At 43.3% G+C, this 144,179-nt stretch overlaps 3 protein-coding genes across 7 annotated transcripts in view; 1 reads left to right on the top strand and 2 right to left on the bottom strand.

Moving 5' to 3' along the window:
- The window catches only part of LOC308329353 (transcription factor Sp3-like), a 7,071-nt gene extending 6,827 nt beyond the window's left edge, over window positions 1-244 (top strand). For both annotated transcript variants that reach the window (XM_080783613.1, XM_080783612.1), the window contains exon 8: window positions 1-244. This exon is cut by the window's left edge and continues 1,526 nt beyond it. The gene's annotated coding sequence lies outside the window, so the exon portion shown is untranslated.
- The window catches only part of uggt1 (UDP-glucose glycoprotein glucosyltransferase 1), a 285,869-nt gene extending 243,839 nt beyond the window's left edge, over window positions 1-42,030 (bottom strand). Inside the window, exons 1-40 of one of the 3 annotated variants that reach the window (XR_013965434.1) lie at window positions 41,985-42,030; window positions 41,261-41,387; window positions 40,425-40,504; window positions 39,320-39,450; window positions 38,798-38,910; window positions 38,409-38,583; window positions 36,648-36,744; window positions 36,285-36,363; window positions 35,885-35,985; window positions 34,154-34,253; window positions 34,009-34,069; window positions 32,420-32,511; window positions 31,991-32,141; window positions 28,368-28,487; window positions 28,190-28,275; window positions 27,734-27,869; window positions 25,830-25,961; window positions 25,010-25,174; window positions 22,631-22,751; window positions 22,364-22,462; window positions 21,033-21,127; window positions 20,405-20,611; window positions 19,698-19,829; window positions 19,367-19,497; window positions 18,903-18,998; window positions 17,637-17,739; window positions 17,273-17,352; window positions 16,630-16,819; window positions 15,777-15,935; window positions 15,266-15,351; window positions 15,075-15,159; window positions 9,964-10,052; window positions 9,602-9,706; window positions 8,485-8,569; window positions 7,897-8,079; window positions 7,447-7,607; window positions 7,175-7,289; window positions 6,843-6,959; window positions 6,322-6,487; window positions 4,018-4,179 (exon numbers count right to left, since the gene is read on the bottom strand). Coding sequence is in view for 2 of the 3 variants with exons in the window: in XM_080784683.1 (XP_080640809.1) it covers window positions 4,160-4,179; window positions 6,322-6,487; window positions 6,843-6,959; window positions 7,175-7,289; window positions 7,447-7,607; window positions 7,897-8,079; window positions 8,485-8,569; window positions 9,602-9,706; window positions 9,964-10,052; window positions 15,075-15,159; window positions 15,266-15,351; window positions 15,777-15,935; window positions 16,630-16,819; window positions 17,273-17,352; window positions 17,637-17,739; window positions 18,903-18,998; window positions 19,367-19,497; window positions 19,698-19,829; window positions 20,405-20,611; window positions 21,033-21,127; window positions 22,364-22,462; window positions 22,631-22,751; window positions 25,010-25,174; window positions 25,830-25,961; window positions 27,734-27,869; window positions 28,190-28,275; window positions 28,368-28,487; window positions 31,991-32,141; window positions 32,420-32,511; window positions 34,009-34,069; window positions 34,154-34,253; window positions 35,885-35,985; window positions 36,285-36,363; window positions 36,648-36,744; window positions 38,409-38,583; window positions 38,798-38,910; window positions 39,320-39,450; window positions 40,425-40,504; window positions 41,261-41,387; window positions 41,985-42,018 (4,605 nt within the window). In the remaining variant the exon portion in view is untranslated. Of the gene's footprint in view, window positions 1-1,321; window positions 4,180-6,321; window positions 6,488-6,842; window positions 6,960-7,174; window positions 7,290-7,446; window positions 7,608-7,896; window positions 8,080-8,484; window positions 8,570-9,601; window positions 9,707-9,963; window positions 10,053-15,074; window positions 15,160-15,265; window positions 15,352-15,776; window positions 15,936-16,629; window positions 16,820-17,272; window positions 17,353-17,636; window positions 17,740-18,902; window positions 18,999-19,366; window positions 19,498-19,697; window positions 19,830-20,404; window positions 20,612-21,032; window positions 21,128-22,363; window positions 22,463-22,630; window positions 22,752-25,009; window positions 25,175-25,829; window positions 25,962-27,733; window positions 27,870-28,189; window positions 28,276-28,367; window positions 28,488-31,990; window positions 32,142-32,419; window positions 32,512-34,008; window positions 34,070-34,153; window positions 34,254-35,884; window positions 35,986-36,284; window positions 36,364-36,647; window positions 36,745-38,408; window positions 38,584-38,797; window positions 38,911-39,319; window positions 39,451-40,424; window positions 40,505-41,260; window positions 41,388-41,984 lie in introns of those variants that run through there. The other 2 variants (XM_080784683.1, XM_080784684.1) reach the window with 2 other exon arrangements.
- A 5,925-nt stretch (window positions 42,031-47,955) lies between these two features.
- On the bottom strand, window positions 47,956-102,275 carry hs6st1a (heparan sulfate 6-O-sulfotransferase 1a). Of its 2 annotated transcripts, none has more exons than XM_080783064.1 (5): window positions 101,474-102,275; window positions 56,839-57,061; window positions 54,872-55,120; window positions 51,633-52,008; window positions 47,956-51,138 (listed from the first exon to the last, which is right to left on the bottom strand). In XM_080783064.1, exons 1-4 carry the CDS (start codon window positions 101,995-101,997, stop codon window positions 51,646-51,648), a joined length of 1,359 nt encoding a protein of 452 aa, XP_080639190.1. In that variant the 5' UTR covers window positions 101,998-102,275; the 3' UTR covers window positions 47,956-51,138; window positions 51,633-51,645. The 2 variants fall into 2 exon arrangements, with proteins under 2 accessions (XP_080639190.1, XP_080639191.1); XM_080783065.1 differs by having other exon boundaries at window positions 51,650-52,008.
- Window positions 102,276-144,179: the final 41,904 nt, after the last annotated feature.

Here is a 144,179-nt window from a genome sequence, read left to right as displayed (position 1 = left end):
AGTCAGGAAACAATCATGCCATTTCTTTTCCCCCTCAGTTTTGTCCATGTTCGTAGCATCCATTTACATGTATATTCTCTTTATTTTTCACATTGTTTATAGAAGCCATTATTTAGTTAACGGAATCTGTTGTATCAAAACCTTATTTTAACTTTTTTTTTTTTAAAGAATGTGTAAAATTTGAATGTTACTTTTTGTAAAACCTTTTTTCAAATGGATCACAATAAAAGTCTGAAACCTTCCAGTAATAAGTTAATGTGTTGATGCGTTATAAACCCACACCGCTCAACAGCTTTATTCCCCTCAGGAAACTAAGAACTGTATTTTGAAAACTAAGCAATACTGCGACTTTACATATTTTCAATTACTTGCATGAGGGGAGTTAGTTGCTTTAGCAGTTTGAGGGTCCAATGGAGTTAAGAGTTTTTGTCCAAAGCGGGTTTTTTATACGATCTGTATACAGAAAACACGTGGCCCATTAAGACAGGGATACTCAAATAGATTTACCTGTGGGCCACATTACAAAAATGGCAATGGGCCAGTAGATAAAATTACGACATTAATGATACTTGATAACTTCTCTCTTTCAATTGCTTTATTTTCAATTTTTATTTAATTTCCGCAATTTCCATTTCCGCAATTTCCTCAATTTCCATTTCCGCAATTTCCGCAATTACCATTTCCGCAATTTCCATTTCCGCATTTCCAGAATTTCCATTTCCGCAATTTCCGCAATTGCCATTTCCATTTCCAACTATTAATGGCAGCTGGGTTTCATCATTCAAATAAAATAGAATTCTGTCCGTTTAGCTATAAAATGTCGTCAGGGAATAGGGATACACAGTATATGTCTTTCATTTGCATTGCATCTCCCCCCCCCCCCAAGCTTTTATTTTCGTTCGAGTAATAGTACAACTCTAATAGTATTACTTATAATAATGTAATTAAAGATAACTTCATTCAGATTTATTTATTTTTATTTCATTTTCCAGATTTTTTTTTTAGATTTTCATTGGTGGGCCAGTCATAATGGTCCCGCGGGCCTGATGTGGCCCGCGGGCCTGAGGTTGAGTATCACTGCATTAAGACCTCAGGCCGATTCTACAAATGTGTAGATTAGATTAGATTAAAAAAAATAGGTGTACAAGCCAAGGTCACAGCACGGCACCAAGTGATTTGCTTGTAAATCTTTTTTTTTAAGTTTAAAACGTTTTTAAAATGACATACAGTTCCTGGTTTTAATGGGTTAAGACAAATGCTACTGCACTAGCGAAGGCTTTACATACACTCAAAAGGAGACAATTTCTGCTAAGACCACACATTGAATATTGAGAATTTTATTTAAAAAAAATGGATTGCCAACAGTTAACAGTACAGTTAGTCAGAACCAAAAGGTGATTTAGCTGCTGAGTTATGATGGGTCCTTGACTCCTTGGCTATAGTGACTCTGATGTAACAGTTAAAGCAGATCCCCATCTGCCATAACATACTAGATCTGAGCTACTGAGTCTTAAAAATCTGATGTTTCCAGTGTAAATACAGCCTCTTTAAATCACATTAACTCAGCAGAGAATGGGTGGGTTGACGCTACATTAGCTTCCCTCAGCTTAGCATGTAAAATAAAATTGCACTTCATGTTCTAATAATGGAGAAGACATTCCCAGGAACAATGAAGGAAAGCATGTTGGTGACAACTAGAAGGTCACAGGTTTGATCATCACTGTTAGACAATCTGTGTGTATGTAGGAATAGAAACAAACACATTTATTTTACAGTGTGTGACTGCAATACGGTCTTAGAAATAATATTTTGGCAGTCCATCTACTTCCTTGAAGCCATTAAAGGGACACTTCACCCTTTTTGCAAAAAGATATATGTTAATGACGTTTAGGAGCTTTAGAACACTTTCCTGGGGGTCTTTATGTGTGTAATATGTGGTTTTAGATATTTTAGATTGTAGCAGTGAGCCTGTTGTCTCTGATGTCATGGACACTGGGCTCACTTCCTTCCTGGACTACATGTTGTCTCAGTAAGACAGCTCTCCCCCCTATCCACAAGGAGGAGCAGTGCACCAAAGAATTATGGGAATTGTAGTCCAGGAAGGTAGTGAGACCAGTGTCCATGACATCAGAGACAACAGGCTCACTGCTACAATCTAAAATATCTAAAACCACATATTACACACATAAATACCCCTAGGAAAGTAATCTAAAGCTTCTAAACATCATTAACATATATTTTTGTCCCTTTAACCTGCTGCTGGATTAACTTCCTCTGGACGGGATTCAGAAGCCCTCATCAAATCTGATCAATGTTATCACAGTCCACCATAAAGACTTGAGATTAATTTAAAGACAAGACATTTGTTTGGAATAGGGAGAAAACAACATTCTGGGTCCATTTCCTCCATACACCAATTACTGCAGTACAAAGGAAGCCAATGAACAAACTATTTGGTGTGTCAGCAGATTTGAATAGTAAAAATGTTCACCACAGTAACTAAAATACAAAATTAGACCAACTATTAACACATTTCCTAAAATTAAATCCACAGAATTGTCCAAAAGAAAAACTACTGATATTTTGATAATAACTATAGCCTTTCCCTTTCACCTCAAATGTGCTTGATCCAATTTACATACAAACTGGCCTTTCTTCTGCCATGAGAACTTCAGTCAGCTTGCTGTCTGTCTGCATCTGGGCAGGTCTAGCCACTATAGCCTGAAACATCTTTCCCTGAGTTTTACTTTCCACAGGAAACTGGGGTTGGGGATGCAATCAAGACTGCGCGTTTTTTATTTAAACAAAGCACAGTTAAAAAACAAGTTCATGAGCCCATTTGTGGTGTCGGTGATGTATAAACAGAGCTCTTAAGCATTTTTCTGTATCCAGGGTCCTTGACATACATCATTTCTTGGTTGGATCTGATTTCAGACTTTTTATTATTTTGATAAGATGGATGTTGATTGTTAGATTGCCCATCTAACTATACTCTTCAGACACTTTAGTAATAACCAAACCTTGTAGGACCTGGATGTTATCAAATAATTTGGGCTCTTTTCCAACTACCTATAGGGACCTTGCTCAAACTTATACAAGACTAAACAGGCCTAAATCATCACAACATTCCCAGTGAAATGAACACCAGTCACCTGCCAAATTCTGGTAATTTTTGGCTCTGGCTGAAACATTTCCCAAATGCTAGCAGCCACTTTGGCACTTAAACAACAATTATTTTGGAAGGTGTTGTTCTATTAGAGAAATCAAATTGGCTGGGATAATAGTGGAAGCAGCCAGTGCGTGTTTTGGATACAATGTGGACTACAAATTTAGTTTCCTGTCCAGATCAGAGTTGATCCAACTGTGATAACCTCTAGCTAGCCTAGCTCCATTTTCTCTCAGTTAAAATTCTGATTATATTTCAATATAACCCAATGGAATTGGACTGAACTGGCCTCAGCTGTTCTATCTAGACAGATGGTTTGTCAGGCGATTAAGTTAATGAGTAGTTATGGTCATGGGTAATGATCACATTGGAACGGTTCCTCTTTGTGCTTACAGATGCAGCCAAAGTCGGGATATTCAATCAGTGCAAAATGTACACAGGCCAAATGTAAAACAGGGAGGGGAAAAAAGTGATTTGAGAAGAAAGAATCCATATTCAAGGTTGTTATGCAAAGTACGCACACGCACGCACACACACCACCAGAACACAGGAATTTACATCTACCATGTTAAAGGTTTCTGGGGGAGGAGGGTCTGGGGGTGCATTGAATCATAATGAATGTTTATTATTAAAGATGGGTCAGTCATCAAATCAATTTCTGTAGGCCTATGTTTTGCGTTTGGCTGAAACTGTACCCATCATTTTCCAAATTCACCAGAACACAGGAAATTACATTTACTGTTATTTCTGGGGGAGGACCCCCGCTTGGGGTGTCCCCCCAAGAAAATCTCCTGGATCTCCCCCCCCCCCCCCAAACACACACACACACACACACACACACACACACACACTATATAAAGAAAACAACAAGAAAATAAATCCAACCATTTGTGGTCTGTGTGCCAGGAGTCAGCCGTTCCATAGGAGGAGAGGTGTCAGACTCTTTAAACAGAGTCTAATTCACTGCCTTGTCACAGTCTCTCCAATGGACACTCATAACTCTATGTGAACATCTGGGAGACAGAGAAAGAAAGACGGAGAAAATGTGCTTCAATAACAGATGCTCACAAATCACGATGGATACTTACAGAACTAACTGGACCGGGTCAAAACCCAGTAAATGGCAGGATCTCGTCAGGGCAATGTGTGCGATAGATTGTGGGCAATTTGTTATAGGGATAGTCAGTGGCAGTGTATAATGCAAATTCCTGGAATGTTTATCTGTGATTTCCTAGCGAAATATTGATATATATATATATATATACACTGCAATATATTATGATAGTAATCATTGCTATAGACAGTGTTTGTTCAGTAACATACATTTAATAAACAGACAGGTCGGTTGCAGTATTTCAGCCAGTCAGGACAGTGCCCATGTAGCAGCTTCAATTTGATAGAGTTCCAGCTCCTATTTTGTCTGCTCATTTCTTTGCATCATCGCTTCCAACTGTTTAGCCTGTATCCTGTGAGAAGTCTCTGCCCTGATTGGATCAAATTGGTAATTATCTTGGCCTGAAAATACATGTTCTGTTTACTAAAGAGCTGGAGAGACGGGGAGACTATAGCAATAAGTGCTATCAGAATATAGAGCTATTTAATACTTACATTATTTTAACCAGTAAGGCGCCCTGAGGGCGAGAAGCGACCTCACCCTAAAGGGCAAGGTCACGTGCACGCAGATGGCAGACTGCTGGGCGAGTGCTAGTGCTTTGGCATGGGGGTCAGATCAACATATGGGATGAATTCTGTACTGTCAAAATAAGATAATACAGCGCACAAGCCGCACATCCTCCGGTCTTGGTGCTGAGCCAAACTGTTAAACTAACAGATATCATAAACAAAAGCAAGGGCTCGCAACTTTGTAATGCTCCAGGTAAATGTATTCACAATCACAACGGGCAGACCCGTATCGGTCTTTCTCTAGTATCATACTTGAGAAAGACCGATACTTCATCTGGGGTGCTTTAACTCTCATGCCTCTCAGCACATCTTGTCGTGTGGAAAACTGTTACGTTTCACTTCAAAACATTTCCAGGCAAAAATAGCCGATCTACAAAACCACAACAGTCTATCCGGAAAAGGTTTCATATGGACTACTAGATTTCGTGACCCAACAGTAGAATTTAGAAAATAGGTTGTCAATTGTCTTGTCCACCATTGCTGCTGGTTGGTGCGAAAGTTCAGTCTGTCAATTGAGCATGATGTTTTGTTTTGTTTTCATTCTTGATTACTCCCATCATCAGTTGCGGTCTGCCTCTGTCTGTCTTTTCTGAACCTCTCTGCCTAATGAGGTCTCCTGACTGCAAACCTTAAGTGTGCCAGTTGACATTTCACCTGAATGCATAAAAGGTAGTGCATTTTTAGAAGACTGGCCTGTCCTTGAGACTTGTTCATCAGTGTTTGTGAACATGAGTATGTTAATGAAACACAATTATCGTGTTCTTCAAATCGACTGACGCAACGGCATCTCATTGAAATAAATCACTGGTGTATTCATTCACAAGACAAACATACCGGTTATCTAATCAAGTTTTTATTTATTTAAACTTTGAAGATTTCCCCGGCAAAAAATGTGTTAAATAAGGCGTTGGGGCATGCAGTCCAGTGCCCAATGGGGCATCTACCTATGGTTAGTTATACCATACAGCGATTGTATAGTTTGCCATTAGGCCAATGATGTAACTTCAGTTAATCAAACACATGCGAGTGTATTAGGCGGTCCAAAAACAGGTCTAGCCAAAAATAATGTAAGAGCTGAATCGTCGAATGTGAATAGTTTCTTTAAGAACTTTTAAGATTAACAATGGGACAAAAATGTAAAAAGAACCACCGCTCATCCGCTGAAAAAAGCTTAAGGTGCTAGAGCCTGGAGTCATAAAGGGAAAATGAGAAAAATAAAGGGAAGCTCCGCACACTCAGATCTGCACACAATCAATGTATTTATTTTGCAAGCTTTCGGTCTAGTATTGTATTGAATATATGTTCATCACTTGATTGGATGAATGATCACACCTGTGTCAAACATTTCAATTAGAATGATAGCTCATGGGAGTTGTAGTTCTCAGTGAACTCAGTGTTAGCTGGATTCAGCCTACAGCCGAATGAGGAAGAGAGAGGTCTCTCTCTCATGTATGTGTGTGCCGATTAAATACCTGTATCTTCTGCTTCTTCTAGCTTCTGTGCTGTGTGATTGTTGTCTGCTGCTCTCTGCTGCACTTTGGTCTGCAGACGTTTAACCTCCTGGTCGTAGTCTGTCCACTCTGCTACGATTCTCACAGCAGCGTGCAGCTTGGGTTCCTTGGTCATGGGGTTGTTACACTGGAGAAGAAAACAAGTTAGTCAAGAGAGCGGAAGGAAGCAGTGGACCAAATCGACCATAAGCAGTATCTGAAAGTATCTTAAATGCAATCGGAGATTTCGCCTATGATACATCTAGGGACATTGAAATCTGTGGTTGCTAGCAAGACGGCCGCTAACAAAATGACACCTACTGCTTTGAAAATGAACAATGTCACCATCAGACCACCCTAAATACTACTTGTTTTTTGCAATGTAGGTATTTTTTCTTTCTTTTTTTGTTTTACAAAGCAAGTTGAGCTAAGCATTTAGTAACTTGTTGTGAGCCTTTTCTAGTCGCATCCTTGATGTTCACTAACTGATAACAGGCTCCTACCAGGTCTATGGTCTTGGCCTTCTTCTTGGAGCTGTCGTCACACCAAGTCTCACACCACAACCACTCCTGGGGCAGGGACTTGATGGGTACCTGGTGGATCATGTTGTTGGGAAGATCCTGCACAGAGGCAAAGAATAAGTACATCATTCACTTTTATCTATATAGTTCCTTTCAAATGAGTAAGTTCAGTAAGTTAAACATTTACGATTATAAAACACCACCAAAAAGACTGAGGGGGAAGGTACTTTAACGAATGAGAGGAGACAGATGGAGGAAATGCTTTTACAAAGTTTAGTTCATGCATATCCTGAGATGTCTACACAGATGCACACCTGATCAAGGTTAGACAAGCTGTTGGGGTCCTGGCTGAGTCCCTGGTACTGTCCTCTCAGACGGTCCCCTGCAGCTATCTTGCGGAACTTCTTCAGGTCCACAACATACAAGGCACTGGGCAGGGGAGGTGGGGTATGAAAAATGTATGAAGGGAGGTCAGCACTCAGCAGACATGACTTTATTCTTCACCTCTCAAAACATATTCCACTAATTCAAGTCATACATTCCTCCAGTTTAAAGCAGAAGCCTAGTCACCAGAGTGTATGCATACCTGATGTGGTACTTGCGTCCAGCGAGATGGCTGGACCAGTAGCCAGATTTCCAGAAGCGATAGCCGTCCATCTCTCTCCTGCTCTCACAGAAGGGAGTGTATCCATAAGGAGCGCCCTCAAGGTCAAAGTCACGAAGCTCCTTGAGATCGGTGCGCACGATCTGCAGCAGAGGAGGAAGATGAATGAGTGCAGGGGTTAGATAACAGTTAAATAACAGAGAATGTTCTAAGGAAATCTCAGGTAAGTTAGGATTCAGAACATGTGTGCTCAACTCACAATTGTTTATAGAAGCAAGTGTTTCCTTGTGTAAATAAACCTAGCAGTAGACTAAAGCCCTATTTGCAGGTAATTATCCTGTGACGGATATGGCTTGAGATACACTTTTTGTGTACAAAAAAAGATGAACAGGAAGTTGTCTTAGACACGGTTGTGTGTGTGCGCATGTTAACCTGGTCAGCGTCCACAAACAGGAACTTGTCGACAGCGAGGGGGAAGAGCACGTCCAGGAAGAGGATTTTGTAACCCCAAATGATCCTCTGTTTCTCTGTCTGCTGGTGGAGCCAGCGGGGCCATTTATACTGGACCAGTTCATACTGGAAACCATACTCCTCTGCCATGTGGGGAATGAACTCCTGCACACACAAACACACACATGGCTATGACTGTATGTAAATACACACGTCACATACACATCTGTGCAATTCTGTCACAAGTGAAAATAGCAGATACACAAGCTCATAATATGTCCTACTCCTATTGCAATGTGTTAGTACAATACATTTTGCAGAGATTTGGCTTAGATGAAATAAGTGGGGCCAAGGATAGACAATGAAGGTGTAAAGTATGTGAAAGATGAATACATGAATAAAACCAGAAAGAGTTTAAGTTTTCTATAAAACCTAGTTGAAAAACCCACAAGTCTCCTGCCGATATCATACACCAGTTAGTTTTAAGCATGTTTGAAAATCACACACAAACACAGCGAAACCTTTTCGCTGTGTTTGAAACCTTTTTCGTTTACTTCTCCACCACCCTACCTTGAAGGTTGGCGACAGGTAGTTCTTGAGGAACCAGAACTTGACCGGGGTTTTGGTATTCTTTATAACAGAGAGCATCATGATCCTGAGAGGTAAAACCAAGAGAGACACGGATGTGAGAACAGGAGGATGGCAGTATCAACGAAGAAGCATCACTACTCAGCCATCAAGTGATTTTTCTGGGTTTACTTCTTTCTGGGATTTTGTGTGTGTGTGTGTGTAGTGCATAATTATTTTTTATATTGCTCGCCACGACCGGATTGTTGACCTAGTGTCTGATGCAGTTCGAAAGTATGTGCCATCTAGTGCAGTGCAGCAATGTATAAACATTCAAGAGTGTTACCAGATTGGATTAGCTGTGCATGTGATGTCTTTGCTAACATCCCAAATACACCTGATGTTGTCTTTGTTGACACCAGTCACAAGGAGGTCCTGATTCTGGAGGTGGGCTGTGTCTTTGATTTGTACATTCCAGGCATTCCAAGATAAACATTCTAAGTATCAACCATTACTTGGAAGTATAACAAACCTGGGGTATCGCTGTAGATTTGCCATACTGATATTCGGAAGCCTGGGCCATGTGCATAAACTGACCATGAGTGGCCTAAGAATAGCTGGCATGACAAAGAGCAAAGCCAAACAACTTGCCAAATACTGTTCTGTTTCGGCTGTTATAGGCAGTTTGTGTGGAGGAGGAGGTGCCATGTGTATCCTTAAGTGAACATGAACTGTCAACCCCGTTATATTTGTTTCCTTGTAAAATGAATTGTAATTTGTGGATTCAAATAAAGAAATCGAAGTGTGTGTGTGTGTGTGTGTGTGTGTGTGTGTGTGTGTGTGTGTGTGTGTGTGCGCGCACGTGTGTGCGCACGTGTGTGTGTGGGTGTGTGTGTGTGTGTGTGTGTGTGTGTGCACGCGCGCGCGCAGGGTAGAAGAAATGGTTACTTCAAAATGCTACATAACATAATTATACAAACTTCAAATCCCAACTCGGAGGGGCAAATGCACATAAAGGGATTGCGTGGCTTTTGCTCCAATGCACCGGTGCCATTTCCACACGTTTAAATGAGGTAATAGGCGCGCGCATGTGTGTGTTGTGGGTGGGGACACAACTCACCTTAGGAACCTCTCATACAGATGGCCCGAGGCTAATGAAAATATATTTATGACATCATCTTTTTCTTGTTTAGGTTCCTCTGTCTTTGTTCCACCCGAGAACCCTCTGACAGAGAAAGAGATTAGGAGACCGTGATTGATAAAATGACTTAGAAAAGAGAAAGTCACTCAGAATGGCAACATCATGCAACATTTCACAAAATAGATTTAATACAAATATTACAAACATATCCTCGACAATCTGCCTTTGATGTGAAATAAATTCATTCAACACTGAAATCGTATTAGTGAAAAGATTTGAACAGAAAAGGAAAAGGTCATGGAAAAGGTCATATTTACCAAAAGAGCACGTCAATATCTTACCTGGTCAGAGATTCCCAGAAGCCAGAGTCGTTCTCCTGGGTGCTGTCGCTCAGCAGCTCCTCATTAAACTTGTCTGGCTTCTTCTGGACCTGAGCACACACCATTTAAAAATGAGTTAAGCTAACTTATACTTTATTTTTCCCATTGGGAAATTCATCCAAACATTTCATTCTATTCTACGTCCGAGCATAGATATGGTAAGGCCTCACCCGCCTCTGATTGGCCTACCGACACTTCCCGTCTTGACCCCACAGTCTCACCAGACTGTCCTCCGAGACGCTAGGTTACTCCATGGTGGGAAATAAAAATAAGTGCAAGAGAATGGCAGCTTGGCACATGACTAAAATTGTACGTTTTATTTTTGTAGAAGAGGCAAAAACAAAATACATTCTCTATTTCTCTTGTATTATATATCGTACTTTATATTTATTTATTTCCCACCACGGAGTAACCTCGTGCAGCAGACTATCCATGCAGCATATATTCTCCACCTCGGAGGAAACTCTGGTAAGGCCGGCAGTGTCGGTAGGCCAATCAAAGGCAGGCGGGGCGTTACCATGTCTATGCTCGGACATAGAATAGATATACGCCATTTCAACTATTTGGAGGAGTGCCCAGGGAAGCAGCTCCATCTCTATAGTATGTCCCTAACATGAACGTGTGGGACAAAGCCAGAGCACCCAGAGCAACACATTGTGAACAGGAAAAGAACATTCAAACACCACACAGAAAGGCCCCTGTCAGGGTGAGGGGACCTTGTTGTTCTGTGTGGCAATAGTGCTAACCACTGAGTCACTGTGAAACATGAACTAATCAACAAGGGACTGTAAAGTAATGTTTACACAATACACATTAAATACCGTTTCATTGCTGGGAAATAAAATAACAAACTGCTGGCATTGGCAGAGGGAGAGTCGTTCTCACATGCCCTCGTGTGCCAGCATGTGGGTGTTCGCCATGGAGCAATTTCATATCTGCTCCCACAGTGCATACATCCTTAGGACACCCTACTTCCGGGTATTCATCAAGTCACTGAGGTGTCTAGAAGTATACAAGACTAGGCATTTGGGAATGCTAAAATATCTAATTATAGGGAGAAACAGACTGTGTATGGTAGCATTGCTGTGCTTTATGGGCTGTCACACAGCTGTCTCTCTCGTCGAGGATAAACGATGCTTCTACAGCCTCTGCCTTCATCTCTATTTTAAAGTGCAGACAATCATCCAGTTTAACGCAACCAAGCTGCGGTGGATGCCCTGCAGTGCGCCAAATAACACAATGTCGTACGGTGACAAATGCTAAAACATATTTTGGGGTATTGAGTTATCAAAAGTGAAAGCATTCTGACAGCAATGTATGTTTGCTAAGCAAGTGTTTGAAGGGGAATGAAACAGATCTGCGTTTGGAGTAGATTGAAGGGAACTATTTGGACTTGGTGAATTGCAGGTGTCTGACGGACTTGTACAAATAGAAGTTAGTGACAGAATTATGCCCACGATCTCTGTGATTCATACAGTACGTAAATTTACCCGATACTAAAATCTGATATTTTATTTAAAAAAATTCTATGAATCTGTGACTCGACACCCATACCGTTATAAAACGATAATAAAAAGAGTTAGTGACAGCGTATCTTGTCTGACACAATACTCAGAGCTTCAAACGCAATTTGATGCAAAGTGACTTAAGTTGCCTCGAATTGCAAACCTAACATTTCTATGAGCACACACAATTTCATTACATTACGTATTTGAGACTAATATCCATCTCTAGACAAGCAATGTCATGACGTTACCAGTACAGACTAGAGATATGCTGCAATTCTTCCAGAGAAAGTCGTCAGACACAACCTTGCATCTTTAAGACATATCATTCGCTTGCATTTGATGACAAACTCATATTTTTAAAAAAATGAATAAAGTAAAAAAAAGGGATCTCGCACACCGTCTTCACTTACAGCATTATTTTTATTGAGAAACGTTTCGGTCGTTCAGACCTTCATCAGGCATCATATTTAAAGGTCCGCTGACACGCCCCGAAATGAATATGGGTGGTACAGCACATCACGTGGTCTGACTGAAAACAGTTTGAAACAGTTTGAAACGGGGCTACGGCGCTAGCAACAAGTGGCTATAGGTCAGGCTAGCGTTTTTGACGGTACATTTAGCGTCATATTGGCTATAAATGTATTTGAAAAAAAATATTTTTTCGCCAGAAATGCAAACAACATTGTTCAAGTGAACTATAGTGTGTTTATGTTTGTATTCATTGTAATAATAAATATCGCTATGCCGAGGCATAGTCTTGCGGACGAGATCATGAGCCTCTACGGGGGACTGGGCATGTGTGTACACACACGCACACACACACACACACACACATGCAATGGCACGGAATCTGCCTCGGGCGTTAGCTCTCTTCCCCGCTGTCATGCACTATACTATAGCCACGGCTAAAAGTTGTGTGTGTGTGTGTGTGTGTGTGTGTGTACACACATGCCCAGTTCAATGCGGGGACATGACCAGAGACTATACGTCCGTCCGTCCGTCCGTCCCCCCGTGTGTGTGCAGCCTGCATCTGAGACGGGCTAGACTGTATGTTGTCATGCGGAGCGACGCGGCGATAAATAAAATAATCATAGCGATATTGATTATTACAATGAACAAGCATAAACACACAGTTCACCTGAACAATGTTGCGAAAAAATAATTTTTTGAATTAGACTTTCACCCAGTATTCAAGCTAAATGTGACACCAAAATAGTAGCATGAGTTGCTATGCTACCACGGCCACCAAGCCCGGCGAGCCCGCATAGAAGTCGTTGGGGAAAGCCCCTCGCCACTCTGACGTCAGAATCATGATAGCATTGTTTGATAGCAGTTATTAGCTCCCGAGGGGCGTGTCAGTCCTCCTTTAAGCCATGTTGCATTCTACCAGTAAGCATACAGTATGTTCAAAGACAGCCAAAGAACATCATTTGAGTCTCAGGGCGATTTGTAACTATTTGTAGTTTGATATAGTGCCCACGTAGATGCACACTTTTTTCGTAAACAATGAATATTTATGATTCTCCACATCCCCTAGATTTATTTATGAGCAGCATGTTTTGCTCGGTCTACTGACTGGTGAGAATAAGTACAACCCATGTTGACCTTAAGTTTGGCCTCTGTAATAAATATTTATGAGTATACCGCCAGTTCACCAAGGGGACAGATTGCAATACTGAGCAGACCTACCTTGCTCCCATCCCCACCTAGCATTCATAATCGAGGAACATTACTCCGTTCCATTCAGTATTTTAGCTGTGACGTGATCGCCCCCTCCTGAGATACTTCCGGGTCCTACTTTTGTGTCGCTTTTGTGTCCCCATGGAGTTATACTGTGACGCTCCGTCGGACTAAATCTGAGACGAAAACAACCACGAAAGTCTCATTTTACCGCTTTCCTTGCAACAACAAAGCTGCGCTGCTCTCCCAAATCTGGCTGTGACAGGCCGTCTGCCCCACATGGAATACTATCGCCATTTTATTTTATTGTGTCAACTAAATCCTCATTAATGCAAACTAGATTCAACATACTAAGCCTGCACGCATTCTAAATATGCCCCCGAAATATTTTACAGAGCAAATGGACAAAACATTAATAATTCTACTCGACTTGGAAGCATTAAGACCCATTTTAACCCTCAATGGCTTCCTTTCTGAAAAATAACGTCATTGTAAAAAGATTCATGCGTTTAGATATTCTATTTACAATGGGATGCGGACGGGAGCTGGTGCCACTTGGACCCGGACATAACGTAGCACTACAAAATGACGTCTGACTTAAATACTGAATTCTAGGTTTGGTTAGCCCTGGAGACCAGTGTTTGAAATCGTTTACTTAACACTTTCAGCACCACCTGGTGTTCATGTGAAATTACCGCAGGCAGCCAGGCAATATTTGTGAATTTGCGGCAAATACTTCCGCCCCACACAGCCCAATACAGCAAGAGGAGGAGCAAAAAGTTTTACGAGCAGCAGCCGACATAAAAACAACTTGAGTATTTTTCAGAGAAAACAAGCAGCAAAGAAACGACAATGAGTGGATCCTTATGGGAGGCGCGTGCATTGATCCTCAGATGGGAAGAACGTAAGCGCTGTCTAGCAGCCTGGGCAGCACGAAAGGTTAGTGTTGAGCTTCGGCTGCTTGGAATTGATATAAACCTTACAACCCGCCATCTGACGGGTATGGAACCTTCAAGGTTAAATCTTAACCCGCCATCCGACGGGTTCCGAAGCGTTTTGGCGACATGGGTGTTAACTTACCATTTGGATCCTAGAGCAAGCTTACAGGTTCCTTCCACTAGTAGAATTCCCATAAGCACAGTTCTGCTGATTAATACATATTCTGATATTCACATTGTTTTGTAGCGTGCAGCTGCCCAATTACCATATAAAATCTTACTTTAGAAGTGTCAGTCTCCTCACCCAGAATTGATCAGGAAGGACTGATCTTCTCTTCCCCTTAAAGAGGAGGTAGACACTTTTAAAGTCAGATTCTATGTGGACATTGTGCATCGGCACACTTCAAAACATGGTTGATATGAGACCACCGGTTCAGAATTGACACAGCACTTCCTGGGATGGAAGAACGCAAGCTCGCAAACCCCATTTCAGTCTCCAGGGCTAAGATTTACACCAATTAATTTATGGACAAATAGTGAATACGAATAATGGGATTGGATATTCCTACCATAGTCTTTACAGTTTACACTGACACCTTACACACCAACCAACCTTAACTTTGAATGATGGGATTGGATATTCCTACCATAGTTTTTACACTGACACCTTACACACCAAACAACCTTAACTAGTCTTTTCACTGACACCTTATACACACCAACCAAACTTAACTAGTCTTTTCACTGACACCTTATACACACCAACCAAACTTAACTAGTCTTTTCACTGACACCTTATACACACCAACCAAACTTAACTAGTCTTTTCACTGACACCTTATACACACCAACCAACCAACCTTAACTAGTCTTTTCACTGACACCTTATACACACCAACCAACCTTAACTAGTCTTTACACTGACACCTTATACACACCAACCAACCTTAACTTTGATGATCCTGCTCTTGAAGTTGTTCATGACCACTATGATGTCATCAGATTCGGCCGGTGAGTCTGTACCCTCATGGCTGCAAAGAATTATACACACTGTATAAATAATACAGTATCTGAAAATCTTTGAAGCGCAGTGTATTTACACGTTCATTTGTCGCAGTTTGGGTATCTCAGTCTTACCTGTATATCTTGTAGATTTCATCAGAGCGGCCCTTCCTCAACTTCAACATCCAGAGTCCTGGGTAGGCCTTTAATTGGAAGTAACCCTACATAGCACAATATAAGATTTTTAGAAAGCTGTTGAAAGAGATTCTTTTTTTTCCTTTTCTTTTTAAAAAGGAGATTTTTTATAGACACACACACACACGCACAGTGAAAATACTCAAAATAACAATCTTGACCTTATAGATCAGCTATATTCACCACTCTAAATGTTTTTAAACTTTTAACCTACAATGAACCTTCACTTCATTTCCACAATGAAGTGATGGGACAGTTTGAGCAGGGTTCAAACCCAGGATATTATGGTTATGTAGTGCATTAACTGGTATAGCCACTTGAGTGGCACCAAACAAGTCTTACTATATGAATAAACAGGAATAAATATAAAAGTAACAAACTACAGTGGGAGGAAGCATTTCAAGATCTTAACACCCAAAGAAGTTGAAGAGCCGGGCATGGAAACATTTACCAGGTTTGCCATGACGATAGTGTCCAAGATGACGGGCTCCGAGGTAGTTCCCAGGGTGAACTGGAGGCCACGTGGTGGCTGGCCCGTACTAACATCAAAACAATGACCCTCCAGGAGGAGGTACTCCAACTCATACTCTGCTGCCACGATATTGTCAACCTGGAATATGGTGTGTGTGTGTGTGTGTGTTGTGGTGTTGTGTGTGTGTGTGTGTGTGTGTGTGTGTGTGTGTGTGTGTGTGTGTGTGTGTGTGTGTGTGTGAGTGAGTGAGTGAGTGAGTGAGTGAGTGAGTGAGTGAGTGAGTGAGTGAGTGAGAGAGAGAGATATTAAAACCGCCAAGTCAGGAACAGACTGTGCTTCAACAACAGATGCCCCGAGTGAGCACTTAGCCAAGACTATCAAATACCCAGACAAAAAGGTAAAGCCTCAACTTTCTTTTTGAGCACTCTTTGACACAAAAACTGTGTTGGGAGGATTGAGTATCCAGCTGGAACCAATAAACTAGGATGGAGTGCGTTATTCATCAATGTCACGTTAGAGAAAGTAGAGATAGTGGATATGGGTTGTAAAATGTGCCTTCAAGGGCACACACATGCTGTGTGTGTACACAGCTCCTGTCAACAATCCGGGTTAGGAAATTAACACAGGCTGCCTGCCAAATGCAGATAAAGTTTGGGCTGTGGAAGTTTGAGTATATGACCAGCCACTGTGGTAATAACTTCAAATTCGTATTCTAATAAACCTTCCAGTTGATAAGATTGTAAAACATGCTTGACTAGTAAGTATGGAACCCATAGAACTCAAGAATGTAAAACGCCACACAAACTTTCAACGTGTGCATGCACACACTTACCTCTTCCAAGTAGATGTTGTCCAGGTCGTAGCGGGTGCGCACAGATTCGACCATCCAGCTCTCAGGTGTGTTGAGGGTGAGGGTGAAGAGGGGAGTCCGTGGCATGTCTAGGAACGTAGCCATGGGCCCTGGAGAGAAACTCCCATCTGCCTGGAATCCCACCTCTGGCTCCAGAACATAGCGGTAGAATCTAGTGGATGTGTACAATGTTATCAGACATAAACAAGTAACAGATAGAGCTGTGGCTTGAAAGCGAAAGTCACAATATTTATGGACCAACGCTCCATATGTGATGTCTCCATGTTTATTTTTTATTTACTGAAATCAGACTTTTGAATAACCCAGTGTCAATGAGGAAGAAACTAAGAAATAGGATATGACAGTGATTAATACTTTTTCATTTGGATAACATATCTTATCTGTGCGTATCTTGTTGTTTATAAACTATTTAGAGACATTTGGTATTGGTATAAGGGTTAAGTATGTATTGATATATATATATATATTTTTAAGAAAAAAAAGATTATTGCAAGCTGTGGATTCACATCTAATGTGGAGCTGTGGGGTGTGTGTGTGTGTGTGTGTGTGTGTGTGTGTGTGTGTGTGTGTGTGTGTGTGTGTGTGTGTGTGTGTGTGTGTGTACCTTTTGAGAGGCAAGTCTGAGAGCTTAGACTGGCAGTTCATGAACACCAGCATGTTTACATTCACCAGCTGCTTCAAGACCTGAGAGAGAGAGAGAGAGAGAGAGAGAGAGAGAGAGAGAGAGAGAGAGAATAAGAGAAAAAAAGAGAATAAAGGTTAGAGGAAAATAGTACAATTAGTAGTGTTCATTTATCCATTTGTATCTCTGAAAGTGTGTAAATGTAACCTTGTAACCTGGTCAATTCGATTGCAAGTAAATTAAATAAACATATTTTAAAGTGCACAGAATCAAAGCATAAATATAACTATATAGAATCTTTGAACAGACATCCATCAATGGAAGCGAGGAAACAAATTCAACATACCAATAGCAGAGGAGCTAGTTTCTGGGCATCCCTTGTTACAGGGTCCACCACGGCAACAATATCAAAGTACACCTCTCCCTCCTTCGGACGGATCTTCACAGCACTGTCAAGAAGAATAAGTCAACAACATGATGAAAGCGTTTCTTACGTACGTTATATTGCAATACACAATATGTGCCCTGGACCCTAACCCTTTTTGGTTGGCTTTTTCATTTTATTGCAGCATACACATAAAAACATGGGTAAAAAACATACAATCAAATAAGTTAATTATTAAATTAAACATTCCGTCCATGAAAGACACAGTCAGTGTCTGGCAATCATTGAAGGAAATAAGCGACCATCAAACCGACTCATCTGTGCATGGATGCACAGATGAACATACTGATTAAGAGTTGCTGCTTCCACTGCATTATGTCCTTATGTTGCCCTGTTTATGTATTGTTTTTTGCTTTTATATTTTAGTATTTGTTTGTGTACGGCACTTTGTTTCAACTTTGTTGTATAAAAATGTGCTTTATAAATGAAGTGGATTGGATGGAGCATTAACGCCTGCCTTTGGGTAAAACAAAGTAGTCATTGCCTGGAAGGTATTTATAAAGCATATCAGATTTTCTGATGATTCTCTCACGGTACTAGGAGTTAATGATAATTAGGACGATACCAGTTCATATCCAATATACAACTAGAAAGGTGCGCTCAGTGGGGCAAATCTCTGCCAGGTACAGTAACCTGCCTCTAGCTTTCCGTTCTGTGGTTCAACCTGACAATGCATCAATACTCTTTTTGCACCTTATCTCATGTACAATGCACTGATAGACCTTGATGTTTAATCTTAGTGCCATCACTTTTGTGTCTAAATGTATGCATCTTGTCTAACCTCATGTACATAGCATGGATTATACATGGATTGTGTCTATATGCAGATATATTTGTTATATATCTTTGCCTATGCTGGACAAGTCTTTCTTTAATGTGAGATATTTATTTTCCGTCCTTGCTCTCCCTGACCCCTCTGGGTCATGTTTGCTGACTAAACAATGGGGGTGGGCCTGATCTCAAATGACCAGCTGGCAGAACCGAAAACGATATTGCCCAATGTATAGTATATACACTTATCTGCTTCCGTGATGACTTTGATTCTTGAGCCAGTGTTTGCTGTGGTCATAGAGTAGTCTACAGTTTGTAACTGTAGCGTGTGAATGTGGTCTATAATTTGTACGTTTAGCATGCTCTATAGTTTGTATTAGGGTTTACAGTTTGTACCTGTAGCGTTCGCCACCAAATGCATATTCAACCCTGGCCTCTCCTTTGGGCTGAGAGGACAGCAGAGAGTCCACCTTCATTACCAGGTCACTGGCCCTATGAGAAATAAAACACAGCACGCAGAAATACATGTCAGACATCAACGAGCTCCACTGTGGCTGGACACATAACCCTATTTCTTTGGTCACTTTAGATTGTCCCCTTAATTAAACATATTTGAGATCCAACACAACAAACAAAGAAAAACAAACTTTGCATCTTGACGATTCACAAAAGTCACCCAAATTGACAAATACAGACAAATACAAAACAATAAGCTCTGCTGAAGCTAAATCTAAATAAGACACCATCAGCCTACATGTACAGCATGTACTATGTAGTACTTACACTTTTGAGACTGACCCATTAGGCGAAGGGCTGCTAATCGACACGCTAAATAAGCTATGATGATGATGACGACATACCTGTCCTCCTCGATCCCAAACTGTTGGACCTTGCTTTTGATTCGCTCCCCAGAAGTCTTCAGAATGATGCTCTCCAATAGCAGGAAGTCATCCTGATTAAAGACTTCATCCTCCTCCAGTGGGCCGATGATCTGCAGGTGAGACAAGGCGGAAATGTCTGGTGACGTCCCAGTTATAATGTCCATGTACGTGTCAGTGTATATTATGTAGCTTTCCGTTTTTATGCCATTAAATTGACACATGGTGACAGCTAGCCTGGGTTAGCCCACGTAATTGAAAAGACAGAGCATGACATTTTTCATTGCATCCGCGTCGTGACTGCATGACTCACCCTTCCATTACTGATGACCGCCCTCTGGCCTCTCTTCAGTTTGAGCACATCTCGACAGTAAGCAGCGTGGGAGAGTAGGAAGTCAAACTTGGGCCCTTCGTACGCACTCTTAAACAATGTCACATCCATACCCTGCAGAAGAGGTGCCAGGATTAGACAGCGGAGAAGAGGAAAAGGGGGTATTTTAAGTTAATTGGTTCGGTTAACTTTGTCGCTCTGGGCCTGAGAAGTGGAGGAACGGCACATAAATGTACCGTTATGGTTACACAATGAATCATCTTCATGTAATAGATAAACCTTTACTTTCCAGAATTATATTTTGCACAACAACGTTTATCTATGTTACCGTCTGTGTTTTAGATTTAGTCTTTTTATGATGCTTTTTAGATGGTTTCATGTTTTAAATTGCACTGCAAGTGGCCGAGGAGAATGCCACAGTACATACGGATTTTTCTTTGTTGAAGTTGCAACAAGCAATACACCAACACATAATTGCGACCAAGTATTATAATTAAGTGTTGATTACATAATTATGTAGAAACATAAATCACGTTTATCGTGTAAGCTACATCGGTGTAGCCTAAGTAAGTCGATTTTCCTCAGTGTTCATTTAACTCGGAGACTAAGAATCAATTCAATGGTAAAAAGTAGACGTGGTCTGAAGGGTGGGTTACGGTTAGATCAATTATCTTATTCTCCATCCTCACCCCGACAGCAAACTCCCCGATATCAGAGCCCTTTTCCAGGGCTGCCGTCGTCTCTCTCTTGGTCATCTTGGTGATGAAGTTCTTGGCGTTGTTTGCCGTCTGTGTCTGCATGGCGGACCAGATGGCCCGAGTCACACGGCTCGTATCGCTGGCTACACCAGCCAATGGGTTGTTGATCATACCCAGCCGGACGTTGTTGCTGCTTTTCTGTTTAAACAAGCATGCAGCGTTAGAGGAAGGCTGCGCTCGTTTAATTTTAACAACAGAAAGACAAATGTAGAGCACCAAGATGGGATTCTCTAAAATAACACAAACACAGTACTCATCCTGCCATCTAGTGGTCATGGTGTTGAACTGTTTAATGTAAATAGTAGGCCAACACACACAAAGGTGTGATACTGATAATCCACTTAAGTTTAATTTGTGTGACATGAGAGTGTAGTAATATTGTTCTATAACGTCCCATGAAACATATACAATCCATAGATCTGTGTGTGCAAAGTGTAATTATGTTCATGTGAATGTTTGTCACCACAAACTTCAATGATACTGTATGTAATACCTCGTGGCAAACTGATATTCTATTAAATATAATTTACTGTCTGTGTTGTCTGAGGGTGTTTTGTACCATGTGTTTGATGGCGTCGTAGAGGAGCTGGCGTCCAGAGGGCTGGTCAAAGTCTCCCACCACCCAGAACGTCACAGGACGGATGACGCCATCGTCTGACAAATAACAGAGCAAGGATAAAGGTTGTAACTATCTAGTAAAACGACATCATGCAGGCAACCATTATGAGTCAGAAGAACTGGGTAAAATTGCCTTCTTCATTGTGTGTGTGTGTGTGTGTGTGTGTGTGTGTGTGTGTGTGTGTGTGTGTGTAGTGGGGGTGGGGAGGTATGGATATCAATACGAACAGCGGCATGGGTTGTAATGACCGAAGGCATATGAACAAATTACGTTGTCTGCTGGTGAAAATTGCCCATTTTAAATTGCCTCATGATGTTGCATGTTTTATCACAGCATTTAGAGACTAGCCAATTTTCCAAACAGCAGGCTATGTGTCCAACGTGCAGCTAGGACAAACAACACATAACATTCTGTCAGACTCCTTGCAGAGAGCTGAATGACAATATGCTCTTTAAAAGGCTATTTTTCATAATGATCACATGCTTAACGTTAGTAACGCGCTGTTTCTTGCACTATGTAGTGATTCATGCGGCGGGTGGAGGGTTCAAAAATGCAGGTGAGTAGTTGGAGAAGAGGAGGGGGGGGGGGGGGGACAAACAGAGAGAAAGCATTGACAGGTGAGTAGTTGGAGAAGAGGAGGGGGAGGGGGGACAAACAGAGAGAAAGAGGAGTAACTGGGTGGAAAAACAGGGGCAGGATTACCATGCCTGTTGGTGGCGGTCATCCCTGATTTAGGGGAAAATTCATTCAAAGGAGGACAGAGGGGAGAATACACAGAAAGAGTATTCAGCTTTGGGAACACGCGTTATTGTCCTTGACGGCACGCAACACAAACTACGGGATCTCATTTCTGCTCCATTTTTAACCCATTAACACCGGGAAAGTATCCGTGTCATTGTAGATTTTAGTGTTGGCTTGTCTGTCCTGATGAAGGTCTAAGCGACCGAAACGTCAACCTAATGAAGAGCAACATTTTGGCAAGTAGTCTTACTCTGACAGTGTGCATGACCTTTTCTTTGTTTTTCAAAGATACCCTTTTTTTTAGTGTTTGCTATTCAAAAATAGCAGATGTATAAGCTTGCAGTGTGGCACGAAGTGACGCGCTGTACAAGCATTTTGAAAATAATTTAAATCTTCAAATAACGACTGGTTTAGAAGGCGTTGGTAGAATTGGCCTCAGGTTTTAAGGGGCTAAGATATGAGATAACAGGAGCTAACAGAGATAACAGGAGCGCTAAATTGTTACTGCTGTGATATGAACAAACTTGTACCTTTCTTGGTCATGTAGTTCATGCTGTTGGCCACAGCAGTGCTCTTCTCCTTGGTGTCCAAGGTGGAGAAACGAGCATAGTCATCTACAAAGTAGTTGTCTGTAGGGAAACAAAGATACAAGTATATCAACTATACTGTATGTAAAAATGTTCTGCCGACTTTGTAACCGACTGTTCTCCTATTTGTCTGACTGCAGTGGTAGTGTTTATGTCCTTTGTACAATCTGTTTATGTGGACATAAACAAACATTTCAAATATGTACTCACTAGTATCAGACAGGTCCAAGTATGTTCTGCTGGTGGACAGGACTCTGGGATTGATGCGTGGAACAACGTTGGGCTGGTTCATGATAAAGTCTACTACATCATGATCTGTGGCTAGCTCTCCCTAAGACAGACAGATGGACACGAACGCACACACAAAGAAACAAGACAAGATTTCTGCATTTGGCTGCAAATAAATACCTCAATATGTAATATGTAACATAGTACAGTGTGTGGAGGGGCACTTTTCTTTAAAATAAAGATGAATATATCTACTAGCTAAAGAACTAACCCTCAAATTTATATTATGGGTCTTACTATATTGATGTTGTATGTTTCAATGACTAATTTGAGCTTACTGATGCCACTGGTGGTAATACTGTGGCATATATGTAATTTATGTATGGTGGTATATACAGTATGTATAAGGCTTCATTATATATAATTATTTCTATTGTAATAATATGTTTACTTGAGTCGCAGTAACTCTTTTCCCATCTGAAAATAATTTGCATAATGTCACATGACCCCTTTCCACCAAAACATAAATTAGGATTAAAGGGTAAACTAAGCTGCAGCCCTGCCAGACCTTTGTTTTTCTATGCAACATGCAGAGAAAGGAGTTGAATGAGCTGAACTTTGTTTTTCTATGCAACATGCAGAGAAAGGAGTTGAATGAGCTGAACTTTGTTTTTCTATGCAACATGCAGAGAAAGGAGTTGAATGAGCTGAACTTTGTTTTTCTATGCAACATGCAGAGAAAGGAGTTGAATGAGCTGAACTTGAAACAAGTTAATAAACACAATCTTAGCATGTTTGTGATTGGCTTTCTTTAGTTGTCTATGCAGGGCCATCGGGGGGAAATGTCGTTTGCCATGTTATCATGCATGTTCATTATCAACAATGATATGATAATGAGGTATCGTTCAGCCCCAGTGCACACGGGAGTGACGGATTAGTGCCACGTACATGATGGAAAACACATCTACTGTACATTGTGCCTTTATGCCGTATTCTTCTGACATAATTTTAGTATCTGTGATGGGCCGAGGGTAAATTGGCCTGGGACATCCCTGTATTTTCTGTAGGGCAAAGGTTCCATGATGAGCCCTAAAAATATATATATATTTCATTAAATCATTCAATACCGCAATACCGTCGGTAAACAGTGATTCATTACCGCGGTGACAAAAAATCCATACTGCCCCAGCCCTAGATGTCACTGCAGTGAAGTCAATGAAGATGAAAACTACAATCCTTAGTACAAAATAGACTTCAAAAGTGCCATGGGGCATATGCAAAAAGCATCATGGGAATTGTAGGACCACAGAGAAAGGCCAACAGACCAAAATATATATTTTTGTGGGTGTAAAGAACTGTTTTTGAAAAGTTAAAATTCTTTATACACATAAAAATAAATAAAATACTATATAAAAAATGAACTGAAAACTTATTTTATTTCCTTGTTTTATGGTGAATAATTGTAGTATTTTATTTCCTTGTTTTATTGTGAATAACTGTAAATGTATGTGAAGTTGTTTGTGTGTATGAGTCAGGGGGGCAGTCAGAGAGATATTTTGTGAAGCCACTAAGGAAATGAATGTTCATATAATGGCCTGTTGTGGCGCTGTCACTGGACCCAGAAAAACCCATAGCCCCATAGAAGTACATGTATTTTGGCCCAACTTCACCTAGACTGTATTACCTTAATAAACATGGTCATGAATACTTTTTGCTTCCAGTCACTAGTTTAAAGTCTCATTTCTAATGTCATAATATTCTTTTTGGAAAATTATGGTCCCATTTATAAAAAAAATGACCATAAAGCCGCGCATGTTCTGAGGGGCGTGGCTACCGTTACAGTCTATGAACGGGATCCCCCACCCACTCGAGTCAAAATAAAAACCAACGAAGAAGAAGGGGGAAGTCCCGCCTCGTTGTCTGGGCCAGCCAATGGGCCAGCTGGCCTGAGCTGGGCCAAAACGGATCTAGAAAGATGGCGACTTCCATTGCAAGGACTGACAGGCTTCATTTTACGTTCACGTTAGACCCGCGGAACGCTTTGTCCATATTTTTTACAGTCTATGGTATGAGTGTATAATATATACACTTGCACTTGTAAAAGAGACGCAGTCTCAATGTAATTTTTTACTGGTTAAATAAAGGTTAAATAAAAATAATATATATATATAATATATATATATATATATTCTGTGAAAGTATGAAACAGCTGAGGTTGTGTAAAAAATAATAATAATAAAAAGTAGTTGTAAGAAATATGTATGCTTATACTTATGTGAAGTTGCCTAAACTGAAATAAAAACAAAGTAAAAAAAACATCAAGCCATCATAGTGACCATTCAAGGGTGTGTTGTCACTCACTAGGTAGACAGCTCTCTGGAAGAAGGTGGTGGTCTCCAGTATCTTGTGCATGGTCACCGTCTCCAGCTCATCAGGATCCAGTTGCTCGCGCTGATAGGGCATTCCGTTGTACATCACCACGGGCAGCGGGCCAACACCAGTCTGCTCATAATAAGCACGCCCTTCCTGGAGATGTGAGTATTACGGCTTGATGTCACATATCAACAGTAGGTTTATTTAGAACACGAGTCCTGACAAGTTGGACAAAAACTAATTATGGTGTTTATGCGATTCCCCCTGAAGATTTTAAAAAGGAAAAACAGACAAACACTTCTCTTGGTGTAGTGAAGCTGAGTGATGTGAAGTTAAAGGTGTTATCATGACAAATCTCAAATATCAGTATTATGTGATTGGATGACCCTAATAACCCCCAAATATTTGAGCTGTGGACCCGCCAGCCTGATAAGCATTTACAATTATATAAGTTGTTTGACTCGGTTCCACAGATAAATATTGAGAAAATAGCAGATCTACAAACTCCCAACGTCTCACGTTTGCGAGGCGTTGTGAGCTTGAAGATCGTATATTTTCAAAATGTTTACCTCTTTCTTACATTATTTGACAATTTGGCCATCGTTTGACCCGTTTTTATAGTATAGTTTGTTGATGAATTTTGATGCAGTAATAGTCTTTTTCTTTTATTTTTTTTGTCCTTAAAAGTCACTTCACTGACATCTGGGGAATGGTTGAAAACCACTGCCCTAAAGATGATAAAAAAAAGATTACTTTCCCTGGGTCAAAACACATATTGACTGGACTATACAAGGTGAGCCCGTTATACCTTGCGGTTGGAGTCGTAGCTTGAGTCAAGTCCCAGGATGCTGCTGATCTCCACGTAGGGAAACTTCTTCTCCAACACCTTCACCACGTCCACAACACTCAGCTCCCCTCCAGTGTGCACGCGGTTCAACATCTGGAGGGGCAGGGAGAGACATGGAGAGAGGCAGGGAGAGACATGGAGAGAGGCAGGGAGAGTCATGGAGAGGAGGCAGGGAGAGAAATGGAGAGACATGGAGAGGAGGTAGGGAGAGACATGGAGAGGAGGCAGGGAGAGACATGGAGAGACATGGAGAGGAGGCAGGGAGAGTCATGGAGAGGAGGCAGGGAGAGAAATGGAGAGACATGGAGAGGAGGTAGGGAGAGACATGGAGAGGAGGCAGGGAGAGACATGGAGAGACATGGAGAGGAGGTAGGGAGAGACATGGAGAGACATGGAGAGGAGGTAGGGAGAGACATGGAGAGACATGGAGAGGAGGTAGGGAGAGACATGGAGAGGAGGCAGGGAGAGACATGGAGAGACATGGAGAGGAGGTAGGGAGAGACATGGAGAGGAGGCAGGGAGAGACATGGAGAGGAGGCAGGGAGAGACATGGAGAGGAGGTAGGGAGAGACATGGAGAGGAGGCAGGGAGAGACATGGAGAGACATGGAGAGGAGGTAGGGAGAGACATGGAGAGACATGGAGAGACATGGAGAGGAGGTAGGGAGAGACATGGAGAGACATGGAGAGGAGGTAGGGAGAGACATGGAGAGGAGGCAGGGAGAGACATGGAGAGGAGGTAGGGAGAGACATGGAGAGACATGGAGAGACATGGAGAGGAGGTAGGGAGAGACATGGAGAGACATGGAGAGGAGGTAGGGAGAGACATGGAGAGGAGGTAGGGAGAGACATGGAGAGGAGGTAGGGAGAGACATGGAGAGACATGGAGAGACATGGAGAGGAGGCAGGGAGAGACATGGAGAGGAGGCAGGGAGAGACATGGAGAGACATGGAGAGGAGGTAGGGAGAGACATGGAGAGACATGGAGAGACATGGAGAGGAGGTAGGGAGAGACATGGAGAGAGGCAGGGAGAGACATGGAGAGAGGCAGGGAGAGATGGAGAGAGGCAGGGAGAGGAGGTAGGGAGAGACATGGAGAGAGGCAGGGAGAGGAGGTAGGGAGAGACATGGAGAGGAGGTAGGGAGAGACATGGAGAGAGGCAGGGAGACATGGAGAGACATGGAGAGGAGGTAGGGAGAGACATGGAGAGGAGGTAGGGAGAGACATGGAGAGACATGGAGAGGAGGTAGGGAGACATGGAGAGAGGCAGGGAGAGACATGGAGAGGAGGTAGGGAGAGACATGGAGAGACATGGAGAGGAGGTAGGGAGAGACATGGAGAGGAGGTAGGGAGAGACATGGAGAGGAGGTAGGGAGAGACATGGAGAGACATGGAGAGGAGGTAGGGAGAGACATGGAGAGACATGGAGAGGAGGTAGGGAGAGACATGGAGAGACATGGAGAGACATGGAGAGGAGGTAGGGAGAGACATGGAGAGACATGGAGAGGAGGTAGGGAGAGACATGGAGAGACATGGAGAGACATGGAGATACATGGAGAGGAGGTAGGGAGAGACATGGAGAGACATGGAGAGACATGGAGAGGAGGTAGGGAGAGAGGGTATGAGTTTGTAGTAGTTTGACGGCCAGTCTATGACAACCTCAGTACTGTGATGTCCGTCATAATCTATTCCAATCACACAGACACACCCACAACTTTTTATAGCAGAAATATACTGTAGCCCAGTGGAGTCCTTCAAAAATGTTATGTGAGAACCACTGTATACTGTATGACAATGACCAAGAAAGTCTGAAAATGATACTCCCCACCGCTATAGTAACTGATGAGGTAATGAAGTTAACTCACAGAGATGATGGCATCGAAGGCGCTCTGGCTGTCGACCTCATCACAGATGTAGTTGTAGGCACGGAGCATGGCCACGCCAGCGTCCTGCATGCCGTCTACATCCTCCTCATCCGACACCACAAACACCAGCCCGATCCTGAACCCCGCAACACATCATGTTCATAACCTCATGTATGGGACTCTCGCTCTCATTGAAAATGCAGAGGTGCACATACGGTATACTTAATAAATATTCAAACGACACCAGCCACCCAGGGAGACCCTGCTGAGAGACATCTGCCGTAGCCTTCCTTTCCAAACTCATAAACTTGATTTAAACTTATATCCCAATGAACTGCATTTGCATTCATTTTAATTTATCATGGATTCTATTTTCAGAGCAGTCACTGTAGCAGCATTTTGAAGTGTAAAATACCAACTAGAAAACTGCAACACACAACATTCAGACAGGCATACCTAAGTGGGATGTTGTTGGTGTAGAACATCTCTGCAACGCTCAGCAACTCTGCTGAGTTCTCATGGGTGGGGTCCAGAATGATCACCTGCACACGCACACACACACACTTATTATTTTGAACACAGATTCAGATCCATTTGGACTGGTGAGGAGTTGATTAATTAGGCATGGGCTCACCAGATTGTGGAAGTTCTTGCGGATCTGCCTGATGACTCCAGGGAATGTGGCTCTGAGCAGCTCTTGGATGTTGTAGGGCCAGGAACTGTACCGGTGGTCTGTCTCCAAGTTGTTAATCCACTGCAGAGGACGGAGGAGAGGGGAAACTACATAAAAGGTCTGAAGAAGAATACTGCCAAGGACGTGGTTTGAAGTATGTTTTTTTTAAAGCCCACACTACCAAGTGCCACTAGTTGGCGCTCTTATCTAACCTATGATCCACCGTTCAAAGCTAGGACCATGATAACCATGTGGTCGCAAGAATTGCCTGCCATCCACTGCTGTGCTAGAGAATTTTCTACGTCTATCTCTCTTCCTGGATCATTCCACTTTTGTAACAATTATTTAAAGCCTAGAATCAAGCCATCCAGGATCCTGGTGAATAAAAAGGAAAAAAATCACACCCGTGTGAAGTGAGGGGCGCTCTAATCATCGTACATCATCATCAAGAATGGTGGTCCCTTATTGGCTAAGGGTTCCCACCGACATTCTGTAAGACACATATGTGTCTTGCTCAGACACATATGTGTCTTGCTCAGACACATATGTGTCTTGCTCAGACACATATGTGTCTTGCTCAGACACATATGTGTCTTGCTCAGACACATATGACGTAAATTCTCCATATCGTAAATGGCATTTAATGTTTGCGTTCAGACAACAAAAACATTAAACACTATAGCTGTTTATAGGAGGGACTAGCGGCCCTCAAAAATATTTGATTCTGTGAAAAGAAAATTGAAAACTACCAAACATTAAAATTACAATTCAAGAAAAAAAGTAAATCCCTGTTTGTCTGGCCACTTCCTTAGCACAGAGCAAGACTGCTGCTCACTTAGGCGGCCATCTCAAAATTCCACAACGCCCTGTGCTCTCAATGTGTGCTGCTTACAAGCACCAACCATTTTAATTTACTTCATTTTCACCTAAATCAACTCCTAGCAGCGCCATCGGCCCCGCAGATCACGTGATCAGGGACACAGATTAATGTATGGGTCACAGTTTTCTGTGCAACATTTCCCTTGCCTACCACCGCACCGCATTACACTGTTCTCGCTGAGCCTGCCTGACTGACTCACTCACTGAGGCAGCAGCAGTGAGCAGAGCCACACGAACACACACGGGAACACTACTCCCCGACACGGCGCATACTACAGTTACAGTTATTTGCTAAGTTAATGTGATAAAATGAACAGCAGGATAAAATAGGAACGATTATCTGTCTATATCAGCAACACACGGATGTGTGTCTTGCAACGATGGGTCGCAGAGCCACACTGACACGGGGAAGACACACGCAACGACGGGTCGTGCAAACACGTGCGTGTGTGTGTGTGCGTTTTATGGTCATGATTCACCAGGATCATGGATGGCTTAAAATAATTTATATAAATATTTGTTTTAATCTCTAATAATGGGGAAAATGAATAGGGGTCTGGATCGATGGAACCAGAAAATGTTTATATTTGCTGAATGTCCTTCCCCATCTCTCTCCTGCAATGTACCTGTCTCTCTCTGCTATCGCTAATAGAGACTTGAAAATGCCTTAATAATAATAAATATAGATAAGGTGGGACCAAGCAAGAAGACAATAAGCAATAAGAACAATATGCACAAAATAACCATAGAAGCATGGAAAACTGAACTTGAGAAGAAGAAGACCATGTAATTGTGACAGGGTTGGTTTTAAACTTGTGTGTGTACGTATGTGTGTATGTGTGTGTGTGTGTGTGTGTGTGTGTGTGTGTGTGGGGGGTGGCAGGGTTCTTGATTGTCGGTACCCAGATTTGAACCCATGACCTTGTGGTCCAAAGGCAAGAGCTCTACTGACTACACAGACACAATCAGTTGTTTCATTGTAAACAGCAAAATCATTCAGTATTTTTTATAACAATCGTGTGTCCTGGTTTATGGATCATTGTCCATTACTACAGTGTGGTCGCTGTGTGTAGGACGTTTCACGCAAATTACTCAAAACTTCAGGCAGAAAAGTAGGTATAAGCATTATAAACTGCTAAACTGCTCAAAATGGCAGAAAATCTGAGGGCGGAGCTTACTTGTCAAAGTGACAAGATGTCTTCCCCATGAGTCAAGGAACATGTGGAAACAAGTGCCATGAATTTTGGCCAAACAGAGCATGAGTTATGCCTGTTCAAAGGTTTCATTTTCTAAAAAATGTATATAGCGCCCCACTTTGGCTAATTGGAGTAAGAGTGGTTTCAGTGCTATTTGGCATGCCCCTCTACCATACTGTAAGTTGCATAAGCATGTGACGCTATTAGGGGAAGAAGAAGAATTTTCCCAAAACAGCAAGTTTATAGAAAAGGAGATAGATTTGAACTGTTTTTCATATAATTCAAAATGGCGGGTGATCTAAAGGTCGAAAGAGCACGAAAGTTGTTTGGCATGAGGACACACATATGTGTATCAAAGTTTCATTGCCAACGGTCAAATGATTGCGCATGATATGCGCATTCAACGTTTGCATTTTTAATTAAGTGCTATAGCGCCACCCTTTGGCCAATGGTCAGCTCCGCATCATCACCGTTTGGCATGGCCCTCGAAGGGACGTAGTTGGTCCCTTAATAATAAAAATATAATAAAAACTTGTGGAAGTTTGGCTCTGAGGATGGCGCTAGTTGAAGAGAATCTATTTTGGGTTACCAAAATAAATTGCGGGCCTCTTTTGTGGAGCATTTTCAGTGAGTTTTAGGACGATTCAATTTTCTTATGTGTAAGCTGAAATTTCATCTTGGTAGTGCAACAGGGAAAAGCCATTGGATCAACAAAATCTGTATGGGCCATGTACCAGGGAGCAGGAAGATGCACAGCTAATTCCATGGCAATCCAACCAGTATTTTTCAAGATATCTTGGGGTAAAATTTGTGCAAGTGTAAATCCTGCTGGTAGACTGCATGCACCAAAATCGGTAGGTCAAACGATCAAACCACCCTGGTCTGTGTACCATCACGTCATGCTATGGTAGGTTTCACAATAGTGAATAATGAATATACAGAGTCAGAGTGATAATAATCTAATAACATGGAAATATGAATACGTTAAAATAGTCTTAGCCATTAAAAGTATTGTTTGGTAAACTACACATGACCACCTTTTGACAATGATGGATTACGTCGAAGGGACCAAAACCAAACCACCTACAGCAGGGGTTCCCAAACTTTTTTGGACCAGGTACCCCTTTTGGGGTAGATATTTTTCCAGGTACCCCCTCATCCTCGCAACACGGATAACAAATAAATATATACGTCTAAATGTAGACGTTTAAATGTAGACGTCTAAATGTAGACGTCTAAATGTAGACGTCTAAATGTGTACGTCTTCTCTTATGGGGGTCCCTGGCATATCTTTTCAAATGGGGGTCCACGGGCTAAGTAGTGTCAATTTGGGGGTCCTTGACATGAAAAAGTTTGGGAACCACTGCTTTAAACACTTTAGCACTTTATGAACATGAACAAAATAGATGGGTCCCCCCTGGAACTCCCTCAGGTACCCCTGGGGGTCCCCGGACCCCACTTTGGGAACCACTGACCTGCAGTACCCTGAGTGCATGTGGTTTTACGTACATTAATGGCAGGGTGTCGGATGTCCACGGCGTAGTCTGAGTCTGAGGGCTGGACATTGAGCCTCAGGATGTCGTGGATGTAGGGTGTCTCGATCTGCAGGGAGCGCAGTCCCTCCATCACCCTGGCCTCGCTACGCAGCACCTCCAGCACGCTGGGAGGAGAAAGAGAAAGAGAAAGAAATAATAAAATTATGTTTGCAAGAGTGACAGGCTAATAATGCAAATAAGGCTGTCTGTCAGAGGCACCCTCACAAAAAGCAAGCCAAGACTTTCCCATTTGAATTTTACAGTTAACACATTAAAACCAGGAAAGCATCTGCGTCATTAAAATGTTAAAATATATAAATAGTGTGCTTGACTGAGTAAGAAAATATGTGTGTGTGTGTGTGTGTGTGTGTGTGTGTGTGTGTGTGTGTGTGTGTGTGTGTACCTGAAGATATCCTGTGCATCCAGATCTATGTGTAATCCATTGATGAACAATGCAGACTCCCCAGCCTGCAACCCTAGCGTTCCTTTGAAGTACTACAGAGGGAGAAGAGATGACACAACACGTAAAAAAAAAAAGCCTCAATGTTTTCATGCATGTAAACACCTCCACACCCTGTCTGGTTCCAATTGAGGAAATCATCGCTGCGCTGCGGCAATTGCACCGCCGAAGCGTGTCAACTCACTAGTCAATTATCATGAATAGAACTAGAGGCAGCATTCAAGACAGAGCAGTAATGAGGTGAGTCGACAGTTCCATCCAAACCAGCAATGACGGCATTGTTTAAAAGTCAGTTTGTTTGTGTTTAAAGCCATGACATTTATAGTAAACAACTCTAATTAATCGAGAGAGGGCGCCTGTGTTTGTATGTGTGCGAGAGAGAGGATGTTTGAATGTGTGCTAAGCCTGTGTGTACTGTGTGTATGTATGTATGTGTGTGTGTGTGTGTGTGTGTGTGTGTGTGTGTGTGTGTGTGTGTGTGTGTGTGTGTGTGTGTGTGTGTGTGTGTGTGTGTGTGTGTGTGTGGGCTAAAGAGAAGGAAAGCTCAAAGTCATCTAGCAGAGTCAAATCTCATTACCAAAGACAAAGACATCAGATTAATCATACTTCAGACACAGCAATTACAACAGACATGATTAACACAAATATTGCTCATCCAATTTGAGCAGTACGCCCAAGCTCAAAGGAGAGAGTGACTGTGTGCACATGGTGATAGAGTGCCAGGGAGAAAATGTTGTGCAAGTGGAGCAAAGAAATGTATATCCGTCCAATCTACTTCAATCAATAATAATTTCCCTCTGCAGGAGTGAATCACAGATTTTGTAATTAGGAGGCTTTACCGTTCCCCCCCCCCACCCCCCCCCCCCCTCTGTCTGTACACAAAGATAACGCATGCTCGGATAGCTCAGATTCATGGAGAAAGGAGGGAAAGGAAAGAACATGACAAGCAGTGGAGTGATTGCTCATTCCATTAGCGGGGCCAGAACCGAAAACACTGTTGGGTAAACGGCCGTCTTTTCCAACTAGAAGCTGTCATCACAAAGGTTGACGGGAAAGAATTAAAATATTAAAAACAAGGGAGTCTACTCCACTCCGCAGCTTGGTGGTTTTTGGTTTTCCAAGTTGTGGCTGATTGTAGGGGTTGTTTGGTATAATTACACGATCCATTATCAAAAAAGATTATTTGATCATGTTTATAAGCTCAACAAACTCAATTATGGCTCAGCCAGTAGCTGGGAAAACCTCTCTCGCCCTTGATAGACAAGGAACAGAGGAAGCTAAAGGGAGTATAGAGGGATAACGGAATCACACAAGTAACAGAAGGGGGACATTTGTGTCCTTGAGACTGGAGGCTTAAAATGGATGAGCGTCTTGTTTGCAGTTTCCCTCTCCGAATGTTGACAGGGAGGAGATGAAGGGATGGAGGAAGGAGTGGATGTAAGTGAGGGTGGACTGACAGATAGATCGGGGGGTGGATAGAGGGATAGATGGGTGGACAGACAAGTGTAAAAATAGATAGATGGGATTCTCACCTTCTGGTTCTCCAGAATCTCACTGCGGATCTCTGAGTTGACCACTGTTTTGGTGAGGGACCTGAGGGCAGAGGGTAGGCCTGACCATTAACACTGCAGAAGTTGTCAAAAATAATGAGCATTATGTGTGTGCACGCCAAAGTACCTGGCTTTAACTGGGAAGTTTTGGCTGAGGTCCCTCATGACATTGAGGGCTTCGGCAGCGGGAGCAGCAAGTATACGAGCTGCTGTCTGGAAACTCAGATCTGAGAGATAGAAGACAGAGTGCAGAAAGAGGGGAGGGAGCGAGATGGAGAGAGAGAGAGAGAGAGAGAGAGAGAGAGAGAGAGAGAGAGAGAGAGAGAGAGCGCAACGAGGCCAGGGAGATGTGGGTCAATGATGAGGTGATATGAAGGACGGGATGAGAGGTGAATGCAGGGAGAGTGAAACAAGAAAATGGTGAACAAGGAGATAGAAGACAGATCAGAAAGAGAGAGCATATAAAGATGTTACAATGAGATGGGTCGACAGTGAAACATTGCAGAGGGCATAACGAGAGAGGTACAGTGGTGTGTGGGCGAGGGAGAGACAGAAACAGCAAAACCGAGAAGGAGAGAGTTGGAGACAAGAGCAGTATTGATTGCAGCCGGCTATCTGGTGTAGTCAGTGGCATTACTCGATTGGTGGCGTGTGTAGCGAGTGGTTTAATAATGGTGCCTGTAAACCAGTGTGATTATTAGCCCCTGGGGGGGTGCCTCTCAGTATAAACAAGCAGAGCTAATGAGGCCCAGTAGGGCTGAGGATAGTGATAGTGGCCCACAGGACAGCTTGACACTAGATTTCAGCTGACTGTCTAAACCTCCACCTGTACATCACTCAGATAGACAGATAGTCAGAGATAAGCAGGAAAGTACAGCTTAATTACAGTTGCCCATCTGAAAACCACAGGGATTAAAATAGGGTGCATTTTGCATCCCAAAACGCAGTTTATAGTTAAGGCACGCAATAAAACAACGACCTCTGCATCCATGGGGTGCACTACTGTACTGTGTTTTATTCTAGTTTATTTTACTAGCTTTAGCTATAATAATCATTTCTTCTTCCGTTTTCTACATGAATATAACCACATTATAACCATATAAAATGAAATGGGAGTTAAATGCTGCAATTTGTAAAAAATGGCAAAATATGACTCCTAACATCGTTGAAGTGGGACTGGGACTCATCTAAAAGACCATCCCTGCATCCCGGGACTCATTACGTTTTTATTACACCAAAAATCTAAAGTTAACAACTGGGAGAGCAGCAATATTGTTGAAGACAGTGTGGACGAACTTTGAATGCCAATCACTCTCATATATTTTGGACATTTCAGAAAATACAGACATTCTGGGAACATAGATTCTGGAGGAAGTTATGGGTTATAATAAGATCATTAATGACCCCCGGATTCTACATCTCGCATTGACACCAGAGGACATATAGGTGTTAAAAGTCTTGTCACTGTCAGCTAAAAAAGCCATCACATGGAATACTGGATGGATATTATTGAAGAAATATGTCTACATTTTCTAATGGAAGAAATTAACTATAAGGCACTTAAAAAATTGAGAAAAATGGTATTTGTATATCTCTCCCCCTTTTTTAATCCCTATGGAATGTATCTTTTTCTTTATGTCAGCAATATTGGATATATTTGTCTGGAACATAAAAACTCCAAATCTCTTCAGCGAATATAGCCGATCTACAAGCTCACATGACATATGTTGTGAACTTGTAGAGCACCGTTTTTGTCTCCCCAGAATAGGGTATGCAAGGGTACGAGTGGTGAGAAAATGCAGATGAGAAATAACGAACTTTAAAAACAACTGAGGAAGGGAGTATGTGACAGACTCACCTTGCATCTGCCAGACTTTGAGAGGAGCCATGTCATTAGTGCTGTCAACCAGGTGTTTCCTCAGCTCCTTCAACTGTTCCTTCAGCTCTGGATACAACATCCTAGAGAGGGGGAAGAGAGGCACTGAGAAAGAAAGCTATACAGATAGATAAGACGGAAGAAAGGAGAGAAAGGTTGAGCAAGGCAGAGACGGATTGAAAGGGAGAGATATGGATAGAATCAGACAGTCAAGACAGAAAGACAAACAAAAAAAACAAATGGGATAGAGAAATAGACGGACGAGGGATGTTTCAAATCAGTCTTCAGGGGGCAAGAAGGGAAGAGAGGAGGTAAAGCTAGGCAAATAAACAAATACATAGTTCTCTGGACGATATACAAATAAAACCACTGAATCACTTACTTCAGTTTTCCAAAAAGGAATCCTTGGACCTCATCCACTGGATCATTCTCCCCTAGCATTGTAGTGTTCACGTCACCTCCTGAAAGCCCATTCAATCAATGTAAACCAGACTATCAAATCCACATCAACACTCCTGGGAGTCGACACAATGTAAAATCATAAATGAAGATTAAACTGTAATATGGTATTACGCTATAGTAGTATCTGAAGAATGAGCATGAAAGTGTGTGTGCTATGTTCACTTTATAATCTTTATAAATTAAATAATGGCTCATTAATCATAATAGCTTAATCATAAAAGTTTTAAATAATAATCGTGATATTGTTTTGAAGATCATCCAGCCCTAATGTGTGTTTGTTTACCTTGAACCTGCGTGTCATCCTTTGCCTTGTACTCCTGGTTTTTAATAGCAAGTTCCACTCCGTACCCAGAAAGGTACACTTTGTTCCCGCTTGGATTCTGGTGGAGAGGGGGGAGAGAGACAAAAAGACAGAAAGTAGACAAAAGCAAAATTTGCAAAAAGTAAGGATGAATTATTTTGACAGATCCATCAACACACCTTGTGTGATTGTTTGTCATGCACTCACGTAGCACTGAAGATAGATAACTAGTGAACTGTTCTGTTCACCCCACTACACTGTAGCTGCAGTCGTTCACAGCGAAAATAATTGATTCCAAACTTTATACAACTAGGTAAGCAGAAATAAAAGTTTGTAGTCTCGGGCTACTGATGTGGCTCTGCAACCGATTGTCAATTGGCAGAAGAACAACATTGTGGGTGCTATGATCATGCTGAAGTGTGCAGGGCCAGCTGTTGTTTGCTGATTGTTGAGGACACTAACTTGCCACCTGATTGCCCTCTCTGTATTTGTGGAGCAATAGAAAGCTCCTGTTTCTGTATTGTGTATTGTATATTTTAATGTATTGTACCTTTTTTAAAGTTTTTGATTCATGGGTTTTTTATTATTGTTTGGACCCAATGTTTTATACATTTGTGTCAATAAAGTAACTAACTAACTAACTATTAAAGAAAGGAGAAGCTTGTTGCCGCCTCTCTTGTACTGGTGATTTCATGTCAGGCGCAAATGGGAAAAGAATATTTAGCATAAGTGCAATCGAAAATCATCAGTCAATACTTTTTATAACTCTAATTATAAAGCACTTATAAAAACAAGGTTACAAAGTGCTTTACATAAAACTGAAGAAATACATTCAACACACTACACCAGCAACAGAAAAACATCGACGTATAATTGCAGAAGTGTTTTGTGGAGGTATACATTTGTTTAATATTCTCTATGAAGGAATATCACAGCAAGTTGTCTCATGACACTTAACTGTCTATTTCTCTGTCTCTGTCCCTGTGCAGCAAACTGCAAAGAATTCGAGCAATCAGACAAATACTATCAAAATATGAAGACATTAAACATTTTAAGTAGCAAATTCCATTGATTTTCATGGTTTGCCCTTTGCAGTTGCCTGTGTCCATTGATTTTTTTTTAAATTGTCAAATTAAATTCAAGTAATAGAGAGACACAAATGATCGTTTCTTTTCTGCGGAGCTCCCTTTTCTAGTTACTTTTAAAGTCGACTGGATTACGAGTAAAATGTTGTTGCATAGCCAACATATTTTCCCTAGTTTATATATGGAATTAGGTTCCCTGTGCAGACAGAAATTGTTTTACCATCAGTCAGGAATTGGGATAAGATTGTAAGCCATGGCCCGGGCGGCTGGCGTAGCCGTCTGGGCACCTTGGCTGGTGATCCTGTCTGGCAGTGTGCCGCGGGTTCGACTCCCAATCCCGACTGTCTTTGCTGCGTGTGTCCCCATCTCTCTCCCCATTTCCTGTCAGCCTAATGTATACCTAAACCTCTATTAAAAAAATATAAAATACAGGCGAAAGCCACAAAAAATATCTTAAAAATATAAAAAAAATAAAGATTGTAAGCCACGGTCAAACCGCTGTACAATGTAACCCAACACCCGAGGAGGACTGGAATCTGACTTTCCAAAACCACCCTGAGAGTTACATGCCAAAAACAATCTGTAAAGCGTTTTCCATGAACATTAACAATTTCAAGTGAAAATAAGGAAATGTAGGAAAAGTACAAATAGCACTTACAGCCACATAATGTCGGAGCACATATGTCACTAGGCCTTGCTGCACATTGGACAGCATGGCCTGGTGAAGACTGTAGAATCCTGCTTTTCCAATCTCAGCATACAGAATGACTACTGGAGCATCAGGGTTTGAACTCACAATTCTGTGATCGCCTTTGAACAGGTATGGCTTTGGCCTGAAAGGGAGAACCAGAGAATGGGAGATGGTATTGGTATGCGAGGTGGATAGCAGTGAATACAATGACAAACTCTAATGCATTATTAACACGTCTGCAATCCCATCATCAGAACCAGTTTATAAATCCTTTGAAATGGGGTCTAATAAACCATCACACAGTATATTTATATAATACACACAATTCACAGCTGTGAATTTGCAGCTGTGAGTACCTTTCAGGTGCCGTTTCCAACAGAGATGCTAAGCCGTCAGTGTCGCATGTCTTTGCTCCATGGACACTGAAGAAAGCTGTGCAGCCAGAGGGAGGCAGTTCATTGGATGCTATCTACAGAAGAAACAGCAGCAGGTAGCCAGATTAATTACACATACGTATACAGACATAATAAAACAATATCTTGCACCACATATCGATGCACACATACAAGCAAGAATAATGTACCCCCACATAATAATGGACCCCCCCAAAGGCCCTTGAGGGGATTCCAGGAGTGCCAGCCTAAATAACTTATAGTAACCATGAACCAAATTGAGTCCTTATGGGTCTACAACTTGTGTATAAATAGAACATGATCATTTGACAGTGTTGACTGCGGTGCCAGTGATAGAATTCTTATCAAATGAGAGTCCACAGCCGAATACAAACTGGGGGTCCTTGAAATTAAACAGTTTGAGATTCACTGATAACACTCTCACACACACACACACACACACACACACACACACACACACAGTACCTGTTGGAAAGAGTATACTGTGGCAGAGTAGGCTCGAAGTGAGAGGGAAAACTTCAGCATGTTAACATGGGCAGAGCTGAGCAAGGCACTGGCTCTCTTTACTATTAGGTCATAGTAGGCCTGGTCTGTATCTGTGCAGGAAACAGACACATTGTAGAAGGTGAGCCATCAGCTGTAATGCAGAATGCAGATGCAATGCAGACCAGAGGAACTACAAATGGCATGATACTTATGTAGGCAGCTGAGCTCCCATCTGGTCTACAAAAAGAAAAAGTAAAAAATTGTAGTGACTGCAGTTAACTATGACGCACGCTGCCGTGTATCCCCACAATGCATCACATGTCGCGTGCATTATGGCCTGAAACACAAGACAGAGATGGCGAGATTTCAGAAACCACAGGACTTCAGTTGAAGTGCCAAAAATATTTTTTTGTGTTCTGCATTTCAACAATCATTGTGAAATAATAATATAAACCAGAGAGAGAGAGAGAACATTATCAACAAAAGCCAACTACAAAACAAGAACGAGGGACCCCTGCCCTCCTGTCCATTTTGAGTTCAAAGGACAGGTGCCGCCATTCTGTGAAGTTTTCAGCTATTACTTTCAATGGTGTGACATCACATTCTCTTTCTATAAGTAAAGGAGAACTACAGCAGCACATTCATATAGTTTATTATCATAATTGTTATTGCTTGTTTCTTTTCGTTGTTGTTTATGACTCAGCGCTTGAGTTGCACTCGCTGTATTAAATGTGCTATAAAATACTGAGTTTGACTGATGGTTTGCACAATGTTTTATTATCTCGTAACTTATATAAATAAAGATGATTGATTGATTGATTGATTGATTGATTGATTGATTAACGTTTCATCTCTCTACTTCCATTCTTTTAACTCAAGGCTTCAACTTTTATGACAAATATTTTTGCCTCATGTGTTGGAAGTTTCCACCTCATCCTATCAAGTTACTGCTTGCATTAAGTACCTCACAAACCACTGATATTATGCTCAAAGCTCAAGTGCTCACAAACAGGTGATGAATGCAGCCGCTTGCAGCGAGAGCCTGAAAGTCAACACCAGCTTAGAGTGACAGAACCAGCTTTACCGTCATACTCTCCTTCTATGTTCTGATTAGCCTCCACAAAGTTCCAGAACTTCTCCTCGCTCTCCTCTGCCAGGAACTCACTGAGAAAGAGAGACATGCAGAGTGATCATAGATGGTGAAAACAGGTACATCGACATGCTTATATGGACAACTAAGTAAGCAGTGTGGAGTCTATCTGACCCCATACTGCCTTAGCCAATGGGAGTCTGAACCACTCGTGTAGCCAATCTCGTAGTAGCGACCTAGTCATGATTGGCTGCCTCCTAAGCTATGACACGCGCACTGCCGAAGTCACTGCAACACAGAGCGGAGTGGCTGACAACAGCGGGCCAGCAGCTAAGGTTATAAGCTAACTGTAGAGCAGGAAAGCCATAACACAGTGATTTAACCAACAAAAGAATGTTGCAAACGAACGAAAACAACAGCCGCAAAGTTGTGACAGAGAAACATACACGTTACAAAAACAAGACATGATCAGTGATATTCGTCAGGTGAAAGAAGCGCCGTCTCCGTTGTGTTCTCACCCCCTAATATTATAATTATTATTTTAGTAACATGTACTGTATGTTTCTGTGTCACAACCATTGGCTAGAGGCAGCTTTGCCATTACTTGTTGTCCCATTGGCTAGAAGCAGCCAACCACGTCAGTATTACTAGGGGGTCGATCTACATTTCATGAGCTTTCACTATAGTCACTAGAAACGTTAGGGGAAAAGGGTGGGGGGGTGAAGTGAACAACACATTGACAGCAACATCATTTGCACAAACCTGTGCTAAAGTGTCCGGTGTGTAACTACACATAAACCTGTTCACCAGCTGACAGTGTTTTACTGTACCTGGCCTCCAACAGCAGAGGAGTAGATGCCCATTTTGTGGTGAGGGTGGTGGTAATAGCCTTGGAGTCTGCACTCCCATACACTACAGGCAGCAGGGAAAGCAGCAGGACCCACATCCTGAACCCTGCTGTGTGCGTGTGCGTGTGTGTGTTAAACAGAGACAGACAGACAGACAGAGACACAGACAGACAGAGATTTAAGGATTTAATAATTAATATATAATATAACTCTTATCATCAAGTTACGATTTTACGACGCACTTGCAGGTAAACAGAAACAGAAGCACTACTAGGGACTTCATCCAATAGGAACGTTCAGCGTGGCTCACCTATCCAATGAGAACACCGTCATGACATCCGGATTGTTTCAATGACAATCCGCAGAGATGTCACACGAGCCAAGTCAACTAATAATATAAAATAGCTAACGTTGAACTGTATCTCCATTTGTTCCTTTATCCATTCGTCCTTTAGCAGTCTGTCATCTGAGAGTTTCCGTCACATTTCAATGTAAACTCAATTTAACACTAAACAGTAATCAAACTCGAGCTAACCGCTAGCTTTTAACGTTAGCAACCCTCCGTAAACGTCAGCTCAGTTTAACACTTGCTACACTGAAGGAAACTGACTGCTGACAATGCAGCCTGTGAATCAGTTATTTTACCAGGTTGAATGAAGATGAAAATGAGTGTATATCAGTAATAATTTGAATGAAATATTCTTACCAAAGCCGGCTTCGTAGCTTCCTACTGCAGTCATGTTTCTGGAGTGGGTGGGTCCTGTCCTGTCACCCAGATAGGGTATTCTGCAGTTTCGCCTGTTCTAAAATGACTGAAATTCATACAGTAGGAATAAAAACAAATCTTTCTCTCTGAAATGACTGAAATTCAAACTATAGGAATAAAAAACAACATAACAAACTCTCTCTGTGTGTGTGTGTGTGTGTGTGTGTGTGTGTGCGTATTATGTGTCACACACACACACACACACACACACACAATGGGGGGTGGGATACACATACACTGTATTTATTTGTTGTATTGTATTTGGGGCTGAATTAGGCTAAGCTACTTGTTTATTACGAGAGTCAGAATAGTACTGGCCTAGAGAATATAGAACCATCTGAGAAACATCTCAAAAAGATACTACATTTAAATAATAATCTGCTTCCATCTGTCTTCCTTGGTTCTCTCTCTCCAAATCTTTAAACCTATTTGGCCTTCTTCTTCTCCTCTTGCCTGGCAGCTTCATCTTCAGCATCCTCCCAACGAAGGCCTACCCCTCGTCCCCACGATGCACAACCTCGCCTTTCTTGTTTTATCAATTCAATTATTTTTGGCATGAGTGAACATACGTTTACATTGACAAATGCAATGTGTCAAATGCATAATAAAAGAATAAACAAAAAAGAAAAATGGGGTAAGTATACAGTTCGAGGGGGTATACAGCATTGTGTAAACACTAATAAGCAGAGATACAGCCTATAGCACATTGAAACGTGGAAAGACTGGCAAAAACCACTATCATTTGCTGTTAGAAATATGTTGGCACAGGTAGCTTGGAATAAAGCCTTTTGAAACTAATAGCAGCAATCTTTCAGGGTTTTGCAGTCATTTTGAGGCCTGTTAATGCCTCCATGAGAGATTATCTTGACTTTGAGATCAACAGTCACATTTCATTTCTCATATTCCATTCCGATTGGCTATGATTGACTCCCAAAGTTTGTGGGGGTGGCCGTTTTGCACAAAATACAACACATGAATGCAGCGCACGATTGCTGGGAAACTTGGTACACACATTCCTTCTAAGCCAATAAGGAAGAACCTCCATCCCAAATTGTACAAATCTCCTCATGGTGGCCCTACAATTACAGCCCACTTCCCATTCTGGACTATAACGCTAATCATACAATGTCCTTTTCCCTGGATTCCTTGGATCACAACGCAATTTATAGGCCCTGTCTGTGCCAGATTACATTTTCTGCCTTACGGAGGGCTACACTGGGGATAGAACGGAACCGTACCGTACCGTGGGCGGTGCGGAACCGAAGCAGCTAGGTGGCTGCACCGACAATTCATTTACCTTTTTTATTCCTCTGAAGTCGAGGTGAGGTGCTGCGTAACCATCTATGGTAACCATAGAGCACTTCCATAGTGCACAACCTGCACACCGCACCCGCGCTCAGTGTACCCGGGTTCCATTCATTATAGTGGCAGAGCACCCGGCCCATAGTGCGTTTTCTTCAAAACGCAGGGATCATGTGATCAAGAATCCAAGATTCATCAGCTAGATTTTTCAGATCCTATGCCAAGTGACTATAACCAAAGTTTGCGGGCCCTAGATAGGCAACCCCGCCTGGCGGAGACCTGTGCTCCAAGGAGCACACTTTTCTATTTAGATTGTTTGTTTGTGTGTGTGGCACCAAGTTTATTCTCATTTCTATATTGTGTTTTGTTTGTGTTATGTAGTTATCGGGACATTTAAAAAAAAGTAGACTACCTTTGAGTCTATTTTAGTTTACATTTAACAGTGATATGCTTGTGTATATGGGTTGGGACTCGGGGTGATAACAATAACATGCAGTGATCGTACTGTCCTATTACCTCTATCAACACCAAATCTGTAATACAGGGGGCGGGGGGCAATGTTAAACCACCGTTGAACAAATTGAACATTTCTTCCACCCCAGAGTAGACCTGGGGGAGTACTGAGAAATCAACCTTGAAAACTGCACTCAGGTGCAGTTTGGCTGGGGGACACTTTGAGAATGTAGACAGAGTCTAGCATATATTTTGCCTAGAACATCCCTTCAGGACAGATGGGTAACCGTGAATTGTATGAGTGACGAGTGCTGCTTGTCTACCTGTTGTATGTTCATAATGAAAATATGATGGGGGCGACAGGAACAATCCCAGGTTGTAGGGACATGGGTCTTGCGTTTTCATTTACTTGCTCTGGAGTCTAAATTAAATTGGACAACTGATGTTCCATAGAGAACGGGTCTGTGGACTGTGGTTTGATTTAACATTTTATAAAAAAGCAGCACCATTAATTATCCTGGTCGGATCTGACCTTCACATTGAGGAACACACACAGAGAATGCACAAATACACACACACACACACACACACACACACACACACACACACACACACACACACACACACACACAGCCCGCAGGGCCCGTTTGTCTGTCAAGGAGGTGACATCCTCAGATGAATTATGGGAGGTGGCTGTCATCTTCTCCGGGGTCAAATACAAAATGGCCAATCTGAGGTGTGGTGGGCTCCATGTCCCCAGACTGCCACACGTCAGCCATTTTAGAGGTTGAAAGCCTCAACGGGGGACCAAAACGACCTCAATTAAACCTCCATTAATATTAATACATTTTGTCGTTTCACGTGAGTCGCCACTAATTAAATGTGTCCCTGTCTGCATAATGGGGGTCAGGCAAGGTCACCTACATGAAGCTAATTTACTACATTACAGCCATTACCAATGCTGGGATAGCTCAGTCAGTGCATAAATACAAATACAAAATTAATCAAATTAATTGCTAATCGTAATTAGGCAAAACATATGCACTGTTTATTCAGTCTGACAAATTAGCAAAAATAAGAGATTACTTTATTAAAAGGCCTAGCTGTGACTGGTTTGTGCAAAGAAGCATTTGTGGTTTTCCAACATTTCTATTTATACTGGTCCAGGTGTGTTTGTGTGTGTGTGCTCAGCTATTAGACATAAAAAAATAATGTAATCCTACTGCCCTTCTAATACCCCTATATATAGTTATTGTTTGACCATGACCCCGGTTTGCATCCGACTGACCTTTCACCAGGATCAACCTTTATGAGACTTTTATGAAGGCGTTAACAGGTTTGCATTGGATACGCTTTTTATGAGCTCCTACCTACACTGTAAAATAGTGAGTGTTGATTTAACTCTAAAGGTGTACAAATTGAACCAAATGGAACCATTTGTGAAGTATAAGAGATACCAGACCACATTCTGACAAACCAACCACTCATTTCTGTGTCTGACCATAACAGGACTGCAGGATTCCTCATGCTGCACTCCCACTGGTGTAAGTCTGTCGGAGTTCCAAAGCATTGGCTTGGAGGATGGCTCTGTATTGTTCATGTCTTTATTGTGCAGGCCTTCCTGGGAGACCAATATCATGCAGGATGATTTGCTGTTGTTGACCTGGATGATTAGCTGAACCCTGGTTTGGGGTTCAGATAATGACTTCAATTTGAATCATAATTATTTCATTGCTGTACATGTGCTCTGATAGTGTCTGAAACAAAACTTAAATTATTCAAATTTGTTTCATACACTCACAGCATATTCAGCAATGAAGGTTTATGCCATGCTATTGTTGAAAAAGCCTCAAACACAGACAAAAGACCAAAGCCATTGTGACCATTTGCCGGTGCCAATGGGGCAATCCTCCAATGCTATAATAGCCTGGCTCTGAAGCATGCAAGGGAAGCACTCAATATGAACTTATCTGCAGAATGCCATGCTGAACATAAGCGATAATATTGTCAAAGCTTCTTTGTTTGCATGACAGCGGTATGGGACCAGAGATCTGAGAGAAAGAGTTGAGGCCAAGTTGACCTCCTAATAATGGACTGCAGCCAGGGCCAATACAATCACTCAAAGCCTGATTCCTGGTGCCCTAGAGTGAGCACTTCTCTCTCTCTCTCTCTCTCTCTCTCTCTCACACACACACACACACACACACACACACACACACACACACACACACACACACACACACAAATTCAAATAGACAAAAGCTGTTCAGCCCTGTGCTGTAACTCAGCCATTATTGTTTGTTTAGTCCGGCTGCACTTGAAATGACAACGAACCGGTACAGAGGAGAGGATTAAAGACTGCGCTCAGTCCAGCACACAATGTCCCACCTGTCAGAAGTACTGCATGCCCCCCCTCCATATCACAATTTTCTCCCCAATTCTGTTTATATGTCAGACAGAAGATGACCCCACTCTGCCCCCTCCATGTTGTCTCACATACCCCTTCAGTCTTGTGGGTTCTGTCTATTTGCTTTTTATCTTTCCTCAATCTCAAGCTAGTTAAAGCTTGCTCTACTGCTTCTTGCTGTCCAGGGAAATTATTTTACTTCCTCGCTCCAAGGGGGGGGGGGGTCAAAGTTCAAAGCTCAACGGGCAGGTTATGAGAAGGGGCGAAGGTCTGTGCTCTGTCTGAGTTAAACTTAACCCACCAAGGGCAGTTATTTATACCCCACCTGAGTCACCCTCATTCCTCCCATCGATGCATATAGTGTACAGTAGCCTTCCTGCCCCCTAAAGGGGAGGAAGAGGTGTGTGTGTGTGTGTGTAATTGTGTGCATACGTGTACTAGGTAGAGCCGGTGTGTCTGCAGATTGAATTAGGCTGTAGATCACTGCTGACAGGGCTGGGGCTGTCGTTAGGGGGCGAACAGGCAACTTTATGGGGTCACGGTCCTGTGGTTTGTGCGTGTGAGTGGTTGAAATGTCCTTTAGCTATAGATTGGCCAGTAGACAGACTGAGTGGGACTGCAGAGAGCTGTAGGGCAGAGCCGTTGCACAAACAGTAAAGACTGCAGTGATGACTGTGCATATGTGTTTTTTAATTGACTTTGTGGCTGTACTTTGTGATCCACCTTCGGCGTGACCTTCCTCAGCAGATTCACAGGGGAAATGTGCATTTGCCCTCCTCAAAAACAGTTCACATGTGACAGGAATGTGAGTGAGGAAAGAGTCAAAACATGAGTGCAATATTAACCACAAAACACAACAGCTCTGTAAAAATGAAATATCTTTAATTGGTGGCTTGATGATTCATTCTTGCAATCATAAGTAAACAAACTCAGGATGACGCTTACAAAGGGAGCCAGAGAAGCTCTGCATACCACTTGAAAAATTAACAAACCACAAGAAATTATGCCAGAATTATGCCAGACTTCTCATGTTCACAAAGAAAACACGTTTAAGACATTGGATGTATAGATAATGCTGAGACAAGATATAGATGAAAGATGAATATTAGAGTTTACACCCTCAATCTCTGGAATCAATTTAGACCAAGTACTTATTTTCCATTTGTAACAGTGGACTGTCGTTTTCTTTTTGGGCATACTGTTGTTTGATGTTGATTATAGGACAGTTGCCTTCAAAGAGCTGATCCAGAACCGCTTCAAGACGATGGTTGCTTGAGGGATTACCGTGGGAATTCTAATGGCCAGCAAGAGGCCAATTACACGCTACTGGTCATATAGTAGCTCATGCGGCATACATACACACACAGCTCCACATTATTATTATGTGTAAAGACAGTTTTGGCTGGAAAGAAACATAAATAGGCAATAAAGGAATCCCATGAGAGGGACACTGTCCTACGGTTCTGGACCAGGGCTTTGACCACTAATGCAGAACAACCGACATTTGTTCACAAACCAAATGTGGTTTAACCCATTCTGACCTGAGATCAGATTCATACGAGGTTTCCACTAGGACACACACTGGTCTGATTAACCCATTCTGACCTGAGATCAGATTCATACGAGGTTTCCACTAGGACACACACTGGTCTGATCAACCCATTCTGACCTGAGATCAGATTCCAAAAATGTCAGTCGTTCTTCGATTTTTCAAAAAATAGCAGATCTACAAGCTCGTATCGCGCCACTCGGTGGCGCGATATGAGCTTGTAGATCTGCTATTTTTCAATAGCTAAAGCATAACATGATGCCAACACCAAAATGGGTGCCCGGTCAGAATGGGTTAATAGAAGTACATCTGGCTGTGTAGAAGTCCGCCTCAAGCCCTTAAGGCTGATTTATACTTAGTATAGGCGCGTATCTAAACGCGTCACAGTGTAACGCATTGTAAGCTTGTAGATCTACTGTTTGTGTTGCAAGACACCAGTGCGCCACTAAGTATAACTGGGCTTTTATCGTTTACTTTGTCTCCAGTCTCTGGCACAAGAATACAATGGATGGGCAGTTACTGTCGCATTCTATATCAATTTTTGCCATCCCCATTATTGGGCTACTTTCAAGGATACACAAAAAGCCCCATTATGGTCTCTGGATGTGTCCCAGTGCTTTTCATCTCCCTCGCCTTCCCCTTGTGAATCATCCCTGAAAAAAAACCCAGAGTGAGCGATGGATGGAACCACTGGCCAATTTGTAGACCCTTTTGATAATGGCAGGTCAGTAGGGTGGTTAAATTGTTGATTTCTGTTACCGTTTCCAAAAAGATCTGCAACAGTTGGGTTAAAGGATACCGCTGGTATTTTCCCCCCACATCTGGCAATCATTGTCATAACGTAGATGAGTGAAAACATTTAAAACAATACATTATGATGCCTAAAAAGATAATATTGCACTGCAATAACAGGTATAATTAACTAATAGAAAAGATATAACCGACTGAGAATGGATGGTCAGATTTTCATTAAAACGTGGTTGGAATGATTAGTAGGCTGCCCCAAAGAGCTTAACTTTTAGGTTGAAAAGGTCACGTCAATATTATGTAATGCACTGATTCTCATCGTTGGTTACAGGGACCACCAAGGGTCCAAATGGACGCTTATGTACTCTGTAACTCTGAGATTGTACAAATGGAACCAAATGGACCCTTACATGTCCAATTGGTTCCATTTCTCTTTCTCAGACTTAAATAAACTTTTGAATAAAAAGATTTTGAAAAGAAATAAATTAAAAGAGGATTTTACAAAGTAGATTAGGGTCCCAGAGATGAGAACTAGTAACAAATGGGGGTCTGTGGCCTAATGTATAACAAACTGCGGGTACTTCAAATGAAAAAGGTTGAGAATCACTGAAATAATGGACCATATCTCAGGAACGCAGCGATGTGGTGGTGTGGGCAGGGTTGGCACCCCAGGAGCATTTCATTTATCCATGTTTTGACAATGATGAATCATGTCTAAAAAAACACAGGTGGTATTCTTTAACTAAAGAGATGGCAGTGGCCCTCAAGTTGTCCTCTGGGTGGCACCAAGCGTGCATTCAAATGGACTCAATCACATCGTGACATTTTGCTTTTCCTTCCCTTGCAACTTTTCCCTGACCTTCCCTGTTGACTGTCTCTCATATATGAATATAATTTTTACTCATTTAGGACTAGGACAAGGTTAAGTCACATTGTAATATCTTTAGATAATTAGGAAGTACAGTCAATTCCAATAAAGCCCACAGAAACATCTTTGTTCGGGACAAGACAGTAAATTGGCTTTGAGCATTAGGATGGTCAGTCTCGTTCAGCAAGGTATGGGGGCAAGGGGAGGGGGGCATGGTGGTTCCCAGCTTAACCTGTCCCCCACACAAAAATGGTAAGGTATTGGTCATGGAACCTGTCACTCACTCAAAAATGTAAGACATTCTCTCAGTCAGACACTATTTACAAAGGCATACACATACACCATTAAAAGGCATACTGTACATACTATTTACACACAGACAGTCAGTCATAACACTGGCACACAGACATGGATGCAGACACACACACACACACACACACACACACACACACACACACACACACACACAAAGAGTAGTCAGATAAATCAATGTAGTATAATGCAGACACATTGCCTGGTAATAGTTATGATGTCATGGCGTTAACATGATCCCAGTACTTAAGAGGCACTACAACCTCGCCTCAATCCCTTTCTTAGGCTAAAACAGACATACGTTCTTTCTAATATCTTTAATTCAGACACATTCTCCTTCCTTACTGGTCACCAGTGCCGTGTGCTCGGTAAGTAGAGGAGGCTCTGTTTGAAAAGGGAGCATCTTATTTTTCCAATGCAGATCTTTGTCAGAACAAATGATATTAAGGACAAACTGGAAGAGCGTCTGAAAATGCCTTCCACTACATTACGAGCTCATATTGCCATGGTGACCAATACGTTTCCAGAATCCAGTTGCGACTCCAACATTTTGTCTGAAGGTTCCCAAGGAGCTTGTCGCTTAAGCTGAATTGCTCCCTGCCAACCAATAGTATACAGAGCGCCTGGCGCTGTTCTTACACCTATTCACCACCTATAATTGGAGATCATTTCACTGACTGGCATGCCAACATAACACACAAAATGAAAAAATATAACTAGTTAAGCGACAGGCACATTGGAAACCACTGACAGACAAATGCCAGATTTATACTTTGACGTACGACTCTGTTGTACAACGAAGTATAAATCAGGCTCAACAGGCCACTTGTTCAGTTTGTCCCATGATGCAAGGCTTCAGTAATGGCTATGGTCCATTTTACGTCCATCCACCCATTAGTGTTTGATTTATAAAACAAAATAAGATTATACACAAATAAAGGAATCACTTTTCATTTAGGCAGCAATATTGGTCTCAGTGTTATTACAATTCTGCTTTTAAAAAAGCATAAAACAGAGGAAAAAAATAAAAAAATAGAAACAATAAAAACTAATTTTAAATCATCCTAAAAATGAGAATGAGGCCATCACGAGTTTCGTGACATAAGCGTGTTTGTGGTTTGAATGGAGGCTGATTTCATTTTTTTCTTCTTAAAGCAAAAAGCTTTTTTGTTTTGTACACAACTCAGTCTACGACATTATGCAGGTACAGTTTTTTTTCTTTGTCCTGTCTTTTTTTCCCCGTTTGGCTTCCTTTTGTTCGGCCCGGCCAAGAGCACACTTTCGTGGCGTTCCCAGTTCCTTTGCCATCGGCGCATTACATCCAGGAGGTACACTGGTCCTTCTGCCAAGGATTCATGGAAATTCACAGACTTTAAAATGTCATCTTCCCCTGCTCCGCAGCATGGCCACACGCAGGAGTGGAGAAATATAGGAGCGGGTTGTGTGGGGCAGGGGTCTGCGGAGGTAGAAAGATGAAGGAAGAGAGAGAGGGATGAGATTGCTAGTTGTCAGCAATTCTAAAAGATCTCTCCTCCGCTCAGTAATGATGATGGGGAATGAAAGGATGGAGGGATATACGGTGGGGAGGGGGGAGTAAAGGGGCGATTTAACGCTAATAAGTGGGAAAAACCTAGGAAGGAGTCCATAAAACACGGGCCAACATAGACGGCCAGCAAAAGCACCCTCCCAGGTCTCCATAGCAACCTCCTGGGCCCTCTAACTCCCCTCCCTGTCTTCCAGGTGTCAGGTAATGCAAACCTGTCAGTCGTGTGTGTGTGTGTGTGTGTGTGTGTGTGTGTGTGTGTATATGTGTGTGTGTGTGTGTGTGTGTGTGTGTGTGTGTGTGTGTGTTATGCGTGTGTGTGTTATGCGTGTGTGTGTTATGAGAGTATGTGTATACTGTATAGTCCAGATCCCCCCCCCCCATCCCCAACACACACACACACACACACTCATTCTTCCGCTACCAGCGGTTGACGATCTGGTTCATGTAGTCCTCAGTGGGGAGCCTGCTGCCTGCCTCATCTGTTCTCCCTCCATCCTCAGTGGGGAGCCTGCTGCCTGCCTCCTCTGTTCTCCCTCCGTCCTCCGCAGCCTCTTCCCTCTCCTCCCATTCCAAGGCCAGGGCAGGGCCCGGCTTGCCCTGCTTGGAGGGCCAGAGGCTGACGCCCAGGCCTAGGCCCTGGTGGCTCTGCTGCATGTGGTTCTTGAGGCGTTGCTGACGCCTCTCCTGTTGCCTGGTGAACTGGTAGCGCTGCTGGAACAGGTCTCTGGCATAGTCGTACAGATCCATGTCCAGCTCGTTCAGCTCTTCTATGCGCTGCACCTAAAGAGAGGATAGGGTTGCATGGTTAACTGGAGGTTACTGTTAAAGCTGCATGCTATAACATTCATGTACTACACAAGATTCAAACCCCTGTGCAAGAGCTGACATTTTTGTCATGAATGGGAGTAGACCCCATGCCGCCTAAGCCAATGGGAGCCGCCTAAACGCCACCAGCCAATCACGTAGTAGCGACCTAGTCATGATTGGTTGCCTCCTAAGTGATGACACGGGCACGGTGGAAGTCTGCAATGCCCAGACCACACTCTCAACCATAGACATAATATAAACACTGCAGCGGTCCAGCGGAGCTGAGCGCCTGATAACACAGGCTAATGTTATGAGCAAACTGGAAAGATGCGTTAGCGTTTGTTTCACCTGACAAATATGATTATGTCATATTTGCCCGGGATGGAACTCATGACATTGTGGTCGAAAGTCGGGTGCTCTACCGACTGAGCTACCCGAACCAACAGTAGTGGTCGGACCCTACCACAATATCTAAATGTCTCAATACCACAAATACAACCACTGCAGTTGTATTAGATTAATGCATTAATATACAGATTGGTCAAAAACTATAATTGTATTCACTAAAACTCTATTTACTAATTTCTCCATTTGTTTCGCATACAAAATGACAAATGCACACTTGGTCCATTCCATGTAGAAGTTCAGATAGAAGGCTAATAGAATAATAAAGTGGAAGCTTTAGTAGCAGCTCTGGAAGTGTTGCTCTACTCATGGTTCTATTTGTAAAAAAAAGTAGCTAAAATAGCAGATCTATAAGCTTACAACGCAAGGCATTGTGACCAGATCGTGACGTGTTGTGAGCTTGTATATCTGCAATTTACTCCATTATTGAATTTGGAAAGTGATTTTTAATTTTAATTATTTAATTGTGAAATTATGAAACATAAATTGCAAAGGCATAGACTATCTACCTACATTTCTCAAAAGGAAATGTAATTCTGTCTGACCAAAAGCTGGGATAAAACATATTCCCAACGTGATAAAGAGGAGGTTAGAGTGATATCAAAAGCATTAATCCACTCCCATCCCCCCCAGTGAATCAAATGGACATGGACCATTTGTGAGTTTTGTTATTTGTGGAGTACACAGATCATCATGCGGTGGTGGCCATGTGCTCGAAGGCAATTGTGCAGGGAAGCATGAACGAGGCCACTCTTGTCCGTTGTAGATCCCCTAAAACAGAACAGTGTAAATACTGGGAGGGAAAGTGAATGTGTGAGGTACGTAGGTGAGGGAGAGTTTGATAAATCATGTAAAATAAAAACAGTGAGAGCTTGGTTGAGTTTGAACAAGCTCTCCTGGCTGCCCCTGGAGAGAGGCTGTCTGCAACATGTGGGAAAAGAAGACGATCCAAGTTTTGTTTTGTTTGATGCTGGCATTGTAGCTAGATTTATTGACACATCTCTGCTGTGCAGAAGTGCAACACGTACGGAGGAAATGTTTTTAATTAAGATAACCCCTTTGAAATACTCTTTTGACAGACTGGCAGTTATCATCTGTGACCAGTTTGTGTGTGCGCGCGCGTGCGTGCATACACTTATATTAGTATTACACTTCCAAATGCCCAAGCAGAAATAAGAGTCACAAGAGAACTGTTTTCAACTGTATTCAAAACAATGTTCACAATCACAATACTGAGCATGTAGATTAGCTATTTTCAGCGTTTGGCTTGCAGTTAAAAGTCGAAAGATTTAAAAGTTCATGTCCTCACAAGTATAATACAATGTGGGTGTGTGTGTGTGTGTGTGTGTGTCTGTGTGCACGCGCCTGAAATAATACATAGTATCACTGCTGTTGTAACATTTGGAAATTTGTTTGATCAACAGCACATGGAGAGAGGAGAGAAGATGGCTTTAGCTCGTCATGGATCACTGGAAAACATGCTTTCAGCACTACGGCGAGTGCGTCACTATAGTCCTCCACACAAAGCTTCACTTTAAAAGGTAGCCCATGAGAGGAGGTCGCTCTTTAACTTGTGATAATGACCATCTGTGTTCTATCCACTGGTTCCCCAGCTAAATTAGTCATAATTAATGACCTTTATGGACAATTCTGAGTCTATATAAGAGAATGTGCAAATGGAATTAAATTAACACAGAGGAATTTTAAGGTATAAACTGGGGTCCTAGAGATAAAAACTCCTAGCAAATTGGGATCCTTGGCCATATCAAACTGGGGGTTAAAAAGGTTGCAGTCGGTTACTTCCGACTGCATTTGAGGCATCATTTGTCTCTTCTACGTCACAATCAGTCATGTCAAAAGAAAATAAAGTGCAACGCAGTCAATGCAGTGTTAACTCCCTCCCAATGTGTCTTTTGGGAAATTCAGATCAAGGAAGGCAAAATTCATGACTAACCAGGCATTAAGCATTCCAGAAACTATGAAAGTGAAAATGACCAAAACCTATATGTGATCAAACTATATTAATTATTGCGACTGTAGGTCGCATTCACTATGAAAAGCTGCATCTCCTGTCCGTCCGTTAGTTAGTCACCCCACGCCACCATACGGTATATGGTCACACCTCATGACGTCATGCCACCATATAAGGCCAAATCCATATGAAGATCACGACACTGACCTCATCTACCCCTGGATAAGGTGTGCATAATATATGAAGACTGGATCATAATATATGGAGCCGGCCAGCAACTCTACATCTGACCTCAAACCCTTAGATCTCCATATATGGAGCTGACCTGTTCTGACATTCCATATGTTGATCCTCCTAGTCTGCCGTCACCCAGGCGGATGTGTGCACGCTTCTCGCCCTCAGGGCGTCCTACTGGTTATATACTGTATGTCTTCTTGCTATTTGTCCCATTAGACTAACCGTAGCATTGTCCAGGTCCACGCCGGCTGCTCTGGTGCTGTTGTACTGCATAAAGGGCCTGATGAAACGCAGTCGGAAGGTGCGCTCAAACAGGAACTGGGTTTTCCTCTGGTACTCCGTCAGGCCAAAGAAGGCCATGTCTCGCAGGTTCTTCTTGGCAGAGTCCAGGAGCAGCTGGGCCCGTTTCTTCTCAGGGACTGTGGACATGTTGTAGCAACCCACCAGGCTCAGGTCTGCCAGCATACGAACCTACAGGGATAGGAGAGGAACAGAAGGCTATGAACTGTGTGTGTTTTTTGTTTTTGTCGTCATCTCTGCCAGGTTAATAGGAAAACGGCTTGGCCACAGTGACGCATTAGATATAAAAGAGAACATGTGACATTATGACATGAAATGCAGTGCACAGTATCGTACCCACAGTGAATTTAAAAATGGACCATTTTTTATTTCTCCCAGATACAGTAACACTCTGGATTTGGCTGCGTGTGCTAGGCATAAAAAAAAAAAGAACTGTGTGTCCCTAAAAATGCACACTGCAGCCAGAAGTCACTATTGGCAGTGTGGCATTTAGTACAGGAAGAAAATGTCATGCAATGAAAGTCATCAGCCAGATTTGAAGTATAGAAAAGAATATCACACACGTCTGCTGGCCCAAAATGATCCAGTGAGAGTGTGCGACTGTGCATGTGTGCCAAATGGATACCCAGTATCTACATTGCACCTGAGTAATAAAACCCTATAAGGGATCAGTGAAGATAAGCTGGCCGACACATCTCGGTTGGAGCCTGGGTGGAAAGTGTGAGTGTGAGGTGGTGCGCTGCCAGTTGACTCAAGGCCAGATTATGCTTTCGTCACCAGTTCATGTCTACGTGTACATTTGTGTGCCTCCCAGATTTTGTGAACACACATACTTTATGTGCACGTACGTGCAGTGACTGTGTTAGAAAAGAAAAATTTATGGTCTGCTTAGAGGTCAAGTGAGGAAATCCATTGCTCATTGCTACCGGCTTCATTAATTATGTAACAAAGGCCTCAAACTTTAAGTGATGCAGATTTTATTTTTATGTCAAAGTAGAATAAAATAGAAACCTGAATAAAGAGTTCTTTAAGCTTTGCTGAAGTAATTTATTAGCATCCAAGCTTTTCAGAGCATAAGGAGTGCACAGAAATAATTGATGCAAGTAGAATTAACTAGAACAGTAGACCTCTTCTCACAATGGCCTATTGCCATGGCATAAAACCTGCAGTTGTCTGGAATAAGGTTGTGTATTGAGTGCAGCACTCATTGCTATTGTTGCTGAACATGTGCATGTCCGCAGAAAACAAAGTGTACAAAACAGCATAATGCATCTGTGGACGCTCGCAGCTACACCAACGAGCAAAGTATAGTCGGACGTATGTCAGTGTATGAAACTGGAAGTAATAACCACAAAATAACTATCGGTGTAGTTCAGTCTGTTCGCGTCTGAGAGAAAGACTTTGGGAGCGTACATCCTATTCATGTTTGTCCATGTACAGTGTACACATTATCTTCATATGTTTTTTTACATGCATCTAAACAGAAGCACTTAAGACCGTCTGAGAACTTCAAAGCAGAAGGGTCTATCTTCTGGATGGAGTACAGCATTGGTTCTCAACTTTCTCTGGATCAGGGATCACTTTAAACTCTCAAAAAAGCATTCACATTTACCAGATGGAACAAATTACATATGCCCTGAGGCTTCAACCAAACATATTTAGTCCTGTACTGCCTCTACTAATGAGGTAGCAGGTTTCGGAATCCCGAGTAACAAGTCACCAGTATGAAAGTATGAAACAGCTGATGTTGTGAAAAAGAAAAATCAGTTGTAAGAAAAATGTATACTTGTAATTCTGTGAAGTTGCCTAAACTGAAATAAAAACAAAGTAAAAAAAAAAAAAAAGCATTCGTTTTTCCATTCCAAAATGTTGAAAATCACTAAGTATACCTGTCGGTTGTTGGCCAGGTTGTAGGGGCAGTCCATGAACTGCTGTAGGGTGCAGCCTGACCAGTCAGAGCCCTCATAGCAGGAAGGCAGCTCCTCAGGGGTTGGGGTCCGACCGTCACACATGTGCAAGGAGGTCTTCCATGTGGCCCCTCTCTGGACGTGCCTCCACTCACTCAGGTAGCGAGACACAGGGTCCCTCAACAGTGTGATGTAATAGAACTTCCTGTGGAATGGAAACAGAAAGAGATTAAAGAGTTATAGATATAGTAGATTAGTAGAAATAAAGACAGTGGTTACAAAGACAATACTAAACTGACCATGTGGTGGTGCTGTTTGCAATAGTTTGCTACAGCAGCAGATTTGGATTCCTGTAATCCAATGAGGGGAATGCCCACAAAGGTTGTCTCACACTTCTGCAGAACCGATAGTGGATGTGATTTGTCGTGGAGAAAAATAATAATAAATAATCACACCCGTGTCTAGTGACGGGCGCTCATCGTACATCATCACGACGTAACATTCGAACAGATTTGCTCCGACACATATGACGGAAATTCTCCATGTATTGTCAATGGGTAATTAATGTTTGTGTAAGACGGAAATCTACACTAATAGCTGAATATAGGAGGCCCTCAAAAAAACAGTGACACTAGGGTCACTGTTCAGGCCACTGTGCAGCCAGGTAAAGGAACTGCTGGCACAAGCATATCCTCTAGCATGCAGTGCACACACGTGCACGCACGGACGCATTCTGCTAAATGCCTAAATTGTAAATTGCACACACACACGACTCATAACACATTTAAGATCTCGGATGGAACTGTGGCGTGCTTGTGTGTGTTTGTGTAAGTATGTAATGGTGCATAGCGCAGTTTCTATGTTTCCCCAGAGGCGGCACTCCCACCAGAGCACAGACCTTTTCAGGCCTTTACACTCCAGCTAATTACTGCAGCCTAATCAATCAACATATCCTCATTAACAACTACACATGCATCCTGCGTGTGGGCTTGCGAGAGTGTGTGGTGTGGTGTGAGAGAACGAGAGCGAGAGAGCGAGCACAGGAAAATAATTGTATGGATTGTATGGAAGCAACAAATGCCCACACACACACACGCATATACGCACACGCTCAAACACACTGTACAGTATGTATGCTGGGGTTAGATAGCCACTTCTATTTTGCAACTTGTGTTTCATTTTTAAAAACTTCTGTTCTTCTCATCAAGTAGAATTTTTTTCCCTTTTTTACGGATTCCAAAAGTAAATCTGCCTTTCACTGGATTCAGATTCAATAAAATCCTTACAAATATCAGTCCTAGCATAAACGCATGCACACACAATGTGTAAAAATGTGTGTACACACAGTTGCAGATGCATTGCTTTCCCCCACTCTCCCAGGGTTGCATCATATCAGAGGAATGTTTGCAGAGAAAGGTTTGTGTGCTGACAGGACTCTACGGAATGGTCTGTTCCAGAGAGAGAGAGAGAGAGAGAGAGAGAGACACACACACACACACACACACACACACACACACACACACACGTCTCTACTTCTATCGCTACATTTTTGGCTGCACAAACAAAACATTTTTAAAAAGAGCCGGTGATTGGTGGGCACACAGTAAAATCCTGGGTGTTATTTTAACTCAATACACAAATTTAACTCAATACACAAATTGACTCAAATGGACCCATATGGGTCCACCTTTACGCTCGCAGAGTGAAATGAACACTCAAGAGTTTACTGTGTAGGTGGGTGGCAGATGGCAAACTTGACTGTAAATCACAGAGTGGCACATAGAGTACAGTAGCACTGTTTGAATATTATAAACAGCTGGGAGATCCGGAGCAGTGCAACAAGCACACCCCCAAAACACAAGGGCCAGCAGAGATGTCCTCACACACAATGACGAGTAAATCCCCAAATCCAACAGCATCAACCGAGACAATGCACAGAACTAAACCTAAAATCTGGCACCACTGGCTGTGGAGAGATCCTATACACAAGAATTGAAATAGCGGACCTTCAAATCCAGCTGCAGTCAGGACACAAAGCTGCAAACAAGACCCCAATCTAGCGGCAGGACTGAGCAGATTTTGGATAATGAACCATCAAGCCTCTAATTCCACTGTCAGCAGGGATATGCCGGATAATAAAAACAACTAAACTCTTAATCTGGAGGCAGCAGGGGTAAGAGACGGACGGAGTGTGTGCTCGCACGGGGGCGTGTGTGAGCGCACATGCACAGTGCACACTGCACACACGTACCTGTATGTGTGTATTGGGGGGTAACAAGGAGCTAAAATGTAAATCCCATCATCCTAAACCTGTGCTCACCCGATCTAATCAAATGCAGGGTGGAGGCAGGGCAAAGTCCCACAGACTCTCAGCCTGTGGCCTGCTGGAGACAGCTCTCTGGGTCCATGCATTAAATTATGGAGATTCCTGTCATGGAATTATCTAGATTCCTGACATTCCCTGACGACGTGTGTATTATGAGTCAGTATGTGTGTGTGTGTGTGCGTGCGCATCTACGCCATGTGTGCGCATGTGTGTATTAAATCAGTGATGACATTTTCAGATTTTCCGCCTCTTGGCTTCCTTCCCTATTGAAAAACACACAGTGCTGTCTGGCCTTAACCAGAGAGACAGAAAGGTAAGAGAGGAAGAGAGGAAAAGAGAATGGGAGAAAGAGAGGAAAAGAATGAGATAGTCGAAAAGAGAATGAGAGAGAGGAAGAGAGAATGAAAGGGGGCTGAAACACAGGGAGTAAAAGAGCAAGAAGCAGTGGGCGGAGGAGAATTTCAATTAGTTTTCTAATACTGTGAAAGCAGCAAGGGCCCCGAGCCTGAGTGATTTATCAAAGTTATAGCTTCTGCAATAATGAAGGCTCAGGCATATTACCAGACAAAAACACACACACACACACACACACAAATGTGCACACGTGGCTTGCAAACATAAATAAATGATCTAAGCACGCCTGCCTTTGTGTACGCCAGGTCAGCTTGACGATCAAACTAAGGTGGGGAAGAATTTTCACCATGGAGCTTAATGATGTCTGGCTGTAATACAAGATACCTTTATGGTAATGATGGCGCGCATGCGGACACGGACACACACACACACACGGACACACACACACACACACGATTGTACGTGAAGAGGACGGAACATTTCAGCCGACATTTTCACCCCTCCTAGGTGATATTGTTTATAGTGGAAGGTTCGCAGCCATCAAATTAACATTAAACACTAATGGTCGGCAGTCGACATCGTTCTTTCTCGATGTCCAAATCTTGATTGCACATCAGATTATGCCATCTGGGAACAGGTTTGCATCAGGATAAAGTGACCCCAGAGCAAACACTGTAAGTGAAGTGTAGTTTGACGGACTTAAGTGCGACAACACAAGAGAGTACTGCCCTTCCCCTTCTCTCTTCCCCCAGCCCCCACCGTCTTTCTCTCTCCGTCTCTTGCAGACACACGTTCTTAACTTCAACCCTTCCATTTTCCCCACCATTTCTCTTTCCTCACATTCCTTCTGTCTCACCACTATAGACAAAACGCACTCACCAGCCAAGCGATTGACAGGCATGGCAGGGGGGCAACAGGCTGGCTTCGAGACACACACACACACACACACGCTGACAAGTGTGAATGTTTTTGCTTGAGCGTTTTCACATCAGTGTGTGTCTATACAATAGCCTAGTGTATACATAGTGCGTGCACATCGTGTGTGTGTGCGCGCGCTTGCTTGCTTGTCTGGGTGGGGGTGGAATGTTATATGACTGTGTTTGGGGGCCTGTACATGCCTGCATGTGCACACGTGTACGTGCATCTATGTGTGCGACTGTGTGTGCGTGGTTAAGGTGCTCGTTAACTGTTATCAAGAGGAAACACACAGTGCCTGTGTCTGCCATCATCCCTGTGTCTGCAGAGCATGAGAGCTGTCCCCGTTTCCTGTGGCGTGCAGAATGTTCACTTGGACAACTGCTAGACCAATGGTTTTCAAACTTGTTGTGCCTTGCGGTACAATGTGTCAAAGTCACACAGCACACCTCTATGGAAATCTGTGCAAAATACTACCTTCTTCAGATAAAAAGTTGTACCACTTAAGTAGAAAACTTCTCCATTACAAGCTCTGCTCATATTTCCCCAAAAATAGTGTCACATCTGTGAGCTTGTAAATCAGCTGTGTTTTTGTGTGCGAAAAAAAGTAAATACATTATAGTTTATATTAAACGTTATGCCTATACGCAGTAAACGTTATGCCTATACGCAGTAATGACATGCCAGGCCTGGGCCAGCCTATCGGTCCGGGCACCTAGGCTGGTAATCCAGCCCGATCCCAACAATGCTGTAGTCTTACTCCACCGTTACTGTACTTTATGCAAACATGTTTCTGCAGCATAGTTTATAGTGTCTCCATCTCTCTCTGGAAGAGGTTGCACATGACCACACTGAGGTACTCCAACACAAACACTGACATGAAGCTTCAGCTGACAAAAAAATAAATAAAAAAAGGATGGTGAAAGGGGTATATTTTGGTGGAAGTACAAGGAGCAGTGCTCCGCGAGTGGGGTTGAGGTCCGGCGCCCGTCGCGCCGTGAGGAGATGGCGTTGGATCGACGCGTTGTGTAAGCCCGTGATGCTACGAACGTGTGAGTGCCGTGGGTAGAACGGCGGGTTAGGCATGACGTGTATCTATTGACTTTGCGTTCCTTAACCGTGTGTGCACCGTAACTTTAGCTTTGTATAGAATCTATACAAAGCTAAAGTTACGGTCTATAACTCTATACTATAGATAGATAACATCCAAAGTGCTTTTGCATAGATTGTGCATTACATTGAACATTCACCAGTTCATACACTGATGGCGGAGGAAACCATGCAAGGCATTCAAAAGTATCAAAACTAACTCTGGGGGAGCCTGAGATCGAACTGTGAACCCCATGGTTCCACTCTACCCCTGAGCCACTCCCGCCCCCCTCTCTCTCTCATACTCTCTGAATATGTATTACGTTCCCCCCCCTCCCCCCCCCAACACCATTTATCCTCCTGTAGCTGTGTCTCTTGCCAGATGACCACGTGTCCAAGCCTGGCGAGAGTGAGCGAGGGCTTATTAATGCTAATCTAATTGTGCAAGTCTCAAAGCGGGGCCTGGGGATCACAAAGGGTCCCCGAGGGACCAACCCCTTGGGGCCCCAGCAGCTCAACGAGCAATGGGTAGATTTCAATAGTTAAAGTTGAGCTATTACATAATTTACACGATAGATTAAAGACGTATTCTTGCCATAAGACTGACACAGAGATAGAGAGGTTATTGCTGGTTAATATTGCTGATATTCATAATGATCTCATAATGACCGTACACGGAATGAAAATAATTAATTTCACATATGAACAATTCATTTTAAGTGTTTACCGTTTAGATATGCTGTACCAAAACAGTTTAGATGCAACTTTGCTGTGACATGACATAATTAATCTCAAATAGGGTTGTTGTACAGCAATGCTCATTATTTACAAATGACTGAGATTGTTGTAAAAAAAATAAGTAAAAAAAAGCGCAAGAAAAGAAAGTTCAGATCTCATGTGTGAAAAGATGAAAATCTGTTTTCGGCAAGCGAGCTTTCCATGACAAATTATTAATTAGGCTTTCGACTCACACCCCTACACAGTGAGTACGTACACACACACACACACACACACGCACGCACGCACGAGCGGCCATGTTTTATTAATAGTCTGCGGATGTTTGTTGAAACCAGATCCACTCAACAACATGTCTCTTTTTACCCTCTATAAATGGACCAGAACCAAAACAACTTCACACTGGAATAAGAAAGAAATTGAAAACAGTGCAAAAGAAAGAGTCAAATGTGTTCCGTTCTAAAAAAGACTTGCGCAATGTGGCTGCTAATCAGAAGACAAACACAGACCTGGAGAGCGCTTGGGCAGAACCAGGATTAAAGCTGCCTTACTTTCTTCGGAAACGTAGATAATGGAATTTTAACTCCTATTCTAGCACATTCGAAGAGAGAGAGAGTGTGAGTGAGTGAGTGTGTGTGTCTATCTGTTAACATTCCATAAACAATTTGAAAAATAGCTCTCTCATTTCTGGTGTGATGTGTGTGTGTTTGTGTGTGGGGTAGCATTACATCTAGGGAAAGCCCTTAGCCTGCTTGTCATCCTAACCCACCCCCTCCCCTCCCTCAGAGAGAATGATCCCATGGAATGTACTGGCTGTAAATTCAGATGATATCAACCATGTCGCGTGCGTGCGTGCGTGTGCATGAGACTCGTGCGTGTTAGTGAAAATTGAAAGGGCATGTCAGGACTTGAAGCTGCAATGTCTTGAAACAATGATAACGTCCTGTTGTCTTTTAGTCAAGCACGTCACCATTCACAATCCCCTGGAACAATATTCTTTGCAGGGGTGCAGTCACCTTCCAGAATACCAGATCTTGCAATGTGTGGACAACATGCTTCAACTGGACAGACTGGAAAGGCCCTACATCTCAGTGTTTGTGTGTTTTTGCTTAATGTATTTTACTATTTTTATGTGTGTCTGTGCATTGGGCATTGCAAGACCAGGAGTGCATGTTGACCTCTCCTCGCCTTCGCTGATGAAACATCAACCCTCCCCCGCCTCTTCTTCGCCCCTGTTCCTACCTCCCTGCTCATCTCTCCAACACTCAACATCCGTCATCTCGTCTCATCTCGTCTACCCTGGCCAATAACGAGACACCGACGCAGACAGAAATAGCCCTGCTGGTTCAGACAAGCTCTCGAGGCAAACTCCTCCACTGGCGCACGCTTGCTTGCTCAGTATTTTTGCCCCCCGCTTTCCCTCTCCATTCTCGCCCCCCCCCTCTCCCTCCCTCTGTTAGTCAATCAATATATAAGCGCCTGAGGAGTGAGGACTCAGACTTTAACTACGAGCAGGGAGAGAGGGGGGTGTAAAAGAAGAACAGGAAGACAATGGTGGTACTGTAGCGAGAGAGCGGGAAGTCCTACGGGCTACATGTAGCCAGGAGAATGTGGTTAAGAAAAACAGACAAAAACCATTGTTGTTGTTCTCTCCATAATATCGCCCCATTCCCGACCCTCAGGGTTCACCTCAGTGAAATTAATGGAGGATTTTGCTGTGTACAGACTTTTAATACCCTTTTTTAGCATCATGCCATTTTCTTGACTGGATTTGAAGATGCTGGTTTACGTCCAGTATGTGTATTTTAATGCAAACAGAATGACAACAGTTAGGCTAAATCATTGCAGAGATTATTCTTTGCAACAAAATATCACAATGTATAACTTTGTGAATGTTTATTGAGAATAAACAAACATTCTTTTAATACTTGAATCCATATTTTTTCCGTATGTTTAAGGCTTTTCCAGACCTGGGCAAAGAATCCCTGATTAATAGAGTCTTCGGAAGAGGGGAGCCTGTGACTCCAGAACAGGACCACCTTTGGAACAGGTTATGAAAACCTGGGCTGCCGGCCAGGTTTTCACAAATTACCTTTCCTGATGGGTCCCCCACCTCAAAAATACTGAGTGTTGATTTTCTTTTTCAGCTTGGATCATCATAGAGTGAAAAAAAATATATATATAAACTTATTATACAATTAGGCCAGTGCTTTTCAACCTTTTCAGGCCGTGATCCCCCCAAATAATCATATTTGAACTGGGGACACCCCCAGTTGATTGGCTCGGTTCCACAGATATTGTGAATACACTTTAAATAGCCGATCTACAAAACAAAATGTAGATGAGGCATTTTCAAAATGTTTGCCTTATATAAGTTTTCTTATATTCTTTGACAATTTGGCCAATGTTTGTATTGTATAGTTTGTTGATTACGTTTGATGCAGTAATGGTCTATGCCTTAGACTAAGGTATTAGAAAGCTCTTAAGTCCTTAAATTGTCCTTTCACTGTCATCTGGGGACCGAACCCAAAATCATGCAAGGACACCCACTGGGGGTCCTGATCCACAGGTTGAGAACCACTGTCATATTCAACTGCACTAATTATAGAACGTTTGTAATGTAGTTTATTCTGTAACGTCACATGCATGGGCCCCAGAGTTTCACATCGTCTGCCACTGGTTTCGTTATTTCTACAGCTGCAGTAATCCATGCAAGGTGTGACTGTCCTTTGCAAAACTCAAGCAAGACTGGCTAAATGTAGCTAGTGTGTGACCATCCCATATTTTGTCAAAGCTAACATGTATGCACTGTGGGCAAACAAAGAAAATAATAGATGCTTGCTGCATTTCTATTCCCCCCCAAAAAACATCCTTTCTGCTGAAAATGACAGAAAACTAACAGAAGGGCCTCAACGGAATGACTAGCCTAAGGTTTGAATTTAAATACAGAGAGCATTATTACACTGGACAACCAAAGACAGTGAGAGAGCGAGAGATTCCCCCAGAGTGCAGTGTTGTGTTTGCCAGGAATGTATGGTGGTCCATTGGACTGGCAATATCCTGACAGAATGTATGGTGGTCCAATGGACTGGCAATATCCTGACAGAATGTATGGTAGTCCATTGGACTGGGAACATCCGCAGCCTGACAGAATGCAGAAAGAGTGAGAGAATGAGAAGGGATGGGGGGGGGGGGGAACCAAGGGACTGAGAGATAACCAGAGCTAACAAGACAGGGATGGCTAGCAATACGTTAGTGACAAAGACAGAAAAAGGATGGAGATAGATGGAGGGCGAGAGGGCTGTAGAGAGAGAGGGGTGGAGAAAAGGAGGGTCAGTTCAAAATACTGAGGAAAGACTATTCAACTATTATTTAATAGAACAACATTATTTATCTGCCTCATTATTTAATCGTTGGCGAAATGTAATTGAACTGAAGTAAACTGAGTAGAAGGGGTTGAGTTAGGAAGAGAGACAGAGAGAGAAAGACAGAACCATAGAGAGAGAGGGATATCAGATTTACAGTCATCCCTCTACAGCTGGCTGGTTTGTCCAAAGTAACAGAATCATCACAAATGCCCCTGTGTGTGCGGGTGTGTGCATGCGTCTGTCAGCAAAATTCATCTCCAAGCTGTTTCACTTTGCCTCCCGATTATGAGGTCAAAACAATGACTTCACTAATACATTGAAATATGGCCATGCAGCATCTCATCTGTCCCACCCATTCTTATTGCAAGTACACACACAGGCCACCGTGTCATGATCTCAGACTATAGAAATGTCCCAACAGTTGACTTACAGGACAGAAGGAGGAGGAACGATGATGCAGACTTTGGGGTAATAAAAAGGCTGGTTAACGAGGCTAACGAGTAGACAGATGGCCCCATTACAGCAGCACACACACACACACACACACACACCCCTCTGGCCGGGATTAGTGAGTATATGTGAATTGCATGACCTCTTGTTTCTCTGTTAATCAGTCGTCATCACATTGTGTGTGTGTGTGTGTGTGTGTGTGTGTGTGTGTGTGTGTGTGTGTGTATCTGGAGGCTAGAGTGTGAAATTGGAGTGATAAGGTAGTTAACATTCAACCCTCCTCCCACCTGCCTTGTCCTCTGCTACGCACCTCCACTCTGCTGTCTTCCCTACGCTGAGTGCTTGTTCACAGTTCAAGGCTTGTCATTGTTACACCTGGTTTGTTCTGATTCCTCAGCCATTGCATTAGTAATAAAACTTATAATAGTACACATATAAGGAAAAAATGTCTGTATGTGAGTGAGGGACAGAAAGTCTGGAAAGTTGCCTGGATGCAGCGTCATCAGCTATGGTTGCGCATGTGTGATTGTGAGTGAGTGAGGCGCAGAGCAAAGGTACAACTCTGCTTTGGAGAAACCTCTCTTTTAGACTAGTGTCAAGTGGTCGTCTGCTCAGACAAACACAATGAAGGCAATTATAGAGACAAACACCTAATGGCAGTGTGATTTGAGAGCTCACAAGTTAAACTATAAGCACACACAATTGCAATATTTGTGATTTACAAATCCCAAGCAGAAACGAAACCAAGAGATGCTAGCAGGGGGAAGGCCAGGCGGGTGACAAAGAGGAGAGAGAAAAGAGAAAGAGCAAAAGAGGGAGAGGAGAGATAGAGATCAAAAAGCCAGACACAGAGAGAGGGAGTAATGAGAGGGTGTAGGAGAGGTCAGAAAGGCAGAGAAATAGAGGGAGCGGAGAGTGTAAGAGAGATCAGAGAGAGAGAGTGTAAGAGGGATCAGAGAGAGAGAGAGAATAAGAAGGAAACAGAGATATTAGGGATGAGGCAGGTACACACAATTAATTCTGAATGGCTAGCCTCCTGCAGAGCCACTCTATAAAAAGATGTAGCGCTGCGTGACAGACAATGAGAGTGCAGAGAGAGAGAGAGAGAGAGAGAGAGAGAGAGAGAGACAGACGTATATATCAGCCAGAGGCTATAACAGCACTGTGAGAGGACGTCTGCATATCAATGGACCTGCTTACTGGGTCTTATTATCATCTGATAGGGAGGAGAGGCAGGGCGACCATCGAGACAGGCATGCAGCGAGTGAGCTCACCAGGCCGGGAGACAGGCCCGAGGCTGGAGCAACGCTCTGGCCCGCCAACCTCAACCTCTCCCTGGGGAGAGGGAGGGGGACAGACAGCAGGCTCTTAAAGGAAAAGGGGGGGTACTCATGAGTGACATGCATGTGTGTGTGTGTGTGTGTGTGTGTGTGTGTGTGTGTGTATGCGTGTGTGTATGCGTGTGTGTGTGTGTGTGTGTGTGTGTGTGTGTGTGTTAAGTAAAGGGTCCTCCAAGCCCAATTAAGCTTGACTGCATGTCGGGGGCCTGTGCCAAACATGCCCCACCTGCTTAGAGAGGGCCATGGGGCTAATGAGCAGAGCCTGGGGGGAGAATGCATGAGAGGGACAGACAGCGAGAGAGAGAGAGAGAGACAGAGGAGGGGCGGTAAATGAGGACTTGAAGAGTGAATTCCAAAGAAATCGAGAATTACATTCTTTGTTTTTCTTATTGTCATACTCATAACTCAACACAGGCACAAATGGCAGATGCTTTTCACTGTTACTGTACATTTTGATTTTGTTATCATATGCAATCATATGGCAGGAGTGTGACCCATGGGATACACACATCCATGCTCACACCCAACACCCTCTAATCAATCTGTGTGCACTCAGACGAAAAACAAGTGGCGAAGAAAATTGAAACCAGAGGAGGGAGGAGAGACTGGGTGGAGAGTGAATAGAAGATGGGAGAGGAGGGAGAAGGGGTCGAATTGAAATAACAGGAGCCAAATATTGTGCAACAGGAACAACAACAGTTGTTCTCAGAGAGAACGCCTGTATTTGTTAATGTGTGTGTGCGCGCATGCACGTGTGCATGTGAAAGGGTTGGGTGAAAGAAACCCATTGTCTGGCAGAGTAACCTGAGCTCACAGCTCCGACTTCATCTCCCATGAGCTGCACCAGCTTTAGCCTCCATCCTTCCTCTCCTTCCCCCTCCCTGATGACCTTCCTTCCATCTACCCTACTCCTTTTTTAATTATCAAGTGACCAATGGCCTCAAAGAATGCTAACATTCACACTCTGTTCGGCTCACAGTATGAACCGAGCACACTGGGGCAGTGAGGGAAGTACAGTACGATTAGATTTTTCGCACTAAATCCTCACATTCTCTTTCAGATACACATGCACATGAAATCTAGCAACAGCTGCTAACCCTGAGATTAAGGCCAGCATGACACACATGATTTCAGGCTACGGAGAAAGCGAGAGTGAACAATGTACAGAAAGACTGTGTGAACATACAATGGGCATCCGATTGTTACCGGCGAGCGTTGAAAAGCAGGAGTAAATAAATAAATTAAAGATGGGACAAGGAAGACAAGAAGGAGCTGGGGCCACAAACACCATCTGTTGGGGACATATCGGCTCAAGTCTAAATCTATGCTTCGGTGCACTGCACGGTGGTGTCACTCGAAGAAAACGCAACACGTTTCTCGCTTGTAAAATATAGATTTCTACGGTTCAGAGGTTGCCAATTCCACATGATGAACCCCCAGGTAGAGGGCAACCCATGTTGAAATGGTTTGACAAAAAACAAACTTATTTTTAAAGCTAAAAACAAAGTGCAATTTGGGAATCGCCAACCTCCTTTTGATGCTTTCTTCTTCTCCGAGGGAGAAGAAAAAACTCTGACAATGTACTTGCACCTGGTGCACAGGCAATACAAAGCCTAATAAAAATGAGCAAATAAATAAAAACAGACTTTCTGCGTCACCTCCCCACCCTAACCCCCACTCGATGCCATGGACTGGAGAATTACACTGAAAATAATTGAAAGGCCTGATTGGCCTGCCTGCAAAACCGCTTCTTTCTTTTATTTTTAAGAAAGAAAGGCGTAAAAAGGCAGGCGGGATTCAACAGAGAATGGCAACGAGACTTGAAGAGATTGAGAGAAAGAAAGACAGAAAGAGAGAAAGCAAGAGACAGGGGGTTGCTTTTGTTGTGTGTGGCTCATTGATATGACAGTTTGATTTTCAGGGGCCGTGACGACAAGCAGTTTAAGAGGGCATCCCTCCATTCTTCTACGAGGCCTTGTGATACTCTCTCCTCCCTTCTTTCTACACTCCCTCTCTCTCTCTCCATTTTCACGCCCACCTATCGCAACAACTCTCTCAATGACCCCCCCCTCTATGCAAGAGTCTGGATTCTTGTCCGTATACAAGCATGCACATGTGTAAGTGTGTGAGCAAGCATGCATATCATACAGTATGTGTCCGTGTGTATGCATGCATTTGAGTCTGTGCCTGCACGACTGCACGTCTCTTAGGGCTGAGCCTGAGTGTACTTCAAATCAATAAAGACCATTTCAAACTTTTGCCTCAATTACAATTAATGGACGATTATGTATATAGTGACAATAGCAGATCTATAGCCGATCTTGTAGATCAGTTATTTTCACTATTAAGTTAAAGGTAGAGTAAGTGATTTCACTTAATTCAAATATCACTTATTTTTTTGTTTTGTTGTGATAATCCTCTCTACTATAGAGTGTGCTGACCATATAAGGAGTTCATCCCTGTCCCCAGTTAACCCCTGGGGGTCAAAAAACCTTAGGTTTCGTTTTTGACTCTCTATCCTGATTGGACGAAGGCTTAGGTCCCACAGCCAAAAACGAAACCTAAGGTTTTTTGAGTGAAATCACTTACTCTACCTTTAAGTGGTTAATTATGACCACAATGAAGTTCCTTGATTTAATATCTTACTGGACGTTCAGTTTACATTTCTGAGTAATAAAATATTCAATGAATCAGATTTACCGTAGTTGATTATAAAAACTATTAGAATTATTTTGTGTCAATTCATTGAAATATAAATATAAATTATTATTACAAACAAAACCTGTGTCTCAAATATTCAATTAATCTACTAGTGCAAAGATTAAATCCGTTATTTAGATATATTTTTGGTAATTGCCCATCCCTAACGCGTGCGTGCGTAGACCATGTCCCCGGGCAGACACTCCCCCAGAGTTTCCAATCCCGGATCATCACATGCATGGGAATGTGGATCCGGAGCAGCTGTCGACCTGGCAATGCTACTTGCCAACCAGCAGGTTGGGAGCCCAGAACACCCCCACCCCCCCCCCCACTCCCCACCAACAACAACAGTAGGGAGAAAGCAGGGTTGTGTGCCTTCAGGACGAGTTGAGATTTATGCCTACTTGAATTTACATTTTTTAGAGAGATGGGACAAAGCAATGATTGTCTTGAACCAAATTCAAAGTTTCAAACCCAGGATAATAAGTGACTTAAGGTGGTTGCACACTGGACACGTTTTTCGGAAAATCGATGAAGAAACGCCGCTAAAAATCCGAAAAATGCGTTCGGTGTGTGGAAATCTGTGATCAAACACTAGGCCAAAACTGATTGTTCGAGGAAATCAAAGGGTTAAAGTACACAATAAAATCCTTACGGGACAATTTAGTTACATATTTTGTACACTCTTTAGACTGAGCAACATATGGATCAATTAACACAGAGGATTTTAGGGTGTGTAGAACATGGGTTACCAAGAGGACAAACATCGACAGCCCTTGCAAAGCATAAAAAACCCTACTAATTTTAGGGTTAGCGGTTCAAGTCCAGGTGCTAATTACAGTCAGACATGTTGTGGTAAGAGCTGAGGTCAGGTAAATGACAGTGGATGTAGTATCTCCACAAGCCAAGCATAAGTCTGCAACAATGTAGATGTAACGTGCGTGCGTGCGTGTGTGTGACTGTGTGTGCACGCACTCCCGTGTTGATTCTCCTGCCTGTTCTAAGCCAAACTGTGCACATACAGAAACTCACTGATAAGGACGTAAATTACAGTGAATCCCAGAGAATCCCAAACAAATCCTTGGCTCGGAGTATGGAAAGTGGTACCGTCTGTGAATGAATGAATGAATGAATTTTTTTTTTCGTGTCTTGTCATTAAGACCCATCCCTTACGGGATTATAAGACACCAACAACATAAATAAACAATATCACGTTTCACTTCCCACACAGAAGTCACAAAGTATTTGATCAAAACAAAAACAGAAATAAGCATTATCATAAAATAAAATAAAATAAAATACATCACATATAAGTTCTTTGTCCGTATGTCCCAAGCTTTCTCTATATATTCTGCTAATGCAAATATCTTTTGTTCGAAAATCCATCTCAGTCACTCTGCATCACTTAACCACATCAGATCTATATTTTTACATCTGTTAAATAACTTTTGACGTAGCTCATGATACAACGGGCAATAGAAAAGAAAATGGAACTCATTCTCAATATCATTTATATCACAATAGGTGCAGATACGTTCTTCTTCTGTAACTCCTCTATACCTCCCAGTCTCAAGGTGCAGATCCCAGAACGAAGTTGGGCACATAGGGATCTTTGTCTTTTGGATAATGGGGCACAGACATACTTTTCACTAGCATAACAGCTTTTTATCGTAACAAATGTTCTGTGTGTGTGTGTGAGTGTGTGTGTTGGGGGGGCTGTGGAGAGAAAGACTAAAACAGAGAGAGAGATTTTGTGTGCTCGTGTGTGTGTTTGCGTATTCGTGCATAAATATGCGTCACTAGAGAGTATATTATGGCTGAGTCTCAGGAGAGTCATTGCAAGGGGAACAATATCATATGCAAATGAAGCTGCTGCATATGGAGGGCTTCGGCAACGCATTTGCACATTCTCACACACAAACGATGTCTATGGTTGAAGAGCCCGGCACTTCCCCATTCTCATGCTAAATCTGAAAAGCCATGTAAACAACTATCTCTGTTCAGCCCGAGAAGAGACAGGAAAAGATGAGGAGCAGGAGAGCGGGAGGGAGAACGCGGCGAGGGGAATGATACACTCACAGACTAGTCTCACACCGATCGGGGAAATGAGAGGAAGGAGAGAAAATGCCAATAAACTCTCCTCCTTATTTGCATTCAACAGGAACTGGAGGCAACAGTTAGCAGTCTGGCTGTTATCACAGCCTGCCCATGTACCTCCCACGTTGGTTCACCATGCTAAAAGCCTAGTATGTTTGCACGCGTGCATGCGTGTGTGTGCGCATCTCGTGTCCACCCGGCTCCCACTGCCTATTATCTGGTCATCCACCCACGCCAGTTCAAACCATTCAAACATCACGGGAATTGCTACTAAACACAGAAAAAAAAAATCAGCTTCGAAAGCCAAAAACAACAAAAACATCCAGCCTATGGCTTTTCCGTTTCACTCAAAGTGCTGTCTGTCTACCTTCACTTGGTTTTGGATGTCCCATGGTCTTGTGACACCGCCACCCCCCGGGTACTAGAATAAAAAGGCATGGAATAAGAACAGGCTAACAAATTCTGTGTTCTCTTAGATTTGCATTTACTACCGGATTTCTTGCTCTTTGCTCATGTATAGTTTATTTCGCACTCGTTATCCTTTTATGTTCTTATTCCCGTTTCTTACACAATATTTTCTTGTTATTAGACTATTAGACTTGATGAATCAATACTAAACCTATTCCAGATGCATTAAGACGCTTTATAGCATATTTGTAGAAGCATCATCTAGTAGCGGTAAAGTTCACATCCTTGTTACAGTAAGTGAAATACAGACATCTGTGTAGGATGGAGATGACCCCTCAGACTGTGGGTTAAAACTCCCCTTTTTACCCTCTTAACCCCCCTGATGGTCGTTGAGCAGAGAATGTTCCACTGTGTGTGTGTGTGTGTGTGTGTGTGTGTGTATGTGTGTGTTGGAAAGAAAAAGGTAAGCTGCACTGGAATGATGATCCTATGATTCCCTGGGGGTACATCTGCCTCAGTTTAACAGGCCTCCTCTGAAAAATCCCCATCCAACATTCCTCCAACATTCCAGGAACATTCCCTTAACGTTCACCCAACGTTCCAACTGACCCCCGCCCCCTGCCCCAGAAGAGAGAGGGAAAAAATACTTTGCCGGCTCGTTACGGAACTCTCCAGAATGTCTGCCATGAGATTAGCCAGAGCAACATCCATTCCTCCCCAGTCCCCACCCTCCTGCCCAGGGCCATTGTTCATCCCTCCCTGTTCATCCCTCATCCGTCTGTTCTCTCCTCTCAGTTCCCTCTCCTCTCCAGCTCAGTGGGACTCTCCACTCTCTGATAGAGGCGTCTTACCATGTCCCACTGCACTAACCACTGCAGCAGCTGGACCTACAGTGCACAGAGAGGGAGAGAGTGCACGTGTGTTTGAATGATCATGCGCAAGCAAACAGCTGTGCCGAGAAGAACAATGGGAATTGATGCTGTAAGCTGGAAGGGAGTGTCGTCTGTCACATTGTGGTATATGTACTGTATGATGACCACATCTCTGCGTGTTCACACACACGCTAATGTGTGTATGTACGTGGGGTATGTGTGCAGGGGAGAATGGCCCAGGACGGCAGATACTAACTGGGCGCCCACGAAACCCAGCGGCTCCGCTGTTTTATCACATGGCATAAATCAGCCGTGTTCTAATTGTTCCCGACTTCCCTAGTCCCTGACAATCTGCTTCCTCGACAACCAGCAGTATAACTGACAAACGGTGCCCTCGACGACCGCCGTCCCGGGGTACAGAGGGCGTTCATCAGCCTCCTCACCCCCTACTCTAGCCCCGCCTTTCGGAGTGGTTTTCCATGCAGCGAACTTCTGAATGTTTGATAGGATTGAGGTGAGCACAGAGCTCTAGATTTAGCCCACCGCTGTCACAGACTCTGATTTAGCACCGCAGGTAATTGCATGGAGTCACAATGAAGCAGGCAGGCAGGGATGGGGGGGGGGGGGTGCTGGAGGGGTTAGTGGCTGAATTATGCTGAATAGCACTGCAGTGATATCACACTCTCTCTGCCGTGCCGCCAAAACAATGCACTCGCGCGTGCTGCCACCCCCGTTCAGACGTCGGTATCAAAGCCAGAAGAATGAATCCTAAGCAGAGACCTCAGCTCGATAGCAGCGAGAAACAAAGCTTCTCATTGTAATCTCAGGCAGTGTGTTTTTCTCCTGTGCTGCATTCATGCCTACCACTAATCCTTTTCACATTACTCCGCCTCTACTGTACACGCTATTAGAAGTTGAGAATTAATCCAATCCCTGCCATTGCATTTCATCCCGGCTCTAGTCTGTTCCAATATCTCCCAGCTCAAGATTTAGTCTGGTTTCAGGTAAGAAACAAAAAACTTCTGGTGATGGGATCGATCTGTCCTCCCGGATACCACATCTGTTCGAGTTACAGTCCAACCACAGGGTTAGAAAGGGACAGTGACCACAACGTGCAGAGCTACAGGATAATATTGACCATAGTTTCCAGAGATTTATAGATGCGGAACTCAAAAAAGGCCCATTGGGGGGAGGGAGTGGTTCAGCTGAAAAAATAGATATCCGCCAGGTACCACAGGAGTTTGGTAGCGGTGTTGATGAAGAGGAGGATGATTGTAATGGATTTCACAGGACACTGTGCCGTTGAGTGGAACAAGTCCGTTTCAACTTAAAAAAGGCAGAGATCAGACTTCTGTTGCTCAAAACAGGGGAGGGAGGACAGCGTGTGCCTGTGTGTGTTGGTGTTTATGCAGACTTGAGACTTGGATTTCTTTCTGAGATTACCCAGAGTTACAAGATAAGTGAGTCATACCGATAAGAGGCGTTCCTACATTAGTTGGTTCAGACTACGTGAAGCAACACTGTGGCCTCAGTCCAAACATTCCTGACCTCAGACAACTCGCACACCCCTGCTTGAAAGGGTCAGATAAGCCTAAACGCCCCCCAATATAACATAAAGAAAACTACATTTGAATTGATATATTCACACAGCGGCCATTTTGCTCTCACGTCATGTGGCATTTCATTAACTTAATAGCTAAATGGCCACCGTGTGAATAGAAAGGATTCTCAACTTTTATACTGCTGTAAAACATCTGCCAGAGAAGACAAAGTCATTTTGGAGATGGGAGAACAAACGGACATTGAGATGTTTTTGGTGTGAGAAAGCACCCGACTAGGCAGCAGTGAGGTAGGACAGTGACAGGGGAGATGGAGGGGGGGGGTTAGTAGGACAAGAGTTATGAGTCAGACTAAAACCTATGACAAGGCATGCCACGGTGCGTTTCATGCATGGCATTGCATGGGGCCAATGGCTTGTCCCAGACATGTGGAAAACCTGGAGGAGCTCACTCTTAAATAACCTCTTCCAGGACACCATTTCCTTAAACCACTTATAGCCTCTAGCTAGTCAGCTATTTGCTATTTTTGCTATTTTGCCTGCCCGTTATCTGACATCCATTATAGGATTTGCATAGTATAATATAAACAGCAGCAGACAGGCCTGACCGTTTCCACAACAGTGTTCCCACTCTTCGTTTATACTCTCATACTGTAGTTAAATTAACAATTTGTTGTGCGTTACCATAATACCCGTTAAGAATGAAGCAGCATTCGCCTAATAGTTGCAGTACGTACTACCACCACACATTCTGCCTCCACAAGAGAGACGATTCTGGGCATGTTGTAATAGGTGAACATTCTGCAAAAATAGCAAATCTACAAGCTCACAATGAGACAACCTATTATGTGTTTTGCGAGCTAGATCAGCTGTTTATGACGAAGAGATTTGGTGTAGAGGAGGAACCGGATGGGGCCAAGGATAGACCCCTGGGGAACCTCGGTCATGTTCGGTTTAAATAGTTAAGGCTGGAGCAGAACAACATTGGATAGATGCTCCCAATTCCCGTCTGCCTTAGGGGTATAACATGCAGAAAATGAGGGTGGGTCTGGGGGTGGGCAGGTCAAAAAATAATTAAACAAATAAACTCCAGTAGAAATAAATGAGAAGGGAAAATCGAGAAGGGAACAAAAGGCATTGCTTCATCTCCTCCCGAGTCACGGAAAGACAAGGTGTCTGGTCTGATCCAGTCTGATCCAGTCCTCCTCCGACCCACAGTGAGAGCAGGTCAAGGACACCCTGGTGGAACCTCAACCTGTCAGCAAAGAACGACGGGGGCAGGGGAAGGATTATGCCACGACACAGGGGGTGGGGGATTAGAAGGTCGTTCCTACATTGAGCTAGAGTAGCAATCTGTGGCAGGGAACCCCTGCTTCGTCAGCCTTGGGAAATGGTGAACGGATCAATGTTGTTGCTCACCAACACACTGGTGTTATACATTATAAATGTTAATAACTCTGAACTCTGCCCCGTAATAACTTCTAGTCCCCAAGGATCGTCCCACCAACCAGCCCTGGGGTCACAACTAGCTACACTAATGTAAATCATGTATTACAGGCTGTACCGTTAATGTTACAATGGATTTTTCTAAGGAATAAACACCACAACCCGTTTGTAAAAGCGCAGCACAAATACCATTATTAACTACAATATTAATATCATTACTCACTATATGATTGAAAATGCATCAAGCCCAGCTAATTGTCTTAAAAATATAGGCCTAGGCGGACACTTATAATTTACTTACTAATATAATAAAAATGACTATGAATAAGAATAGCTTCAGATGGCTTGGCTCAACAAAGAGAACAATTGGAGCTGGAGAGAACCAGTGTTGTTCATAGTGGCTCATAGGAAAAACATTTCAACGTAGCTGCTTTCATTATGGAGGCGCCTCGGCATTCAAATGCTGACGTCAGTGGAAAATGTGCACTACAAACACAGTCAAATCCTCTGTGGGCCCGTAACCGTAAGGGTCCTTTTGGTTTCATTTGTACACTCGTTAGAATTAAGTTAACACTGAGGATTTTACTGTGTAGGCCTACACTTACAATTTGCCACTCTGGGAATGTGAGGTTGTTGTTGTTGGAGACCTTTTAAGTCAAACACACAAGCCCACAAAGCAAAAAAAAAGTAATCCACGTGTATGTTCCCAACTAACTACACACAACATAATCATAGTTTTTCACACACACTCACGCAGTTGACAAGTCTAGGGCCCTTATCGTTCCAAGACATTCAGCTTTCAACAAGCCCTCATATTCTCTCCCTCCAACAAGCATACACACGCACGTACGCACGCACACCTCTACCTCCCTCTGGTTTCCCACCATTCAGGAAGGAAGATGTGAGAAGTGCACTCTGTCTCAAAATGCATGATCTAATTAGCTGATTTAATTAACTGATTAACAAAGGTTCTATCTCAACACTGCAAACGACAGCCCCTATTATTAGCCTTCATAGTAATACTGCTGTATTTTCGCCAAGTCGGACAGCAGGGGCTGGCATGGACTTTGAAGCAGCTACTGTATGCCAGAGGAAATATAGGACATCTGCCCTACTTGCGCTATATGTGGATATATACAGTCAAGCAACAAACGGCATAATCATAACGTCATAAAAATGCACAATAAAATCTGCAGTATTTAATCAGTGGTGGACAACTAAATACTTTTACTTGAGTACTGTCTGTACTTTTGAGTATTGTCTTTTTTCTTTTTTTGCAAGCCGATTTCACTCCATGACATCTTTAGAGAAATATTGCACTTTCGACCCACTACATTTTTAGGAATGGATTGTCACCCTTACAAAACTACATAATGAATCGCATAAGCCACATTTCAACTAGCAGATCTACAAGCTCACAGCATGTTGAGCTGCTTATAGATCTGCTATTTTCACTATTTCTGACAATTTCTGAAAATGTACTTCGTAATTTGTACTTAATTTGAATACTATTTACTTGAGTATTTGTCCACCACTGGTTTGCCATTGACATTAAGCATGCGCATACCCTCTATTCTCAAAATTGGATCTGGGAGCTGGGTCTGCAGCGGCCAGAAGGCGGGCTGGAGAGGGACGGTAAACAGCAACGCCAACAAAAAGTTCTACTACTTACTAGAAAAGAAAGAGGCAGCGATGGAGCCATAAGTCCATATCCAGGCAGCAGCCTGCTGCATCATGTTAGCTGTTGTGTGCTAAGCTAAACAATATACACGGCTTTGACCAAGGTTGCCGCATTTCGTGACAGAGAAACAAGCAACCAGGTCAATGAAAATGTTAACAGGCCAGATCAAGTCAGAAAAAGTCAAGAAAATAAGTCTAAAATAAGAAACTATAGTGCTGACTGTCAAACATCATTGTCCAATGTTGTTTTAGAGAAGTGGTTCTCAAGCATTTTCATGTCAAGGACCACCAATATTTTAAAGACACTTTACAGATAGACAAGTGTCACAAGTCCAAAGTATCTTATAATGACTAGACTTGGCAACACTGTGTGTATGTGTGTGTGTGTGTCATCTAGGTTCCTAGTTAAATTAGCAGGTTTCATTCCATCAATGTTCATCATTATTTCATGTACTCTTTAATAATATATTCTGTATGAGTGTGTATTGACCTTGTGCGTTTGTGACTGACTGAATGTGTGTGTCTGTCCAAGTATGCACTGGTACTGTACAGATCTGACGTAGACTTTGTGTCTGTCTGTGGTTGTGCGTGTGTGTGCGAGGAGATGGGACATTAAGTATTAACTGAGCTGCGGGGCTCGGAGATGAACGTCCGGGTCCTCCGCTGTCCCAGCATGCTCCACTGCGCTTCGTCTCGCCTTTCCAGGATAGGAGCCTGGGGAGCTGTCAACATGTACTGCACTCTCTCCCTGTATGTTTGTATGCGCGAGCGCGCATGTGTGTGTGTAGGCGCGCACACATGCACACACATTGAAAAACCCAGATGAGTTAATAATGCTGTTTGAAACTGCCTTTTCAAATAAGACGTGCCTCATGAAACTGCCTTTTCAAATAAGACGTGCCGAGGCAGACGAGTACTTTAGCGCACACAACAAAACACAGGGGGACAGGTGCGCTGTGCACGCGCAAACGAGAGACAACCGTGGAACATTCACCAGTATCGCTCCCTATCCCTAATGAGACCTGTTCCCTACCATGCCCTCGCTTCACAGCCAGCACGAACCAACACAGAGAAGGGAGAGGGATGAGGGGAATATCGTTGCCGTTTGGCAGGAACCTTGTATGTCCAATAGATACATCCATCCATCTTCAACCGCTTATCCGTAGTCGGGTCGCGGGGGCAACAGCTCCACCAGACAACTCCAGAATTCCCTCTCCAAAGCAACATTAGTGACTTCCTCCTGGGGAATCCCGAGACGCTCCAAGGCCAGTGAGTCTATGCGTTTCCTCCAACTGCGCCTTGGTCTGCCCCAGGGTCTCCTCCCAGTGGGATGTGCCTCGAGGACCACGTAAACTGGCTCCTTTCCAGGCGAAGAAACAGCGACTCTACTCCCGAGTCTCTCCCGCGTGACTGAACTACTCACCCTATCTCTAAGGGAAAACTCATAGTATTTATTATGTAGTCATTATTTGGTCACAACTAAGCTCTTGTTAATACTTTTCATTGGTTAAATATTTATGAAACACACTTCGTTGTGTTTGTTATGATTGTATTTTATTTTAATTTGTTGTCATTGTATTTGTATTGTATATCCATTATGTTTGTTTTTTCTGGACATTTTATTAACAAGAGAGCTATAACTAATGTTTTATATAATTGAAAAAGAATGTCAATAAATATATTGTTTAAAAAAAATACACTTTCAAAAGGTTTCAGAAATGGCAAAAACGCCAGATCAGATGGCTATTTTCACTACTTTTGGCCAATACTCTTGTACGACAATCAAGGGCATTAATTTACAGAAAAAGAGCATAAAAGGTATGGCGATGGAAGGTTTCTGCCTGACAGCAACGACATATCTTTAGTTGGAGTGCTGACATAAAAGCAGGTGTCCCCACCAGTAAATTCCTCGACTGTCGTTCCCTCCTGCTCTCTCCAACTATTTTTTTTGTTTTTCATGCTTTACCTCCACAGCCCCGCTACTCCTCATTCATTCTCCCTATCTGGGTCATGTTTTCTTCCATCTCCCCACGGGTGTGTACGTCTGAAGGTAGAGGGAAAAAACACACACAACGATTCTGACAACGCTTCTCCCCGAGCTGCTACCATCCCCAACTGTACACACACACACACACACACACACACACACACACACACAAACACAAACACACACAGTAATTGCCTGTGTTTTGCTTGCCAAAGGGAGCGGCGGCGGTTGCATGGGGATCGGCGAGAGCCTAGATTGTGGCATTGATGTTGTTGTTTAGGTTTGTAAAAAGCAATAGAGGGAGCAGAGGGACACTGTGCTTTTATGCCAACATCTGTGGAGTGAGCATCACCAGGCGGCACTGGGCCCAATGCACTGAGACCATGTGTGTGTCACTCACATTACACACATACAATCGGAGACCATGTGTGTGTCATTCACATTACACACATACAATCTCAGAATATAAAAGCTGGGAGAAGTCATGATGACAGAAACAGAAGACCACTCAGGAAAGGGGGGAGAGAGAGATAGAGAGGGGGGGGGGGGGGGGTAGTGAGGTAGGGGAGAGATGAGAAAGATGGAGAGAAAACTAAGAGAAAACAAAGGATGAAAGAAAGAAATGGATTGTTGAAAACAGATGGGTGGGAGATGGAGAAAGACCTTCTCATTGTACCACACACACACACACAGGTTCGTACAGGTGTTATTTCTGTGCCCAACTCTGCTGTGAATCAGAGATAAGAGAGGAAGGAAAAGAAAGTCAAAAATAAAAAGGACAGAGAGACAGAGAACGCAGAATGAAGGGAAGTGAGAGGAGAGGCGCTTCAGAAACACAAGATCACAGGAGACAGAAAAACAACATCCTGCAGGTGATCACACACTTGGAGGACCCTTTACACACACACACACACACACACACACAACACCCACACAACACCCCCCCCCCCCCCGATGTATGTTAGGAAGGAAGAGCGAACAATCCCGTCTGGGACTGGGCTAACAGAAATATCCCGGAATATCACAGGCGATAAGAGTGTGTACGTATGTGCATGAACACACATACACGCGCACAACAAACAAAGCCACAAAGACCTTCAGCCCTTCAAAGTTAACATTTAACATGCCTGGTAAATCAACACCAGCAAATGAGGGGACAGAGGGTGGGTGTGTGTGTGCACGCGTGGGGGGCTGTGCGCTTGTGTGTTTTAACTGAGATTGTTTTGTTTTCTCCTCGTGTACGTGTGAGGCCCACAAACCATCAGCGTGCATGTGTGTGTGCCGAGGTTGTTATTTGCCTGTGAGACCCAAGAGTCACAGAATCAAGGACACTGCAAATTGTTTGATTAACAAACGTGCACTTATTAAAAGTACTAGCACAATATTTCTCAAATTATATCTGCATTTGTAAAATACAAAAAAAAAAAAGTACACACACACACACACACACACACACACACACACACACACACACACACACACACTTCTCAAGGGCTTACCTGTTCCAGCAGGGGGTCATTACAGAGCAGGATGAAGGTTATGAAAAGGAGAGAGGGGGAGATAAAGGACCATAAAGGTAAGTAATGAGTTACTGGCAACGCAACATGTCCCAACAACATTGTGACACTGTTCAAACATGAGCGAGCCATGTAGAATCCCAATCAGCGGCATGGCCCTGAATCAATAATAGCCTCCAATGTCACTCTGGTGCTCTGTCAAAAGGACATGGGAGAATTCATTTGACAGTCCGAAGGGAAGGACAATGAACACACAGACAAATATGACAGGTGGGCAGACAATTCATTTGACAGACTGGAAGGAAGAAAGCCAATGAATAGACATGAGCACAAGAAGGTGGGTAGACTAGACACAGGCTGAGGGAGAATATCATAAGGTGATATTTGCTACATAGATAATGCAATATTTTCAAAATATTGAATATATTGTGAAACATACGTGTTGGTTAATAAACTACATATGCGTGCAAATAAATAATTTAATAGTGGCAGAGGAACAAGGGAACCACCGTTAGGATTGAATGAATAGATCTCATGTGAACAAAGGAGCTAATACATACACAGAATAACAAAAGGTGCAAAAATCCCCTTGCAAAGGAGGCCAGATGGACAGGTATACACACATTCAGACAGTCAGTCAGACAGGTATACACACATTCAGACAGTCAGACAGACAGACAGTCAGACAGCCAATCAGACTGCCAGGTATATACACAGACAGACAGGTCCGCAGAGAGAAGGGCAGAAGGAGACAAGTTATTCTGATTTCCTTTTGTCTTCTTCCAGATTGCTCTCAATCTTTCTCTCCCTCCCACACTCCCCTGGCGAGGCCCAAGCTTTAGAACACATTCCAACACTGACACCTATGAAAAACAAACACACATGCAAAAATGCACTGGTTCACAGGTAGGCGCCCTCACGGGGAGGGCAGCGAGAGACAAATGCCTAATTTATGCTCAGTCCTATGACCGGCAGCAGACCCAAAGTAGCACATCTATTCTTTATTTTATTTTTTTTAATTTTTATCCCACGATTTTGTAACCCAGTTTTCTTTTCACCCAGTGCCAATTATCTAATGTAATCCTGGGCACTACACTTCCTCTGCCAACCTGGGGGGGCAGCGGACTGACCTCATGCCTCCTTCTATGCATGAGGAGTCCAAGCTGCTTCTTTTCACCCGACAAGAGGGAAATTTCCCCGGCCGGACGTAGCGCGTGGAAGGGACACGTTATTCCGACCAGTTCCTTTCCCCTACCAGGATTACGGCATGTTTTTGTGAGGGTATCTACCCTAGGGGACACGGGGAGAACATGCTAACTCCACACAGAAAGGCCCTATCGCCAACCCCCGCCTCGGGTATGGGCACTGATGACGCGGAGGAGGGAACACGCCGCCGGTGCCCACAGCGTCCCCAGCGGGAATCGAACCCAGGACCTTCTAGCTGTGAGGCGACAGCACTACCAACTGTGCCACCGTGCCCCTCAGCACATCTATTCTAAGCACATACAACGCGGCAATTGCATTTATTGGGGCTTTTTAATGCCTTTATTGATAGGTAATTAGGTATACAGTACACCGTCCGGAAATGTGGAGAGAGATGGGGGGGTGGCACACAGAAAAGTTTGTTGGGATCGAGACTTGAACGCACAACACACCGTCATGCTGGATTACCAGCCTGGGTGCCAAGACGGCTATACCAGCCGCCCGGGCCATAGATCGACAATTTCTGACCGCAAAGTGGTCGTACCGATCAGTATACATCGAGCTAAAGGAGAATAACGGGAACAGAGAGGGAGGTAAAGTGGCAAAGAGAGTGAGAGTGAGAGGAGAGTGCGTCAGTGTCTGAAATAAGCCTGATGGCAGCTGTCTCCCGCTATCTGACGGAGAGAGTGAGTGTGTGAGGAGGGAACAAGATGGCAGATTGGGGAAAAGTAGAGAGAGGGAGACGAGGGAGGGAGGGCGAGAGATATAGATAGTTACACATGCAGGCAGCGACAAAGATAACATCTCTCATTCCACAGGGACTTCATCCCATTCTGGATATACCCAACAAACTCTCTCTCTCTCTGTGTGTGTGTGTGTGTGTGTGTGTGTGTGTGTGTGTGTGTGTGTGTGTGTGTGTGTGTGTGTGTGTGTGTGTGTGTGTCCAACCAGAGACAGTGAGAGCGAGAGAACACCTAGACAGAGTGGCACTTTTGCGTTCACTCTAAAGTTAACTTAATCAAAAGGAGATCTCGCACGCCTGTTAACTGGTACATGCATGGTCATACATACTGTTATGTGTTAACCCGTAAAAGAATGCAAGGGTGCAATCAGACTTGTACAGACATACTCTCACACTCAGTGACACAGTTCGGTGGGTACAGAAGCAGAGCCAATTTGCGGGCTTTGAGACGGGGAGAGTGCGATGTGGTTTAGGTTTGGTAGGGTGTATTGTATTGTAAATACATGACCCTAGCAAATACTACTACAGTGAAAACTGAAAACCCTTGATCTCCGGTCTGGAGAACTTTGTACAAAAATTATAACAGGACTCTGCACTGCTTTGCAAACCGGTCAGTGATTATCAGGCCTGGACTGACGTTATGTCCAGTGGGCCGCCCAATGAATGGGCCGTCCCCCATTGCTTTAATATGTTTTTAGGCCAAATGTTAGCCATGAATTTCTGACCCAGTCCATCCCTGGTTTTCAGACGAGAACTTATACAGCGGAGAACAGCAAGGTGTCGCGGTGTGAGCTTGTAGATTGGCCAACACAGGCACTGAGGCAGTGGTATTACTTCAATTATGATGATAGTGTAAAACTCACTCTGTACAGTCATAACTACATCTCAACTCGTAACAAAAAAAAAGTGGCACATGTATTAGTAGACCTACTGATAGTTTGTACAATCCAATCTGTCATAGCTGCCATCTAGTGGACGAATAATTGATTGCACATTAGAGCACATTATAGACGGACACAAGCCTACAATAGCGACGAAACTCACCCAGGGACTATAAGGACTAAAAATAACCTTGCATTTTGTGTGTGCATTTGACTCCCCCACGCAAGGCACAAACGGACTCTGCCCATGGCCTTTAACAAATGAATGTCCAAAAAGGCTAAAGGGAATCAACTGTGAGACACACACACACACACCCTAAAGGGCTGACCTCTTTATGCTGATTAACATTCCATCAGGAGACAGTGGAGGAGAGGGGTGTTAAGTAAGGAAACATTCCTGTCCCAGACACTTTCCACTTCACCTCCCTGCCCTCTTGTTTTCCCTCATTCTACCGCCCCTTTCTTTCCAGTTATTTACACGGCAAAATCCACAAGTGTTAATTTGAGTCCAGAAAGTGACTCAGGATTTTACAGTGCAGCCTCCTTCATGCCGTGTTCCTTAAAACTCACTCTTTTCCCTTTCGATGTCACTTAACGGTTGCTCAATCATAACCCCACTTGGCCTCACCATTCCTCTGTTGCTCTTTGTAGCTAAACCTCTCTTCTCTTCCCTCTCCATCCCTCTCTCCTGTGGTAAGGCTAATGGGAGTGTCGTTGAGGCGTGTTCAGACCAGCCTCAAGCATGGCTCACAGGCTTACGTGACAATCACTGACTCACCGAGTTGAACCGTGTGGTTTCATCTTGTGTGCGCAAACAGGCACTCATCACACACACACAATGTTCACACGGTCTAATTCTCTCTGATTCATATACATAATCTGGGTGCTATTGCACTCTCCCTCTCAGGGAACGGCAGGTGAGTTATAATAGCATGGCTGAATGAATAGCGGTTCCATCAACCACTCAACACCTCTGCTGCTTTATAAAGACCTTATGCAGGGCTTCACACCTGCTGCCATGTCTCACACACACGCACACAAACCCCCTCCCCCACAGTATAGCACTTGCTTTTAACTGCAGTTATTTCCGTTTGAAATGGTTAAATGTTTGAACACGCGACACCCCTATCTTCTTCGACAGCATTGTGGTGAAAAAGGTTCCTCAGCATACACATCGATGAGGAAATCAAATGGGACATAGGGCCATGGTAAAAAGGCTCTGGGAATGCCTGTACTGCAACCGTGATTTGAAGAAGTTCAAAGTGGGCCCCTACATCCTCAGGTTGTTGTACAATAGCACCATCGAGAGCATCCTGTTGGGGAATGGCACTTCCTACATTTATGGGAACTCCACCGCCCTAGAATGGAAAGCCCTACAGAGAGTGGTGCAGACAGCCCAGCGCATTGTGGGAGGTGAGCGGTGTGTGTAGTCAAAGAGCTCAGCGAATCATCAAGAATACACACCACCCTAGCCACAATCTGTTCATGCCGCTACAGCAACCAAGGCTACCTTTGTAGCAAGTGCTTTTACAGAAGAAAATGGTTTCCACCTGGCTAGTGTCAGAACAGATGATCGAATAAGCGCTGAGCACTGCCTGTCACCAGGCGGTCCTGGCCCGACAACACAAGCCACCACACAAGATTGCCTTGATGTATACACTGACGTACCTGTTGTACTACTGTAAGCTGCAAAATGGTGTATCGTCTACTGCATGTTCTAGATTCTGCATGTTCTAGATTCGTTATATGTTCTATGGCTGCACCTTATGTACTATACAGCATTTGTCTGCTATCTATATATTTTAGCGAACGTTTGTCTATTTCAGCCAAATGTTCACCTATGGCATACCTAGATTAGGGATGCTGGAGTCCATGTGGTCAAATGATCTTCCTGAATGAATAAAGGTCAAATGAAAAAAAGAAAGAAACAAAAAGTCTGACATCTCCGTTCAGATAAAGCCATCAGGCTGACTGTGCAGTGAACCTGCTCATGGCTAGCCAGAAAGGTCAACCCGAGAGTGCGGTAGTACTTATAATGAATCATAAGAGCAAAGCATCTCATTGCTTAGCTATAGCACACACACACACACACACACACAAACAGCCACAAAAACAAACCCAAGGCAAAAATCCCAATTATGACTCAAGAGGGAAAAACAAATAAGGACTGAGGAGGCTGGTCAACTGATAAGGAATGATAGAAGATGGGATGACAAGAAGGAATAATAGCATCACGGTGAGCCAAGCTTGTAAGGCACACCTGCATCCATGAGTTAAGCACACAGAACATATACATGCATGTACAGGCCACACATGAAATACAGTATAAAAAGCCTAAGAAGGGGTTGTGTACATTTCACTGGTGTTGTGCCACACACACACCTGAGTGGAGAAGCAATTGCAATTCCAACTGACCTGAAAGGTTGCTGGCCAGCCACCTCAAAATAAAGAGGGATGGGGGGGGAAAAAGAGGGAGAATGCCAGTGAGCAAGATGGCAATGAAAGCACACAAAAAGAGAGGGATGGATGGAGAGATGCCACAGACGGACGGACGGACGGACGCGCACGCACACACAGTGGAGTGAGGGATTAAGAAAGGGAACAGGCCTCAACACTCCTTTGTGTCATCTCCCAAAAAAAAAGAAGAATGGAGAGGAGAGGGAGAGAAAAGAAAGGATAAACGGAACAAGAAAGAAGGGATCGTATGCAGCGTCCACACACCCCCAGTGACAGGGAAAAAACTAAACGAGGGTGCCAGTATTTGTGTGTGTGTGTGTGTGTGTGTCTCCCGAGGTCCCCCGCGGTCAAGAGCGGATCCGCTTTCGCCCTCTTTTCATGCACTCGTTTTCCCCTTTTTATACACTCTCCTCTCTCACCCTCCCTCTCTTTTAGCGCAGTGCTGAATGGCCTCTCTCTCTGATGACTGACTGATGAATGAAGTAGCTCTTTGAAGTCAAGAGTCACAGCAAGGCTGGTCAAGCGTGAAGAGACATTGGACAAAAGATTGGAAGAGAGACAGAGGGAGGGAGTGGGAGAGTGAGAGAGAATAGGGGAAACAGGGGAGGGGGAAGCATATTCAAAAAAGGGAAGAATGTTGATTTACAATAGTGCACATGCAGAGATAGTGACAGCACAAGTGAAAGAGAGCTACAGAAATATGAGAGCGGGTGTGTTGTGCGAGACAGAAAGAGGAAGATAGGAGAGAAGGCGTGCTCCACATTTGTATGACCAACCAGAGTATTTGCATGTTGGCGATCACAAGACCAGAAACAAGCGAGCAGCAAATAAACATGGCCCCGAGTGGATGACAAATTTCTGGAATATTCTTGCAGATGCGAGACCTTCGTGTACCTCGGCTCCACTTCCTTAATCACTATGGAAGCACATGGTCCGTCCCAAGTAATTTCCATAAGAGTTATATATAAACTAGAGGGCGGACAGCCCCGCCCCCAGCTATTAATTTCAATGGAAGTTGCTCACTGGCGTTTGAAGCATTTGCAAGAATGCTCTACTTCCACATTTTCTTGATTTGGGCACCAAAATGCGGAAGTGCTAACCTAAATATCAGCTGCGTGCTCTTTTGCTCGTGTATGTACTTCGCCGGCCTGCAGTTCCAGTTTTGGCCAGTAGGCTGTAGCTTGGGGCAGCTTCAACGATTCCCAGCAGGATTCCCCGACTGCAGGGTTTGTGCAGAACACAACCAGCTATCTACTGATGCTATACTCGTGTTTCTGTTTGCATTACATTGTTCAAGTAGCCCTTCGCTAAACCCCACCCCAAAAAGTGATTGTCCAATGCAAATCCATATAGTTTAGCAACCGTTGCTACTGTATGCTGGGCAAACTTGTGTCACCTCATTGATTGATTGATTTATTTAGTTTGCATAATTACAGTACATTTCAAGTACAACTCAATACAAAATTGTTAACCGAGTGGACGACACCATAAAGCATTACACTTGGTTACAATAGGGCCCACCATTTTCAATTCATCAAAACAGTTAGAGATATATATATATATATATCCAAAACAGGTAATCATCATAGAGGGGGCCAGTTTCATAGCTGTCAGTTGGTGTTATTTTGCATAGCTGTGTTGTTGAACACATACACAGTAGGCATGTGAATCTCGTCTCATCTCACGATTCGATACGCATCTCGATGCACTGCCAGCGATACGATACATTAGAGATACATGGAATCCCCTGGCGATACGATGCGATACGATTCTCCCTCTTCCCGATGCGATGCGATAACCATTTAGTTCAAATCAATGCGATACGATGCGATTCACCCCTCTACCGATACGATGCGATTTGATGGAGATTCATCACAATAGAAAGGATTTATATTAAAGCTCTATTAATTTCCCAAAACATGTAAAAATGCATTACATTTAAATTCAAAGCAATTTATTGTTTTACTGTAGGTTAGTATTATAGCTCTGCATCTCAAACAACCCAACTTATAGAATTATGTAAGTAAACAAAGGGTCTGCTCTCTGCTGGTTATTGTGGAATTGTTAGATTACTAATAATCATAGGCTATAGTATAATAATTATATCTCAAAGGTCAATTTGAGGTTTTGAGTATAGAGGGTTCAAGAGATTAAAATGTAATAGCCTATGTAATAGCTCAATTAATGTTACCAACATATAAATAGAAAATAAACAAATAAACAAAACAAAAATGACAGGTCACACTCGTAGTGCTGTCAAACAAGTAGTTTAATCTGCAACACAGTTTTATAATATAATTGCCTATGTATAGTGGGGGTCCCTGCTTGATCTCTCACTCTCAGCTAAGTGGTCCTTGGCTTGACCTAAAAAACATTGAAGACCCTGGCCTGCATGTATTATTAACGTTATAAATACATAGCAGATGTACAAGCTCACAACGCGTCTCATCCACGCCCCGCTGTGAGCTTGTGGATCTGCAATTTTAGGCGTGCGACACCGTCTTGCTGCAGAATATAAATAAGGCTTCTATCCCAGAGAATAGCAGGGGAAAGCTGGACAGTGGAAAGTTGTGGAACGGTTGTAAACGACTTTAAACGCAAGCAGTACACCCAGCTGTGGCGTTGTTGTTGTTGTTGTTGTACACGTGTGTGCAGACTGCAGAAGCTCTCTTTAATTACAAATTGATGATCGCGAGTCGCGACGCAGATTCGCGTCGGAGAATCAGCTAGAACAGCTGTGTGGATCATTAGCAGCACCAGCGCTACAGTGAAAAGTCAACTGATCGACGGACAGCTATTTTATAAAGCTAAAGGTTGTGCTTCCTTTGTGCGTGCAGGGGTTCACTTCTGTTCGTCGCGGGTGCTCTTTATAGTCTGTTGTCTCAACGTGTCTACTCTACGGTGCAGAGTAGCTGCGTGCTCGCAGCGCACAGCCGCACACTGTGCGGAGCTGGCTGCGAGAGACCTTTTTTTTCCTTCCTTTTCTGATGGTACGTTCAATGCGCCTCGGAAACACAGGATAGGGTGAAATTTACCATGAAAAAACAGTGCAACCACGGATTTTACCGGTGCAAGCACTCCGCGAACGATGCATCGAGATTTCACCCGTCAATTTTACCGACACACAGTGAATGAACCGATTCACTCGCATCGCGCACGTCATAATCGATGTATCGATACGTATCGATTATTTTCCACATGCCTAATACACAGCTTAACATCGGGAAAGTTACACGACTCAGCCACCCAAGTGATGGCAATAATACTAATCACCGGTCCGTAGTCTGAACGTGCATTGCATGTAAACTCCTCAGACGGTTGTTAAAGTTTATTGTTGGATACTGTTTCTCCCTCTGTCATTTCCTCGTATTTCTAGTTTATTGAAATAATGTCATGCGCATTTATCCAGTGCAAAGCCTACTTCAGGCCTGGTTAACTAGATTTATAATACATTTTGACGCTCTTTCTACTGAAATGAACGATTAATTTATTTATATGGAGGAATCCCTGCTATTTAACATGCGTCTCAATTCGGGAGAAGGACAGCTTGACACATCTCCTCGCTGCTAACGTGCCTATTGGATGAGAATAGGTTGTGGAGGGACTTAGCGAAGGGCTAATTGATTATTGTATAGTTTGATGAAAACAGAGTGATGTGATAATCATGGAAGCCCATTTCCGGAAAGAAAGAGTCCCGACTTAAGTGTAACGATTCCGACCGTATAAATATGTGCCTTTCTCACAAATGTGAGATAGACAATTGCGTGTTAAAAAATAATTTGTAAATTACTCACAACTGCAAGAAAGAACATTTTAATTAAATTAAACAAAGGTCGCAAAACAAAAACACTTAAGGGCAGAAATGGGCTTCAATACAAAACTTGACTACGTCAACACAATATGATACAACAGTGATAATCTTAATATGCTGACCTGTAGTATGTGATGCAACAAATCTTAAATAGCCTATTAAAACATGTAACCTACAAGCTTAAAGAGAAATTATAAAAAGGTGCTTATGGCATGGGCACAAGGTTATCTACATCTATTTTGGTGTAAAATATCTTTCACAGTTAATTAAAACAATAAACACTAAGTGCCTGCATTAAGAGGCAGCAGGGATATCATTTTAGAAACGGTCGCCTGAGCAGCCTATCAGAGAGGTCCTCTCCGGCAGCCCGCTTATACCCGGCGGTCAGCTTTCGACGTTTCCCTACTATCACAAGACTTTTTGATAGAATGTGCGTCGCTGTGTACACTCTGTTCTCAATTGGCTTTAGAGATTCATCTAATCCACTGCCTTTGCTCCCGCTTGCTTTGCGCGAGAGAGAGAGACCTTTAACGAAGCCTTAATTTAATCTTTTGTGTACACTCACATATTCTTCAGGACATTTCTAGAAATGTCATGCTTTGGGTATTCACAATAATAATAATAATAAGAGAGAGAGAGAGAGAGAGAGAGAGAGAGAGAGAGAGAGAGAGAGAGAGAGAGAGAGAGAGAGAGAGAGAAAGAGAAAGAGAGAGCAGTCCGTCTCCATTGTTTATCTCAATCTCACATCAGATCAGATCACTGTCAGATAAAAGAAGTTCCTGACACATCACTTCCTCTATCTGGAAGAAGACGACGTGCACTCAGCACTGGGGACTGAAAATGACAGGGTAGATTGGGAGGGAGGGGGGTCGTCGCCGACTCGTCGTTAACTTTTCGACAGAGCAACAGAGAGAACTGTAAAAGACAAAGTGAGAGAGAGAGGAGGCGGCCACACAAGGGGATATGAGGGGGAAGGAGTGCGACTGAGACTCAGGCAGCAGGGAGAGCGCAATAGAGAGACAGAGGGAAAATACAATCAAGAGCTAGAAATGAGAGGAAAGGATAAAATACAGCCCCCTCCCCGTGCGCACCGGATCCACTTCAACGTGGGCAACACTTTGGGAGAAGAGGAGGAGCGAAGAGACAAAGAGGTGGTGAGACGGGACCTAAGAATAGTGTAACTGGATTAGTTTTTAACACCGACCTCTATTCACTAGGGCGGCAGCAGCAGCGCTCGCTCAGCTTCTTCCTTCCACAGATCTGTGTCTGGTTACCACTGAGGCCCTCTGGCCCACTTCTTTTTTAGAAAACCATCCACTTCAGCCGCTACGCAGACCCGTACTGAGATTTCCAGACGAGGTGACATATTGGTTTAACCCTTATTTAACCAGGTCAGTTGACTGAGAACTGCAAGAGCTGGGGGGCATATACGTTTTATATTTGTGTGTGTGTGTGTGTGTGTGTGTGTGCGCACATGTAGAAGGGATCACAACAATGAAACCTGCAGTGACAAGATTCTTATGGCACATAAGCAGTCTGTGAGAGGGGACTGGGCTACATACATACGTACACAATCAGACAGATTTAAGCGAATCCCTGCTGAAGAATGTGAGATACTGTGATTGCAGACAGGACACACATGCGCTCCCCATATCCGTATGTGTGTCCTGTGTATATGAGAGGGAGAGATCTACAGCTTTGCCCTCGAGCAAAGAAGACAAAGCAAGTGCAGCAAGGGGAGGAATCTCTCCCTTTCTCCCTGAACGGCATCAGCAGTTTAGCTCTCCCATTGGCGTATGCATCACTCGCTCTCTTTTTTCTCACACACACAGAGCAGGGAAGGATGCAGACACAATAAGTTAGCCTATACCCTGAGTGTGTGTGTAGTGTACCCAAATGAGAGACAGTCACACTCCCAATCAGTTCAAACTCCTCCCCCCGATTCAAAGCAGCAGGGTTGGATTTGCATTTTTCCCACAATTCAATTAACACGCTTGTCAGCCTCTCCTCTGCGTTCACATGCATCCTCTTGCACACACACACACACACACACACACACACTTTATTCATAAACAGAACCAACGTGTTTAGAAAATGAATTATTCGTAAACAAATAACTGAGACGAGCTTGGAATGGGGTCACATCCTGTCTGGGCATTGACATATCCTGGGACTTGACAAGAAACACAGGTCATGGATACAGAGAAATACAATCACTGGGGAGTGCTCTCTCCCTCTCCTCCCTCCATCCCACTCTGTTCATTCTCTCCCCTTGCCCTTCTTTCACTCTCATCGCCATCCTTAAGAGCATAAAGAAGAGAGGGAATGGGGGAAGACAAGGCATAGCCACAAGAGAAAGTGGCACAGTGGGGGGTAGGCTCACAGGAAGAATACTGGAGACACCCAGGGGCCAGCTTGAGAGATCACAATGAAGGGAAGGGGTCAAAAGGAAAAGGGCGAGATGAGGCCCAACCTGATTTATAAAACCAGGAAGTAGGATCAGCCAACAGAACATGCTGACTTTTCCGTGGGGCCAGCTAATGACTGCAGCAACCCCCCTGTCTGATTAATAGCCTGTAATCCCATTCTCATGGTTAGCTTAATTTAGCATTCCATAGCACCACTCATGTCCAACCTTAGAAATGTGCACGCTAATCAACCATTTGCTTTTGGCTAGCCGCAGCTAATGCTAGGCTAGGCTAATCAATCGGCAGTAATCCTGTTGGCGGAGCCACTGTAGCGTAGCACCCCTCATTACCAGGCATAGAAATGTCCGCTAATCATTCACCGCACGGCTATTTGTCCCCACAGCTCAAGAATCACTCTGGAGGGGGGGAATGACATTTGACAGTCAGCAACAGAGGGTGGAAGGGACACGACTGACAGAGGATGTGTAATGATCAGCAGACAGATCACTCGTAGTTTTCTTTTCCTGTGCTTTCTCTGTCCATCTTCCTTCCTTGTTGTGTGTAACCACTTGACTTTGCTCTCCACCGGTGTGTCAGTCAAGTTTTATCAATCAATGAAAAAGCCTTGTTGATCCATAATGGCTAATCAATACTGAAAGCTGAAGGTGGAGACACTAAGCAGACCACCAAGAGTGTTTGAGCCACCTTTCTTTCGTGTCTCCTGCATGTTTAAACAATCGCAATGCAATTACCGTATCTTAGGGCTGTTGATTTTGCCTAAAAATTAAATCAGAAAAAAGATCCTCTCAAATAGGCCTATGTTGTATATATATATATAATAAATTTGAATTTTCCTACTGGAAATAAAAAGCATATGCGTGGTTATATAGGGACACCTAACAATCTATGCCAAAACAATGGGAAAATGTCCATCTTTGTGTATTTTTATATCAAAAGTATATCAAAAGTACTTCCTTTGAACGAAAACGTGCTGCGTGATGACATGTTGAGTCCTGCATGAATAGAAATCTTGATTCATTCACCTGGTTTATTCCCATTGCTGTGTCCCCTCAAAACAGCTGGTTTGGATTACAGAACTACTCTATTTTCAATCAATCAAGATGACATCCAGACAGTGTATTACTCGTTTTAAGCGTAATCATCATGCTAAAATATGTATCTGAAAACATTAGAGATTAGAAATAATAAGCCACAAGCTTTGCTACCCGTTTCTCCGCGATATGTAAACAAACAAACTCAACGCACACTTCTGTCTTGTCATATGGGCCATATGAAAATGAAGCCGCTAGCTCTGTTCAACTTGATAAAGCTGATATGCTTTTATTGTGAAGGAAAAAGTTTGAGTGTCACACATCCTGGAGGTTTCCGCGTGCTGACAATAGCCGATCTACAAGCTCTATGTGTTGTGAGCTTGCAGATCAGGTATTTTCAGCATGCAAGTCTTCACTTTGTTTTTAACCAAGACAGACAGCGCTCCTTGACGCAAAAATAACAGTTAATGTAAGGGACTGTAGGTCAGGTTATTAATAAGCTATGAGCTTTTTTCAGTGTCACATTATATTCAATCAAACAACATGTTTACCTCAGCGTTCTGTGTCTGCGTGGATCAGCTTGAGTGAGCACACATCATGGAGTTGTGAGCTGCGCGCACCAGAGAAAGTGCACTGCAAAGAGAGATTACATTAATTTGGTGTCGGACTCTGGCTTATTATGCTTTAGCAGGATCGGGCTGGACTTATTTTGGCCCGCTTTAAAGATTTTCATTTTTTGACATAGTCAACATTACAAAATCCGATTTCTATTCCAAATCACACAGCCCTACCGTATCTACATATTCAATGTACTTGTTTGTGCCATTTGGCGTTACACTACGTACACAGAAACGTCAGTTCATTTGATGATGAGGATTCACTGCCATTTTGCCTCCCTGAAGATCAATGCCAAACAAAATGGGACCAATTATTAGTACATACCTTAAGTAACTTTCATTAAAGAAAGACAATGAATAGTTATCAAACATGGGTGTATTTAAAGTTATAACTTCCTCATTTACTTATTGCATCGACTATACAGTAGGTTAGGGGTAACGAAGGATATCGAGTTAGGTTGACCCGAGCTTGAACCTCAGTTAGTTGGAGTCAGTAGAGTAGTAGCTGGGACAAACCTGTCAACACTTGCTTCGAGCTACAGATGACATAACACAGATAATCTCACCCTTTCATGTGTGAGCAGACTGTTTTTCCTATCTTGAGGGGTGAAATGGTCCTAACTCCTCCCTAGGAAATCCCGGAAGCATTGTCCCTGGCGAGCACTATTTGTGAAACCTTTTCATTGCAGTATTTATTGACAGGGTTGAGAATATGAGTTAGGATTATAATTAGTCATGTTAAAGTTATGGTCAGGATGACATTACGGTTTAGGTATAATAAAATGGCAGCGTATCAAGTTAGGAAAGTCCAGATGAGGTACAAAGGACTGTTTGTGAACTTTGTGTAGGTCAGGGTTCCCCAATTAGTTTTCCCCAAAGCCCAAATTATGTCTAGGGTGCTAGGGTTCATGCAAAATGTTTGTGTTTCATATTTTTATTAATTAATCTTAGAATAGATGTAGAAGAGCTATTTGACAGTTGCAGAAACATAATTGCCTTCCTTGATTCATTAACGAGCGTCTCAACGAGCCAGGGGTTGGTGAGAGCCACAGCGCAGACCATCTATTGGGGAACCCTGGTGAAGGTGCATGCACGTCGCACGGTATATATACATTCCTCACAGTGTCAACATGAAGTGTGTCTGGCAGCAACTACTCACACACTAACCATTGCAGGGAAGGCCAAGCTGTGGGAGTAGGCCAGGGGGATTTACACCAGGTAAGAAGGCAGGAATAACTGGCTAGAAGGATGATGTGGGAATATTTGCGGGAATGATGGAACATTGTGCCAGCATAGCCGGGATGAGGATGTAACCGGCTTTGGCGCACCCAGGCTGCCGACACTTAAACCCAGCTAATCTGATGGGATTAACACACACCGACCTGCCTGGCTACACACAGCCTGCCTTGCACATGGCCACACATGCTCAAACACACCAAAATAGCACGTACGTCAGCCAGCTAGCCCTCACCGGCCTTGGCAATTCCCTAAAGTTCAACTGGATTCCTAATGCTCACGGCTGGCAGTCTGGCAAGTTGACGATGACATCGTGCTGCTAGGTTACCACATGCACACACACACACACACACACACACACACACACTATGTGTGCTGTGAATCTAAAACAGACCTATTGAAAAAAGAGTAATGCCTGCAGCTTGACAACCGTGCTAATTGAGTACACCCCCCTCCCCAAGCCACCTCCTCAGCAATGAAAGTAAACGTTTTCACCTCATCGTCCCTTCAATCACACCAATGGCCGTCCTATCATGCCATGTGGCATGTCCTATCATGCCACACTCATCCTCATGCTTCCCCGTCTTCGTACCCTTCACTGCTTCTCTCCATATCCTCTTCCCTCCCCTCATACATGTAGGCCTAATCATTCATTAGAACCAAGGCAGTTGTCCATTAGGCAAAGCAGCCATTTTGGAAATTGCAGCAAATCTTCCATGAAAAGACATTTCCTCTAATGCAGTAGTCACGCTCTGGGAGAAAGAGAGAGAGATGGAGAAGGGGGGGATTGATGGAAAGGAGAGAGGAGAGAGATAGAGATGAACAGGGGGGGTTTGATGGAAAGAGGAGAGAGGAGAAGGGAGAGAGAGAGCCCCGCAGCCATAAAGCCACCAAGCGGAAAGCAAGCCTGCTGTTTGATTAGAGAATGACACCATCATGGAGAGAGGGAGGGACAGTGTTTTAGAGGCGAGCAGAGGGGATGAAGAGGAGGCGGGGTAGAGATGAGCAGGAGTGAGGAAAAGAGTGAGAGAGATAAACCAGAGTGTGATTCGTGAGGGCTGAAACAGAGGCGGCAAAATTAGCCCCATCACTTACTTCACTAGCTAAGACGCTCTATGACACTTCCAGCCCACACGTCTGATTGTAGGCTGTTACTTTGGGTAGGTATAGTGATAGGCAACTTCTTAACCAATTAGAAGATCTCAGATCAGAGCGCGTGTTTTGTCAATTATAAGTGGAAAATCAAAACCATTCTGAACACCCCTCTGCTCCCCTTCTGTGTGTGTTCATCATCTGCACATCTCCAATGGACATTTATCTCCCTCCCCCTGTATGCCTTCATATTGCTGAAGCATGACTGCTGCGTCCTTTAAACAATCATATAGCGAATTGTAGTATAGCATATACTAAGCATATAGTTTCGCTAAAAGTCCCTACCACCCCCACCACACACACAAACACAACCAGTCTTTCTCTCTCCAATAAACAACAAAGCACGTCCATGACCAAGTAAAATCCTAAGTGTTCAACCCTGTTCCCACTCGCTTGAAATGCCTGCAATTTACTGCCATTTAATTTTGGCATCCCGTAGGAATTGGAACATGCACTTTTGAATGTCGGTATCACGTCACACTACCTAGTCCGAATGCCTGCATTGTAATCACGGTATGTGAAGTTTGTGAATGCAAAGCATCACTTTACCGATATCATGACAGTGCAAAATACAGTGTGAAATGGTAGTGCTTACATAAGAGATGTTAGTTTGCAGACTTTGCACAAACTTAGTATTTTTTTTACTACATTTTTATCACACGATTTTTGTAACCTCCGGCACAAACTTGTTCCATCAAAAATTGCTAAATAGAAACAATGGTGGTGAGTGAACCGTTACTCTGAACATTAGACCCACCCACCATATACTCTGCTGGCATGGAATTGTTATTTTTTTTGTTTTGTTTACAGCAACCTCCAACTTGCTTTGACATCATTTGTCTCTGAGATTTCACAGTTTCTGGTGACAGACAGTGTGTACTCTCTCTTTCTCTAATACTTATTTGCCTTGTGTTTGAGGTTAAAGTCCCTCAGACAAGAGGAAGACTATGCAACTGTGGCAAAAACTGTTCAATTAACAGAATGCTTAAAGGAAATGGCTTACTTAACAGGGATTCCAGACAAGCCATTTTGTTACTGTAATCTGACATAATTATATCAAACTAGTGGTTTACTAGTGGTAAACTAGGGGGGGGGGGTGCTTTTCTAGCGCGCCGTAGCTCTGAGCATGGGGGTGGGGTTTATCGGCAGTTTGTCTTTTATGGCAGCCCGATTTGGACAAAACTGTGGAGAGTATTCCGACATTATGAAAGACAGATGTATACACACAAAAATGTTGAGCTATCAAAATAAGCGATTTAGCAATAAACCCTCTATGCACAGTCGGAGCTGTGGTGCACTTGAGATGTTATGTAATTTTTCCACATGTAGCACTTGTTAGATATAATATCAGATTACGGTAAGAACAGTTCATCCAAGAATTCTCCTTTAAGCCCAAAATAGCTTTTTGCGTTGAGAACATGGAGATTGTTTTATTTTGTTGCACACCTTCACAGTGAATGGAGAATGCAAAAAAGATCAGACAGAAGAAAATATTTAATCGGAGAAGAAACAAACAAAGACAGGGGTCTGTCTACTCTGCAACATAAAAAAATGATACTCCAGAGTATCTCAGATGTCCAATATTCATTCGTATCCTCATTACTTCAAACCGCATTTTTTGTATTCATCGTTTAAAACACTTCAGGGGGTAAAGCGTTTCATGCACAAATGTGACGTGTGTGTTTTAATGTGAATTGAGACACCTCTCGCGCGAGCAATCACATTATAGTACCATTAAGGCGGGTGTGTGGGAATGACTCTCCCACTTGCCTATGCTGACAAATTAATGTACAGTATTCCAGGGGGAAAAAAACTTTACACCTTGACCTTAACATTCTTGGTTTTTAATTGCGTAGAAGGCGTTTTTACTCTGCGTTAAATAAATAGGGTTTTACAGTGTATATGTGCGTGCCAAATAATCTCTAAATTGGTGTGTTTTTACTCCCTTTTAAAAACTAGATATTCTGAGGTAGCCTGAGGAAGGTCGCAAGACCGAAACGTTGCTCTCTGCTCTTTTAAAATAAATGCTCTTGAACCTGACAAGTGTGCGGGTGTCCCTCCTTTCTCCTACGTTGTATGCCTTGTCAAATTGTCTAACGGGTACGCGGAAGTCATCCCTCTATAAAAACTAGATATTCAAATTGTGTCTGCCTCTGAGTGAGCTGAGCATCTTTGTTTTGTCTGTGCATGTGTGTCTCAGGTCTGTAAGTAATCGCTCCACTTGCCGAGGCCAAAGGCTCCGTTTCAACCATATCTACTGCACTGCCGACACTCACAGCAGATCTGAAAACCATGCGTACCACACGGCTGTGAGAAATCCCTTTCCACTAGTCTGTAAACACAGATGATCTCTCCCTCCCATGCACCCTCCCTCCCTCTCCGTCAGTCAGTGGCCACACGCAACCACTGCTGCCACCCTGGAAGACAGATGTCACCAACAAGCTTCACCACAATGACTAGAAAGACAGAGAGACAAACAGATGGACAGACAGAGAGTCAAAGCAAAGGACAAAGAGGGAGTGAGAGAGGGACACAGAGACAATGAGGCAGATGGAAGTCAGGAAGAAAGTAAGAAAGTTAAAGAATTATAATCAAATTGAGTCATGGGGACAGATAACTTCCAGTTCTTAATGCAGCAGTGTGACTCAATGTTCTTTGTCTTGGAAGTGGAGCTCTCTCTGTGTGTGTGTGTGTGTGTGTGTGTGTGGTGTGTGGTGTGTGTGTGTGTGTGTCAAGGTGGACTTGTTCTTCTTCAGGGAGGGCAAGCTTATTGTCCCTTGTCAGTAGTGATATTACAGCAAATTAAAACAAAAGCTGAGATCTCCCTCCCTCTGTCTGCGCTCACACCCACCCAGGTTTCTTTTTATCATTCCTTCCTCAACTCCCTTCCTGTGCCTGTCTCTACATACAGACAGGGGCACACACATACATTAAATCAAGTTGAATACAAAGCCTGTTTGTATGCAAGTGGACGACAGACACACTTATATTAAGCCTATGTGTATGAAGTGTGGAAGAGTCCATCTATCCTGGATCTAGCGTGATATGTCAGCTCTCCATGCAGGATGGTCAGACACGTTATCACCTCTGACCAGGAAAACCACAGGAGCTGGGACTGACGCCAACAGCAAATACCACTGCTTGTGTGTGTGTGTCCCAGCGGTAATAATCACCCGGATTAGAGTGGAGCCAAACCCCTGCAGGGTCCCCTTGCCCCCTCCCAGGCCAGCCCAGCCAGCCTGCAGCTCTGAACCCCCTTGTTTGAGCAGCCCAGCCCGACTGACAAAACAGAGCACAAACTCTCTATTACATATACATTATGTGTGTGTAATATATATATATATATATATATATATATATATATATATATATATATATATACACACACACACACACACACACAACTAGATAGATATCTATCTATCGATTCTGCATTGCTAAAATACAATATTAAACGGACACCTAAACCATTCAATAAGCATAGCCTTTAACCACAAGGGTGCAGTGAAATGGAAGTTGATACAGTTGTCAATATGTCTGGAAGAAGGATGCAGTGTTTCAAACAAAAGAGAGTGCAGTGCGGAGAACAAATAGCTCATAATTTAATAACAGCGGCTGTATACGGTTCCTTCTCAATCAATCAAGACGCTTTCAAAGGCAAAACACCCAACCGTTTCTTGTGTCGGGTCAGGGTGAGAGGCTTTAATATTTGATTGTGAAGGAGCCCAGCCATCCAGCTGCTGCCTGCCTTTCAGCGAGCGCTCGGCTCCCTGGTAATGGCATTTTTATCAACAATTGTCAGAGACACTGTTGATCCTCTCTGGCATTTATGGGAATACTGGCTTTAATGTGCGACCAATTGTCAATCAACAGTCGTCTTTGGTTATCCATCAACAAACCGGGACAGACTTTCCTCGTCATTATTCCAGTACCCTACTATCGTTTCATATCTTGCCATAATAATGTCCCACGGTCCCACCACCCACTGTAACAACAGACCCTTGATCACGCTGCTAATAACAAGCCGTAGACCACTATAGTGACTCCACACTCGCATTAAAAGCCGTTTTGTCAATATGAGTTAGAGGATGTGGAAACTGGAAAATATCCGAATTTAAAAGTGGGATTTTTAGAGATGTAGCCTGAAATAAAGGGTAATAACTTTTAAGTCTACACCCTGCCGGAACAGTGGAATAAACTATATGCTCGTTTTTACCTTTGATTTTTTAACTTGTTCTCCTTCTTGTTGAGAACCCCTGGAACACAGTTCGTGAGCTCGGTCCAGTCGGCGTGCAAGCCGCAACTCCAGCCCGTAGAGAAGCGAGAGAAGAGCCAGGTTTCCTTGCGGTTCGGTCGGTAGCAGGTACATTTCTTCTGACCCGGTCGACAGTCGCAGGGAACTTCCAGGCGAACATTTTGCACCAGGTGTCTCCCGAAGGTAGTTCCTCCCGTTTTTTGTATGTGCAAAAAGACGATCACGTCCTCCCCTTTGATTTGGAAATCGATTGTTCGCTCCAGATCCCTTACGGGAAAATAGTATTTCTTCACGTAGTGGGGGTCCGGAGTGGGAAAGATATCCCCCTCGTCCTCCTCCGTGAAGTAGCCGTGCGGGGAGCCGAAATTAATCACCCCGGGAGCCACGTACTGATAAAGGATCAGCATAAAACACACGGATCCCACAACGATCAACAGAAATTTGCTGCTCCTCTCAACCATGTTCCTTCTTCCAGTGCGGTTCATACGCTACCATTTCCCAGTCGAGCGAACAGAGAACAGAGAACGCCGAGCTTCATTCTCGCTGCGTCTCCCTTTGCGACTATGCACCGAATAAAATAAGTTGATACATTGTAGCCGCGCTCGTTCGTTCTTTACGACAAAATACACATTGTTGCAACCCGCTGGATTCCTGCTCGCCCCGTTTAAGTTCGCTCTCGTTGCATCGCGCGTGTGTGTGTGGGCTGTGCGTGCCGTGGTCCTATCGGGCTCACAGCTCACAGTCACTACTGCATCACCACGGAGTTATGTACCCAGGATGCAGCGCGAATCCTACCTTTTAACATAACACATTCCCGTCGTTCTCTCTCTCTCTCTCTCTCTCTCTCTCTCGCTTTCTTCACTGACTACACAAAAACGAATGAAAAGGAGAATTTTAATTTCTTGGTTGACATGCACCACTCAAAGTCAATGGCTCGCATAAACTTCAGAGTAAGCAGGGACCGGGTAGTAGTCATCAACAAAAGGTCACATTTATAGTAGGCTAGATTAGAACTAAGTGGGGGAAATTACAGCGTATTCTTGTACAAATACATAGGCCTACTGTATGAGTCATACACTGACTGTCGGTACAAAAAGTAACAATGTATCAAAGACAAATAATTATGACTGTAGCCTATAGGCCTACATGCCACAGATCTGGGAGAAACATTATTTTAACACCCTACCCAATACCCGTCCCATACCTCCTGTTCTTATTGCACATTTGTTATCTTATGTAGGTCTACTACTATCTCTGGTCCATAGCTCTAATGCGTAATTATTATTATTATTATTATTATTATTATTATTATTATTATTATTATTATTATTATTATTATTATTATTATAATATGCCATGTTACAGCTACAAACAAAATCAGACAGACAGCAACCATTATTACCAAGTATTCTACAGATACATTCTACAGATAAACGCTCCAGTGAAGCTTATTAACGTTGTTTATCTAAGCTGCTTCACAATTAAAGATTGTAGTCGTGCAAGAACCATAAAATCAACAGTTCACGTTGCTTCTTGCGTTTCCACCGCTGGTGGTCACCACTGAGCAGCACGCCGATGAACATCATTGGATTATTAGGTCCTTTCTCTCTCTGCAGCAGAGCAGCTGAGCAACTTGTCAGGCTCTACATATTTATGTTATTCTCCCAAGGGCGATCGATTACTGTTGAACATGTTTTGACTAATCATATCTGAGAATGAGAGAGAGACATGTTTCAACTGCTGGATGTGGAGATAAGACTGGCTTTTGTAAAGTTACCAAAGCTGACAGTATATCTTCTAGGTATAGAGCGAGGCCTACCCCAGTTCCCCACACAATATTCATATTCAACCTATTACTCTATTGATTCATAACAAGTCTAAATGACATCCGTGGGACCAGCCAAATAACCACACAGGATTTGAAAACAACTAGAAAGATGTATTGTGGCGGCGCGACTTATGTTGCTGCGGCTCGTGCACTAGCACATCGAAATTTCGTTTTTCTGCTGTTCACAGTTGTAAAAATGACAAATAAACCTATCTATCTATGTTTGTTCACTGCTTTGAATAATATGCCAGTGGTCAGGGATAAAAGGTGCTTTTGTGTTAAATCAAAGCAGTGAATTTACTAAACCTATAATTTGCCTGTGGTGATGACTCATGATTTGTAAGCACTCTGTTTTCACAGAATGTCTTGAAACCTGTTTTAGTGCTATTGATAGGCAGGGACGGAAGGGGCCCTGAGCCAATAATTATGTTGGGTCCCCCATAGCGTGTGTGTGAGAAACAGTTTATCATCTTTTTTACCTAAATTTAACACAATCAACTGCCAACCATGGAGCCCTTGGCAGGACAGGTGTTTTAACCCTTAACCATGACGACACTCTCCTGTTCGCGGGTCAGCAGTGGTTCGCCAAATCACTGCCCCTCTCATCTAGTCTTATAGAGTCTATAAGACAAATATATAGACAAATCCATGGAGGACGTGGGTCGCAAACCAGCACAGATCAGCCACATCCGGCCAACAAGGCACAGCATCCATGGAGCAATGTCCTGCCGATCAGGCGCCAATCAGGCACTGACCACACAATTGTCCTTTCTCTTATAATGCCAAAGCCAACAGGAGGCTCTACCTGCCTTGTGTGTTCTTGGGGGATTGCAGGCACTGAGAGGTCTCTAGAAGTGTGGTTAGCTTCATGTCTAGGGTCCTCCTACGTCTCACCAGACAGTTTGTCTGTGCAGTGTGCATGTGTCCGTCCATGTCCACAGACTCCACAGACTAGTCCACACTTGGCCTTACTCTGATGAATTTGAGTCAAAGTGGTTTGTTTGAGCCTTCTCTGCGTCACTGTCCTTGTTGTTGCCGTTGAATCTGTCCTATCGAGTCTCTCTTCCTCCCTTCCACTCGGGAGACTGGGGGTGTTATTGCTCGTTTTTGTGCGAGTGCTGCAATAGGGTCCTGTTACCCGCCCATTATCCTTTCTCTTGCCAGAGCCAACAGGAGGCTCTACCTGTCTTGTGTGTTCTTGGGGATTGCAGACACTGAGAGTTCTCTAGGACACATTCTTTAACTATTAACTGGTGCTCGCAGCTCACTAATGTTCATTATGGTACCGTTTTTATCTACTTGGTCTGCGTTTCATAGAATAGGCCAGTCAATCTAAGATTTGACCCAAAAGAAATTGCAATAGTAATCATTCAAGGTTTTTTATGATCCTTAGGGTCATCCAAATAACATATTAAAAATGTGTATTACAGTATATACATTTTGGATCACGGTAAAAAATAATAACTAATTTTAATGTGTCAAACTATAGGGGGTTTTCATGATTCATGATTCCAAGCATTTGCTTTGCACGAAAAACACTCCTTGGGCTAAAAACAGCCATAACCTCTTGCCCAAATGTGCCCAAATGTGATGAGGTCAGCACATTTGGTGCTATGGCCTAATTTAGCCCAGTGAGCTTAGATTGACTGGCCTAGAAAGACTGTGGAGAGTTCAACCCGCCTACCAGTGACATCATCGATTGGGATCCAACCTAATATAAACGGCATGCTTTCTATTCCTGAAAGGTTAGCATGCTTCAATGGAAGCCATTGTTCTTAAGTTAATAAAATAAATATTTGAAATCTTGTTTGAAAACAAAAAACCTGCCTAATGATGTCACAGGTAGGCAGGTTTCTGAGCCCTGCTATGAGACACAGGTTGAGTATAGATACAGTGCCCCTCGGGGCACAGGTCTCCACCAGGGCAGGTCAGGTTGTGGCCTCCTGGTGGCGCTATAATAGGCCAATGTGAAAAGGGTGCCATTTCTTCTTGCCTTGGATGTCAATTGGATGATTTGAGGCATTTTGTTCCAAAAATGTGTTTTGTTCCAAAAATCCACCTGTTGGTGGCGCTATAACAGGCCAATATGAAAAGGGTGGGATATATTCCTCAGCCTAATAGGAAAGTCTTTGAAAGATTTGATGTAAATTGCACGCTGTGTTTTTTGAGGCTTTTTGCGATTTGAGGCTTCATGTTCAAAACTGGCCAATCCTGCAAACTTTGAAAGCCAATGTTAGCCAATTAGGATGGAATATTAAATATCTGACAGACAGATAGTGTAACGATTTGATCATGCAAGATGATTTCAACTGAATATATATATATATATATATAGGCCACATGACGTAAATTCTCCATTCATTGTCATGGCATTTAATGTTTGGTTGTTGCCACAAAAAGCCGATTTGTTCAGACACATAAATTCTCCTTTCATTGTCAATGGCAAATGTGTTAAGGACAGTTAAGGACAAAAAATCACACCTGTGTAAAGTGAGGGGCGCTCAGCGGCGCTCCTATCAGCGTACATCATCCTTCTCCATTCATTGTCAGTGGAATCTACACTGGAATCTCAAGAATCTACACTATGAGTGCGTTCGGAAATGCGCCCTGAACGCACTGGTGTGCTCTCTTGTCGTCCGTTTATTCAGTGCACTCAGTGCGTTGTCGTTTGAAAATCCAGTGCGCTGCGCACCGGGTGTGCCGAGTGCCCGCACTTAGCGACCCTACCCTGAAGCTGGGGTTGTCCGGTGTGATTCGTGTGAATGCGTCACAGCTGTGGTCGTTCGTAAATAAGGCACACTGAACGTACTCTGTGACGTCACCGCCCACCACACTCAACAAACTGACCACATTCCCGGTGCGCATTTCCGAACGCACCCTATAGCTGAATATAGGAGGGGCTAGCGCCCCTCAAAAATTGCTTTCCCAGAGCATGACCTATTGATTTAGCGGCCCCTGCCACTTGAACAATATATCACTCTTGAAATGAATACCTGTAGTGTTAGGAGTACTTTTCGAGGACCCCAATGCAATGGATCTAGGGTTTTTTCCTTTTAGCATCCATTTGTATAGAACTGTTCTGTGCTTTCCCCCCATTTTTTTTGCAAACTGTAAAGTAAAGTACTGGTATTCTATATTCACTTATAGGGGGAGTCTTTTTTTCAATGCCCCCCTGTTTTATCCATAGTCCAAATCTGGACAGTCACCTGTGACTCTATAGTGATGATGATGTCACCCACTCTTTGTGGAGACCCATTTTGAAGCCTCAAAATTGAATGCCACCATGTTAAACTAATTTGACAAGATGGTAGAGCTGGGGAGATGCATTCTTCCGCCTGTGTTTTGATCACTGTGGTAGTAGCCTATAGAAGTAGGGTCATTTTCCCGTTGACTTCCAGGCAATCAAACTTAATTTTGCAACCAGTGGATTTCCCCCTGCTAGCTTTTCGATAGAGTTGTTTCTATATTGTTGGCTTAATTTTTCAGGCCGGAAGCTTCCTGTTTGGTCTTATCACATTCTGTCCTTTGCTGCTCTGTTCTGTACTAACCATATCTCCAGTAAAGTAGCCCACAGGCCCATAGAAACTACATTTGTTTGAAGCCATGACTTTGACAAATCCATCCAATTTACAATCACATTTTGTGAATTAGCTACCTACATTGTGCAGAGGAGAAAAAAGATCTTGGTATTAGTTTTGACTAACCTGTTTGCACCCTGTTGGAAGACGTATTTCCTTATCCTCTTTTTTCACAAGATTATCTCAGCATGACGTGAACTAGTGTGGCGAAGGCAAACAGCATGTGAGGCTGGTCTCAGGCTTGAATAATTCAAATTACTTATTTACATGTTCTTTATTTACAGTGAAGCAGCACCCGGCTGTCACACCGCTCTTTCTCACTGGTGTGATTATGACTTCTGCCTTCCCTGTGGCATTACCCAGTTGTGTTAAATAGTGGGAGGTTGTGTTTCAGCCTGTCTGTCCGTCAGTCTGCATGTGAGTGCATATGCGTTTCAGTGAGACAGAAAGTGATAGAATATTAATACTGCATATGGATTTGTTGAAGTGTGTGGGTTTATCACAATATGTTTGCGCGTGTGTTTGTGTTTGTGTGTGTGTGTTTTGCTCTCACCATATGCAGTATCATTATTATGAGCGGCGTTACTTAAAGAAGATGGATGCTACAGTGCGCGTTGCCCTCTGGCTCAGTTATGGAGATATGACAGTCTCTTTATCATCAGAACCAGTTTACTATTGCCTTTGCATAATGACCCTGCTTAGGCGGATATTTCCATATTCTTTCGGGGCTCTCTGTGTTTTACGTCCTGTGCTGGTGACTGCATGGGTCTTTTGCTTCGAAAAGTATTTTATGTGCGCAGTATTTTTCTTGTGTGAACTTTGTCTGGTAAGACAGGCACTAGTTGCATTCTGCGGTCTGTTATTTCACAATATCAGAATGATATGTTGCAGAATTAAATGTTGCGATGGAAGCGTAAAGTTTTAAGCAAATAAGCTTGCTTAAAACAGTAATCGTAATTGTGTGATGAGGGAGACAATATAGCATTGCAATTGAATTACGCACATTGCTGGCTCACAATAACTCACCTGACCTGGCGGAGACCTGTTTTCTGAGGAGCACTTTTATGCTCCTAGAGGGCAGGCCAAGGAAAAACCTAGAGGCCAAGAAAAACTATTATTAAAATAATAATAATAATAATAATAATAATAATAATAATAATAGTAATAGTAATAGTAATAGTAATAGTAATAATAATAATAATAATAATAATAATAATAATAATAACTATAGAAAAGTTGCAAAGTGTGGTTGCCGCAGTCGCTTACATAGGCCCCTCCCACTAATACTTTCAGCCAATTACAATGTCACGTTTTGTTATGGACAAAAGGGCCATTACAATTACATTTTGGACAGGTGTTTTAATACAAGGTTATTGATCCTAAGCCACTGATTGTATTGTATGGTGTAGTCCTACAGGAGTCACCATAACAACTCCAAGCCGACGCATTTACTACGTAATGTAGACCTTTATTAATCCCCCCCCCCCCCCCCCCCACGTCACATGGTTTTGTCTGAATACCATGCAAACAGGCATACGCCATACGTCAGGCCAGGGGTTATTCCAAAATTAATGGAAAAATAAGAGGTGAATTGTATTAATATATATGCTATAGGCCAGGGCCTATATTATCTTTATTTGGACTTTTTCCATAAATAAATACATAAATAAAAACTGGATGGATAGACACTCAATTCGATCGACGTCGCCACATCTCGCCATAGGCTACCTCGTTTATAGTTACCGGTAGTTATATATACAGACTAGTCCGCGGCTGTCCGCTGTGTAAAGACTAAAGTTTGTGATGCATTGTTCTTTTCGGCGGGCAACACCATAACCAAAGCCGAGTTATGGGCTATGTCAGGTTATGTCTTTGGGGCTTCAGGCATCGTGAATCTGCTGAACTTGTTAGGCTACAAGCTATGCTATGGCTACAAGGAAGAAGACGGCTCAAGGTAATTAATGGAACGTTCACTTTTCTTTGCTGGTTTTGCTAATTGCATTGGATTATAGAGTTTTTTTTTCACGGGCCACGGCAGCTACATAAAAATAACAAGATGAACACAGGTGTTACTAATAATGATACTAATTAACAATATCGGCAGTCCCCTGTCAGGTCTGTTTCGAGTTTAATTACAACGCAAATAATTCAATTCACAGTATTACACTAACGCCTTATATTAACTCCTAACGCTATGGACCAGAGTTACCTACAACACTGTATGTTTACACAGGTATACAGTCAGTAGTTGTCATCCATGTCCAACTTTTTAATTTCAATAAACCACATGCGAGTGTACAAATGGAACCAAATGGACCCAATTGATTCAATTCAAACTTTATTCAAGACACTCACAGGGGGGTCCATAGGGCAGAACACATAAAACATAAAAACACAAAAGTAAACAAACTATAAATAAAATAAACAAACAAACAGGGGGGACTTATCTCTGTAGGCTACATAAAGGCTAGAACGCCAGTGGCTCCACAGCTTAGATGATAGTCTGACAGAGCTCTTAGCAGGGTTAAAAAGTTATGCAATGATGCTGTTCTCAGAGTCTGTTAACCAGGTTTAATCAGGTTTCGTAGCACAGCAGGGCAAGTGGGTACATTTATTTCTACAAACATTTGATTGGCACTGCAGCATCTTGGGGCTTTGAGCAGCAGTCTCATGCAGTCATTATATCATTATATAGTCATTATATTTATAGTCATTATATTTTGTACACTCTCAGATAGATTTAATGGAGGAAATAATTAGCTAAATAAAACACTGTAGCTATAGTTGCAATGATCGGGGCCGCACATTATAAAGGGTCCCTGCCCTGTTTCCATTTTGAGAATCACTGCACTTGTTGTTAAAAGTATGCTGTGACAGGGTAAAATATCTGTTGTATGAGGTCTGACAGAGTGGTACAATTCATTCATTGTGGGGTATAGGGTCTTCAACACCCTACCCCTAGGCCTAGGGGGTCCTCAGAGTACAGGGTCAGAGGGTCTGCCAAATCTTTGTGTGACGGGGAACATTTGCCGAAAATAGCAAATCTACAAGCTTAGAGGCGTTGTGAGCTTGTAGATCGTCTAGAAAAAGAGCAGACCAAGCACAGAGCCAATGGTCAAGTTGACTAAATATTGAGGGTTTAAAAGGTCTGAAAATACACAAGAATCTATCCTTCCTGGATCACCTGTGTGACCTCACCGAGTTTGGGTGCTTGGTGGTGGTGTCGTGGTGATGTGTCAAACTAGCCATAGCCAGCTTTTATCTGCCTTAGCAATGCATATTGCCCTAGGCAGATTCAATGTCTGGCCCCTGAGGACGTCACTTCATGGCTGAAGTGGTGACGAGCAACCAGATTAATCTGGAACCAGGCTAAAAAAAATCTAATAGTGAGAGGGACGATCAAACTAATATAGCCACACAGTGATATTAGTATGATCCCTACGCGAGGCTAGTGTCAAACAGGTCTGATGGTTCTGTATAGGCACATATCTCTTTGAGCCTATAGGCCTAGGGGGTTGGTATTGAATTTGAGCACGGATGTGTTTCTCCAATTCTTCTTTGGAGACATGCAGGGTTCCACTTCTTCTTCAGGGTTCGTCTTCTCCTCAAAGAGCCCTTTTATGTGCTGGAATAATCCAGCTTGATCTTTCCTTTCCTTTCTTTCCTCAAACTCCTCTGCTTTCCTCCCAACATTTCCGGAGCTGCCTTCGATTGCCACCAGGTCATCGATCTCTTTCTCCCTCCTCCCCTTTGTCATTGCTGCTGCTTCTCTGATGGTCACTGTTGCTGCTGCATTCTTCATACAAGATCTCCCCAAATAAGTTTAGCTTGGATGCCACTGACCCGCGTAGTGCGGTGTCTCCACTCCTGGTCATTCCGATTCATTGGTCTTTGGCAGTTTATAGCCACTTGATCTTGTTCCTTTGGAGCGGACTTTTCTAGGCTCCTGGCCCTTTGACGTAACTCTGTTCTTGGGTCACTTGGGGGTGCATCTGGGTTCACTTATTCATGAAATTATTTAGAATGACATTTTTTGTGCAAAATTGAAATTATACCCACAAAATCACAAATGGGTTTCGACCTCCCTGTTTGGGAACCACTAACTGATTAACTGAACAGTAATTCCAACTAGCATATTCATCGCACTGGGTGGCAAACTCCAGCTGGGAGTTCGATGGTAGTGAATGAGAGCCAGGTGGTCCAGTTTAATGAGCTTTTATGAACACAATTTTTGAACAACTGCTGCAACCTGTGTAAAATACTTGGTCTATAAAAGAAGATATATCACACATTATTTTCTGCTGTGTTCTTTTCCATGCGCATAAACATTTTTATTGAGGATGGGATATCTAAAGAGCACAGAGTACGTTTCTATGACTAAGTATGTGCTGTTATCGCATGATTTTCCATCATTGCCAGCCTGACAACCAAATCTTGTGATACTACCGAGCCTGGAACGATACCTGGCGCTGTTTATGTGTGCACATAAAAAAACAATTGTGATCATGATCTTCTATTATATTACTGAACTGATTGTGGCAATTAAGGTTGCAATCATGCAGAAATACTGTTTGTTCATAAGCTGGTCCAGCCCACTGCGAATTAATTTCACCAAACTTCCGGTTTGAGTTTGCCACAATGTGTCGTCAATGGCGCATGCCAGGGCTGAGTGCTTCTATTCCTTCTTAAATTATGTTCCTTGCATTTTGCATATACTGTAGACTAAAGTCCGTGGAGTGCTGCCCTGGGTGCAATCATAACTGCGGTGTCAATCGGCTCTCATTATTGCCGCTTGACACCACAGTTATGGTTGCCGCTTGGTGGATTTGTCTGTACATCGAGTGCACGTACTCAAGAAAATCAGCAGGTAATTAAGCCATGCAAATAGTTTGTGTCAAAAAAAAGAACGTGAAAGTATCCACTTGCATATTTGTATCGTGCTGTGCATATTTAAAATTATGGTATTTCACTGCACTGAACAGTAGACGGTAAGAACATTTGCTCCCAGAAAATGATTTAGGGGCAGTGTCCACCAAGATTATTAATTTATTTGTTATTATTTAATTTTTTCTGACTGCAGCGTATGGTTTTTAATTGTACAATGGGAGCACAGCGTTTTGAGTCAGTTGCAATAAGCTTATCCAGCTTGGTTTGTTTGGTTCACTTATCAGTGCCAATATAGCCCAATATTTTGCCTTTCCTTAAAGATTCCCCCTGGCCAGCCGGGGCGCCTGATGGAGGGGAAAGGAACTGGTTGGAATAACGTCTTCCTTCCACGCGTTACGTCCAACCAGGGAAACTCCCCCCCCTGTCAGGTGTAAAGGAGCAACTTGGACACTTGGGCTGTATTTTGCGCGTCTTAAGTACCAGGTCTTATTACCTAACTTGAGTAAACTAAAGACCTGGAGGCGTGATCAATGCCATTTGGCTATTCTGAGTGGCCAAAAAGCATTGTTCACGCCTCCAGGTCTTTAGTTTACTCAAGTTAGGTAATAAGACCTGGTACTTAAGACACGCAAAATACAGCCCTCAGTCATGAAGGAAGCATGAGTTCAAGTCCGTTGCTCTCCCCAGGTTGGCGGAGGGTGTGTAGAGCCCAGGATCACATTAGATAATTGACACAGGGGTGAAAAATGGGTTACAAAATCGTGGGATAAAAAAATAAAAATAAATAAAAAGGCACTTTGTAAACTTGCTTTTTTGTTTTTTAAAAGTGTATTATTCATTAATATATTAATTCAGACACCCACACACACGCCATTGCACACACTTACTTTTCGTCATTGAGCCTCGAAGTGAATTATTCCCAGGGTCTTCCAAGCGTTTCAGACGCAAATATTGTCTTTGGACGTGCCTGAGGGGAAGTGCACGCTGTAGAGAGAAAACAACACTGGGCGCCATGTATTTCCTACATTCCACAGTGTGTGTGCTTGCATACCGTAGAGTTGTAATGTGCATGAACTATTTTTTAAAATTGTTTGTGTGTAGGTGTTTGAGTGCATTAAGGTGAGTGTGTGTGTGTGTGTGTGTATGTGTGTGTGTGCGTCACCTTGTATAAAGCGCTTGGTCTTTTCTCGTGACCCACCAAAGAACATTATTAATGTTTCTGCCCAGGAGACAGTTTTAAACCTCAGACACATCCCACCTTTATCCCTCATATATCATAATCTGCTCAAAGTGTGTGTGTGTGTGTGTGTGTGTGTGTGTGTGTGTGTGTGTGTGTGTGTGTGTGTGTGTGTGTGTGTGTGTGTGTGTGTGTGTGTGTGTGTGTGTGTGTGTGTGTGTGTGTGTGTGTGTGTGTGTGTGTGTGTGTGTGTGTGTGCTCGTGCGCGCCGGCATGCGTGAGGGCGTGCACAATGCACACACTTGTACAAGGGCATTTGTGCATGTACAATTTAGCCTGCTTGTCCATGTAAGCCTATTCTACTTGTGTCTGTGTACGCGCAAGTGCATTTCAGTTGTACACTACTTAATTGAGATGTAGCTACAGCATGTTTGTATATGTTTGTGTGCAGGCATGTTGACATGTTTGTGCCTGTGCTTGTGCTGTTGTGGATGTCCTGTACATTGCTGTACAGGGCTGTTATGACAAGGTAACCTTTGAACTTCTGCCAGCGGATACATGTTTTCTGCTGCATGGAATTGGGTTATCTCACATTTCAAGACAGTTGTCTTGTGATTAAGGGTCTGCTTAAATAGCAGTGTACAACCATTCACTAGAATCACTACTGGTGAGTGGCCGCTGGGTCCATATTGATTTGTAGAGATAACTCGCTTTTAACAGCTGTTGACTTATACACAGTGCATTTGTGTCAGTGTAACAGTCATTCATGCCGTCTATATAGTTTAATTACACAAAATGTGTCACATACTAGGTCCCCAGAGTTGATGTGTCCAGTACATTAGTGTATGGGCTGCTACAGTATACAACAACTTAACCCCTCTATAATTCTCTGGCACCTTTACCTCTTCTCTTTTCTACTTCCTCAATGCAAAGAGGTGGTGGTGTGACTCACTGGCGGAGATACAGTATAGATGAAGCAGTCTCATCAGGGCCCACGGGGGGAGGCGGCCCGTTGGCAGCTACTACCCGTGGCCGTGCCGTGGTAATAAACTTTCTCTCTCTCTCTCGCTATCTCTCTCGCTCGCATTCACACCTATAATTCGGTACACTCGATGCGAATGGACGGAGAAGTTGCTTCATTCTTGCATATTTAATTTGCGGCATTTGCCTTCTCACTGCGCTGTCACCCGCTGCAATTGGAAACGCAGCAGGGGAAATTATCAATGTGTTCAATTTATAAACTACACAGTGAAATCTATGGTGTTAAAATTATACTTTGAGTAATAGTTGGATGTAAAATTAGGGTAACGTGCGTCAGGGACTAGACGTCTCTGTCTTTCTCTCTCTCTCTCTTTGTGTGCATGCGCAGCTTGCGCGCAGCCGCGCACACGCAGTGTTCTTTGGGAATGTGGTTGCAGAGCGCAAACAGCAGCACAAAATGAATCCGATTTAGGCTCAGACGTTTACAAGTTAATTGAGATGAAGAAAGTCCCCACTCCCCACACAGTGACAGCAGTGACAGCACTCCATGTTTACCCACAGACTGAATATTCTGTACAGTACAGTGTTTTTATGTGTTTCCTATTATATGAAGATAGGTTGAAAAGTGGTGAAGTGGTCCTTTAAGCAATTGATTAATCTACTCTACTCCCACGTATATCCACGGTAACGGGACATCTTAGCGCTGCGTAAAATTAATATCCCTTCTGTCTCCAACTATGTTTAGTCATTCATCCGCCACATAGTTTGCTTCCTTTCCTTTATTTGCTGCAGGATTGCATTCACACCTGCAGTGAGTCGAAGTCTGGTGCACTAGGGAAGCGAAGTGAAACCCCCGTTTTTTGGCGAAGTAGAATGTATCTTGTATCATTTGCAAAATAAAATCTACAAGGAAGCACAGGGGGGGGGGGGGGGTCGTAAATAGCTAACCAAGTTCCTTCCTGCGCCCTAGCTGACCTAGGGCTGACCGCACAACGACCCTCTTTGCCCAAGCAAAGCATCCATCAGCGTAAAATAGACAGAAGTCTTGATAAAGCACCCTCACTGGAAACATGGATGTTCCCCTCTCATTGTGTGGAATGCGCATCGCGTCACAGAATTGGCTCTGACCAAGAGTACCAGTAAGACGCGTTAACGCGGGAAGCGAACGCAGCTGTTGTGGCAGTCTGACACACACACACACACACACACACACACACACAGACCTTTTTTCATTTTTATTTTGCGTGCATGTTTATTTTTGTGTGTGTGATACAGCTGCGCCCTCTGGTGGCGGGCAGGTGGTGTAACAGCGGGACAGACAGAAAGACATGATCTGCAGGGTCTCATAGTTAGTGCTCACTGCGTTCGCAACAATTGAATAACAACAAATGTGGATTAAAACGGTGTATGCTATGATATTCTGTGACCTGAGAATATTGGGGGTGTTGTATGGGGGTTGACGGGTTGTCAATCTTGCTTTCGATCCCGGGGACTATTCCCATGCCCGCCACTGGTGTGACTGGTGTCATATGGTGTTCTTCGTAACAGAATTAGAATAGCTAATGATTCATACAGTAACTGCAACCTTCCACATTCACAATGTCTGGATGCACCTGTTAATGTGTGGACTTTTATACATTGGCCCCAATAAAGCAATTTTAGATTGACGGAAGTCACTATGTATTGAGCTGGGTTAATATCTTCCCTGTTGGTTTAACCACTTAAACCCTGTTGTTGGCCGGGGTCCCCTAGGAGTCTATTTGGCTCCCTCGCCAATAATAGCTGATAAACAAACTCACAACGTGTCGAAATGTGATGTGCTTGAAGATATAGCCTAGGCCTACTATTCTTGCTGAATGTTTTCCCAGTTCAGGCAGAAAGAATATACATGTGGAAGTTTTTCTTTTTCATGTCCTTGTGTTTTATTTTTATCATGTTGTGATAGACTATTCTTCCAATAACAAACTATTCAATAGTACCCATCATGAAATTGGTGTGCGGTATATCTTATTCTTAAACACTGGACTTTTTGACAGGGAAGAGAGGTCAATCACATAATGCAGGTGTGCTGCGAAGATGGCGTTGATCCCCAGACCTTATTGAAGGAAATGCCTTGTGATCGGGGTAGACTAATACTGCGGGAAATTTATCCCAAACAATGGACTCATATAACCAGGGGCTCTTTGTTTGAGTGGTGGCGCAATCTGATCTAGCTGCTGCTTCACTTCTAGAAAGACAAGGAAAGGCTAATGGAACTCACGTTCCCGCCCCGTTCCACCTCCGCCTGTAACCTCACACTGCATCTCTCTCTTTCCCTCTTTCTCTCTCTCTCTCTCTCTCTCTCTCTCTCTCTGCTCTTTGTTTCTCTTTCCCTGTCTTTCTCTCTCTCACTCAGCCCTCACTCCCTTCTGCCCCCGTCTCCATTGTAACCCACATGGCATCCGATTCTCTTCTCGGTGAAATCCATACAATCTTCCATCGTACATGGACCACCTTTGAAATAAATGGACAATAATTGCTGGGGTTGTTGGTGGTTGCCACCTCAGAAACCTGCACTTGCTGCTACATGTTTGATCTGTTTGATCTGTTCCTCAAGTCCTCTCTGTCTCTCTCTCTTACCCATCCACCCCCGTCCCGCTTGCCCGCCCTCTTTCCCGCTCCTTCTCCCTTACTGTCAATTATGCTTTATTGGCATGACTGACTGAAAAATATAATGTTCTACCAATAATGGCATCAGGGATGGTCTCCAGTGCAACCCCTCTCTGTCATTCTGTCAGGGGTTCCCAAACCTTTCAGCTTAAGTTAGACCCAAAATACATTATATATATTAGTGTTGCGGGGCTAGGGTTTTTTATGACCCACGGGTCCCGCATGTATTAATAATTTGACTCTGCTCAGCCCGCTCCGCATCACTGCATCAATTTTCACAACCCTACCTGACCCGCAACCCGGCATCATTAAATACACATCAAATATGATGAGGATTTGAATGCGCCTTTTATTTGTCAAAAAGGTCTTGTAGGCTAATAACTGGCAAGCACGCATGGTCCCGGGTGTTTTCTGATCTTCACTTTTGGTTTATCACTTTGTTTAAATTAATTTGTCACACACGTGTGCGACATGGCAGAGATTGAGAGAAGACAGAGAGGTTGCCTTGAAGGGGGACAATCTGAGCGGTGTGTCCACACACGGCACGCCATACACTCACGCTCGCCGTGGAAGTGTTAAGGATTTATTGGTGAAAGGACACTCTGGTAGGCTGCGCAAATTTCCTCCCAGGACAAGTGGCAACAACAATCATTTGTAAAATTCCATTATACATTATTTAACCCGCCCCAGTCCACCTCGCAAATAAAGTGAAAATGTCTTGACTCGGCTCAACCTGCCCTGTGGTCGGCCTGCGCAACACTAATATATATGTGTATACATACACACGTGCACACACGCACACGAAACGGGGTGAGACGAGGTGTGGTGATGTAATCTCGATCATGCAAGGAATGCAGCAGCAGATGGAAGTCTGCAGCCTACATTTTGGCTTTACTTTTTCATTTTCTTTCCCTTCATTTTGCTGAATGGAGGCCACGGGAGGGAGATAAACATATAAGTGGATTACGGCTAAAACGATCCCATGATGGATATTGAGAGATGCTATAGCTTGAGTCTGTGGCCTACCCTCTCCTCTTCATCCCTGCCTCTTAGGCATAAGCAGATTAAAGTTAATGATGTAAAAGTGAATTAGATACTTATCATCTTAGCGTAGTCAGGTCATAACTCAGGCGCTGATCTAAAATCCAGTCTGTTTGACGAGCGGGCGGCGACATGCAATAAGCTACATTTCTAAATGTGTTGTAGCGTGGGGTGTTCGGCGTGCTGTAGAGAAAAATCAATTTGGTCATGGAGACCGCACTGTTGTCATTCCCCGTAGCCTAGACTGCCTAGAGTTTCAGTGGGGCATTGGAAGTCAGGCCAGTAAGGCTTTCCTGTATTCGATTAGTTGCGAGAATTCTTCTCTGAAGATCGATAGTGAAATGATCCAACAGGTTGCTGGTGTGGGCTTCTAATGAGTTCTAATTTAAATGGCCATTTGGGATTATCCAAATAATCTTAATTTTACAGTTACAATGGGATTTCTGAAATGTTGTATATTCCACATTGATTTTAACAGGATTTCTTTCTCAAGAACAACACACAATAAATCCTTTGAACCACACACACACACACACACACACACACACACTCTTTCAGTTTCACTCAAACCCCAGTGATTATCCTGTTACGTTTCTCAGCAGCTGAATATTCTTCATTGATTTGATGCAAGAATTCTACTTGGAGGATAAACAGTAATAGAATAAAACTGACCCCGCTGATGAAAACAACCTATTTGAGGGCCACCTCCTCCGATTACTCATTGAATCTCTCCTCTTCTGTAATCGCTCGCGTCTCTTCATTGCTCTCCGCTTTTCTACTCTCTCTATCACCCTCCATCTGAACTCTTGCTGATTGAGGTGCAAGCACTGTGATTTTGCACTCGGTTGCCTCTTTCTCTTCTTTCACACGTGCGCAAACTGTGTGCACGCACGTTGCACACACACACACACACACACACACACACACACACACACACACACACACACACACAGACTGTGTGTATCTCTTTTTTAAATCTCCATTATTCACCCCCCCCCCCCTTCTTCTTAGTCGACCTTTTTCCTCTCTTCGGTGTCCTCCATCCATATTTCCTTCCATCACGCAGTTGCTATGCCTGAATCAACCTCCTGCTATTCAACAGTTGCCCACTGTACATCCTCTCAGCTGGGAAGTGTGTGTGTGTGTGTGTGTGTGTGTGTGTGACTGTGTGTGTGTGACTGTGTGTGTGTGACTGTGTGTGTGTGAGACTGTGTGTGCGTGACTGTGTGTGCGCGCGTGTGTGCGTGTGTGTGTGTGTGTGTGTGTGTGAATGGTCTGTGTGTCACAAGTAACATTGTGTCAGTATGTGGAATAACTCCCCACGAAAATATATTTTAAAATATCTATACAGTTTATTATCTTATTTCCTTTTCTGCTAAGCAACATGCTTAGGGGATTTCTATTATTACTTGCGCAAGCAGAGCGCGCAAGTAATCATTTCGCTTGGTCTCTTCGAAGTGAAGCCAAGTTTTCTTCAACCGTAAGTCTGTGCCTGGTTTGCTGGGACCAGTTACAACATTACGTCATCCTTGAGAGAGTACATGGTGTGTATATGACGTAATGTTACAAGTTACAAGTTACAAGTTACAACATTACGTCATATACACACCATGTACTCTCTCAAGGATGACGTAATGTTGTAACTGGTCCCAGCAAACCAGGCACAGACTTACGGTTGAAAAAAACTTGGCTTCACTTTTTGGAACCAAGTAACCACAGTATACTGCTAATCAAATTACAACTACATACTCTGTATGTAGTTGTAATGTGATTTGTAATTTGTAAATCTGTGCCTGGTCTGCTGGGAACAGACTACACAGATGACCATATCTCTTACGTCATCACTGAGAGCTAGTCATACATATACACACACCATGTACTCTGGTCCCAGTTCTCAACGATGACGTAATGTTGTAACTGGTCCCAGCAAACCAGGCACAGACTTACGGTTGAAAAAAACTTGGCTTCACTTTTTGGAACCAAGTAACCACGGTATACTGCTAATCAAATTACAACTACATACTCTGTATGTAGTTGTAATGTGATTTGTAATTTGTAAATCTGTGCCTGGTCTGCTGGGACCAGACTACACAGATGACCATATCTCTTACGTCATCACTTACTATTTACTATTACTATTTTTCATATAAAGGCAGAAGATAGTAGAAAAGATAAAGACACACGGTTATTTGATCTGGATTGCACAAAAAGTAAACTATCACAAACAGGAGGTTTACCAACAACACTCAGTATAGCAATTGGTGCACAAGTGATGTTGACTACTAATGTAATGGTATCTGATGGATTAGTCAACGGTATCAGAGGACTTGTTGAGTATATTGACTTTGAGAAAAACGACACCTATGTTACAGTAATACTTGTTAAATTCCAAGACAAAGATGTTGGTCTTAATGCGAAGTCTAATAGTAAATATAAAAATTACCCAGAAGCAGTTCCAATATACAGACATGAAGCTATAATTTTCCATGGAGGCAGAAGAACAGGATCAACAAATAGGTTTCAATTCCCGTTGACATTAGCTTGGGGATTAACTATTCATAAGGTTCAAGGTTTAACTATACAAGAGATTGTCGTATCTATGAAGGGCTCACGTTTTAACCCGGGACAAGCCTATGTAGCATTCAGTCGAGTGAAAAGGATAAGAGATCTATATATACTTGATTTTAGTCCTAAAAAGATCAAAGTAGATAAGAATGTAGAAAGAGAAATGATACGATTACGACAATCACCTCTAGAAAATCCAAATATACGGAAGATAACTCAATTACCATTAAAACATTCATTAAAAATTGGATTGTTGAACATCAGAGGTTATCTAACACATTTACAAGATATAAACTCAGATTCCCAACTCGAAATGTTGGATCTAATAGCTTTTACTGAAACACACTTAAAGAAAAATAATAACATTACTTTTAAATTAAAAACAATGAACACCAATTACAAAACAATCAGGAATGACAGAGAATATGATATAGGTGGGGGAGTTATGTTTGCTATAAAAGAAGATATTGCCATTGAAATAATTCAAAAAGAAATCGAGATATTAGAAAAAGTAGAACACGTATGTATACATGTAAAAAATAAAGATCTATATATCATTCTTATGTACAGATCACCTAAAACAAACCTTACGGAATTAAACACATTTCTCAAGAAAATGGTAAAGTATCTATCATCTCCGACTTCCACAATTATGATAATAGGAGATTTCAATGAAGACCATTATACTGAAAAAGATATAAATATAAAGACCTTCATGTCAAGATTAGGCTTTAAACAATTAAATACAAATCCAACTACAGATTTCGGAAGTATTTTAGATCATGTATATTTCAACAAATTTGAAAGTATTATTACAGAAATTGAAGTTAGAGACACATATTACTCTGATCATGATTTAGTATTAATATCACTATAGTACAAAATGAAATACATTTAAAACAATTGACAATTTACAATAAGTAATAAAATAATTATACACAGAGATACTGAGATGTGATACTTTCCAGCGGTCGAAAGTACTTGCGCGCTCTGCTTGCGCACTAGTAGGCCATTTATGGCCTACTAGTGTGCAACAAGCAAGTATGCACTCGGCAGAGTGCAGTTCTAGTTTATATTAGGATAAATTAGCGTGACTGTAAAAAAGAAACGGAAGTGGGGAGGAGTCTTCACTTCCGCATTATCGCTTACTCATGATAGAGCTTTCGTTTTTTCCAGACTGTATGACGGAAGCATTTGAAAATTGCTAGAGGCAACAGTCTGGCAACGCAAGACTAGGATCTAACACACAACTTTACATTGTATCCATGTTAGGGCTGTCAGTTCACCTCTATAATCCAATTCGAATTTCATTGCTTCATTATTTGTAATTTTCGAAAATATTCGAATATTTACATTGTTTATTTTAGCTCATATTTAGCCTATAATAATACACAGATTGACGATGCACGTTCTGTCCACTAGAGGGGCCCCCCTTCCAAATGACAAAGCAGTACTTTCAGCCCATGTAATAATGGTTTTCGGCACAAAATAGCGTTTAAACTGTTGTTTTATTGAGCACAGTGCACTCAGCACGGTAAGATTGTTGTCTGTCTATAGTGCAAATGCATTTTACAGTGAACGTTGTATACTTCTGATACAGTATAGTCTGAGTAGTGAGTAGGCTAGTCAGGAATCATGAACAGGACATTTTCTTTTTTCTTTTTAAACAGAATGCTGTCACGATGAACAGGCCATCATTAGTAAATAGCAATGAAGATATATAGAGAAGCCTATATTTTGCGCTAAAGTAATTGTTGAATAACACATAAATGTAGGTTTTAAGGCTAGAATGGAATTGTAGTGGACTATAGTGAGAGGCGAGATTGTCTTTCCTTCATTGCGCGACTGCAGGACTAGTCTGGAGATAGTTAGTCGTGGATGATCAGCTTCAGACAGTCAGTGTTTTGGTTCGTACCTGGAGTTTTGCATTATCTCCGCTGTGCACAGCAGCACAGGGGAACTGTCTTTAATATGGTCGTTTTCAGTTGCTTTCCATGTGCGACACAAAAGTAGGCTACCATGTGTTTGTTTTGGTAATAGCCTACTGCAGGCGCAGCCATGCTGATTCACATAATCGCGTAGGACAAAATGAAACCAGCCGGACCAACGTTAATGGTTTAATGCACGTAGGACCCGCATTTTCAAACTGTCCACAATTTGCGACAGACTCGACGGTACTAATAAAACATGTGAGTGATTCTTCTTAGTTGCAGCGCGCTGTGCGACTGTGCGTGTGTGCATGCGTGCAGAGGAGGGAGGAGGTGACGAGGCGCGCGTGTGTGCGTGCAGATGGGAGATTTCACAGCGGTAGATTCGTTACTCAATACATTTAGTGAGCGGATAAAATAACATAAAACAAAATAAAAATATTAAATAGAATTAATAAATTATAAAAGCTCCATTCGAATGGCAATTTTAGCTTTCGAATATATTAATTTTTTTTAATATTCGAATTTCTTTCATATTATGAAATTCGTTCTGACAGCCCTAATCCATGTATTTAAAAGGTACACGGGCATTGATTCAGGGTCAAGGGTTGTGTGTGGTTTCCAGAACGGAAAGAAAGAAATCAAATCCCATATTAATACAAATACAAATAAATGCATTGGCAAACTAAATCAAGATAAATCATTCAAGGAAATTGAATATATTTGAATGTTACTAAGTATAATATACAGCAAGGTTTGTTTATTTTCATGCAAGGGAAGGCATTTATCTAGCTGCGGCAACAGCAGCGGCACACAGAAGAAGACGATGGAGGAGACCTGTGACAGAGCTGTACAGATGATTGGAATAAGCTAACAGTAAACGGACACAGTTGGTCTCCGGTTTTCAAAGGGAAGTGGCTTGATTTCAAGCATAGCGGCCTCCTGCTCTCCCTTATGACAATGGAACCTAACTGAGGACACAAACATCAAAAGAGATACGGTTCATCTGCCAAACTAGGAATAATCGTGCTCCTGTGTGTGCATGCATTTAAAGCAAAGCTTCTACCTTTCACAGCGAGGCAGACTGTCAGGCTCATGCTGCAAAACCTCCACACACACACACACACACACAGCCGTTGTCATGCACCAATACTCTCACACATACAGTATCAAAAATGCACACATGCATAAAGAGGACATGCTGTACCCACGGAATATTCTCAAAGACACACACACACACACACACACACACACACACACACACACACACACACACACACACACACAAATCCAGTATGCCTAGTGAATTTGTCATCTAAATGTCATGTTACAGAATCATCCACATGCACCTTTCCCCCAGAACCCAGGAAGAGATAAACACCAGGGAAAGGGATCGGTTTTGTGATAGACTGAATAGATACACTGAACATTAGTGGATATGTTCATGTGTGTGGGTGTATTTGTGTCTCCATAGCACAGGTCTGTCTGTCATGGCTTTACTTCTCTGTGCTAGAGCTGCATCTTCCCCTTTTCTCCCCACCCTCTCCACAGCCCTGAGAAGACGTGTGTCTTTCAGGGGAAATTCAAATGACTGTGTCTTAGTTTATGTCTTTGTTTATTGGGATTCTTAATAGGACTAGATGTTAGATATCCCTAAATATTCAGCACAACAATTGACTGGATTGGAGATGACTTCTTGGGTGGGGTGGAATTGTCAATGATCGCGTGGTGCCACCATACGACACATCTTCAGTTGTGTGCCCCGACCTCATTGGGTGTTTCGGCCTCTTATCACAAGACACCCTCTGCCGAGGTTGGCCCACCACAGGTTGATCAGACCTGGGTGTATGTCGCATGGTGGCACCACGTGGTCATCTGGAAGCCCATGTTGCGTCTCTACGTTTCAGCCACAACCAGTGACTGCTCCGTTCTGCCGCAGTGGAAAGTTCTTTGATTGCCTTCCGTTGGGCCTGACCTCTGATCCCTACTTCCTTCAGGAGCCTCGTGGTGGAACTGGCTACAAAGCCTCTGCAGCCCACCTCCACGGGCCACACCTTCACGTTCCAGCCCCGCCCCTCTGCTTCAGCTGCTAAGTTGGCATACCGCAGTTTCTTCCGCTCGAATGCCTCATCGATGTTATCCTCCCATGGGACTGTTAGCTCAACGATGAAGACACGCCGACAGGATTTGGACCAGAGGACCAGGTCTGGGCGCAGGTTGGTCACTGCAATTTCGGGTGGGAAGGTGAGTCTCTGGGTGAGGTCTGTCCGCATTTCCCAATCCCGGGCTGCACTCAGTGGGCCTGAGTTTGGAGGAGCTGGCTTGGTCCGCCGTTTCTCCCCTTCCCGGATGAAGGTTTTCTGTGGGAAGGTAGACTGGGCATTTAGAGGCATGGCATTGGTGGTTGCCCTCTTGTTCTCAAGTTCGGCAGCCAAGCACTTTAGCACTTGGTTGTGGCGCCAGGTGTATCTTCCTTGAGTTAGACTGGTCTTACAACCCACCAAGATGTGTTTGAGGTTTGCTGGGGCTGCACACTGGAGACAGGCTGGGTCCTCTCCATACCAAAGATGTAGGTTGGTTGGAGAGGGCAGGACATCATATGTGGCTCTAATGATGAAACTCAGCCTACTAGACTCCATGCTCCACAGCTCGTTCCATGTGATTTTCCTCCTCTCCACACCATCCCACTTCATCCAGCGGCCTTGCTGGGCCTGGGAGACTGCCTTGGCACACCTGGCTGCTTCCTCCTGGTGGCGCACCTCCTCCACCACCATGTGCCGCCGTTCGGTTGGAGTAGCCTTTTGCCATGTGGGTGTGGATGCTTCCAAGCCAAGGCCCCCTCTGCCGTGTTGGACATGCCCCACTATATCCCGGTGTCTGAGGGCGGTCTTTGCCACTGCAACTGCTGCAGATGGCTTCCATTTCCTCCCTGTTGCTAGGGTTGGAGCAGCACCTCGGACGAATGGATCCCGGGATTCTGTGAGAGTCATTTCCACCCTTGATTTTGCACATTTGTACTCCTCCACCAGGCTTGAGATTGGTAGGGAGAGGGCTCCATTCCCATACAGGCCTATGCTGCTAAGGCCTCTCGGTAGTCCAAGCCACTTCCTCACTTGTACATTCACCAGTCTCTCCAGCCGATTGGCATGGGATAGAGTGACCTCATAGATGGACATTGGCCACATGAGACGGGGCAGCAGACCAAACTGAAAGCACCACAGCTTCAGCTTCCCAGGGAGAGCAGTGTTGTTGATCTGCTTGAGGCCACTGATGGTATCCTGCTTGAGTTGTTCCACCTGCTTCGAGTCTTTGAGTTCTGCGCTATACCAGCGGCCAAGGCTTTTGATAGGTTTCTCCAGAACTGTTGGTATTGGCTCGTTGTTGACGTGGAACCTCTCATTGGCAAGCCGGCCTTTGACAATGGAGATACTTCGGGATTTACTGGGTTTGATCTCCATTCGTGCCCATTTGATGTTTCCCTGGAGTTTATCCAGCAGGCGTTTGGTGCATGCGTTTGTTGTTGTTATCGTCGTCATGTCATCCATATACGCCCTGATTGGAGGAAGACGCAGGCCGCTCTTTAGCCGTTCCCCTCCAACCACCCATCGGGATGCTCGAATAATAAGCTCCATTGCCATGGTAAAAGCCAGTGGAGAGATGGTGCAGCCCGCCATTATGCCTACTTCGAGGTGCTGCCAGGCAGTTGTACTGGTCTGTGATGTAACGCAGAACTGGAGGTCCTGGAAGTAGGCTTTGACCAGCCTTGTGATGCCCTCTGGGACTTGAAAGAAGTTGAATGCTGTCCATAAAATCTCATGAGGCACTGACCCGAAGGCGTTGGCAAGATCTAAGAAAACCACATGCAGATCTTTCTTCTCCTTCTTGGCCATCTGTATCTGGTGCCAGATGACATTTGTGTGTTCCAGGCATCCTGAGAATCCACTAATCCCTGCCTTCTGCACTGAGGTGTCGACAAAGTTGTTCTTCTGCAGGAATATTGAGAGCCTCTGGGCCACGACACTGAAGAAGAGCTTTCCTTCCACATTCAGCAGACTGATCTGGCGGAACTGGTCGATGGTTGAGGAATTCTTCTCTTTGGGAATCAGGATCCCTCCTGCCCGTCGCCATGCCTTTGGTATGATTCCTTTTTCCCATGCCACTTTCATTAGCTTCCAGAGGTACTTCAAGACACCCGGGCAGTTCTTATAGAGCCTATATGGGACACCGTTGGGACCAGGGGCTGACGCTGTTCTTGCCCGCTTCACTGTCCTCTCAACTTCGCTCCATGTCGGGGGCCTTGTTTCTAGCTGGTGCTCAGGTGGATGGATTGGTGGCATGTCATCCGGAATGCTGAATGGCACATGTCTCTGGTTGTCGGAGTAGGTCTTCCTCAGGTGCTCCTCTAGTTCCCGTATGGGTACTTTGAGGGTCCCATTTTTCTCCTTGACAAAGAGGTCTTTGACGAACTTGTAGGGATCTCTGTAGAAGGCAGTCCTCGTTCGCTCTTTCTTCTTGTGTTGCTTTCTCAAGCATTCTGCTCTTCGCAGTGTTGCAAGACGCTGCTTGATGTCGCCTTGTAGTTCCTCAAGTCCTTTCCTTTCCACTTCTGTGGCCCTCTTCCACTGTTTTCTCAGGCACCTTCTTTCTTTCACAAGTCTCTCAATCTCTTGTTGTCTCCTAGACTTGAGAGGGGCTGATGGTTCCTTCTGGGTCCTAAGGTTCTCACTCTTCACTCCAAAACTCTCTGCTCCATAGCTGTAGATGATCTCTCCGATCTTGTCCAGTTTTCTTTCCACGCACCCTTTCAGACCTTCTAGAAGATGGACGAGGTCTGTGTTGGTGTTTTCCCACTCCTTTTTCTGGCAGGATTTAGGCCACAAGATTTGAGGCTTCCGTCCATTCATCTTCCTCTCTACTGCTGTCTGTGGCTGGATGGGCTCTGGACTCATGTCCATTGGTGAATCTGTGCTTGGTTGAGCTTCGTCTGGGGTTCTGATACCCTGTGGACTGTGGTGAATAACCTGCCGCTGGGCTTCAGTCGACTGGTTTGCCCTACTTCTGAGGAAGTAGTGGTCAATGCGAGGCCCCTCGCTAAGCTCTCTTAGGCACTTTTTCTTGCCCTGGTGGATCTTGAGACCCGTCTCTGATGTCATCTTTTTCCAGCCACAGATGCAGCTTTGTAGCTTGTGTCCTGCCAGTGCTGTCACTCCGTCAACTACCGTGCTGATCATTTGATTCGTTGTCGTTTCCGTTCCAGGGTCTGTTACCGTGTGGTCCGCCGATGAGTCATCTTCCGCCCCCGCTCTCGCAGACTCTAGGGGTGTTTTTCCTTTTAAACTTTTCGTAGCCATATTTGGGTGGAACCAATTCACTGTGTAGTGAAAGGCTCCTGCCAACACGGGTAGCTAACCCATGCCAGCCCCGGTGGGGTCTATTCCCTCCAGTCAGCTGTCTCTTCAGGCCGTCACCAGGTCTTTCCCAGGTTGTCAGCTGCCCTTTCGCAGCGGTCACTGGTTTTGACACCAGACATCAGGATTCTTAATAGGACTAGATGTTAGATATCCCTAAAAATACAGTACCAAGAGAAAGTGGCCTCCCTCAAGTTCATTTGCAGTTTTTCCGGACTGTTCCAAATCCAAAATGTATTAGTTTTTCTCAGTTGCGTTATGACGCTGTCATCAAATGTGCAACCTCATTCTCTAAGCGGGGCATTAACACACTATTAACGCAATTGACCACACTACTATTTCATTTTTCATTGTGTTCACACAAAATATGAATGCCAAAGCACTTTTAGCAAAACACTAAACATTGTGTAGATGCAATTTTCATTCAACTGTGCCCTGACACCCAAAATAGACTGTACTTTTCTCAGTCAGCTACATTTGCTGCTCGCCTTGACGGGTAAAACATTGTAGAAGGTCTGCATGACATGATTGGAATGAGTCACTAACCATAGCCACGCGTGGTGGAACACACATGATAGACGACGTGGCAGGAACATCATCGGATATCATCACGCCACAGTGGATGTGCCAGGCCAGCTTGGGGCTAATATAACAATGTGCGCTGGTGTAATCCACCATGATCCATGTCACTTTTCACCACTCAATTCTCGTTAGAGAATGTTTTTCTCTATTCTGCCCACCATCAGATACTGATGGAGTTCCTCCAAGCCTACTCCCCCTTCCTGAATCCAACTGAGGAATGCTTCTCAGCATGGAGGTGGAAGGTCTATGATCACCAACCATAAAACCAGTTGTAATTTGCTGGACGCAATGAAAGGTGGTTGTGGGGGCATCACATTTGACAACTGCACAGGGTGACTGCACAATGCCAAAAGGGTTTTCCCTCTGTACCTTGAAAGACAATACTCTGGTATAATGTTGATGAAGTCTTGTGGTCTAACTGGGAGGAAAGATTGGAGGCCAATTTTAAACTATGTGTACGTGAATAGGAACATGGTAACAGGCAATCTTATCGACAGGAAAGAAATTGTTACTTGTTTTTATACAGTGTCATGCTTTATTTATTTATCAGAAGGTGCTACAGTATTTGGTAACATTGTTGCAGTAGATATTCACTAATATGCAGTTAACACGTGCTATAGGCTATTTTGCCTAGGTTTTACATCTTATTCTTTTGGAGATTGCATTTAGAGCTCAGAGAATTCGGTTTAGAGTTTGAAGAAAAATACTACATCGAAGTGAAAATTGTCATATTAAATCAATTTAAATTATGTGTCATAACAGCAATGAAGCACGTAGTGTAGACTCCAAAAAGCAATACAAAAATGACCGAAACGGCAGTGCCCCTGCATGTGGATACAATAATGAGCAACTTTGGCCAACTGCAATGATGGGTGTCGGAATGGTGGGTTGTAGAACATTACTACATAATGTCACATTGTTAGCTTGACATTGTTTTTTTTGTTTTTTTATTAAATTTTTATCCCACGATTTTGTAACCCAGTTTTCTTTTCACCCAGTGCCAATTATCTAATGTAATCCTGGGCGCTACACTTCCTCTGCCAACCTGGGGGGGCAGCGGACTGACCTCATGCCTCCTGTATTGTCATTGACATTGTTGTTTTAATGTTGTTCTAATAGAAATTCATGGGATTCGTAGATAGATTAGTAGGCAGATCAGTGATTGTCTTAATTGACATCACTTGACGTTAAGTCAATTGACGCTCATTATTTTACTGCCACAGTGGTTTATGTTGAAAGGCAAGGTTCATCTTCCTGCTGTCATTGAGTCCAAAATTAAACTAATTAGTGCTGTAGTGTAGTGAATGAGCCTTTGTCACATACCATACGCAGGGTGGTGATTGGAGTAGGCTACAGTTAAATGCAGCATTGCCTACAGAGTTTTAGAAAGCAAAATAAGCCTGTCCTAAAAGAGGACCACATTGAATTTCACAGCACATAGTACTGCAGACAAATATCTGGCAAATATGCCAGAAACTACCATTCTTTCACTCTTTAATTCCTTCTTTCTTAAATCCTGTAGGCTACTTTTGGTTTTGGATAGTCAGGCAAGTCAGCGTATGGAAACCGTTTTTACTCTTTACTTTATCGGGTTCTTCCACCCGATAAAATATTTCTTTCCCAGTGTATTTCTTTACCCTATGCCTTTCCCTCCTTCTTACCTCCCCCCTCCCTCTCTTTCTCTGCTGTATGGATGAGCCGTTGTATCATTAGTATGCCATTAGCTGTGATCATTGATCCTCACTGCAGATCGCTACCCTCACCTCCCGTTCGCTGACACGGAATTCTGAGGAGATCTGTGAACTTTATCACCTTCGGCGTTCCGTTTCCCTCCTCAGAATTCCCACCGGATCAGCACTTTCCTCGCCTCCAGACCTTTTCTAATTATCCTGTTCCCGTCTTTCAATAAATAATTACAATAATGGTCATCAATCAAAACCGTAACATTGATAACGGAAGAGAAAGTCCAATATCCTCTTGGACCTGCGTCCACGGGATCATAAAAACGACGAGGGAGGCTGTGAGACTGTGTGAGAGTGTGTGTATATGTGTACCTGTGTGCAATTGGTTGACAGCAAATTATATTCACATAAATCATGTGATAGAGATAGATGAGAAACCAGTGAGTTCAGTACAAGCTGTTGTGATGGAACACTGTCTGTGTGTGTGTGTGTGTGTGTGTGTGTCTGAGAGAGAGAGAGAGAGAGACGCCTGCAAATGGGCAGGCACATATAGTTGCATTAGATGATATGGGGTGTAAAAAAAAAGAAAACTGTAACAGGCTATGATCAAACTCTGAATTTTGACTGGGAATTAAGCCAAGGATAATGCCCTGACATGCAATAACATTACTGAACAGGCCTTGTGAATTTTGATTAGAGCGCACGCACACACACACACACACACACACACACACACACACACATGCACCTGGATATGCTAATGGCCGTGTGTGTCTGCAGTGAGAGCCGTGGGGGAGTTTCTTTGGTGCGGATGATTGGTTGCTATCTGCCTTTCCTGGAGGAATGGCGAGGCAGGCAGACCTCCCGCCAGGCTCAGCCCAGAGAAGCTCTGATAACGGGGAGAAAAAATGTTAACCATCCCTTGCTTTTGCCTGGAGGAACATATGCCCTGGGCCCCTTGTGATGCTTCGGCCTAAATGAGTTTCTGGACCTGCCGGCTCAGTAGAGTTCAGCACTGTTGCAGTACATGTTGTTGTATACACACATGCTCTCTCACTCAAATGACACACATACACACACACACACACACACACACACACACACACACACACACGTGCGTGCATACTCACATACGCACACGCATAGCCTAGTTTACACACTAATCTGTGCTTACATGGTTAGGCCTACAGAGTCCACCCATACATGTGGCATTGGATAGCAAATTAATGAGGCAAATGACACTGTCTCTGACTCTCGTTGCTTCTGAACGTGGGAGCTCAGATGCTTTCATTACCCTGTGGCTGATATGGAAGGCACTGTGCTTCGCATGTGAACACTCTGCCACTCCGTGCACTCATCATAATGAAAAAGCAATCACACACACACACACACACACACACACACACACACACGTATATGTACGCACTTGCGTGCTAATGATTGAAAAATGAAAGAAATTACTTTTGTTGGACTTTGAAACATTTCACTCCCATTTATTTGCCTCTTCACAGTAACATTGCTCTGTCTTCTCATACATGTGTTGTTTCCACTCTAATTGGAACAAACATGCACATCACTAACGCCTGTGACACAAACAGCAGGTCAATTAGTTTTCATCAAAAACACGACTTCACCTGGATTTGACACGCAAATGTTTTGAACGTGCACACAGATAAAGGCTACTCTAATAGGCTTTTATCCCTCCCTCCAACCACCATGACTTCCCACCCCACCCTGTGAGAGCTGGTGTTTTGGAAACAGGTTGCTGTGTAGAATAAGATTAGCTGAATAGTTGATTTGAAGATAACTAAATAAAACTAAATAAGGGGGGAAACAAGCTTGTAATTTTTGGAACACATTAAAGAAGTTAATGTTAAATTCAATTCACTTCAGTAACCAGGTAGCCTAAGTCTTTTACAACCCTACTTGGTACATACTGGTATTTTATTTCCCTCACCCTATCAATATGCCTCTGGACATCCGGGATGTATTTTTCTGGCCTGTACATAATGGCATTTTATCTCCTTAACTACAGTATGTCAATATTCCTCCGTAGAGCTGTTTCATTCTCATTTGATGTCTTTTAACGATCCAGCCAATGGTGACTACACTTACACTGTTGACATTGGGAAGCAAATTGTGGCCCTGAATGAGTGCTGTCTGGATGTCTTGTAATTGAATGAATTACATTGTTGACAACAATCATATATGGCAGATTCCTGCTATGCAGTGAAGACTTAACAGTCTGCCAGCAGCGCAGGGTTTCTTTAAATTCGGTAAAGAATTCTGTAAAGAAATGTTTTCGACAAATTCGACAAACTACTGTATACAGTATGATGGCACTGAAATACAGTATACACATCAGTCACTTACCATGTCTTGAATATTCACTATTGATGCTACAGTTGATCTGAGATTGGGCTGGACCTGCTGCACAGGCTCTCATTTAAACGAAGTGACTAATACCTTGATCAACAACTCCAGCACGTGCTGTATTTCATCTGAAACATTGTCTTCCCCTTTGAGCTACTCTACCACTGTGAATCCAGTCCCCTCTTCCTCTCCTTTGCACTTGTCCTGGTCCTCTTTTCTCCATTCTCGTAGTAAACGGAAATAGAAAAAGCATATTGTTCTCATTTAGGTCGTGGTCATGATTAACTGGAAAAAACTATAATACATTTAGATCAATACAAATCGAGACACACGAATATCAAGGGTTTTGATTGTGGCAGCACTTGAAAATGTAGGACCAACAGAGTGATTGTTAGGGTTAGGGTGGTGTGGTAACATCTAAAAATAAATAAACAGACAAACAAACAAAAAAATCTATGACAAAAACGGTGTCTGGAGTTTCTTTGGCAGCAGCAACAGCAAAAATGGTATAGTCTAAAAATAGAGAGATTTGGCAGGTTAGAGAGACGACTAGCCGATCTAGTGCCACCGATGCAATGCATTGTGAGCTTGATCGGCTATTTTCGGTCTAAAATCAGGCACGAGAGAGAAAAACATGGGAATATTGGCAGTGGGTGGTTAACCAGGAGGTGACAGTGCATTCTAAACAGGTGGAAATGTGCCTCACAGAAGCAGATCTTTATCCAGGCTGATGATGGTGTGTCTCCCCATGCCTGCAGCCACCAACAGAAATGCTTATGTCAACTGTATTCCCTAGTGAGAACAGTCTCAGCTGGTGTTATCTGTTGACGCCTGCGACTAGGGGTTAATATTGTTTTACTCAAACTCTTTATTTTGTGACTGCACAACTCAGAGAGTGTACACCTATGAGTAGATGGACCTTTAAGGGTCCATTTTGGTTACATTTGTGCACTGTCAGTTACAAATTGATAAATAACACTGATTTGACTGTGTATGTGCACAACACAGCAAACCTTTTGAGTGTTAGTCTAATACTTTTATGTGTGCCCACAGCCCCCACGAGTATGAATTTGTGCTGTGTGTTCAGTTGCAAACAAGGCAACAAACAGTTGTTAACCTTCAATGCTTTTCTTTTTCTCCTCCTTTTACTTTCAATGATTATAAAGTCAGTGTACGACCAAAATAAACTTTTGGCACCAATAAAGCGCTCAGTATGCTGGTTGGTGGGCGTCCATGGCATTGGCTGTTACTACATGAAAGATACCGTAGGGGCTCATTAATGTAGTAATGTATCATGCCAATCTATGCCACTGACACACAGGCTGTTTTTGAGTAACCTCATTTCCACGGCAGAGGGGCGAGAAGCTACAGTGTTAATACTGTTAACTGCTGTCAAATAATATTAATTGCTGTTTTGTGTGTGTGTGTGTGTGTGTGTGTGTGCAGTGATGTCAATAGGGTTTCAATGTAATGGGTCCCGGGACAACGATTCCTACGTGGATTTAACTTTTTTATAACATATGATGAGGTCTGATGCGGGCATGCAAAATGATCGTGTCCGTAGATTATTGTTTTACCGCATTTCTTTCCCTTTTTTTTACGTACAGTAGATTATTATTACTGTGTATGCTGAGTACAGTAGTGCATCCCGTGGACGCAGAGGTTGTTGGTGTATTGCGGCCCAAAACTATAAAGTGCGTTTTGGGATGCAAAACGCACCCTATTTAGTTGTGTGTGTGTGTGTGTGTGTGTGTGTGTGTGTACTGTACAACATGTGTTTATACTTTCATATATGTGACTGTGTGTGTGTGTATCACCTTGTATAAAGCTCTTGGTCTTTTCTTGTGACTCACTTGTGTTTGTGTACTGCATGTACACAAACGCACGTGCGTGCGTGCGTCACAGAGGGTCTCGTTGCACTGCAGATTATTATATCCAGATAAGGCAGACATCAGGACTGATTGAAATAGAGAGATAATTGCTCCAAACAAGCTTTGCGAAAGTCTCTCTACCTCTCCCTCTCTCTCTCTCCTCCGTCTCTTGCAGCTCTCTCTTATTTGAGTGATATCCTTGTGACATGGGTCATGCACATTTGCATCGCTGTCTCTCTCCTTCCTTCTCGTCTTCCCTGGCTCCCTCGTTCTTCACCTCCCTCTTCTTCGCACCATGCTAATCCCAAGGAAATGACTAAACACCTGTCACGACCTCTCCAAGCTGTATGAGGAAATTAATCAGACCATGCAGCAAATGTCACACACGCTCACGCACGCATGCATGCATGCACACGCGCGCGCACACACGCACACGCACGCACGCGCACTCACTCACACCATACACACACACACACACACACACACACACACACACACACACACACACACACACACACACACACACACAGCTACAAGTGAGCAAGACTCAGCCTAGAGGCCGCATTGAGTGTGTGTGTGCCAGTGATGAGGGGGGTGTATAGTGTGCACGCAGAGTTCATTGTACGCCCGGTGAATTACTTTCCCATAATGCACTCTGTCAGCGTGACCTTGGCAAGGAGACCCCCTCCCTCGCCGCCAACCTGTAAAGCAGGTCGTAATACAGGATTTGTCACAAACACCACGCACAAACACATTATGCACACCTACACACAGACACGCGTGCTCGTGCGCGCACACACACACACACACACACACACACACACACTTGTCACAACAGGTACGCAGTAAAATCCTCAGTGTTAATTTATCCACCTGTAACTCTGAGAGCATACGAATGGAACCAAATGGACCATTTGGTTCCATTCGTGCACCCTCGGAGACGGTCAAATGAAGGCGGAGGATTTACAGTGTATAGTGCACAGAGCATGTGGAGTGCAGGAGCAGGTAACAGGGGAGCGAGGGAGGGGGAGAGACAGAAGGAATTATGGAGAATAACAAACGGAGGCAGCACCTCACTCCAACCATCAGGTCTCTGCAGGAAACACGAAGAAAGACAGTGGAGAGCTGCCATAGAGTGTGGCTGGAATCACGCACACCTCATTTGTTGGGTTTGTGTGGGTTTATTTCTCTTCTGTTTTACCAACAACACTGCTCCCTTCCCTCCCGCATCTCATTAATGTTCCACCCCTCCTTCCTTTCCATTCTTCATTTCTCTCTCTGTTCTTCCCCATGTTTGTGTGTGTAGCTGTGTTTTTGATTAATATTGATTTAGCTGTTATATTTGGACTACAGGGAGTGCACATTTCAATAACTTATAATTACACACATGGATATGCACGTGCATGGGGATATATGTGCACACAGTCACACATGTACAGTACAGGTATGTGTACATGCATGCACGCATGCACACACGCACACACGCACGCGTGCGCACACGCACACACACACACACACACACACACACCCACACACACACACACACACACACACACACAAGCTCCAATAAATCTAATTGCTAGCTCCACTTATAACGCCCCAGAGCCCTAGCCCACAAATTACAACAGCAAATCTGACATTGTCAATAAATATGGATGCCATTCTCTCTGCCTGGTTGAAGTGCTGTGAAATGGAAAATGTAAATAAATGTTGCTACTGATATATGCACTTCCACTGAACTTGTTTCTTTGTTCTTGGCCTTTGTCGGGCAGAAACCTTGTATGTCCAAAGGTGTGACTTTTCAGGAAATGGATAAAAATGTGTTCCAAAAAGTTATTTATATTCAGAAGCACATATTAATAAATTCACAAAATCGCAGTGTATGTATGTGTCAGTGAAATCAACTTAAAAATGCTGGCATGAGGACGCAGGGGAATGCCAAATGAGAAGTTAGTCGGACCAGTGGTTGTCCAGAACTGTGTCTGGGCTCATCATCATAGTACTGTGATAATTAATGTGTACTGCACATACAGTAGTAATCTGACAACTGGTAAACCAAGGGGTATGGTTCCCAACAGGCATTTCCCTAGTATTTATTAAACAGACTTAAAGGACCACTTCACCACTTTTCAACCTATCTTCATATAATAGGTCCTCACTAATAATCATGAAGAAATTGCGCAATTTTTTTCTACTCCGTCTGTGTCTCATAGGAGGGCTGTGGGCAGTTCAGAAACCGTCTTCCAGTGACATCATTGAGGGAGAATACAAGCTAATATAAACTGCAGGCTTTCTAGTCCTGAAAAGTTGCAATGCAAAAATGGAAGCCATCGTTCTCACGATAATAAAAATCTAAAAACATCTTGTTTAAAAAAAATATCTGCCTAATGATAATGTCACTGGAAGACTGTTTCTAAACTGCCCACAGCCTTCCTATGAGACACAAAATCGTGCAATTTTATCATGATTATTAGTGAGGACATATTATATGAAGATAGGTTGAAAAGTGGTGAAGTGGTCCTTTAACCACTTTTCTCTGTTTTGGGCATGTCATTGTAAACTTAAATCTAAAATAGCATGTCTACAAGGCTCACAAGATGCACAGCTATCAGCTATTTTCATTACTTTTGTACAACGCTGTCATATGATGATGTATAAAATAGGGCATTCATTTATAAGAGAGAGAGAGAGAGAGAGAGAGAGAGAGAAAAGATCAAATATTTACAGTATACATGTTTTTTTGCCCGACCGACAACATAAATGTTGCCATATACACTTCCACTGATCTTGTTTCTTTATTCTTGGCCTGTTTCTCATTTTCTCTCTCTCCCTCCTTTTACGCATTCCTCCTCTGTTTCCTCTTTTATAACCTTTCTCCCTCACTATCTCCCTCTCGCCCCATCCATCCATCCTTCTCTTTCTTTAGGGTTGATTCAGCATCAATCACAGTGAAATCTAATTTGTCAAACCTCAATCTAGCAGGGCCCTCAACGTCTGTCTGTCTGTCTGTCTGTCTGTCTGTCTGTCTGTCTGTCTGTCTGTCTGTCTGTCTGTCTGTCTGTCTGTCTGCTTTGAACTCCACACATGAGATGTGTGCATAATATGGCAACATAGTGTTCTGCAGGGAAAAGAAAATAAACCAGACTTTTGCTCTTTGAAGTCGAAGCAGATCAAAAAACAACAGAGGGACCTTTGTGGAACAAAGGGGAGCATTTCACCCCTTCATCCATCATCCCTCCTTCCTGCATGTTCTCTTCAAGAAGCCAGTCTGTCACTCTGTGAACTGTCAGCCTTGACACATCAACCGGCCCCCAACCTGCTCTTTCTTATTGTACAGTATGTGTGGGACCACTGCACAGGAGCCATCAGGTTATGCATGGTGTGCTTTGTGTTAGCAAATGTGTGATACATGCCATGTGCTTGTAGATCGGCTATTATCATAGGGCTTGTAGGTCGCCTATTTTCTGAGCTTGTAGAGGTCTCGGCTGAAAGAGAAGCACTGTTAGTGTATTGTAACATAGTGTATTATGTATTGTGGCAGGTAGCTGCAATTTACAATGTCTCAATACCCGCTGTGCTACAGATAAAGGGACGCCATAAATTCAAGTTTGTCAATTTGTCTCCTCAATTCCAGGACCTCGTGCTTTCATTTCTTACAATCTCCCAGCCAATCTTCTTTCCCATTATTTCTTCGCTCCCAGGCTCTTCTCAGTCTAATTTTGTTGTGGGCATGTTGTGGACGTCAAGGCATCGGGAAGAAATTGTCAGTGTCAGCCAGCTCTGGGATCGTAGAGAATATCTTGTGTCCCCCTTGATCGCTGACTAACTGCCCCCAGCCCACCACTACACCACCTAAACTCTGCCTTCACCTCCTTGTCCCAGGTGCTCCCAACATGGGAGTCATTTGTCTTTCTCGTGTCCGTGGCGATGATGTGGGATAACGTCTGTGGCCAGTGGAGTAGACAGGGGAGTATTGGAATATTGATCCTCTCTCTCTCTCTCTCTCTCTCTCTTTCTTTCTTCTCCTCACTTCCTCTCCTCCTGCTTGTGTTTCTTGCACCAGCTTGTCAGATAAGAGTGACTGGTTGTGATGGGATTCTCGTCTGCACTTAACCCATTCTGACCTGAGATCAGATTCATACGAGGTTTCCACTAGGACACACACTGGTCTGATTAATCCATTCTGACCTGAGATCAGATTCTAGAAAAATGTCAGTCGTTCTTCGATTTTTCAAAAATAGCAGACCTACAAGCTCGTATCGCGCCACTCGGTGGCGCGATATGAGCTTGTAGATCTGCTATTTTTCAATAGGTAAAGCATAACATGATGCTAACACCAAAATGGGTGCCCGGTCAGAATGGGTTAAACAAATATACCGGGCAACATTTATCAATATGTCCTTAAAACTGTGCTTTCTGTATGTAAATGTAGATGTGAACGTAAATAACAAATTGCACATTTATGAATTCCAGGAATGTCTATTTCTGTCTGTCTGGATGTCCTTCGCGTTCCTGAGGAACTCATCATATCGACTTCACACTTGGGTGTCTTGTTGAGGAACCAATTGAGTGTAGTGTCGGGTGTGAAGTCAATCAGATGAGTGCTTATGGAAAGCGCTGCAAGCAGCCGTACTACAGTTTGGCTGCAAGCAGCCGTACTACAGTTTGGCTGCAAGCAGCCGTACTACAGTTTGGTTGCAAGCAGCCGTACTACAGTTTGGTTGCAAGCAGCCGTACTACAGTTTGGTTGCAAGCAGCCGTACTAAAGTTTGGTTGCAAGCAGCCGTACTACAGTTTGGTTGAAGCAGCCGTACTACAGTTTGGTTGCAAGCAGCCGTACTACAGTTTGGCTGCAAGCAGCCGTACTAGAGTTTGGTTGCAAGCATCCGTACTACAGTTTGGTTGCAAGCATCCGTACTACAGTTTGGTTGCAAGCAGCCGTACTAGAGTTTGGTTGCAAGCATCCGTACTACAGTTTGGTTGCAAGCAGCCGTACTACAGTTTGGTTGCAAGCAGCCGTACTAGAGTTTGGTTGCAAGCATCCGTACTACAGTTTGGTTGCAAGCAGCCGTACTACAGTTTGGTTGAAGCAGCCGTACTACAGTTTGGTTGCAAGCAGCCGTACTACAGTTTGGTTGAAGCAGCCGTACTAGAGTTTGGTTGCAAGCATCCGTACTACAGTTTGGTTGCAAGCAGCCGTACTAGAGTTTGGTTGCAAGCATCCGTACTACAGTTTGGTTGCAAGCAGCCGTACTACAGTTTGGTTGCAAGCAGCCGTACTAGAGTTTGGTTGCAAGCATCCGTACTACAGTTTGGTTGCAAGCAGCCGTACTACAGTTTGGTTGAAGCAGCCGTACTACAGTTTGGTTGCAAGCAGCCGTACTACAGTTTGGTTGAAGCAGCCGTACTAGAGTTTGGTTGCAAGCATCCGTACTACAGTTTGGTTGCAAGCAGCCGTACTAGAGTTTGGTTGCAAGCATCCGTACTACAGTTTGGTTGCAAGCATCCGTACTACAGTTTGGTTGCAAGCAGCCGTACTACAGTTTGGTTGCAAGCATCCGTACTACAGTTTGGTTGCAAGCAGCCGTACTACAGTTTGGTTGAAGCAGCCGTACTACAGTTTGGTTGCAAGCAGCCGTACTACAGTTTGGCACTACAGTTTGGTTGCAAGCAGCCGTACTACAGTTTGGTTGCAAGCATCCGTACTACAGTTTGGTTGAAAGCAGCCGTACTACAGTTTGGTTGCAAGCAGCCGTACTACAGTTTGGTTGCAAGCAGTCGTACTACAGTTTGGTTGCAAGCAGCACTTCCGGGGGTCATGATGCAATGTGTTGTGAGTTTATAGAGCTGCTATTTACAAAAGAAAAGGGATCCCTGGAACAAAATCTTTTTAGATGGACATCCACTAACGAATACATATTCATTTGGCGTCCTTGGCATGGAAATGTTTGAAACCCACAATCACTGGTCTATCTTCTAGACAACACCCTGCTGTAGTCTTTATTACCGGCTGCACCATAGCACACTTTTCAGTAAATAACTATTGTCTATAGCCCACATTACAGTCATTACACCCAACTTTGCACTTCTCTCTTTTCACTGTTCACAAAAAAATCCCATGCACCTGCTGCTGTCACTAACTCCCCCTTGTGGAAAGATCACAGGCTTAGTTGTGGATTGACTACTACTATCTCTTTGAGCAGCTCCTCCAAACTTTCAATCCCTGTTCACGTTGGGAACCGAGTTTGTGGGAAACCAAATTGCTCTGGGGTTAGTATTGGCAACCTGATCTATGCACATTGTTCTCCCCTGATTTAACACATACAGCTCCCTGCCAAGTCAAACTTCTAAAATGTTATGTCTCCTAAAGCTACAATCCAGGACTTATTTTACCCAAATACCCAATAAAACCAAAATGTAATGTATGGTAGAGTATGTTAAATTAAATATAACCAGCACTTCTGATGATGAAACATTATATTACTTTGTGGATGTGCAAGGCTCGTGTGGTGACTAGGCCTAAAGCCTATCCTTTTTATCATTATATACCGGTATTATATTATATTATTGTATATTACATTATAATATATACACATATTATATTGATCATTCAGTATAGTTGAAGCTAATTGTCTCCACCACGCCGACGGCATGGAGAGAAAGTATGTTTTGCACTCCGTCCGTCCGTGTGTGTGTGTGTCTGCATGTCTGTTGAAAAAAGTTGAAAATCGACTCGATTATCGACTCATGCCTCCCGCGACTCAAAACGTATGAGTCGAAAAATCGTTTTTATTTGTATTAATATTTTTTTGTAATGGCTTAGGCTATTATAAAATGTTATAAACGTTGCTGTTTCAAATGTTTTCCAAATGGGAGAGGTACGTGTTTGTCTGTGTGACACTGCTGTGCTGCGCCTGTCAGTGCCGCTCGTCACATGCAAGTTGACTTTGAGCAGAGCGCTGTGGCTCTGATTTTTAGAATAGACCCCATCGTCCAAGGGTGTGTGTGTGTGTGTGTGTGGGGGGTGGGGGGGGAATTAAAAAACTTCAGTGCACTGTGCCTACACATGTTGCGACCACAGGTCGCAACATGTGTAGGCACAGTGCAAGGAATAAATGCATTTGCCATGTATCCGAAGGAAGTCTGATCCAATCTTTTAGATTTCTCCAGTTTAATCCTGAGTTTAAGTTTTGTAGTGTTCAAGATCTGATTTTAGGCATGTTTAAGCCTCCAGGAAAATCCGTTTTGAGCTTCTTAATCCACTGTTTTTCATTAAAACGTCTTTGTCCTACTGTCCAGTTAGGATTGTGTTGAAGTCCAGCGCATTTTAGAGCTTCAATGCCATGAGCCATGAAATGTTGCACAAATCTTGTGGTTGTCTTTTTGGCATTGTTAATATTGTATCTGTGTCGTCCCAGCCTAGTACCTATTGTTTTACCTGTCTCTCCGACACATTGTACACCACATTTTTCACATGTGATTAAGTAAATGCAGTTGCTGGTTCTGGCTGTTATTTGTTGTTTAATCTCTAAGACGCGTTTTGTGGTTCTATTTTTTACTAATTGTTTGGGTTTGAAGTATTCTGGTCCCTGCGTGCTGGTGTGTTGATTTCTTTTAGCTTGCTGTGTACTAGATAATCTTTAAGGTTTTTATTTTTTCTGTAGGCCGATATCATTTTATAATCTTTTAGAAGATCGTCCGTTCGGTTCTCAAAATTCCTTTTTATTCTGTTGTTGGCTAGTGTGCTCTGTGTTGAATAACTGGTTAGTGTGACACTGCTGTGCTGCGCCTGTCAGTGCCGCTCGTCACATGCAAGTTAACTTTGAGCAGAGCGCTGTGGCTCTGATTTTTAGAATAGACCCCATCGTCCAAGGGTGTGTGTGTGTGTGTGTGTGGGGGGGGGGGGGGGTGGTATCTTAGCAACACTGAATGATCTGTCCCATTGGTCGTGTGTTCGTATCATGAGCCAATGGCTGCAGCTCTGAGCTTCCCAGACCCAGGTTCACATCTCATCTCAACTCACACATGCCGTGAACTGACAGCCACAGGTCTTCTCTGTTCTGAGCGGTGAAGAAAGCAGGACAGAGTTGTCAAATAAATCCCGCCGTCATTCATACTGTATTTATTCCCCGACCTTACATTAAAATACGGAACAACGTGCGTCCCGTATCAGTTTATTACGGGGCTCGTGACAGGCTGCAGACACAGGCTGCTCCTTCAGTTTCGTTGTTTACAAAATAAAGTTTATTTTTTATTATTGGGATTTGATCATTGATGCAAATTCTAAATATATGGATGCAGCTGCAGAAGTTGTGTTGCTTAAAGGAATGCATAATGCGTTCTCCTCAACTGCTGCGCAGCAACAACAAAAATATAAAAATAATGAAGGAAAAAAATCGTTCGACACGTCGATTTTCGGCCTCGACGCGTCAATTGGCCAAATATGAGTCGTTTGGCATCCCTACTCTGCACACACACAACTGCCCCCTCTGCCCCAAGGGTTTCACATTGGCCTCTTGCCCCTGCTGGGGCGGACACAGTGTGTCAAAATAGGAGACATTGTGTCTGATCCTGTAACTCTGGAGAAAGGTGTCCCCCAGGGTTCAATATTAGGTCCCTTACTCTTTTTGCTGTATGTGAACAATATCTGTAGTCAATCAAAGCATTCTAGGTATCACATCTATGCTGATGACACGCTTTTGTACACCTGTGCGCCAACGATTGAGGTTGCTGTTGCAAATCTGTCTTTTGGTTTCATCTCCTTGCAGCATGAATTAATATAAAGCATATTATTGTTAACGGCAAAAAAAACAAGGCTACAGTATGTTGCTCACCGCCTCACCCCACCACACTGCCCTGCACATTGCGCTGCCTCTTGTTACAGGCACGCAGTGTTGTTAAACCTAATTAACATTAAATCTGAAAGATATGACACACCAAAACAGTCTAAATACAGATAACCTTGTGCCCATGCCCCAGTGCAGTAGTTATCTTTATAATTTCTCCAATTCGTGTATTTGTTGTTGAAAAAGACATCACGTCATATAGGTTATTTTTATCACCATATAGTAGCCGTCTGTCGGTGTTTGCTCTCTGGGGTATTCAGCAACCTTTAGCCCACGCCTTCCAACCGACTGACTCAAATTTAAAATACTAGAGCGGTGCCCATTAGGCACGCTCCTACTTGCAACGATGCAAGTTGGAAATGCATGCCCCACCCAGTTATGTCCCTTTTATGCCCATATATGGAGTTCTTTGTCAGGCATGGCCAAATATGGAGTCTATGCAGATGTCAGAATTACGTCAGAACAGGACAGCTCCATATATATATTTAGAAGGGGTGATCAGGTCCAGATCGCGGGCAGAGGCTTTTGTGATGGTTCTCGACAACCGGTACGTACGTACGTACGTACGTACGTACGTACGTACACACAGAGACTTGGTGCATTTATAGATAGAAGATACATTTCCTTGCATTGAACAAACAAGGACTGACAATTAAAATGTCTTTCTTATCTTTGTAATAGTGCTCTTGACCACTCAAACACAAAATGTTCTCTAACATAAGAGAAGAGCAAAAATAAGAAAGCATTGCTGAATTGCAGTGAATTCAAGAAATAAATGTGTACAAACAAAATATGTACAAATCGTGGACATAAACACAAATAACTGGAAATGTGTTTGTATATCGTTTCAGGCTTGACGGTTTAATTTTTTAATTTTCCAGTGGACTGTGCATGGAGCAGGAAGGGGACGGCCAGGCCTTCAGATGTGGAATGAAAACAGGTCCGTGTTTGATGTTGTTCTCCCGTTTTGTACTGTGATAGAAACGTACACCATTTGGCACACTGGTGGGGTGACAAAGCACCACTGTGGCTGCTGCTCAATTCAAGCTTGTCGCCAAGCAACTTCAGGAGATAAATAATCAGAAAGAATCCCGGTTGAGTCACATAATGGGTGATACCAGTCAACTCACAGTCTTTGCAAAATCATATATAGTGTGCAACACTTGGTTTTAAAAACAAAAAACAGCCACTAAAGACTAACTACTTTAACAACATGCCCTATTTTGGGCATGTCATTATCGCAATTCTGAGAATTTTGAGAAAGCTCCTTT

This window comes from Protomyctophum bolini (genome assembly GCF_963924005.1).
Source record: "Protomyctophum bolini genome assembly, chromosome: 15".
Lineage (NCBI taxonomy): Eukaryota > Metazoa > Chordata > Actinopteri > Myctophiformes > Myctophidae > Protomyctophum > Protomyctophum bolini.
This window is presented reverse-complemented; position numbering and strand designations above follow the sequence as displayed.

What these genes read in the sequence shown, in the direction of transcription:
- hs6st1a (XM_080783064.1), bottom strand. Translation starts at nt 101,997, where the DNA reads ATGAACCGCACTGGAAGAAGGAACATGGTTGAGAGGAGCAGCAAATTT. An exon ending in AACAAGTTAAAAAATCAAAG is followed by an intron (nt 57,062 to 101,473) that starts GTAAAAACGAGC and finishes TCCATTCCACAG; the next exon opens with GAAGTTCTATTACATCACAC. An exon ending in ACCTGGCCAACAACCGACAG is followed by an intron (nt 55,121 to 56,838) that starts GTATACTTAGTG and finishes CTATCCCTGTAG; the next exon opens with GTTCGTATGCTGGCAGACCT.